Source organism: Diospyros lotus, chromosome 1, assembly GCF_014633365.1.
Source record: "Diospyros lotus cultivar Yz01 chromosome 1, ASM1463336v1, whole genome shotgun sequence".
In the NCBI taxonomy this organism is placed as follows: domain Eukaryota; kingdom Viridiplantae; phylum Streptophyta; class Magnoliopsida; order Ericales; family Ebenaceae; genus Diospyros; species Diospyros lotus.
The window spans coordinates 16343961-16488139 of NC_068338.1; the positions used below are offsets into that span (position 1 = coordinate 16343961).

Here is a 144179-nt window from a genome sequence, read left to right on the forward strand (position 1 = left end):
CCATGCCCTGTTACCGCTTCATATGCCTAAAAATGTTTTATCTTACCTTGAGACTTAAGCATGAAGTTCCTCTATAATTTTGGTACTTTTCAGTAACTGTGTCGGCCATGAATATGAATTGAGAACAATTTCTAAATTTGGCATGTACTTCCCACCATGGTATGTATTGAATGTATGGTAATTGTGCATCATGAGCACATCTTGGCTTGATCTCTAGCATCATATCCCATGAGTGAGCACGAGCAAGTATTCCCCACCTCAATCTGATCAAAGTACCTTAATACTCTTTCCAATTCGGTTCTCCACTTCTACTTTATACTCCTTAAATTTCTCAAATTCCTCGAACTTGTGTTTCATCAAAGACGCATATCCGTACCTTGAAAAATCATCAATAAAGGTTATGAAATAGGAGTAACAACCTCTGGCCATTATAGAGAACGGCCCACAAACATCAATGTGAATCAAGCCTCGCAATTCATCAACCTCCCACTTTGTCCAACAAAGGGTCGCTTATCCATTTTCCCAAGAAGGCAAGACTCACAAGTCAGCCTAGATTCTAAACTCACTGGATTAATAAATCCACGCTTAGCCAACTTGCTAATCCTCCTCTCATTAATATGGTCGAGCCTGGGGTGCCATAAATGCTTAAGATCAACACCGATACCGCAAGAACGCTTCTTGTTTCTCGTGGCTGTAACATTTACATTTTCATCTCTCATTGATTTATGTATTTTTGAAACATAAATATCGTTAACCAATGTACCCATTCCAACACATTCATTTCCAAAATGAATATAACACATTATCGAAAAATGAAAATTCATAATTTTCAGCTACAAGCTTAGGAATGGAAACAACATTCCGAATAGCTTCTGGTACATACAAACAATCTTTAAGTTTCAATGCATACCTAGTAGACAAAGTAATAGAATAAGTCCCTATAGCTAATGGATAGATGGATGCTCAATTCCCCACTCTAAGAAAGACTTCCGACTTCTGAACTGACTTACTTGTTTATAGATCCTACATGCAAACACACATGTGAAATGATTCTCCAGAATCCAAAATCTAAGTAATAGGAGAACGACCAATAGAATTGATCATCTTAATCACTAGCAAGGAAGAAGTACCTACCCCTTGAGTTTCCCCCCTACGCTTGCCCCCAGGGCCATGCTAAATCTCTAAGTAGTTCCTCTTCCAATGTCCATCTTGTCCACATTGGAAACACTTTCCCTTGGGTACCTTAGCTTTGGACTTTCCCCTAGAGATCTCCTTCTTTAGCCCCACCAACTTCTTCTTCTTCTTCTTAGAATAACTCCTCTGCTTGGAAGATCTAGAAGTCAAGGCAATGGCAAGAACTCCTTCTTTACCTTTCCCTTTCAACTGGGTCAAAATTATCTCAACATGTTGAGTAGCTCTGGGAGCTTCCTCTAGATCTTGTTCATATTGAAATTCATAATGAACCTGTAGAATGAATTCGGGAGTGACTACAAGGTCAAGTTAATTTGATCGATACACCACATTCCAATTAACATCCCATGCTAATAATGGTAATAGCACATGTGTCGGTCCACTAATCGATAAATCATATTCCTTTTCTAATAAATCTAAGGACCGAGAATTCCTTTAGAAAATCCTAAACTAGAGATCCAAGTCACACAGTCTTAACCCCTGAGAGTAGGAACTCTACCAGGAAATCTAGGGACTCATTCATCAAGCCGAGATAGAGAATTATGAATGAAGATATGATATTTTATTAATATTAAGAATACATCAACAGTGCCACTCACTTACATATCATGAAGTGTAAATCTATAATTTAAGGCACTATCACTAACAAATTTGACCCCCAAATCAACACTTTCTAGTTTTACCCCTGATTTGGCCTATTGTTTCAAAATATAGAGATATATTTTGAAATATATAAACTATCGTAACTTTTATTTAGGTTCAAAAACAAGAGTAATATGTATTTCAGAACATTATAGAAGATAAAATCTATATTAGCATATTGTTTTGAAACAAACTTAGAGGATTTTTGAAAGTTAAAGCAATAACTGAGTTTTCAAAACATATTAGGTCCTATTTGGAAAATTAATGCTAAAGCTCTAAAAAATTGATTTTGTTCATAATCAAAAAATCAAAGAGTTAAGTTTCAAAACATTGAAGATCATATTTCAATACTTAATGTAAAATGTAATTTAACAAATTTATTTCCATCAATTATCCCCATTCTTTGATAATGACAAAACCAAGTTTTGCTAAAATAACCACAATAGATATTCCATGCTTAACATCAATTTCTCCCTCTTTTTGTCATAGTTAAAAAAATTATCCAATAATAAGAAATGGAAGTCATGGGAGAAACAACCAAGGTTCTTAACAAATAAAGACAATATAGTCATGAGAAAGAAATTTCAACAAATAACTTCAAAAGATATTCCTTACACAAAGACAATTAACTTCAACAACAAACTGAATATACATCCAAAAGATAGAATATTCGTTACACATATGGGTTAAGTAAATAGTTATGAATAAACAAAAACTAGCCTAAGTATCCTTAGAACTATGATGAGATAGGGTATCTTGGTCATTTTTGAACTCTAAAGCTTCAACCACTAGCTCTTCCAAATTTCCAATTTGATCCCTAAGACAGTAAATGGTTGATTCATGAACTTTGTTTGAGTCATCAATTTTGTTGTGAAGTTTGGCAAATCTTTGAGTAATAACCTCTTGAACTGAGTTAAATATCTCACTAGTGATAGTGTGAGATAATCCTTTATGGGCCCTCCACCTCTTCCTTCTTCTTCGTGTTCTTGCTCTTCTTCCTCACTTGAGCCAAGATTAGTTTTTTCACCCTGAACTCTATCATACTTACCACTAGTGTCATCCAACTTATATCCCATTTTGGCCAAAGACGTTTTGGTGAAGGCTTTATTAGGGTCATGATAGATGATACGAGTAGATTTGAGAGTACAAATTTTGGATATTAGAAGTGTTGAGTAAAATATATTATTTATGTTTTGATGATGATGTTGATAATAAAATATTAAAACTTTAATTAATTATGTATCAAATAATCAAGTGAGCCCTTGAGCATAATTCAAGGGAATTCAATCTACTTGAGTGGGAGCTTTATAAGTATTCGAGTGAATGCAATGAGAAAGATTTAATCATCTTTCAAAACACCCCGCGAGTGAATTTATGTTAGGTTTTGAGTAGAAAATATTTGGGCTTACTTAAATCGAGTATCCAAATAACCTTGGTAAGGCTTTATCGAGTATCAGCTTGCTAATCTCAAATATCTCTCTAAAATATTGCAATCGAGTGATGAAAAATATATTCAAATATTTAAGTCAACAATTGAGTGACTCATATTCACTTTGAAAAAATCCTAAAATATCAAGCCTTTATGCTTGCATCATTAATCGAATAGCAAATTCTTCCAATCGAATATTTGATTGACTATAGAATGTTAAGTTGTTAGACTAAGGCAGCAATCGACTGAAATAAATATCAAATTGAGTATCTTGATTTATTTAGTTGAATAGGTTAATGTATCATAGTCTAATACTTTGAAAAAAATAGAGAGCAAGTCTCTGAATCTCTTTTACCAAATGACTATTAGGTATTCTATACTCAAGTGATGACATATCCAATCAAATACCAAATATATTCAATCAAGGGTTCTTTCTAATGCATATCTGCTAATCAATTGAAAGTTATCTTGTGTTCGAATAGCATTATCCATCCAATCGAGTATGTAGTATAACCCAGTTTAGTGAATTAACTTGGACAGAGAGTTGGTCTTTGTAGTTTAAAAAGTACTTAACTGAGTATTTATGCAATCAAGTGAAGCTTGTGATCAGTCAATTGTCATTTAGTCCACGTGAGTATGTGCAAAATTTAATCGAGTATCATTATTTTTCACTCAAGTATCTATATGACAAAATTGAAAAATATAGCCGTTAATTAGTCATTACACAAATCAATAAGAGAGGATAGTTTTGACCATTTGTGTTTTCTTTCTTTATTTTATGTGGTGTGATTACTTTCTCTTTTAATAGAAAGTAAAATATGCTTATATTTTGTGCAAATTTCTTTCTTTGAATATATGCATATTTTGAATAACTAATAACAATCAAATCAAAGAAGTTGTTGAGATATGCAGGTAACAGATATTCAAGTTCCTCAAAGCTTCTATATAAGGCAATAAGTTGCACGAGATCATGTTGCTAACTTCCCAACTACCTTAAGATAATGTCGAGCCAAACTGAGCTAAAGTCCATCCAAGTTAAGCTTATTTCAAGCCAAACTATATGGATTGAGTGATTATCTTATCATGATCATATTCTTTCATCTCAAGCCTTCATTTGGTCAAGCTTTCAGAAAAATTATTTAAACCATAGTTTGACAAAAGAGTGGAATGTCTCATGTTTTATTCCTTACACTTCTCTTTATTATACCCTCGTGAGCTGTAATTTTTATATTTTGAGGGTCATCCTTATTGTGACTCTATCTTTCATTTTCCTACCAACAAGTGATTGTAAGAGTTCTACCTTAGCTCGCAAAAGGTATGTAAGGTTACTGCTTTGTTCATAAAATAAAGGTTACCGTTGAACCTGTAAAAGCAAAGGTTCCAATTTAACCTTTAAAAGTTGAGATTTCAATTTAGCCTACAAAAAATTGAGGTTCAAATTTATCCTAAAAAAGTTGTTTATAAGCTATAGTTAATCCCTTGAAAAGCTATCACTTTAGTGAAGTATTTAAATCCTAAGTGAAGAACTAAGATAATGGATGTAGGCCTTTTTGGCTAAACCACTATAAATGTTTTGTTTTGAATTTGCTTCTTGTTTCCTTCATTTTTTATTTCTACCTACTGCGTATTTTTATATCATCAAATAAACCTTGATTTAATATTTCAAGCATAAAGATTTTTTAAAAAAATATGAAATTTAAAATTATGAATGTTTGTCAATTTATATATCATTCATATGAAACTCATCAACAAGTTCTGAATGGATATGAATCCTCTCAAAATCAATGTTTATGCATAAGCTTCATAACTAGCAAAAGTTTTGAAAACTCGCAATTCACCCCTCTTAGGTGCACACTCCTAAAGGTAACTTACAAGTGGTATTAGAGCAAGTGCTCTATATTTTGGCTTAATCGCCAAGAGTACATCCTCATCCATCTCTAAATTTCATTGTTTTTAGAATGCATACCTCATGGGTATTGCTTCTCATTGTTTTTAGAAGCCATACCTCATGGGTATTGTTTCTCATTTTAATGGCTTCATTTATGATCAATAAGATTTAATGATTATTATCCATATGATTGCATGAGTCTTGTTGATATGAATTGGGTGATTTTGATGAGCTTTGATAAAATCATAATTTTCTCTCAACTACATACTTGTTTATCAAATGAACTTTCAAATTCTTAGAATATTCAATGAACAAATTGACTCTTGTTATATCAATTCTAGCATTTAAAAAGTTGCAACATAAAATCAGTTGTCCTAAGAAGTATCATCTCTATAAATATACTTAAATGGGAATGAAGAGGAGAAGGTAATCGCTATTTCTACATTTAATATTGTTCATGAGTACAGTGTTTAGATGTTGAAACTCATGAAATTTCTCTTATATGAGCTCTCAAGAGATATTGGACTTGAAAAATGCATTTCATCAAGTGTTCAAAACTAGTTGCATTATTTATCAATGATCTTCAAAAGGGATTTCATATCAAAATCTTTTCTCTTGACTTATTAAAAGAGAAGAAGGCAAAAGCATATGGGACACAACATGGGCTTACAATGCCAAAATTTCTTATTCTTGAATACTATAAATTAGGTCACACTGTGTTCAACTGATTGATTGTAGGGAAAGTTTCTATGTAGACCTATGATGCTAAGAATCTTTAAGGGTGATTATTATTTGATGATCATTATACTAACACTTAAGGACCAAAAGAAAATGAGTACCAAAATGTCCTCTATAAGTTCTATTAGTGCAGATTTAAGGAGAAGTTTCAAAATCATATTGTCAGATGTTAGAAGAAAATATCCAAATACAATCAAAGAATAAGAAGTCAAACAAAATCATTCAGAATATCAAAATAAAATGGACTTATTAAAGTTCGAAGAAATGCTAAAATAGGTATCAACGTAGAGTATATCTGAGGTATACTTTCTATATAAATCTTTAAGTATTTCATGTAGTGTCAATGCTAATTGACTATAGTAAGAATGTGTATTCAAAAATCATGCCATTAGCAAAAGTCAAATTAATCCCTCAAATTTCTTAAAAGTTTACTATTTCATTATCAAACAAGGAATCAAACTATCTTTATCTTCTTAAGCTATAAAATTAGGAACCACCATCTATTGAGGGGGGGGGGGATTTTACTTTGTTCTGAATATATTTGCTTCTTTTATTACGTTTACTCTTACAACTACTCATTATTTAGTTCTGACCATTTTTTAGCTATACTTCAATCATATCGTGTACAATTGTTGTTTTAAATTATTGATTTTGTACTTTAATTTATGCATATATTTTAAATTATTATTTCCAGTAGCCTTCAAATCGCGAATCATATTTAATATCATTCTTAAATCATCACACATGGTCACACCTGTTTGTATCTTGTATGTGTCACATTTGAGAGTCAAACCCTACAATCTCATGGCACTAACACCACCCTATTTTGATTTCAAAGTAATCCACATGTCTTTTGTTGTTTTATATTCTACAAACTCTCCAATCATATCATTTTGCATGTTGCTTAAAAATGTAAAACATGTGTAACCATTATTCTTATACCAAGCTTGGTAAGTTGAGAGTTCTCTCTAATATGTTAGGCTATCTCCAATGGAGATCTTTATCTCGATCCATATTATATTATAACAATTCACTCCCTATTTTGATTTTGTCTCGAAAACTGTGTGTGTTCTAACCACACTCCATATTCTCTTTTCTATTTGATTCCCTATTTCATTTACTTATTAATAAACTTTAATTCTATTTATTTTTATTGCTATACACAAAATAATCAAATACACACATGTACAAAATTAATAATCAAATACATAAATTAATAATCAAATATACAAAATAATTAGATACACATAAACAAAATCAAATATACAAATCAATAACCAAATACACAATATCACTCATCCAATACACAAATAAATAAAAAATTCAAAAACAAAATCACAAACCAATCTAGATGGACGATTAACAGCAAGTCACACAAACATTGTCGTCGATCATTCTACTCATCGTCGCTGATGGCACTTTCGCTGCTTGGCACAATTGCTGAATCTAGTGGTCAATTTTGTCTTCCATGGCACTTACACCTTCTCTTCTCTAGCCAACGTTATCTTTGTCGCATCTGGTTGGCCTCTTCCGGTGTTGATGGCTATTGTCAAGAGAAAGATAGTGAGGATCCTCTTGTAGATTTTGATCGCCACATCTAGCAATACTTTTGAGCTTCGCTAAAAAATTAGCAAACAATTTTAGCGATGGTGAGGTCCATTGGAGGCTTCAATTTGGGGTTGACTCCCTATATTTGGCATAGCGAGCAAAAATAGCAACATCATTGGAGATAACCTTAGAGATGTTTTGTCTGTCTTAGCCATTTTATTAGTCAAAGTTTCTAAAATTCCATTACTTTTAACAAGTACTGGACTTTTTAATAACAAATATTATAATTGTTTTCATTCAGTTTCTTTCTCTTGTTAAGATTAGTAATAATATTTTTGAGACTATAACTACAATGAGAGTCGCATAAAAATTATTTTGTGATTAAAGCATATACACAAGTAATTGTAGCAATTAACATAAATTAGGAAAACAAAAATCCATTACAAGTTACAAAATCAAAATTTGACATATACCCCAAAATCATCTCCACACTACCAAATTGTAAAGGCCCACTCTTGGATAATTCTGCTAGTATAGGATATCCACAAAGAGGTCATCACAAAGATTATACATAACAATAAAATTCAATACCAAATTTCTATCCATAGATAATATTAATGAAAGCCAAAATAAAAGTTTATATCATCATCAGTTTACATCCTCTTAGCACCATGGCCTACATAAAATGTATACAAGGGCACTAATATAATTAACAAAATAAAAATCTCCTTACAATGTGCCCTCTCAAAACCACTACCATAGACTGTCTAGTTTGTGATGTCTCTATACACCTCCAAACTTGGGCTCTAGCCCAACTAGATTCTCCCTCAACCACTACTTTACCTTTACCTGAAATAGTATGAGAGTATAACAAGGTGAGCTACAAGTCTCAGCAAGCATATATATATATATATATATAAAGAATTGAGAGATAAAATCAAGGGCATGGATAATCAAAATAGAGTAAATAATGACCAAGAAAATGTGTAAGTAGGACACAACTCATAAGTTTCCATTCACAACCATTTTCTTATCGTGATTATTATACGTGTCATGAATTCATTTTCATGCTCATGCACATACATTAATAATCATAAATTCCACATGCTCTGTGTGGCTCCCAAGGCCACCACATCCATATATGTATACATACATCATGAAAATAAATTAACAAGCAACAAAAATTTGAGTCTTACCTATCGTGCTTATGGCCACCTCAACTCGCGTTAGACGCTCATATGATATCCTTTTCTCACCCACGAACATAGCCGTCGCCCAAAATAATAAGTGCACAATTATCTATCATGCAACACTTAGGCCTTTCAATACAAATATATAACATTGTAAGTCTTGCCCATTTCATAGCCATGGATACATTGCTCTATTTCACCCTTACTTTTAGATTACCCAATCAACAAATGAATGTTATAATTAATATATGAATTACAACCCTTATCTCATTATGATTTACTTATAGATTATTTTTCCACAATTCTGGGTCAAAAAATAAATTATGGACATTGAAAGTCGACTCTTGAAAAGGTGACAATCAACTCTTGAAAACAACAAAGTCAACTTTTGAAGCAAAGAAAGTCAACCCTTTAAGTTTGAAAAGTCGACCCTCTAAGACTGAAAAGTCGACCCTTAGAACCCAAAAACCAAAACACAGACAAAATGTAGTGCAATTCAACAATTAATTGCATTGCTTTAATCTAACCAATAAATATGTCATTTCTTGAAGGATTTTGGAGTGAATCTAACCCCAAAGGAACACTTCAACAAGACCCTTCAATACTCAAGAATTTTTACAAAATGGTTACAATAAAAAGAAAAAAAAATTATCAAAAAATGATGTTATAACAATGGAGGAAAACAAAGTGTGCTCAAAATGGAGAGAAATAATCAAGAAAAACTTGTCTTGAGTAGGTCCAACTAAGTTGCAACTTGGAGCCTAAAAACAACCATCTCTTGGAGATTTAACCTTGTTGAAAATGGAAACACAAGTAAAAGAAGAAGAAGAACTTATTATTGGGAGAGGGGAATGAGAGAGAAGAAAAATGGTGGTAGAAACAAAGGAGAAGAAATAGGGGAGGAGTGGGTCGTATGTCCACTTCCAATCATCCCCTTGCTATTGACCATTACCCTTTACTTACACACACAAACCACAATTATCCCATGCCCCTTTTAATTTTTTGCCACATAATCAATTTTATTTCTCTTTTCTTTATTCTCCCTTTTCCAATTCCCTCATTTGTCCTTTATCTTTTCTCATTCATAACTCTTTCATTAAACCCTCATTGGTCATTTTACAATTCATTTCATTTTAAATTTAACACATCATTTTACAAATGGGCTCAAACCCAACCCATTAACCCAATTCATATAAATTAGGCACAACTCACTTAAGTCCCAAAAGATTTATTTTTCAACTTGGCCCAATCCATTCCATTTGAATTTAAATACACAATCTATTCATGGCGGCCCAATCCATTTAAAATAAACTTGTTTAAACTTTAGTTATTCTAAGTTTTGGGCTTTTTTCACATTAGCCCAACCTACTTTCATTAAATTCTCAACCCATATTATTTAATTTACAATCTTTAATTTTTTTTTATAATGTCAAGATATATATATGCATCAAAATAAAATCAAATATTAATAATGACATTACACAAATAATTTAATATTATGTCCCTAATTTATTTAAAACGCAATTATAGGGAGTTAAGGCATAATTTAAACAATTAAATATATAATTATGCTCCAGAAATAAAATTTAAAGTGTACATACACCCTAATGTGTCTCTCTAGGTTCAATAATTTACTACAAAATTTTGCAGCATTTACAACAAATAGCTATATCAATTGATCCAAACACATGCACCTTATAGCATACCAAGATAGAAGTATAATATCATGTAGGCACAAAAAATAAAAATTACCAAAATTTTCATGCATATGAATAATTTTTAAGAAATTAATCATGCTATATTTTTATTTTTACTATTTTTATCTTTTTCTCACCTCCTTAAAAAATGGTCTTTATCTTTTATTTTATTTTATTTAATGGTCTAGTCCGAGGAATTAATTGAAGCCCAACCTAACTAAAAAATATTCCTTGGCCCAAATCTTTTAAAAAAGTTTAGCCCAAAAAGGTATCACCCAACAAAATAAAATAAACAATAAGATAAAAAATAAAAAATAAGATGGGTTTAGGAAGATTCGAGAATTAAATTTTATAAAATTATTTTTTAAATTTTGATTGAATCAAAAAATATGTCATCTTTCGTTGATTGTCAAGAAAAATATCGTAAATATTTTTAATAAATATTTTATTTAATTTTTGTGTAACATTGTAAAATAATTTTTTTTATTATAAAATACATGGTATTATAATTCAGTTTATTACATTTGGGGAGATTTTAAATTATCTTTTTAATTAAATATTTGATGATTCAAATTGGTGTTGAAGAAGGTTAAATTTGTCAAATTCAAACACATTTTCTTTCAATTTAAATTATAAAAGAATTATGTATCCACCTTTAAATTATAATATAAATCTATTTAGGGATTTTAGTAAAGAGAGAATTAATATAATGTAACACGTGACGCGCACACGATGGTTGACGTTGAAAAATGGGGAAACATGGTGCTTCACGTGGATATATAAAATAATAAGTCAGGACCACAAGATCCAGTACTAAAACCACTATTGTTGTTTACCCCCTCAAATTATCATTTATTTTCCCTTAGTCCCCTTGCTACGAGATATGTTACTTTTACCCATGCTTTTACATAAATTATTGAATTTTCCACTTAAATTCACGGTATCGATGAAAAAATTTTCACTCTATTTTCTTATGGTTACCACCCCGTGTTTGAACCAAAATAGCGTGCCTGTTGATTTGTTACTTTTTTTTTGTGAAAAATATGCAAAATATCAATGATATATAATTAATAAAAACTACAACTTTTAATAGGTTTTATTTCTCATTCTTCCTAGTTATTTCTCTTTCTCTTTCTATTTTTAATCTTTTCTCCTTTCCCGATAGCCTCATCTTGGATAAGGTTGCGAAAAAACTCATCGATGATAGATATTTTTTTGTATTTGTTGACACACATTTTTGTAATATCCCATATCGAGCGATAGGAAGGTCCGGGACAACTTATCCTAATGAGCCTACGCAAATTTTTCAGGGAGGTTACCTATCCTTGGACTTCTCCAGTTCAAGCATTGTAACGCCTCGTTTCTCAAGCGCGTTAAAATTCAAGACAATTCTGGGATTTTTTTTTTATATATATACTACTAAAACTAAGACTAAACCATATCATTGCTCTTATCCATCTCAAAATTTTCATTCATTTATCTCCAAGGAGAATCATCATAAACATTAAATGCGGAAGGTAGAATCGAACCTAATATCATAACATTAATAAAAAATCAACTCTTACATCACGAGAACATAAATTTCTCAATATGACTTAATCATAAGTTCTCAACTAACATTAACCCTAAATAGGGTTTTATATCATCATTTCTCAAATATTTAGAATTCGAAATAGCAGAACTTAAATATATGAGCAACATAACATACGTTCAACTGATCATACAACTCATCATGCACTTTACTAAGTGCCATTACATGCCTCATTCATCCTCGTTTCTGCTACTATCTTCATCTGGAACTTTGAATATTCCAGGAACAAAGCTCAGGTTAGATGATGAATCATCTAAGTAAGGATACAAAACATTTAATGCTCATGTATGTATGCAATGCACATAACATCATAACTCTCATGTTTGAGTCGACCGCATCTTAAGATTACCCGCCATTTTTTCAGTCTCCCTACCAAATCGAAGTGTATGGGTGCACCCTTGACAAAGTAATAGAGCCAATATCGAATCTCAAACCCATGCAACGTATGATCGAGAATCTCATCATGCTCATATGCATATTTCATAAATCAAACATGTAAATGCAATCTACATGACATACTCACATCAAGGCATGATAACATGATAAAATCATTTACGTAAAATCAGGTTTTGGATCGAACCACTTGCAAACCAAATATTTTCATAAAACTAAATTCAGTTGGGAAAGTACCACTTACCTTCCAAAAAGATAATTTTGCCCCTAGTGTAATTTTGCCTCAAAATTCGCATCGGACTTCCAATCTTACTCAATTATGAACCTTGGCGTACCCTAGGCATCATAATTATTAAAGAAAATCATATTTCTAATTTTCTCTAATTTTCCTAATTTCTCTCATTTCCCCCTATTATTTCCTCAAGATTATGAAATAAATACTTTCTCATAATTTTTTCTCAATTTCTCTTCTCAATAATTCCTAAAGCATATTCCTAAGCCCCATAAATTTCTTTATAATTTTCAAAATTCATGTTCTATTTATTTCTCATTTTCTCTTTGATTTTCAAGCATCTATTGCCTAAAAAAAATCCATAATAAATACTAATCATGCATTTCTCTTCCAATTTCATCATAAAAAATTCTAAAATATCATTCTCATATTTCTGAAATTTTTGAAGAAATTTTTGAAGATAACTCACCTTCCCGCGGAGCAATTCGATATTCTTCAATATTGCGATGAAACCTTGATTTGCATATCCAACAACGCCTTTTGTTACAAATTTTCACACAAACTACTAAACCCAACCTACAGAATTTTTCTAGGAATTTTTTAACATTTTTCTCTCTCTATTTTTTTTTTCTTTTTTTTTTTCAATCTCTCTCTCACTCTCAAATCTTTATTTCTTACAACATTTTTTCCTTCTAATCTAAATTCTCAAACTTTCAAATTTCCTCTATTTATAGAAGGTTGAATTAAGTTTAACATAATTATAGTGACCCATTATCTTTAATTATTTTGTCACATTTCTTAATTATTTTTCACTAAATCTCACTAAAAATCCTTAATTATTTATCCACACCTTACTTTGTCTCCCACATTTCTCAATTATTTCACCCATTATTTTTTACTATTTGTCCACACCTTACTTTGTCTCTCACATTTCTCAATTATTTCACTCATCATCTTTAATTATCTTGTCATCTTTCTTAATTATTTTTCATTAAATCTCACTCATAATTTTTAATTATTTGTCTACTAAATCTCACTCATAATTTTTAATTATTTGTCCACACCCTACTTTGTCTCCAACATTTCTTAATTATTTCACTCATTATCTTTGATTATTTGTCCACACCTTAATTTGTCTCCAACATTTCTCAATTATTTCACCTATCATCTTTAATTATTTTGTCATCTTTCTTAATTATTTTTCACTAAATCTCACTCATAATCTTTAATTATTTGTCTACACCCTACTTTGTCTCCAACATTTCTTAATTATTTCACTCATTATTTTTAATTATTTTTTCACCTTAATTATTTTTCACTAAATCTTCTTCTAAATAGATTATTCTTTTATTTAATTCATTAATTTTAAATCTATTTTCTTAATCTACTAATTAGCCCATTTACTTAGCCTTTTATTTTTTTCAACTTAACCTACTAACTCTAAGCCCATTTACTTAGTTTTTATTTTTTCAATTTAGCCCACTAACTCTAAGCCCATTTACTTAGTATTTATTTTTTCAACTTAGTCCACTAACTCTAAACCCATTAATTTTTTTTTCAATTATAATCTCTAATTGATGTTAAAAATATTTTAAATACAAAATTAATTATTATTATTCTCAAAATGCTAGGATATTACAAGCACGCTTATCCCTAGAGTTCTTTGCCTATATTCAGTCCAAAAAATATACAGTTGGTGTTGTTTTCTTCCTTACTTATCCTCAATGTATACTATATTTCTCTGGACTTTTGAGGTATTACACACATGGTGTTATTATCATGGGTCCATACCCGTGGATCAGTTCTTAGCTCCCGCCCTTCAACGACCAAGAGACCCACCACACTTATGAGCCCTTCAGTAGTTGCCCAAAGGGTAACCTGATGTGAGATAAAGAACCGGTGCTTACAACACCACCTCAAACCCTCTCTCTAAATGTGGTGGTGCTCGTGAGCGCAAACCATCTCAAGGGTGACAAAGAGTGGTTAAGACCAGGGCCCGTAGGGCCTAGGGTTTCCCACAAATGACGCTAGAAGATCTGGGATAACTTACCCTGATGGACTTACGTGAACTTTCCAGAAGGATCACCCATCATTGGGCTTTCCTAGATCAAACATGCTTAACTCTAGAGTTTTTTGCCTGTATTCAGCCCAAAAAATATCCAGCTGGTTTTGTTTCATTTCTTATTTATCTTTGATGTATACTACTATTCTCTAGATTCTTGGGGTATTACACACATTATGTCATCATCATGGGCCCACAGCCGCAGATCAACTTTTAGCCCTTACCCTTCAACGACCAAGAGCCCCACCGCACTTATGAACCCCTTAATGGTTATCCTCTGAGCAACCTAATATAGGATCGAGAACCAGTACTTACGACACCAATATCATATGCCCTTTTCGAAAAAACCCAAATTATTAGGCTTCATTGATAAGGTAATAGCATTTGTCTTTTAACTGTTCAAACAAAAGTGATACATAATTCATAACTTCAAGAGAAATTCTTATCATTTCTCAAATGTCAAAAATATCAATATCATTTTACTAAATCTTATAAATATCAAATATAATACACCTAAAAATTATATTTAGAAATTGAATTCAAAGGGTAGCACAATGGATTTCTTTTCCACGTCAATAGTCTCCATCTTTGAATTGAAAAGACTCAGACACTTTTTATCGACACATGCTTCTTATTTTTTTTATTTTAAGTTTTTGCCCTTGTGTCTTTTTAATTTTTCTTTTATTGCTTCAATGTAAACAATAATATATCTCTTTCTGGCTAATAAAATAATCAAGACTCATAATAGTTGTAAGTTCACTTATACCCCTAAGATATTTCTTTATTAACTACCAAATGCCACGAGTTCATGTTATAAATACTAGTTATATATCTCTTATATGTTATCTTGTGTATATGTGCTAAAATAGATATATCATATTGGACAAATAATTAAAAAATTAAAAATTTACTTTTTTTTAATAGTAGTGATAATTTAACATTGTAACAAATTGTAAACATTAAAAGATGGGTTAATAAAATTAGAAGTAAATTTCATACAAACTTTAGGTAAATTGATTAGACAATCATTGAACTTTGGTTATTTTTCTTGAATATCTCTTGGATTTTTAAATTCATTCAATCAAGTTTTCAAAACTAATTACGATACCCCTTAAATTAGTTATGACACCTTTAATCTTGGTCTTTTACAAAGGTATTTTACAAAGGTATTGTGGTTAATTTAAAAAAAAATAAAAATTAATTGATCAAATCTTAAAGTTGAGATTGTTTAGCCAAAAATACCAAAATTTAGAAAGGTATGCAATCAATTTACCGACAAAAATTTTTACCATTTCCAAACACAAAATATATAAATAAAATAAGGGGCTTTCTTGGCATTAAATCAAATCTAGAGGCCACACTGTGTATTATGAAAATCTTAGCTCCGAACGGAATTATGTTAAACTTCAGCGGTATGAATGTAAGTAGTCCAACCGCAGTGCCTGATATGGCCCTCCACAATTTGTCCCGACCAAGGTGACGTGGCAACCCACTATTGGCCAGCGTGAACCTTCCGCGAAAAGACTTCAGCAGCCGGCCGCCATGAAAAGCTCTATTTCTTTTTCCTTCCTTTTCGCCGTTCTTCCTCTCCTCACTCTCACTCTGCAAAAAGATCAGTTCGCCGGGAACTCGAACAAGTCGCCGGCGATGACGCTCGTCGGAATCCTGGCTGGGTTGTTCCTCCTTCTAGCCCTATACTGCGGAATCGACCCGTTCAAGCACAGCCCACTGGTCAATTTCCCGGACTTCGAAACGTTCAAGGCGGACATGCCGCCTTGGTCGGAGATGCCCAAGGCCAGGGACCCGGAGAATCTGCTACAGAAATCGGAGCTCCGGTTCCTGAACCAGATCCAAGGCCCCGAAAGCATCGTCTTCGACGCTCAGGGCCGCGGCCCTTACACCGGCGTCGCCGATGGTCGAATCCTGTTCTGGAACGGCGAGGCCTGGACCGATTTTGCATACACTTCGCCTAATCGGTGAGCTCTTGTATTCCTTCAGTGTCCTTTTTTTACCCGTTTCTCAGTAAAATGGAAAGCCGGAGTATGGAACCCCGGGCCCGTAGGTCAATACGTGCTCTTGTAAAACCCATATTACGACTTAGTAATATTATAAGTCCTTATGATGAGGGCACTACCGAGGCATTAGAAGAGGTGCCCAATTATCGATGTCTCGACCTCAAGAGCTTTACGGTCTACCATTAATGCCATGGGGTGGTCGGTGTTGGTTTTTTATTTGTAGTGGTTTGCAATTCTTGTTTTCCTTTGGGGCCTTTTTGGAGTGCTGTTGATTCATGGCTTTTGTCTTTCATGCTTGCTTCTGAAATTTCTGAAAACGGAAAGCAGAAAATGTCTATGTAATTGTTTTCTGGTAACATAATGGCCTCTAGAACAGTGTTTGATTTCTTGAAACGACCGTTTTGGCCTTATAATTGAATGTCTTTTACATAAAGATACTAACTTTTCATTCTGTGTCTTGCTTCTCCATATATCTGGAACATGTTCAAAGGAAACAAGAACCGAAAAACAAAAAATAAAAGAAAATGGAAGTTGAATCTTTTAGCTGGACAGAGTAGTCGGCAAAGATGCACAAAAGAAGAATGAAATTTGTTTTATATCCTTTATTACCCATATTGTCATGCAATTTGGAAACATTAGTTAATCAATGATACTTATGATAAAAATTCAAAAGCATAAGTATTCTGAATCTCTAACTACTCACATTGTAAGGTCCAGGCAAGCCCGGGCCCAGCAAAGTCAGTGTCATTGGACTCTTTATGTGGTGTCTCAGGCTCAGTCTATCGATGAAAATGCCTTGTGGCTTGTCTAATATTTTCGCTTGTTCGATAAGTGTTGTGTTGGGTGCCAATCCATTTTTTTCTCTTTATTTAGGATGTGTTCTTATTAATTTCTTAGAGAGTTTCTGTGCTTGCTGAAGCCTGAAGCTGCTGCTCCTGTTATTATGCCTCTCTGAATTTTTGGTGTTCTTATTTGGGATTCAGGTCATCACTATGTGATCCAAAGCCATCTCCATTGAGCTATGCGCAGCATGAGCACATATGTGGGAGGCCTTTGGGGCTTCGATTTGACAAAAAATCAGGTGATTTGTACATTTGTGATTGTTATTTTGGGCTGATGAAGGTTGGGCCTGAAGGTGGATTGGCAACATCACTAACAACCGAGGCCGAAGGGGTGCCGCTTAGGTTCACCAATGATCTGGACATTGATGATGAAGGCAATGTTTATTTTACTGATAGCAGCACCAGATTTCGAAGGCGGTGTGTATACTGGAATAATTTTCAAGCTTTGCAGATTATCATACTATTTAACACGTCCATTTTCATTACATCACTTTATAGTTCCCAGTTCCTATACCTTTTCTTGCGTGGTCTCGACTATGGAATTAACTAGAGACATAACAGAGCTGTCCACCAATTCTTATTTTAACTTCTTAATTGATACACCTGACTAATTATTTGGTGAGGAAACCCAAATTTGATTCCTGCAAATTGCTAATAACAGCCCTGCAGGTGAAATATCTTATTATGCTATGGCAATTCAAGTGTAGCTGCTTCCTTGTTCAAAAATAGCTTTTATTTGCTTATCATCCTAGTTCTAACAGAATAAATGTTCCCAGGCACTTCATGCAGATAATTTTAACTGCGGATGATAGCGGAAGGCTTCTAAAATACAATCCCAAAACCAAAGAAACAACTGTCCTCCTCCATGGTCTCCAGTTCCCTAACGGCGTGTCCCTAAGCAAGGACCGTTCCTTTTTTGTATTCTGTGAAGGATCTATTGGAAGGTAAACATCATGGCCTTTTCAGCTTTTTTTACAGCCCTAACATGTTGACTTTATAGGCCATGAATTTGACAAAAGAATGCACAACAAACATTCTAGATCTTCAGTCTAGTGGATTATTAGTTCCCTTTATGATCTAGTAGTTGTTATTTTACAACTATGATCACCTTTATCAACTATGAAAGCAGTCTTGATGCTTGCAAGCAATTAGTCTAGTATATCAGGAATTTATTTCCTCGTCTCTGTTGCACTAAATCATGTGAAGCTCAAATGTTGTCCTCTGACAATCTGACTGTACACAATATACTCTCACTGCAAAATGGTAAATATAGATCTAGTTGCCAATCTATGAATCTGATATTATTTGTGCATGTCTGGTTATCATATCTGTGTATATGTATATACTTATGCATGTACATATGTGTATGTTTATCACCACATTGTAGAAGTTGAAAGGCATGCCTGGTTGATAGAAGGGAGCTGCGAGTGAATCTTATTAGGATTGTAGGCTTCAGGTGCTAAAAGCTTCCCCCCCCAATTTTGTGCCAAAGCCAAATTAGTCAGTTTCCTTAACACTCTAGAGTCAGCCTGCTTGGCATGTTTCGTTGATATAACTCTAGAATCAATCTGTATTGCCAATGCAATGATCATCTTGAGATTTTCCATGGTTATGCCACAATATTTGCCATCAGAAAATTGTTGATGCAGGTTGGAAATAGCCCTTAGGAGTTGTGAGTTACCTTCATTTCTGTTGATGCAGGTTAAGTAGGTACTGGTTGAAAGGTGAAAAGGCAGGGACCTCAGAAGTCTTTGCCGTCCTACCTGGATATCCTGACAATGTCAGAACCAATGAAAACGGTGAATTCTGGGTAGCAGTCCACTGTCACCGCACCTGGTACTTCTACATCACCTCTTTGTACCCAAAACTCCGGAAGTTCTTGCTGAAGCTTCCAATTCGTCAAAGGATCCATTACCAGCTCCTTATTGGGGGGCACCCCCAGGCAATAGCCGTTAAGTACAGCCCTGAAGGTAAGCTGGTGCGCATATTGGAGGATCACGAAGGGAAGGTGGTGAGAGCGCTCAGCGAAGTAGAAGAGAAATTCGGGAAGCTGTGGATGGGGAGCGTAGCCAATTCTTTTATCGCAGTTTACCAGTTATGATCAGATCAAGAGATGTATTGATTTTGCATCCGTTTTTGGCTCTGATGATATTGCTCCTTTGGCAAGCCATTCAGCTCTTTTGGGAGCTGCAGGGATTTGAATCTTTCACCCACACTGTTCTGCAAATGTGCTCTAGCTTTTCCATGACATTTTGGTGTTTTTGGTTTGGTAGTTTTTCAGCCTCAAATCAATCTTGTAGGATTTGTTTTTGAAGTTGCATCTTACTTAATTCACTCTGCTTTCTGCTTTTCTTTCCCCTTTCAGTTTATCTGTATCTTTCTCATTTTGGTTCCTAATCTTTTAGCTCATTTCTGAATTCCGATACTGCCAGCAAGTTTGAGTAGCTCAAACCTTCCATCTTGGCTCAACTCTCGATCTGAGAATCCTCTGGCTGCGGCTTTCAATGTATTCTGCAAATTATTATAGGCTATCATGCACCGATACTAGACAGGTGTTATCTCCAAATTAGAACTCATGGAATATCTAGATCTAAACCAAGAATTGGAGAAGACAAATCACATCTCTCAATTGTACTCGTTAAATGAGAAGATAAATCTCATCCCTGACGATGAGATAAATTGCATCTTTCAATTATTTTAGATAAGGGAAGTGATCAACTAATTTGTCTATTATCTATTTACCTTGTATAAATACTGAATAATTATTATCAATAGATATTTAAATCCATGTGGGGGCATTTATATTTCTAACATCTCTCCTCACAGACATGAACATAAATGCTCTTAATTTACACATTAATACGTATCCAACATAAAAGTGAAACACACTATACGATTGTAGAACACACTCATAGATAGAAGCTTCGCACTAGGTATTGTTAGTTTAATTAATGGCAAAAAATATCCCAAGAGGAGGTGGGGGTGAATTGGGATATATATGTCTTGACTTCTTTTTACAGCGTATAATGAAAGAATATTTAGTTTTGAAATGCACGAATTATGTTTTAAAATCAAAGTTTTTGTTTGAGCAAGTTTCAAAATATAGTGTACAGATTTTGAAATACAAGTTTTTGTTTTTAGCTATTTCGAAATCTCCAGCTTGTAATTCAAAATACCAATTTTAGCAAAAGGTGATCTTCTTAAGAATAAGTAAACAATAGTGTTTATAATCAATAATACTCGTTTGTTTTGAATAAATAGTCCTTTTTGACTTGACAAAATTTCTTTCAAGAGTTTGAGCAATGAACAATTACAAAACAAAAAGTAATTTTGAGTACACGAGTATTTTAGAGTGGTTCGGCACCAAACCTAGTCTACTACCTTCAATTCTTCCCACTTGAAAGATTTTCAATCCCAATCACTTTCAACAAAGAAAATAAGGGTTTTACCAAAATTCACCCAAAACCTTTACACATAGTAAGTTTTTAAGGGTAAATTAAAACCTTACGACAAATGGTAAAATAAGAGATTAATTTTATAGCTCAAACAACTATGATATCAATAAATGTCTTACCAATAACTATACAAATCTCTTATAACAACAAGGGGAGCTAGGAGTAATAACACTTCTTGATTCCATTTGCTTCTCCTTTGTACATTCAATGCACAATAATAGAAGATTCTTTACTTTGATACCTCAATAAATGTTTTTTGGTTCTATTATCTCTTTTTTCATCTTCAAACACCTATTATTTAACCGTTTCTAGTAGTTAGAGACAAGATTTCACGAAATTTGAAACCATGTTTCGAAACATAACTAATCGGGTTTCGAAACATCCCAATTTACATTGAGGTTTCGAAACATATACTCCATGTTTAGAAATATTCGACTTTATAGCTGGCCCTGCAGACTAAGATAGCATTTAATGCAAGACAAAAACATTTACCTAGTAAGTTTTGCAATGATTACAATTTTAAATTTGAATTTGCTTTCACAAAAATGGAATTAAGAGTTTGAACTACTTTTAGATAAAAAAAAAAAAATACAAAAGATATATTTCAAATTTTCTTGAACTTGCTATTAGAAACAACAAAGATTTCGAAATATAGCATGCATGTTTCGAAATATGGATACTTAAAAACATTTGTTTTGGACCAAAACCTCATTTCGAAATACATACATTACATAGATGTTTCGAAACATAATATTCAAATTTCGAAACATAACATACATACTCAGAAAACATTTGAAATCTTATCAAGAGAGTTTCAAAACATATATAGAAACATGTTTTAGCGAAATTTCGAAATATAGACAACAAGTTTCGAAACATAATTCACAAACTTTAGATTTTTCGAACTTTTAAATTTTCGAACAAAAACCATATGTGCATGCTTTGAAACCAAGGACTCTTATTTCGAAACATGATTTCAACACATTAAATTTTTGGATCATCAAACATATTTTCCCATTTAATAAAAAATATGTCACAACAAGTATCAGTGTGAAGGCATCAACCAATAGTGTCTTATGTACCTCAGACACTTTCAATCACACTTGATTGAGCACATTTTAGTACTCTAGGTTCCATGGCCGCTAACATAATCAATAATGAGCTTATAGTGTTAGATATGAGCCCTAAAGACCAATTCTAGAGACACAAAGGGATTCGATCTTGTAATTTTTAAATATTATTTAAATGGCAAGTTTATGTTTTATTTAAATTACAATATAGTTTAAATTATAAAACATATATCCATTAATATAATAAGGAGTGGATATCATTTTTAAGAGTTAAGAATACGAGTTACAGATAATCCACAGTTCGTTATACTATAAATATGTTACTGGCCGTAAAATTTCTAATCTAGATAATAGTAATTCGTAAAGGCTAGCACATCGTCTTCTTCCTTATTCAGTATGAGATACTGAAAGATAAGATTGGTGAGTCTCATGCCATTTTGTATGAGATATAGAAAAAGGATGAGTGGGTGCTGGTTACAGGAACGAGTTCACTGAACGGAACTGTTAACATTAAATCACATGGGTTATTTCTCACGGGCTAATGATTTAATATTAGCTACAATTGTGCAACTAGTCCTTAGACCCGAGATGACATGGATATCTATGTATTGGTGGATTAGGATATCAGCGATATTATGTGATTGTTCTAATCAAGAATAATCATACGTATCTATGTGCCTGATTCAGTGATACATGAGATATGTGTGCATCAGACATGGAATCTATCACCTCGAGATTTATGAGGAAGATATCCTATGCGATCCAGTAATCACTTGACGATAAATCCTTGGCCGAGGTAATATGACGATGGAATTTGTTCCATAAGAATTGTGTCATAATTAATCAAAATTGATTTTGAATTTGGTCATATGACGAGATTAAGAGATTCGATCTACTGACAACGATCTCATATCTTGTTGGGATATAGGATGATAGAAGGACCGTATTGCATGGTAACGTAGTAAAAAGTTCATAATGCCTACTTCACAATAAATTAGGTAATCATAACATATTGTTAGATGTCACACATGATTTATGAGAATTAATCGTTGATTATTCTCGTTACCAATTTATTTGTGAACCCAGAAAGTCTCACCAAAAAGAAATCACTTTCAAAGAAAAGATGGGTAAATTAATAATTTTATAAATTACTAATAATAATGCATTTATTTATTGAATTAATAAGAATAATTAAATAATTATATTATGAATATAATTATTTAATCATTAATTGGATTCGGTCTTTTGCTAGCACACTAGGCTTGGTCTAATGGCACTATTGAATTCAAATAAATACTATTAGATTGGGTTTGGCCCAATAGCATTAAATGGAAATAGGGTTAATGAAACCCTATATATAAAAGCTCTCTTAACTCTTCATTTAATACACTTGAATCATTTTGAGTGTTGAGAGAGTTTTGAGGAATTGTGTGTGAATCCATAGAAGTGAGTTGAAAATTTTTGAGAAAAATTCCTTCCACTTCCATTTCTCTTGATATTCTTGGATAGAAGTGGTTTCAGGTGGACCGATTCGGCATCCTACACTTGGAGGATTATGCGGCGGGAAACCTAACAGTGAAATCAGATTTCATCAAAGAGGTAATCTTTCGTTTTTGTTTTCAATTTCTTAAAGCATATTTTTTGAAAAACGGAATACTTGCAAACTAAATTTTAATTCCGCTGCGCATATGATAAGATCTATATAATCTCAACACATAGTCATATCAAAACCCTAAGTAATGATGTGACTTTGCATGTAGTGGGTGTCATTATTGTAGTGTAATGCCTTTCCTTTGTCCTAATGTCATTACACAAGATTTAACTACTTTCCTAGTCATGTCCCATAGGGTTGCATCAATCATAACATTTTAGCAACATGCTAAAATAAAAAATATCAAAATGTTGATTCACGACATAGTCAAAGGTCACAGAAAGGTATGAGAACATAGGGATTTATTACTCACTTCACTATATGTGGTTGAAAATAGCTCATGTAGTAAGAAGTGCATGTTACGGTGGACTTTCCTTACTCAAGGGGCATATGCCATTTGTTTTCAAAAATCAATGCCATATAGATGGGCCTGTTTGATTGGACATATTTTTCATGAAAAATTGTCATTTTCCACCCAAATTCTAGCTTTTGAGGTGTTTGATTGACCAATTTTTTTATGAAAAATATTTTCTAAGTTGTGGTCACGTGATAGTCTTTTCCCACTTTTACTAGAAAAGAAATTCCCATGGAAGGGGGGAGAGAAATTATTTTCTAGGCAATTGCACTCTCATTCCCGACCCTCATTCATCCTCTTGTTTTGATGTCCGACTTCCCCCAAGATCTGGAAGTAGATCTAGAGTGAGAGAGCGGCCAGCGAGCGAATGAGAGGCAGCAACAGACTGAGCGAGAGAGAGGGTGAGCGAACGAGAGATAGCAACGGAGTAAGCGAGAGAGAAGGCAAGGGAAAGCAACGGTGAACGATGATGGCAACAGCGGTGGCCAGTGACAACGGTTGTGGCTGCAACGGCCAGTGATGATGGCAATGGCAGTGGTGGCTAGTAACAACAACTCTTTCATCCTTTTGCTGGGTGTGTATGTATATTTGATTTATTTTTTGAATATTTTGTGTATGTATATTTGATTTATTTTTTAAATATACGTATATTTGATTATTTTATATAATTGATTATTGATTTGTGTATTTATTGATTATCTGCATGTGTGTATGTGATTATTTTTATAGAAAATAATAGCAAACAAACACCAAAAGTTAAAAAAATATAACAATTTTTCAGTAAAAAATTAAGCCAATCAAATACTTTCAATTGACATTTTCTTTGGAATTTAATTCTAGGTAATTTAATTGCTTAGAAAATATTTTCTTTCCATGCAAATTCCATGTTTGCAATCAAACGCACCTTTAATACAGTTGCTTTCTCGGCACCATACTCAAGTCCTCTATCATCAATTCGTAAAAAAGGGTGCCACTTATCAATTACCACTAGCACCTAATTAAGGTTTCGCATTCGACTCCATCTAGGTAACATGATTTTCTAAACATCACGTGCTCCATGCTGTTGGAAATGTATGCCCTAAAGACATGTTTTGTTTAATTTATGGTAATGATGTTTCTTTTATTCAGTTTATGGCACATATATTATTTGCATTTAATTGTTGGAAAGGTGTCCATGCTATTAAGTAAGTGATTCATGTGATGGGTCGTTCTTCACAGTTAGGCATGAATCATGGGTACTTAATAAGCAAGAAAATATAACTCTTGATCTTTTGATAGAACTGGGCATTCTATCATGATAAGATCATTGTGCAATGGATCCTAATGGAGGATGGCTTGCCTTAGCCAGTAAACAGTCCGTTTACTCTAATTGTACAAGCGCATTTGGAATGCGTAGAGTGGACCTGTGATAGAAGCTAATGACAAAGTACTAATTATCATGGAGCTAGTCTATCACTGCTACTACGTGGACGAGTACTCTAATACTTGAGTATTAGTTGGTGGTCTAGTGAACCTAGAGCTATATTCTTAGATTCATTGTAGGTGAGGTCTGTCAAAGATCAATATCCTTTTGAGTTGGGAGTATGGTTTCTAATTAGCTAAGACAGACTGATACAAGATAGTTTCTGTGATTCACCCCCTTGTGATTGTCCAAGAATAATCGAATAATCCAGGGCCCTGGGAACGTGACTTAAGAGTGTGTGCTTCTGGGTAGCTCCCAGTGATAAGCAAGTACATTCGAGTAGTCACGGATTATTGGACTAGTGATCTAAGGATGGTAGAAGTCATTTAGAAAGGTGTTAGTACATTATTCCTTTCTAAATGATGGGTGTTACGCAGAGGGGTATTTTCGTCATTACACTAGTAGGTCAAAGACATGGCATATGCAAAATTATTCGTGGGGTCAGTGTTACCATATGGTGATAATTGGAACACTTAGAATGACAAAATATAGCTACTAGGTAGCAGGGATATTTTGGTCATTTTAGTAGCCGTGAATAATTTGTCTTTTGGTCCCCGGGGTAGCTCGATGTAACTCATGTATTTTTTAATACATTTGGCTTGTTGGATGAATCACATTGAGAGAGAATTATTTTATTCAGAATGGTCCATTGGGCTAGAATAAAATAATAGTTCATTAGGGTTTTTAATTAATTAATTGGGCTAACCCAATTAGAAAATTAATTAAAAGATCTTGGCCCATTAGGGTTTGGCCCACTAGGGTTTTAACCCTAGGGTTCTCCCTATATATATCTCTCTTTAGTTGTTTTTTTTTTCATCTAAGTCGTTTTTCATTCTTCTTCACCGAAGAGAGGCCACGAGTTTGAGTCATACTCCGGAAGATCAAAAGGGTGCGTTTGAGTTCTGATGCGACGGAGCCGAAGGCTAGCAGGACAGCCGTCGTCTCCACCACGCGAAGAAGCTCCCATCGCTCCATTCCGTCCTGTAATCCGCCGTAAAAGTAAGTCTCCTAGACTCTAACCAATACGAGGATCAGTTTTGATTTTAAACCGCTTCCGCTGCATGCTTTGTTTCCTCGTTCATGATCCTTCACATGCAAGGTGACATAATCATCGATGTCGCTTTTCAAGTGCTTAATGATGTTATATGGCTCTTACAATGCTAAAACATTTAATGTCTTATCTCTACTTTGCTCTATCAATGCTAAAGGCAACCGCTGGTATGAGTGAGACAATCTAAACTTAGTGGCATATTGATGTATATGTGCCTTAGTGTTATAGTATTTATTCATGCATCCATAATCACGAGATTTAAAAGAAATAACACATGCTTATCTTTTAAAAAAATGATAAAGAATGACCATGTTATTTCAATGAACTAAAATAAATCACAAAAAACAACATGTCTTGAAATGAAAACACATTAAGTAATCCCACCTACGCCCATTCTAGTAACATGGGTCCTAAACGCATTAAAAGGACTAGTTTTGGTCAACAAATCAGTCGTCATGTTTTTTTGTAGAAATATGAGTCAGAACAATTTCTTTATTTGCGACTACCTCCTAGATGTAATTGTGCTTGATGCCTATATGTTTGTTCTTGCTATGGTACTTAGGATCTTGAACAGATCCCAAGATATCCTTGCTATAACAATAAACTATGACAAGTGTCTTAGCAGCAATGGAGACATCCAAGCTCTAGAAGAATATAGATCCTTTTATCCAATTCTACATTGAGAAACATTGTCTTAACATTCATCTAATAGAGTCCCATGTCCAATTGAGCTACAATAGCTAATATTAAGCAAGTTGAGGCAAAACTAATAACAAATCAAAAAGTTTACTCGTAATCTATACCCTAAATTTGCGTATAGTCTTTCGCTACCAAATGGGTCTTATATTTATCTATAGATCCATCGTCTTTTTCTTTTCTTTTTTCCTTGAGACATGCTAAGCCCTTGGGGCCAGGGCCTGGCTCATGAAAGCCAAGGGTCAGCCATCTTGTGACGGAACAACTCCCACTCCCGTTCCACTAGCATCTGTCTCCAAGGTAAATATCCTATTAAAGTCGGGAATTCCCAGTACGGGTACTTTACTCATGGCTTGCTTCAAATGCCCAAATGCAGCCTCTGCCTTTTCATCCCACCTGAAGTTATCCTTCTTTAGTAAAATCAGTCAGGGGTTTGCTTATCACCTCATAGTTCTTTACAAAACGCCTATAATAGCCCATCAGCCCTAAGAACCCTCTCAAGGACTTAGCAATCCCTAGTCTAGGCCAAGCTACTATAGCTGAAATCTTCTTAGGGTCAATGCTAACTCTAGCACTAGAGATCACATGCCCCAAATGTCTCTAAGAAAAAGCACATTTGGACTTTTTGATACATAACTGATTGAATCTAAGGACTTGAAATGTAGTCCTAAGGTGTTCTAGGTGCTGAGAAAATGTAGGGTTGTAGATCAAGATATCATTAAAGAACACCAGCACAAATTTTCAAAGATAGGGCTCAAAGATGTGGTTCATTAGTGATTGAAAGGTTGCTAGTGCATTGGTTAATTCGAATGGCATTATTGTAAACTCGTAATGCCCATGGTGAGTTCTAAAAGCGATTTTGGGTATGTCAATTGGGTTCATCCAAATTTGGTGATATTTGGATCTTAAGTCAAGTTTGGAAAATACAGAGGCATGGCTTAATTCATCTAACAAGTCTTTAATAATGGGGATAGGGAATTTATCTTTGATGGTGATGTGGTTTAGCTGGCGGTAGTTAATACAGAAACGCCAAGTTCCATTTTTTTTTATATTTTATTTTACCAAATGGACAAAAGAGGCAAATGGGCTTCTGCTGGGACAGATTATAGAATTGTCAAGCATTTCTTTCACTAATTTTTCAATCTTGGTTTTAAGTTTTAGGGGGTACCTATAGGATCTTATGTTAATTGGTTTAGCATTGGATTGTAAGGGAATGAAATGATCAAATGGCTTTTTAAGGGGAAGGTCCCAAGGTTCTACAAATAAGTCCTGAAATTCAATTGATAATGTGTCTAGGGAAGTTAGTTCATGTACTTGCCATGGGGGTGTTGTTTGGTGACTGTCTACCATCAAGCACTGTCCTTCATGTTCCCCTTGCTTCTCTGTCTCCTCCATTGCCTCAATCAAGAATAATTGAGCCACTTGGGAGAGCTTTCATTTGAGCAACTTATGTAACCTCTCTCCCTTAATCAACTTGTAAGCCCCTGTTTCCATATTCCCTCTGAGAGAAATCCTTTTGCCTTTCTTTTTTTTTTTTTTCCAACGTGACCTCTATCTTAGTGAAGTCAAAGCTGATAGGGCTTATCTTTTTCATCCAATCAACCCCCAAAATGATTTAGCATCCCTTTAGTTTCCACAACCTCAAATCAACTTCAAATGTTTCCCTTTGCATCATCCAACAAAATCCCAAGTATTCTGATTTACTCAACACCTTTCTTCCATTAGCCACCATTATTGATAGGGGTTGGGTGCTTCATAACTCACAATTCATCCTCCTAGTAGTCTTTTCGTCAATGAAGTTGTGACTAATCCCACTATCAATCAACACCATGAGAATACCCTCTTGCATTGGTATTTGGGAAAATACTTATCCCCATACCTATAACATAACCCTGTTGGCCTCCTCTATTCTGACACTCTTCCCCTTGTTGCCCCGTAGGGCCAGTAGGTGGCAATGCCTATAACTTGGGTATTGCCCCAGCTCTATACGTCTCCCTTCCTTACATTCTTCCCAAATATGGCGTTAGGCCATAATTGCCTTCCTTTCCCTGATCCCTTTGCTTCTTCATCAGGGCTTCCACAGTCAATTCTTGGAGCAAGGCGTTCTCAACCGCTTCTTGCATTGTTCTTCGTCTCATCATCTTTATTGTGAGCTTAAGTTCATCACTTAGCCCACTAATAAAACTTGACACAAAGCAACCTTCGGTCATGTAGGGATTTCTACTGAGCATAAAGGACTTCAACTCCTCAAATTTGACTTGGTACTCTTGCATCGATCCACTCAGCTTCATCTTGTTAAACTCATCCACTATGTCAATGATTCTCTTCTCCCCAAACCTCTCGCATAATCCCTTCACAAACTCATCCCAATTATATTCATCCCTCACTCATAACCACCCTTGGAACCACACGTCCCTAACATCATTTAAGTAAGCCACTGCCAAATTAACTCTCTAATCCTCGGCCACTTGATGTATACCAAACAACTTCTCACACCTTCAAACCCACCAGCATGGTTTTATCTCATCAAACACCAACAACTCCAATTTTGAAACTATAAAGTTGGAATGATTCAAGTTTACCTGGATCTCCGGCCTCCTTTGCACACCATTATCCCCTACTACTGTCAGATCAACCTCTTCTGACAAGCCAACCACCCTCTGGCTCTTGCCAATGCTTGGCAATATCAGATTCATTTTCTCTTGCAGGGGAAAGTCAAGGGATATCCTCACCTAAGCCTGGCTCGAGAACATGAGCATAAACTGTTGCATCTGATCATGCAGCATGTTGCTCTGTTCTCTCATCTCCTCTCAGATTTGGTTACGCATGTCTCCTCGTAAAAGATCTGAGGCCTCTTCCAACTTCTTATCAACTCCATAGATCCAACTCGCGACTGCATATCCATCACCATGGTCGTCACCTGTTGTAGTTGCAATTCTATCTGCTTCATACAGGTATCGTCCATCATTGCATTGAAATCGTTGAAATGCTTGGGCCAAGAAGGAGCTCTGATACCAATTGTCAAATCCCTTGATCCGACAGAGTTCTCCCATCTTTGTAGAAGAGAATTAGGCATGAATTGTAATAGAGGGAAGGGGGAAAATTATAGAATTAAGAAAGAAGGATTGAGAATGAGAACGAGAACGAGCGAGAGAGAGAGAGAGAGAGAGTTAGATAGGGAAATTGAGTTGAGAAGCAATTCAAACTGTATTTCCATGTTTCATAATGAATTTGGGACAAACTTATATACTCGGTCCCAACCGAAAGTTGGCGCCAATAAACGGTTTCCACTTCCTGCATTCAAATTTAAAAGTTTCACCAATTACACCCTCCAATTATACTTATTACAATAGTCCCCCACATAGATATACGACAATTGTACTCACTAAGGCATTCAATTATTTGACTAAGATAAGAGTTTGCTCGATTACGCCTATCTTTTAGTCGATTAATGTCCAAGTACAGAAACTTGACAATTTTTCACCCAATTAATCACTCGAGTAAGATATTTGATTATTCGACTAAAAAGATGAGTTTCTTGATTACTAGTCTTTTTTAATCAATTAATGTTACAAGTACAAAGACTTGTCATTTCGGCCTAATTCTTACTTGATTACTAGATTTAATTACTTGATTAATATCACAATTAGTCGATTCATTACTCTGATTAGTCAATTGAAACTCTTCAGCTCTATACTCGAATACATCAAGCATATACTCTATTAAGCCTTAGTGTATTCAAATCTTATTCAATTTAAACTAGTGAGTTAGTTGAGTATAATTACTTGTCACTCAACTAAGCATTTTCTCACTCGATTACAATATATGGTTACTTGACTAATATATCAATCAGTCAATTAATACTTTGATTACTCGATTAATGTTATTCCAACACTTACTTGAGTAATGCACAATGAATAATTGATTAATGAGTATATGCTTTGATCTTTACTCGACTACAATGATAACTTAGTTGAGTACAACATTTGTTACTCAACACTAAAGTATTTCCTTAATCAAACTGATGATTACTCTATTAAGCTCAAGCATTAGTTAATTAATTCTTCTAGTCTTGGCATGTCTTACTTGATTATAAATATTTAGGAGTTATTCTTTTAGTGTTTCAATTTTGAGTTTTGAATTTATTTTTAGTTTTATATTTTGAGTGTCTGTTTTAAAATTATTGAAAGCGTGTTTTTTTCGTCTATAGCATTTTTCGCGTTTTGAAAATTTCGAATATGTTTATGATAAAAATAGTCAAAACGACTTTTTTGTTATTTTGAGTTTTCTTTATAAAATTTTTCATTATTTTCAAAAACACGTTTTTAAAAATATAAAAGTAAACACGTTTTCATTATTTTAGAAAACTAAAAATTAAAAACAGCCTGAAAACAGTAAAAATAACATGTCCTTAATTACTCAAGTAATGTTTGAAAGTTAATTACAACTGACTTTGTAAACATAATTACTCAATTAAAGCTTTACTCAAGTAAAATGTGTTAATAGACTAATGACTAGTTTTACTCAATTAACAATCTACTTTTAGTTTTAAACGTGTTAATCCATTTTGAAACTCGTGTTTTAAGATTTTTTTCAAACATTTGAATGATTTGATTATTAAGTAACAACATTTAGCCTTTAAGTCTTTCATTCAATTTCAACTTGAGTGTTTATCCTTAAAGTATACATTCATTCACTCAAGGGTTTGATGATTGTTACTTAAACATCTAGTATGTATTCGAAACAAATATTTTTCTTAAACCTTGAGTAATGTTGTCTTTTAGATGTTTTACCTTAAGCTCACTCTATGTTTTACTTGATTAACACATACTTGAATACTTAGAATATCATTATAAGTTATTCAAGTATACTTTTTAAGTGCCACAAGCTATTTTGATTTCATTTGTGTGCTATGGACACTTTAGATTTAACCTTAAAACCCTAGTAACATATTAAGAATAATATTATTGAGATTCATTAAACTTTTGCATTTAGCAACAACCTCAAAAACTCCTCAAATGGTTATTAAAGTTTTGCGTTAAATATTCATCATCAAAACATTCTTAAAATCAAACTCAACAGATACATTTATTCACTCTAAGGCTTAATTTCTCATATTTGTGGAAAGAATTATGGACATATGTTGCCAAACCCTAGGGGCACAAATGTTCTAAATTGGGTTTATTCTTAGTCCATAATTCATAAGTGGTGGTGATCGATTTTGTAAACACTAGGTTAAGTATGAAGGTTGTAGTTATTAACGCATCACCCTAATAACATATTGGGAGATTTATTTGCGCCATCATTGATGATGATCGTAAAAACAACTCTGACAAGTACACCAATCGCTCAAGTAATATAGAAAATAAGTAAGGTTTAGATTATTGTTCCTCAATGATTGCAAATAAATTAGTACCAAAACAAATATTAAACCTAATTTTATTTCGAAAATCAAATTTATGAGTTAGAAAATTAAATAATAAAAATAAATAAGAAAATTAAAGACTAATTTATGAGATGTAATACGAAGAGAAAACGCACTAGGACATAGGCTCACCAAACCAATGCAATGTAGATTTCAAATTAAAATGCTAACAAGAAGAAATTCTATTTATGTGACAACAAAAATTCCTAAATTATTTAATAGTCTTTCTTTAAGATATATTAAATCTACTTTTAGCTGTCAATCTAATCTCAATGTAGATTTAAATAAATAAAAGTACATTAAGTTATGCGAAAACTCTAGCTTAGGTAGAGACATCTTGATCCACCCATTACTACTGCAGCAATTATGTTTGTACGTATCTGTATTTCATTCAATTCATGGTATGCATTATTATCGGCTATTATATGTACCATAATTTATTTAAAAGGTGATTAGGCTTTTAAAAATATTAAACAAAATAACACATACTCTTAAATAGTATAAAAATTAAGGATGATACTAACGGTACTCTATGAGTTTACACCATGGGTTACACAATGCATTATAAATACCTCACCATCTTGTGCCGCCTCATCGCCTTAGGTGAGGGGTATTTTAGTCTGCGCCTCACCGTTTCATGTCGTCTTACCGCCTTACTCCATCACATTGAGTGAGGGATATCTTAAACATTTTAACTACATTACGTAATCCATGGTGTAACCCATAAAATACCAATAATATTTTTCAAAAATTAAAGACGCTACATTATCTAGGTGTAGCTACACCATAACCTTAGTTCCTAAAATTAGTTCATGGAGAAATTAAGAACATGAAAAGTTTTAGGGAAACAGAAGGCATAATCTATAAAGGGATAAATCAACTAATTAAACGAGCTAATTTAAATAAATAATTTTCTTCCCTGTTTCAGATCTGATACCCAGAAGTGCTCCAGATCTGTTCCAAGAGCTATTTCTGTCACCCGCTTCGGATCTACCTCCTGATTCCTTGCCTTTTACTCTACCTCGCTGCCGACGTCCGCCTCGCCTGCTTCAACCATGCCTGCCGAGGCCAATCTTGTGGCTGCTTGCTCCTGTTGCGTCTACCCTGGCTTGCTGCGGCTTCTGCTTTCTGCGAGTGGCTGTTGCGTGCGGCTGCTGCTGTTCTTCTCTCCTTCCTGCCGAGATTGCTTCCTTTTCATCATCATTTCTTCAAAACCCTACTTCTCGCTTTATCTTTTCTTTATCTTCATCTTCCCTCTTTTTCCTCAGATGCCTTTTCTTTTTAATATTAATTCTTTAATATAAAATTTCAATTAATTTTAAAAATTAATTTATAATTTCTTCTTTAAAACTCAATAATTTGAATTTATTTCCTTTACTTATTTCTTACAAAAAAAAATTAAATTATATAAAATTCATATAAACTCACACTTTAAGTAAAAAATAACATAATTTAAAACCGAAATTAGATAAAAATATGTATAAAATTAAGCTCTTGACGTAGCCATTTCAAGTAAGATCTTATCTCTTCTGTCTACTACACCATTTTATTATGGAGTTTATGGCATAATTAGTTGTCTTACTATTCATTTTTCATCACAAATATATCTTTAAACTGATGTGGTAAGTATTCACACTTAGAATCAATTTAAAGAGTTTTTACTCAAGTTTAATTGATTCTCAACCAAACTTACTATCATAATCCAATGCTTTGGTCTTTTGGGAGATCAAGTAAACTATTCCATAACGTTTATAATCATTAATTAAAGTGATAAATATGAACTACCATTCCATGTCTTAACATTCATACGTCCACATATGTCATGATGGATTAACCTTCAAGGGTTGGATAAATTCACTTTAGCCCGTGGCCCTAATAGACTTTCTCTAGCTAGCCTTTTTATGCAATTTTGCCCAATGTGACCCAATCTAGCATGTTATTTGATAATTTCATTCACAATATCATCATGCAAAGTGAAACAAGAAATATTTTAATTAGAATTAAAATGAGCATCCTTAACATCCAACATAATCAAACCATTATAAATAAAATAGCATAAAAGGCATCCCATGAAAATTTTAGTGAAATCCCAAGATAAACTAAATCCATGGCCTAATTTAAGCAAAACAAATATTGAAAGCATATTTCACCTAATTTCTGGAGAATAAAGAATGTCATGAAGAACTAATGTGCAACCATCTTACAACTTTAGCTGATAGGTACAAATTCCTAGCACTTCTTCATTGGTGTTTTCTCTATCTCTTTGGAAGTCGACAATACTCCACATACCCTTCACGGTCTCTTGCCATGTGGCTTATTGCTCCTCTATCTACAATTTAACCATGGAGATAATGAATAGCAAATACATTTGTACAAACAAATATAAATGTATGAGAGATAGGGTTAAAAGAATACCTCTTATTTCTTTGGCTTAGTATAGCATGAGTAAAATGTCTAAGATTAACACAATTATATCAAATACTCCATGGTTTCCCTTTGCCTCCACAATGCTTCCCCTTATGACACTTGGTGGTTTTGTCTTTCTAGAGACTAGGTCATTTTCCTTGTCTTTGAGGACCTTTTGCTTCTAGGCACTTAACTTGAAGCTCAAGGTGTCAAGACACATCTTTAAACGTTTTAATGTTCTCATCATGTGTCAACATGAGCTTTATTTGATCTTAAGAGTCTAAAAGAGATCGGATGATAGGTAAGACTCTTTGCTCATCAATGAGGTTGTTTATAGTAGCCTTTAGATCACAAATCATATTTAATATTGTTCTTAGATCATCACGCACGGTCACACCTACAGGTATCTTGTACGTGTCACATTTGAGGGTCAAACCCCGCAACCTTGTGGCACTAATACCACCATATTTTCCTTTCAAAGTAACCCACTTGTCTTTTGTTGTTTTATATTCTTCAAACTCTGCAATCATTTATTATGTGTTGAAATAGTTAGTTTAAAAAGGGTAATGAATTAAGTTTTTTTCACCTTTAAAAAAAAATTAAAGAACTGAAGTAAAATCAGAATGTAAGAATGTATCACAATTGATTTTAAGTGGTTCAACTTCAAAAGCTTACTCCACTATCTCGGTTTCTCACCAAGGATTTTGACAAACACAATTTTTTCTTTACCATTGTAGCTTTTACATAGGCTCAGCTACTTAACCTCTACAAGTTAGCTTTTCAATACTTGGCTCAGCCACAACCAATGCTTTTTAAGGTTCAAGCTTAACCTTTACAAGTTTTCACAAATAATGTGAAAGCATCTCTCAAGAGAAAATAAGATGTTACAATGAAGAACAAAAAATTCTCTTGAAAGAAAGAGGGATTTAGAACATGAAATTATGGAACTCTCTCTATGAAAATCTCAAACAAATTTATCTTTTGAAGCTCTTGAGTGCATGAGAAAAATAAGATCAATAAGCTTTGGTGTGTTGCAAAAGATGTTATCAAAGTTGTAACCTTTTTTAGCAGGTTTATCACCTATTTATAGATTTTCTGTATTCAATGTTTTTGACAAGTTAATTCACAAAAATAATGTTGGTTTGTCTCACAACTATCATATTTTGTCGCTACAAACTTCAATCAAATGGCTAGTCATTGATAAAATATGTATATGTTGTCTGAAGAGCATTAAATGAACTGAAAAATAAAAATTGGTTTCATTACTAACAAGAAATACTTAAGTATATTCTAGTATTACTTGACTAAGTTTGATCGTTACTCGATTAGATGTATTATATAATCGATTATATTTTATGCTTACTCAAGTATGAGAATACCATTACTTGATTATTTTTTAAGCCATTGAAAGGTGCATTATCTACTTGATTACAAAGCAAAGTTTACTCGATTAATTATGATCTTTACATGAGTATAAGGACTATTACTTGATTTAATTAAGTCCAGAGCCTTAGTCAAGTTTCATCCTATGTTTACTCAATTATATAAGATATCCACTCGAGTATGAAACAACATTACTCGATTAATAAAAAAACATTCACTTGAGTAAAAAGATGCCCAAACACTTCGACTTAAGATTACTCAATTACAAAGCAAATTCACTCGAGTACAACAAATAATTGCTCGATTACCAAACACACCTTACTTGATTAATTTGAAGATGATAGAAAGTTGTGTTACACAATCGAGTACAGGATTTAGTTAGTCGAGTATATCCTATCTTTACTCAATTATTCTTATCTATGTAATCGATTATTTTGAAAATACACTGAGCATTACTCGATTATACATATGGCTTACTCAATTGATTTTTACTTGAAAACTTTACTAATTTCTCACATACTCGATTATTTTGAACATATTACTTGATTAAAATTTTATCAAACTTAAGAATTTTTCAAATGGTTTTAGTCATCATCATTAAACCAAATTTACTAAAAATATGTTCTCATCAAATCAAAACACATATTTCTCAACATTACTTATGCCAAGATTGGTAAGTTGAAAGTTTTGCCTGATATGTTAGAGATTTTTTGTCTAACTTAGCCATATTGTTAGTTAAAGTTTCTAGAGCACCCTATTCTTCTAACAAGTACTAGTCTTTTTAGTGGCATATATTATAATTGTTTTCATCCAGTTTCTCTCTCTTATTAAGATCGATAATAATATTTTTTAAGACTATAACTACAAACGAGAGTTGCATAAATTTTGTGATTAAAGCATATGCACAAGTAATGGTAGCAATTAACATAAATTAGGAAAATAAAAATTCATTACAAATCACACAATCAAAATTGAGCATATGCCCCAAAATCTGTTAGAATAATATGATCGGATCATATGCAATGGAAACAAAATATGATTTTACAGGTATCACGTTTTTTAGATCATAGAGTTTATAAAACTAAGAGATAAACAAAAAGGTATCTGGAAACTAAAATATAATTTTGTAGCCAATAACCTGTCGTATATCTCCCATGTGTGAGATGCCGAGTTGGTCCACCTAAAATTGCCTAGACTCCAAGAGACTTCGAGAAGAAAGGATATAGAATTTTCTGAAAATTCTTTTCTTTCTGGATTCAACTGAATGCACTTTTTCTCTATCTTAGATTCAGGGCTTAATGGCATATTTATAAGCCCTTAAAACCCTAAGTGTAGTCGGACTAAGCTTGATGTGCTAGCAAGAAGTCTAATCCAACTCAATAATTAAATAAATAAGCATATTAATTATCCTTATTTATCCAATAAATAAATTGCACTTAATTAGTAATTCCATAATTACTAATTTGTCCTTTCTCTCTTTAAAATGATTTTTTATTAGGTGAAACTTTTTGGGTTCATAATTAAATTGTCAATGAGAATTAATCAATTATTAACTCTCGTAAATCATGAATGACATATAGCAATATGCAATGATTACCCAATTTAAGATGAAGTGGGTAGTGTGAATCTTACACTACAATGCCAACAATACGGTCCCTCTATCATCCTATATCCCGACAAGATACGAGATTATGGTTAGCATGTCAAATTTCTTAATCTCATCATATGGCCAAATCCAAAATCAATCTTGACTAATATAACACAGTCTTTATGGAACACACATTCCATCGTTATATTACCTCGACCAAGGATTTATCATCAAGTGATTATTGGATCGCATAAGATATCTTCCTCGTATATCTCGAGATGATAGATCTAATGTCTGATTCACACGTATCCCATGTGTCACTGAACTAGGCACATAGATACATATGGTCGTCCCTAATTAGAACAATCATATAATATCGTTGATATCTTAATCCACTAACACACGGATATCCATGTCATCTCAAGTTTGAGAACTAGTTGCAAATTTGTAGTTAATATTGAATCATTGACCTATGAGATAAAACCCATCTGATTCAATATTAGCAGTCTCGTTCAGTGAATTCATTCTCTTAACAAGCACTTACCCATCTCTTTTCTATATCTCATATAGAATAGCACGAGACTTACCAACCTTATCTTTTAGAATCTCATACCAAACAAGGAGGAAGATAATGTGTCAGCCTTTGCGAGTTGCTAATATCCGGGTTAGGAATTCTATGGCGAGGAACTTATTTATAGTATAACGTACTATGAATTAACTGTCATGATTATTCTTAATATTTAATAATGGTATTCACTTCTTATTATACTAAAGAACATTTATATGCTCAATTCAAATCATTTTGCAATTCAAATTAAACATAAAACTTACCATTAAATTGAATTTAAAGAATTACAAAATCAAGCCCATTTGTGTCACTAGAACTAATTTTAAGAGCTTATATCTAACAAAATCATCCCCGTGCTACTAAATAATTTAATATTATGTCCTTAATTTATTTAGCGCACAATTATAGGGAGTTAAGACACAATTTAAACAATCAAATGAATAATTATGCTCCAAAATTAAAATTTAAAATGTTCATACACCCTAGTATGTCTCTCTAGGTTCAACAACTTATTTCAAAATTTTGTAGCATTTACAACAAATACCTAGATCAATTAATCTAAACACATTCACCTTATAACATACCAAGATAGAATTATAATTTCATGTAGGCACAGAAAATTAAATTACCAAAATTTTCATGCATATGAATAATTTTATGAAATTAATTATGCTATCTTTTTTATTTTATTATTTTTATATTTTTCTCACCTCCTTAAAAAATGGGTCTTCTATTTTATTTTTTTTAATGGGCTAGCCCAAGGAATTAATTGAAGCCCAACCTAGCTAAAAAAATTCCTTGGACCAAATCTTTTAAAAAAGTTTAGCCTAAAAAGACTTGACCCAAAAATAACTAATATAGGTTTTTGTTTTAACCCAGCCTAGTTGGGAAAAATCGACCCAAAAGAAAAAGATAACTTTTATTTTTTATGCCTAGTCCAACTGGTTAAAGGGTTGGCCCAAGAAGGAAAAAGAACGACCCCAATTTAGAAATTCTTCTTCTTTATCCTACAATAGAAGGAAGCAACAACCATTGCCACTCGTCATCCATGATTTGTTGGAGAGAATGGCAGTTGTCATGACACCATCGTCGTCTATCATAGGACTTTTTGCCTCCTCGCCTTTTATTACCGTAAGGTATTAGAGAACAGGAAGTCGAATGGTTGTAGGGGATTGCAACTTGATACCATGGTTGGTTCCTTCTACACCTCTAATCGACGTCGAGAGCCATAACCTAGAAGGCAATGTAAGCTATCATATTGCTTGTAAAGATAACAATAAACAATAAAACATAAAAAAACATCATGCCCATAAATCTTAGAAACTTCATGTAATTCATATAACTTGATTAAATAACAGCGTACATCGATCCATTAGAACTTGAAGCAGTAAAAAAGTTGTCAGTTGAAGAAGAAAACAACTGAATTTGATTTCCCTGCCTTAACCCTGACCTTAATGATGGATGAAAAATATAACTTTAATTTGGTTTCTATGTTTAGGTTTGGGAGAGGACCAAACGTCTATTTATAATTGTAGAAGTAGCCCTCATCAAGGCTTATCAGGAGTTATACACATCTTTTAAACCAAATTGAATTTTAATAATCAATTATCTCATTAAACCCTTTAATTATCTCATCAAATAAACACAATAATATTTGATAAAATATTTACTTCAATTATTATGTGAGCCACAAAATAATTCTTATAGGCGAAGGGTCACAATGACTACATGCTACCCGAGTTTTGTCATCCCAATTGCCAGATCTACAAGCCGCTTTCGCTGTGATTCTCGAAACACTTTGTCGTCGTCACTGACCCTTCCATGTGTTTAGTCTCCTCGAGCGCTTGAACTGAAGGTCTGGCAATGAGCTACTACCATCTCACATTCCATCGCTGTCATGACTACTGTGACTTGCTATTTTCCAATGAAGTAATCACCTACAACGAGGAAGATGAAGAGGCATGGGATTCCTATCACTGGATCTACAAGTTGCAACCATCGTAACTGTTGTTTTCAGCAAATCCAACACATAGGAGGCTTGAAGAAGAAGAAGAAGTATATATGTATATATATTTATATTTTTTTATTTAACACCATACACGAGGATTTTATGAAGAATAAAAAAAAAAAAAAAGTTCTTCATAGAAAACACCCCATCGAAAAAACATGATTGAAAAATAATCACAAAAAAATATACAACGCCTCTAATAGCGAGATACAAGTAAAATGGCTTTAAAACAAATGTAAACAATATCATACCAAAAAAAATACTATTTACATACCATAGTAGTTTTAGGATCAGGTTTACACTACGAGCTTTTAGGCATTCAAAAATAACAAATCTTCAATACTCAGTGTATAGTTATTACTAGAATAATTACAAACACCCACGGAGAGCCTGACTCTGGATGTTACATGGATAGAGAGACTTGTATTTTAACTATTTTTAGATTTAGATGACATCAAGTATGTAATAGGGATACATGTATGATATTCTTGTAATTAGTAAAATTGTCATATCTTCATTCATTGCTCTCCAACTGTGTATGAATGATTCCCTAGATTTTTTGATGATCTTATTCTTAAGTTGTGAAGAATATGTGACAAAGATTTATAATACAAGATTTCTTAAAGTTATTCCTAATCCTAAGATTTCTCATATGTGGACTATGATTAATCGATTATAGACTAGTACATGGGCAACTATCTTTTATTAGTATGAAATGCTAATGATAAATGAAGGTGAGTTACATGCCATATTACATAAGATGTAGATAATAGACATGTGGGTAGGTATTGGTTGAACATCAACTAAATATGACACATATAATAGATCACATGGCTAAGAGAATTAATGATTTGTTACTAGTTTTTGAGTGTGTATTTGGTTCTTAGACTGGAAGTGACAAAGTTGTCTTGTGCACTGGTGTTAGAGATTTGTTCTTAAGTAGAACCATCTGGTATGAGAGACGAGAATACTCATTGTATGGTCTTTGTGCTATGGAAAACCCTTATGCGGTCTTAGTTAGTTGTGATTGGAAAACCCTTGGTCAGGGTGTGCATGATCAGAAAAGAGTTTTTGATATTGAAAGAAGTTTCTATATGTCATCTCAATCACAATATACTAGATCTTGGCATAGTTAAGGAGTCCTTGAGTTTGATCAATCCATGGCTTTTACTTAGTTGGGATGTTAGTCAATGGAAGGATTATAGTGCATGGTAATTGAAAACCTTAATAACCTTACCTAAAGTATTGACTTCATTTCCATTAGAATCGTCTTGATATTATGTTAGAGGTCACTCAAGACCTTTTGGGATGCTGTGAGGAAATGGAAAGTTTCTCATAGTAGATAGAAGTACTCGATTGTGTCAAAGAGTTTAATGTGTTCTGATTGATGCATGACTGTGAACCTACAAGGTCACACATAAACTAGGTAATGCATTAGAATAGTGATTCTTAATTGTCATGTTTTATCAATCATCATTAAGAGTTGATGATGATGGATTTCTTGTTAAGAGTTAACAAATGGATTAACAAACTGTTAAGAGTTAATAGAGAGAGAGCATTAAGTGTTAATAAGAGTTGTAACGGGCATGTTGTTAAGAGTTAACGAGAGGTCTTGTTTCCATTAAGAGTTAATGGAAGGGCCATTAAGAGTTAATGGTGGGCCTTGATGCAATTTGTGGAAATTTGGAATGAAATGCGTGAAACAATCTACAAGCTTCTTGAACGGTTAAATGTTTAGTTGAAATGATTGACTGGTTGTCTCGAACTATCGACAATTTTTGAGAGCAAAATTTGATTTTGCATGACATTCTTCCATGGTTTCAAACGATAAAGCATTTAATGCTCTACCAGGTCAGTATGATGAGTCCTCAGACTCATTTATGAAAGAAAGAGAAGAGGGAGACAAAAAAGAAGGAAGAGCAGCTTATTTTTCACGCTTGCTCCATTCATTTTTTCGTGTGAAGTGAAAAATAAAGGCTCTTGGCTCTTCTCTATTCTTCATCTTCTTCCTCTTGCTCAATCACCACTTTTCTTTTCTTTGCTCCATTTATTCTGTTGATCTGAAGGTCCTGAGACTACCATCTTCATCTGAGGAGAACCAAGCACAGGTTGGTGTTACTTTTGATTGTTTGTGATTTTATGTAACCCATGAATAATATGCAAGTATACGTAGTCAAGACACGTAAAGTGATGAGTAAAGATCGTTCGCATGGAGATTGGTAACTTAACCTCTTAATTACTAAAATTGGTCACAACTAACTATATTTAGACAGTCGATTACTCAAAGAAATTAAACCCTAAATTGTGCAACTAGAAAGAAGAAATTAAACAACTAACAATTACTTAAATTCTCAAGAATTAAAATTAAATTGATTAAAACCTAGGGTTTTCTAAATTCACCTAAAAAATTCACTTTATCGAATTATCTCAATCTCGATTGATTAGGTTACAAACTATGTTAATTAGGTACTCTAATTTATTTTTAGTAGCCTATGTTTAGGTCTAACAAATTTATTCAACTAACTTAACTCACTATATGTCTATGTGAATTAGAATAAGAGAACACATTAAGCATAGATACTCATAATATGAAAATATTCACCACAAATATAGTCAAAAATTGCACATATAATCAAGTGAATGTCTTTCCCCATTAACATATGTTATTTTGTCTAAGACTCTATTCCTTACTTATCTATATCTAGCATCATAAGAAATCTCAAATCATATAATTGGCAATCAAGTAATTACAAGCATTAAGTTTAGAACAAAATAAGCATAGTCAAAGTAACAACCACAACCAAAAATTGAGTAAACTAATAAAGTTTCAATTCATAGGATCCTTTAGAAACCCTAAAAAATTAATTATCCACTCATAATATGTAATACTCCAAGAGCCCAGAGAAGGGTAATATATATTAGGGATAAGTAAGGAAGGAAACAATACTACATGGATATCTTTTGGGTTGAATGTATGCAAAGAATTCCTAGGTTAAGCGTGCTTGAGCTGGAAAAACTCAAAGATGGGTGACCTCTTGGGAAGTTTGCGAAGGTCTATCAGGGTAAGTAGTTTAGATCCTTCCTATTGCTCGATGCAGAATGTTACACAATAAATAATATATCTCCCAAATCATCCAAGAGTTGTTACATAATTGAGATCCCAAATAAATAAAAAAATAATTTAAAAGCTAAAACCAAATTTTCTTTGATGTTGCATTGACTTCTTCTTGATGAAACTCCACTCTTTATTGAACCTCTTGCCTCAAAAACCTTACTTTTGGTTGCTCTAGGGCTGCTGCAAAAGTTGGGAATGAGTAGACAAGTGGATGGAACAAAAGGCTCAAAAGAAGAAGGAATCAAGCAAGCAAAATGGTCTCTTCGAAAAAAAATGTCTTTTCTCCTAAAAGTTGCACTTTTTCTCCCCTTATTTTTTAGGGTTTCTTGATGTCCAATCTCCTCCTTAATGTGTCATTTCCCTAAATAAATGGCTCTTCTAAGAAGTCCAAAACCAACTTGCAAACAAATTCCCAAACTAGCAGGTCTTATTTCACAGTAGGGCTACACACGTCTAGAAACTTTGCATGAATTATAGATTGCCTTTCAGTTAGAAATGGGCTTTGTGGGTTTCATGAAAGTTATAGATAATTGTCTTAGCTTTTCAACGCATATAAGAACACCCAAATATGATATCTATGGAGGAAGTTATGGCCTAAAAACCAAGCGAAGGTCCAACTTGGAATTTCAATCCTTTTGCACGTAGGATTTCAATTTGACCCCAACTTATTTTTCCATGTTAATTAAGAACTTTGACTTCCAATTAGCCTCTTATTTCCTCTTGCAACTATACCACATAATAAAATAAATATTAGTGCAATATTAACTCAAAAATAAATTAGTTAACACACTAATTACAAAAAAAATTGACATTTAACAGCGATTTTTTTTGTATTTAGCGACAGTTGTTAAGTAATTTAGCGGTGGTTTTGAAAATCGCCACTAAATCAGCCGTCACGGAGCATTTAGCGGCGATTTTGACCAACTGCTGGAATAATCGTCGCAAATCATATTTTTTTACGGCGATTTTTAAACCACCACAAAATTAGTGATTTAGCGACGATTTTTAAAATATCTAGCGGCGACTTTGGAACCTATTTCTAGTTCCTTGATAAGGAATCTATAATGTGTGTATGTGAGAGAGTAAGAGAGAGAGAGAGAGAAAGAGAGACTGTATTGTCAGTGACGATCATTAAAAAAAGAAGGAAAAGAAAAAAGAAAGAAGAGAGACAAATGAGATGGGATAATACTTAGGGTGCGTTTGATTGCAAGTATAGAAATAAAATATTTTCTAGATAATTCAATTGTCTAAAATTAAATTTTAGAAAAAATGTTACTTGAAGGTGTTTGATTGTCTTAATTTTCTACCTAAAAATTGTTATATTTTTTCAACTTTTGGTGTTTGATTGCTATTATTTTCTATGAAAATAATCACATACACACCTGCAGATAATCAATAACCAAATACACAAATCAATAATCAATTACATAAAATAATCAAATATATGCATATTCAAAAAATAAATCAAATATATATACACAAAATATTTAAAAAATAAATTAAATATACACACATAAATATATATACACTCAGCAAAAGGATGAAAGAGTAGTCGTCACTGGCCATCATTGCCATCGCCATCGTCACTGGCTGCCGCTGCCACAGCCGTCGTCACTGGTTGTTGTTGCCGTCATTGCTGTTCATCCCTCGGACTCTCACCGTTGCTCTCACTCGTTGCCTCTCTCTCGCTCGCCCTTTTTCACGAAGATAAAACTTGAGCTGCTGTTGGCACCTCGGGAATCGGTGACGTGGCAGCGAAAGGATGATCCATTGTTGCCATGGCCATCGTCTACGTTTTCTCCAGTCATAGCTTACAGCTATCGCTGTTGTCGCCTACGTCTTTTCTAGTCACTGATCTTTCTTCTCTGTTGATGGACGGTGGTGAAAGAGGAAGGCCAGCATGAGTTTTTCATTTCTATGAAAAATTGATTCTAACCCCCCTAATAAGAAAATCAATTCCATCAAAAGTAAAAATAAGCATCACATGACCACAAGTTAAAAAATATTTTTTATGAAAAATTTGGCCAATCAAACGCCTCAAAAGCTAGCATTTGAGTAAAAAATAGCTATTTTCTATGAAAAAAAAGAGCCAATCAAATAGACTCTTTGGGTAAAATAATTATATTTTGTGCTATATTATTAATAAGAGAGACTGGTGTTATTTTTCAAAAAGAATGATGATCGGTGCAATTTAGAGATTTACCCTTAATTTTAATACTTAGTTGTTGTACCACGAAAATCCATGGGCTTTACCACAGACCAGCACTACTCCCCCGCTATGTATCACCGCACGGCATTCATCAGCATCTAGTCGCTTCAGAGGGAGAGAGAGAGAGAGAGAGAGAGAGAGAAGAGAAGGCGAGACAGAGGGTTTGTTGAGCGAGCAAGCGAAAATGACAGATTCATCATCTCAATCATTCTTCAGGAGGCACTGGGAAGGGTATAAAGAGTTCTGGAGCGAGAGGTTTTCGTTCCTGGACAACTATTCGAGATTCGTCAAGCGCGACAATCTCCTCCCCTCTTGGTCAGATGCCGACGTCCAGGAGTTTATCGCTTCCGATCCCGTCCACGGCCCCACGGTATTCCTTTCCTCTATATCACATCTTTCTTTTCGTTATTTTTTCAATCTGCAAATTGCGCAGCTCGTTTGATCCTTTCTCCTTTGGTGTGTGATTTCTGTTGTTAGCTTTATTGAACCTGATGGTTAGGTGTCATGCGATGAGGTGTTTCTAGTTGGCTTGCATTGTTTTGCTCTTTTCATTTCTACTTTTTTTGACATTGTTAGACTTGTATAGCCTGTTTATCATGGAATATTTGTGAGAACTTTGAAGGCACATGACATAATAAAGGGTATTTCACGACACCCCAAAGGAGTTACCTCCTTGTCCAGGTCCTTGTGGTCCTTAACTATTCAGGCGTATTTTTTCTGTCCCATCTCCTTGGGCAGCCACCATATTGCTTCTTTAATCGCATAGTTTCATGTAAATTAAGTTTTCCCTAGTTAAAGGGGCTTTGTAATTCATATTCAACACAGGGTTATTAAAGGCACGCCTAGGCGCAAGGCCCACCTTTGTTCCTGGAATGGTTCCAGGCAGGCGCAAACTAGCCAGTCACGCCTAGGCGTGCCGAGGCCCAACCTTGGGCTTAGGTGCGCCTGGCCTTTTTTTTAAAACTGTTTTTAGGGTTTATATTTTATTGTTTATTACTTTATTTAATTTTTTTTTACTGTTTAGGGTTTATATTTATTGTTTCAACTCCAAAATTTGACAATGATTAAAAGAGCTACTACTTCAAATGCTCCAATTGAATTTGAACTTGATGAAGATGGAGAGGGAGATGATGTGGAAGAAGAGGGTATTGGAGATGATGCTTCTAATGATGAGAAATGTTTGATATTGACGATGAGGATGATTTTTAGATTATTTAAAATGCATAATTAATTAATCTTAATTAAGATTTAAGACCTATAAATTGTTTAAGATTTAATTTAAGTTAACTTAAAAACTCTCAAATTTCATCTTTTGACATTTTTTACTGTTCTTTTCATTATATATATATGTATGCCAACAATAGATTTTAAAATTTCTTACAAAGTTTTTAACTTTTGTGATGCTTATACGTGGGTTGCTGAAATAAGATTACAAAGTTTTTAACTTTTGTGATGCTTATATGCGAGTTGCTGAAATAAGATAGGATGTGCTATGCTAAAATTTATTGGCATTTAACTTGTTTTAATATATTTTTTTATTTAGTATATGTTGAATTTTTTTTAATTTTCTTGATAACATACTTGTGAATATGTTTTTAGGAGTTAAAACTTATTTTATACCTTATTCTTTAACTAGGATATATATATATATATTTAATTATATATATATTTAGTTAGAATGCGTCTAGTTCCACCAGGCGTGCGTCTCGCCTTGCACCTTAGTCTCCAACACCTTTTTGTGCCTTAGTGCTCCTTGGGCCTTTAATAACACTGATTCAACTAGATGAGCTTGATATGGCACTTATTTCTCTAGCATTAATGCCTGAAACACATTAAGCAACACTCTATGGGCAAGGGTCCTACCTTTATATATATGGTCTTTCACTTGGATTCCAATTCTCTCCTATTGTTGTTGAATCCTTTTTCTCAACTATGAGAACTTTTGTTCCTTACAATTTAGCTTGACCTTTTAGGTGGTCACCTCCCTCATTGTGGGTTCTTAACAAATAGTTGGTTGTAACTAAATTGGATTGGTAACTATTTTTGTTGGTATGCTTGATCATTATAATGTTTTTGTCTTAACTTATATTTAGATATAACTCCCACAATCCTTTAGTGTTTGGTTGTTTAGTTCATTCCTAGGAATGTTGTACTAAAGCTGGATTTGGTTCCCTCCTAAAGAGGTCTATCATAACCAGGGTAGTCATGAGCGAAAGGTGCCCTTAAGGCATTATGAACCTTTTATCACCTGAGGCACTAAAAAAGCGCTTGCTTGACCGAAGTAAGGCGCTAAATTTCAAAAATTAATAAAAAATATATTTAATACAAAAAATAATCGGACAATATACTATATAACATTAACACATAAAATAAGTTACATAACAAATGTTCAATATTTATATAAAAAAACAATGTTAAATACTTATAGGAAAGCAAACAAACATACAATATAATATAAATATTCACACAAAAATTATAAGTGACATAATTTATGTAAAGTCATATAATATATAATCTTAACATAAAAACAATATTATATATGACGTTATAAGTTACGCTGTTATAGGCCCATAGTTGTGGCAAACATATATAAATCTTTTGTTGCAAATATTAACAGAGTATTGACTAAAAGTCTAAAGCAAAATATATATCATAGAACAAAACAGTAACTGTCGAGCACAATTAGCAGACTGAAAAGTTAAAAACACTACTGAGAAACAGTGCAAGAGTGACTAAAAAGCAACATTGACAGCATACAACACAAGGAGGAGCCAAGTGCGTCTGCTTTTCTTATTTGTTTTTTCATTTCCTCTCATTTTACTCTTCCTATTACACTGAGACCTTTCGCATTCCTTCTGCAGATGGCCCTTCACTTTCCTTCAACTTTTCTTCTGATTCTGATTCATTACAGCCTAGGCAAGCACTTGTGGTGTTTGATGCCTCTGCAGAGGTGGTTGCCTAGGTGGTGCCTGAGTGAAGGAACCTTGCCTAGCAGTAGTCGAGGCACTTCGCTGGTGCCTTGCGTCACCCAAGTGCCTATGCAAGCCAAGCACTTGCCTTTGACTAGACTGGTCATAACCATACATTGAAGCATGCTTTGGTGTGAGTCTTAGTCTATGAAGCCAAACACTTCATCAAGGGAAAGATACAACCTCTACATTTTACGGACATAGACTTGTGTGCCACCCTTGGAATCATTATGTAGCATGCCCTGTGCTTGCTTTTTTTTTTTTTTTTTTTTTCTGTAATACATGCAGTTTGTTTGTACACTGGGGACATATTGTCAGAATCTTGGGGACAGACATATTTTAAAATTGGATGTCACTTGACATGCTTGGGTGTTTATAATGCAATTTTGACCCTTTTTTTTTTTGACAATAACAAATAGATGGGGTTGTAAATAGAATTAGTCTCAGTTAATGTTGGAAGCAGTTGAAGTGAACTATTCTATGTGAAGCAGCAGTGCTTTGTTCTTCGGCCTTTTATCTTTGTTCTCTACTTCGCATTCTTTTGTGTTTCTATTTGACATAATGATGGTTATTCTGTTTGATGAAGTGACAATTTTATTTGCCCTGTTCTCCTTTTTGCCCATTTTTTTCTTTTTCCCCTTTTTATCATTTTTATGGTATGTGAATGTTATTTGAATGATATATTGTGTTGTATTTTTATTATTTGTGTTTAGATCTTTATTTGTTTACATCTTAATCCCAAACACACCATGCTAAGATCAAAATCAGTAGCTACTGAGAAATATCTTAAAAGATATATATATATATATATATATTTTTTTTTGGGGGGGGGGGGGGGGGTGGTGGGAGTGGTAAGATTTGCAAACTGAGAGGGCATTTTTTTCCTATTATGGTGGTCCTTCTCTCTGGTTATGTTGTAGGATGCACTGCCTTTTAAATGCTTTTACATAATTTAATTTCCTCCTTTTTCCTCAGCTGAGAACAGCTCGTGAAGCTGCAAAATACGGTTCTGCTGGTGCTGTTATCGGAGCAGTTTCAACTGCAGCTGTTGCTTGGAAATATTCGAGGAGTCTGCATGGTACTGTGGGCTATTTTCAGTATCTATTCTGCTTTTCTTTCTCTCTCTCTCTATCCCCCTTTTGATAGGTACCTTTTGTTTCTGCTGATATTCCACATAAATCTGTAACTGTGATTTATTGTTTATTTATATACCATTTTTCTATACCCAAGTAAAATATGAGCACTGATAGAAGGCTATGCAGATGGAAGTAAATGCTCTTGATATGAGCTAAGCTTAGGATACAGTCCCTTGCCAATCCTTGGTCAATCCCATTGGCAGCAAATGGATTTATGTTGTCAAACTTCAATCTGATGGGTCATTGGATTGATATGAAAGACTTGTGGTTCTTGGTAATAGGAAAGAATGTGGTATTGACCACAACAAGATGCTTGTCCTTCATTGAGAGCAAAAATAATAATATAAAAGATAAGTCAATCTTCTATCTATTAGTTTAAATATTTTAGATGAGATGGTGGTTGATAATTCACGTGGTATTAGAGCAGACAAAAGTATTGAGTTTAACTCACTGCAACCCAATATTTCATTAGTTGCACCTGTTTGGACCAATTACTCAATGAAGTGTGGCCACATGTAGGGGTGTGTTTAAGAGTGAAAATAATAATATAAAAGATAAGTTTTTGGATGAGATGGAATTAGAAAATGCAGTCCTATATAGTGATCCCAAATAAGGAATTTACATGTGGCTTCTACCAAGTACACCAAGGTTTTCTCCTCAGGATGTCTGTCATTTGAAAAGGTTTGCATGTGGGTGGAAATGACCTCTTAGGGCATGGTTTGGAACATAGTTGCTAGGATAATGGTATGCTAGGGGTTGTGGTACAAGGTCAGGGATGGGGTTTGTAACTTAGTATGATATGTGGTGTATGGGGCTAGGCTTAGTCAGTATGTTATTTGGGGTTGTGGTACGTTTTAAACTTTTACTTGGGTTGATGTTAAATTTATACTAACCGAATTATATTTTCATGTTTTTTAATAGAAATTAATACTTTTATCAATGTTTAACTTCTTTTTTTTGAATAAGGTATAAATTTATTTACCATAATTGGTAGGCCTAAGAAAATGGGCCAAAATAAATGAATGTATCTATACCCTCTCTTTCAGATGCAACATTAATCACAGGAGATGAAGAGACAACAGTATGTTAACGTTTTTTCAGATGCAACATTAATCATAAGAGATGAAGAGACAACAGCCTGCAAAAGGTTAATGCAGCATTTATCATGGATAGAAGATGAAGAGACAACAGCATGCAAATGTGAAGGTGAATAAAAGATAAGAATATATTATAGAAGAACAAAAAATTGACGAGTAGAGGGAAGAAGTTGAAAGTCCTCTGTTTTTGATCAGCAGACTGTTGTCATCTTCTTCTTTGATGTTGTTGAGCAGTGGACTGTTGTTGAGAAGCAGATTGTTTTCAACTTATTTTTTGTTGTCATCAAGCAGCGGACTGTCTCTTCTTCTTCTTCGTTATTGTCTTACGCTTGTTTTCTATTTATCTCTCCCACTCTGACTCTCTCCCTGTCTCTTTCTTTTCCTATTGTTGTTTTGGATATGTGGGTTGAAATGCTGGATTGTCATTTTTGGCAATCTAGTTCATGACCCAGAGCAACAGACAAATTGGGATGTTTGACCCAATTCGCTGTTCCAAGGGTGGTACCGTGACCATGGCATCCATGGTCCGGAAGACACTTTTTCAGCTTCCCATTGTGCCAAGTCAGTATGATTCTTCCTCATTTCTTCACAATACATTGAAGGATATTCTTCTCCTTGTTTATTTGCTTGAAATCATTATAAATGGTTCTGATTTTCCAGTGGTTAATAAACTTTAAAGTTTTTTTCCTATATAAATTCATCTGAAAGATCTTGGTCCTTTCACTTCACTTTTATTATTTTGTTTTTTTATTTTTGGGGTGGGGGAGGGTTGAGGATCAGGTTGGAGATGCATAGTAGTAGTAATGGTCTCTTGAATAAACATAAGCATGCAAAAGATGAAGGGTTGGGTTAGAAGACTCCACTCTTGTTGATAACACCTTTAGAGGTTAACATCAAACACCGAAAAGATGAAGGGGATCTTTTTCCTGATCCTACGCTATATTGGAAACCTGTAGGCAGCCTTTTAAATTTAACTATCAGTCAACCTGACATCCCCTATGTTATTCATCTAGTTCAGTTATGTCTTCTATTTGGCATCTTCTCATGGTTTTGCTGTCACATTATTTGGTGCCTCTAGTTCTACCCTTGGATTATCTTTTTCTATGCAAAATTCCCTTAATCTTGCTGCCTGCAGTGATGCTGATAGGGCCGGGTGTCTTGGCATGTGTTGCTCTACAGCAGGCTCATTTATGTAACTTACTGATGCTTTGATTTTGTGGGATTGCAATAAACAAGTTGTGGACGAGATAAAAGGTTTGAGTACTAAGCTCAAACTGAGGAGAAACATGTTGGACTTCAAAGGTTTCAAATTGAGCTGGTCTAAATTGTATATATGAAATGTAAGTTTAGACTGTTTTAATACAAATAGAAGTGTGAATGTTATTGTGAGACTTGAAAATCAAGTTATTCCAAGAAAAGACCAATCCAAATATCTTCTGTCAATTATTTTTTTTTAAAAAACAGAAGATTATTGAGAAGACTGGTTATAAGACCAGTTTTCATATCCCAGATTATAGCTGGGATGGAGATGTTATAGTGAACGTGCTGATACAGGAAAAGGGAGAGTTAAAAGCGAGGGCTCTTGGCGAAGACACTCAAACCTAGTTGTCCTCAAGCTATTCCCTTGAGCAAAGCAACCCTTGATGACTAATTACCCCAGGAGCACCTGAACTTAGAAGCATTGTTCTGGTGTGCGAACAATTGTTCTCAAGAGTGAACCACCTCTAGAGCCAATTGCTAAGAAGGGCTTTCTTGAAAAGCTTTGTCCGAAGGATGCTTTTTTGTTTTTGCAATTAACCAGTTGTGTGCTAAATTCATCCTTCAGTCAGACCCCCTCCCCTGCCGGCCCCCGCCATGGGGGGGTGCTTGCAAAATCTCTTTGAATCTTTTTGTAATTTCCGAGGGTTATCGTCTTTGGGATACATTTTTCTTAAATGCAGATGATAAGTTATTTGGTGTTTGTCTTTGGTAGTAAAACTTGCATATATAGTTTCAGTTGTTAACAACAGTTTACATATGTGTATGCACCTCGTGGAGAGAGGGATTCAGTGGTTGAGCAGGCAACCATAATGTGGTTCACTGATTATGTATATAAATAGTTTGCATCTACAGGGAAATATCTTGCAAACTTGTTTTCTCATTGGCTTCCATTTCTCATCACACATTGGTTCGTTCTTGGTATTCCCTAAAAATTAGATGCAATTGCTGGAAAATGAGAATCTTGCCGACTGACCTTTTTTTTTTTTTTATTTGGCAGGTGCCGCACTGTCCTTTGGTGCAGGAGCTGTGTTTGGTTGGACATTTGGACAGGAAGTAGCAAATCATGCGCTGCAACTCTACAGGTTGGATACCATGTCTGCACAGGTTAAGTTCTTGGACTGGTGGGAAAAGAAATGCGCTGAGCGGGCTTAGGTCGTTAAGAATGATGGTGAATGGAACTTTGTCTGGTCTGAATAAAGTTAAATTGCTTGCCTGCTTGCTGAATTAGCAATTGCAGTGTTGGGTGAGCTGGTTTTAGCTTTTGTATTTTGTGTGCCCCAGTGGATTGTTTTGAAATGGGCTAAACTGCTTGTTAATCTCAGCTTTAGACGCCCTTCATCAACCTTCCTTGAACCATTTTCTTCTTGAGGTAAACCTACTTTTTGTGTTCATCGTATATAGACTACTTTCAGGCACAATATTTTTGAATTTATTTAGAATAATTTGTTTGCTGCCCTTTTAGTTCTTTCCAATCTGCTTTTTATCCTAACCTGGCTTGGCATGTTCCAAAAGACAAGGAGATAAAGATATATAAATATATATTACTAGAATATTATATAGATTTTCATCTTTGTTTCATCTTTTGTCCCAAATGGGTTGATTATGATGTATCACAATGGCCCAAGCTGCCTTCGTCAGTATCAACTACTGTGCTCCAACTTCGTTTTTAGGCAGCAATGACAAATTTCCATCTTGACCCTAAAAGCAAAAAAAAGGGCCTTGGGGGAAAGGAAAGGAAAGGAGCTTTTCTGTTCGATTATATTAGAAAATTTTATGATATTGGAGCATATTTTTATTTTATACAACACCAAGTGTTAATATATAACATCAAGTATTGATATACAACATCTTATGTTATATAATACATTTTTGCATGTACAAAATACTCTTTATATTGTATGAGGTATTAGTGTTCTAGAAGTAGAAGTTCCCGCTTGGCTTGTTAATTTCTGCAAAATGGCTTTGACTAAATTTATTTGATATAAATTAACCACTTTTTTTTTTTTTTTTTATTGTTTTGACAAATCAGACATAACCAAAAAGATACTGTCAATAAAGCCAACTTGACAATCTCACCCCTTGCTCCATTTCATTAGAGACATATAGACGTGCATTGGCACATTCCCAGTCTATCTTGCAAAAACACAAAGCTAAGTTTGTATTTAAGGTCTTTAATTTTGAGGTCACAAATTAATCATGTTATAATATCACATTAAAATATAAGACCTAAAATTTCAGCATATATATATATATATATCTATGCACGAGCACACAACCTAAGCTAAGCTGTTGGATTGCGTACATCATGTGCAGAAATTAGACTTGAGAGGACGAGGGTGGTCTGACAAAAGATTAACCAAAATTGTGAAAAATTAAAAAAAAAAAAAAAAACTCTAGAATTCGTTTTTCACTAATTTTTTTATTGTCAATAATAAGCATCCCCAAAAAGTTATGATGAAGTTCCTTTTAGCTATGAATTTAAAAGAAGATCAAAACAGGTACACTTCAACTAGTATTTACCACAAGTGTTAATACAACAAGAAGGGAGTACCGCCAAATAAGCATTTTATTCCATCAGATCTTTACATTGAGGGCCACTCTTCTCATCCACAAGCCTTGCTAGGACATCATGCTTCTTCCAGATTCAACTTCACAGTAAGTGATGAAAATCCAATTTCAATTGCAGCTACAGGTAAAGCTGCTTCAACAACAGCAGATTTAACTCATAAGCTCCCCTCCGCAAACAAAATGGTGATGGAGATGGAGGAACGCAGATCATATTCCAAGCTACAACTTTAAATCACCCCCTCCCCTCATTTATGTAGTAGACATGTCCAAGACCCAAAAACTAAAATCATTTTCTAAAGCTCATCGAGTCACCATCCATCCCGCTTTAAACATGGGGTCTTGCTTGAAGTCCCGACCTGTGATGGATTTGGACTCACCCAAGCGACGAAAACACTGTAGAAGAGCTAATTTTCAGTCTTCTTTTTTTTTTTTTCTTTAAAGAACAAATACACAGGGATAAAGCAAAGAGACAGACAGTAATATCACTGACCTTGTAACAAACAATGGTATCATCTGGGTACATTGCAAATAGCTTTGTCCCAAGGCGGGCATGACAAGAATCACAGAGGCTCTCCTCATTTATCTGCACATGCCTTGATCTTTCCTCCAATCTTCCCAAACTCGCGTCAATCTCCATAGCACGAGATAGGTTATGTACAATCTGTACAAAGGAGTTGAGATAAAACTCAAGTCAAACCCTAAGACAACAGAAATTAACTTCTGGTCTGCTAAAGTTGGACTAAGTAGGCATCTTGTCGTACAACCCTAATACTGGAAAAACACTCATAAAATGAAAAAAGTTGGGAAATGGACTTAGTAAAACTCAGCTAAATTGAAGCCACCAATGAAATTCAGAACAAAGGTAAGTGCATGATTCCCAATGGCCCCCCTCCACCTCCTATTCACTTCCCTCCTCTACCACCAATATGAACAGAAATGTTGTAAGCATGCCATTAGATCATTCATATTAATTTCTCTTGCAAAATGGAGAGCCACATGACTCTGGTAATCCCAAAACAATGATGACAATGGCACATACTGGGGGCAACGAAGTTGCCTCATCTTCAAACATCAACTAAGTAATAAAATATGTTCCCACCTGAACGGCACCGAACTGTCTTCTGAACTCCAACAGGGCAAAGAAACATCTAAACAAGCTACTGGTACGAGTTCCATTTTAGTTGTCAATCTCTTAGCAGTTTTAAATACCAGTTGATTTGTAGATAAAATAATAAAACCGTAAAGCCTATTACCATGGAAAAACTGTAAAATAAACTGAACTTATTATGAAGTCATATCAGCTGTTGAAGGGAAGTAGAGGTTCACGTTTTATATTAAGAATTAAAAATAGCACTTGCCAAAAATAAAAGAGAAGAATTTTCCAACTCAAAAATAGCATTACATATCCAAGTTTACAGAGTAAAAATATGTCCAGAAATTGCATATCTATGGGACAGACATGGTGATCCATAAATTGGTGGTCTGGTCTGTCATAAATCGGGGAAAACATAAATGGTGGAAACCATTTTTTTCCTGGACCAAGAAAACATTTTTTTGCTTCACAAATCATCTCATTTTAAGACTCACAACACCAAGAATATACCTTGCATAAGTCAAGACACGTGAGATACACTTTCTTGGACACTCCATGCCATGAGACACATCCCCTTTGATTTACCCTTCTAAATTCCTAGAATCTGGAATGCTTCATTCGCTTTGGGAATACACATGAAACATAGTGTAAGTTTAAAGAGAATAACTTTGTATTCAGTATCTAATTAAGAATAGAATTTAAATATTAATCCCTCTGCCTGTAGTAGACTTTTCAAACCAAAACCTTAGTAGTAGTAGATAGAATTTTTTAAAATGGAAATCTGGTCCTTTTGTTCCATCCTTCTACTTTGCAATGTGGAAAATAAAAATGATTTAAAGCTATGATATATTCAAATATAAAAAATATATTTCTACCATGAAAACAAAGCCATGTTAGGTAGGATTTCTCAACTGCTATCATTTAAAGAGATTAGGATTTCTAGAGAACCATTTTTTAGTAGAATAGCACACTACCTAGTAGTTTCCTTCTGTTGAAGAAAGATAAGATGAAAAAGAATGGAATTTTCAAGTTGTTGTGTTTGAATAGAAGTTGAAAGGTGATGAGATGATAAGGAATATTTGAAACTAAAGAGATGAGAAGATGAGAAGATAATGTGGTTCCATAAAAATAGGATAAAACTACCACTTAAGTTTAAATTCTACCCTATCTATCTGTAACATGTTTGAACTTGTATTTTGTACTCTATCCCTGTATTTTAGGAGCAATCGTTGCTAAGCTCTTGTATATGTATCCATTCTAAACTCAATACAAAGTGAGAAAACAAGTTGATTTGTTAGTCTCCAATTCTACCTAAGTTATTCCAACTTAGGTTAGTTTGTTCTTGGTATCAGAGCCATCAATCTAGTGGTTGAATACCTTATCCTTCTCATTCAACGAACTGTAGTATTCATAATGGCCAGCAATCCATCAGCTAGTGAAACCTCCACCACCGGTCCTACACCCACTAGAACCACACAAGTTCAGGCTGTTCCAATCTCTCTGGACAGCCATCCCCTTCAAATGACACAACATAAGCTGAATTGGACTAATTTTTGAGAATGGTCTCAATCAGTTTTGTTGGTTATCAAAGGAAAAAGAAAAGTGGGATACTAAAGCAGTAACTTATGAAGTCTAGGATGCCGATAATTCAATTGTTATGGCTTGGCTTATTAATTCTACGGAGCCAAAGATAGGCTGGACTTATCTTTACTACAAGATAACTAAGGAGGTTTGGGAGGTAGTACAAGCACTCTATTCTGATATGGAGAACACTACTCAGTGCTTTGAAATTTGGTCTACCATTCGAACAATCAGTCACGGTAATCACTCGGTCACTGAATACTATATAACATTTTGACTGAACTATAACAGGAGATGGACTTGTTTTACAAAATTAGATGGGAGGGCACCAAAGATGGAGTCAAGTACAATAAAGTGGTGGAGAAAGAACAAGTGTTTGACTTCCTTCATGGACTCAATTCTGACCTAGATGAGGTTTGAGGAAGATTACTGGGAACTAAACCATTTCTGTCTATCTGAGAGGCATTTGCAGAGATAAGATGAGAGGAAAGCCGCAAGAAGGTAATGTTGAGTTCTTTCTCTACTAATGAGAATAACACCCAAAATTTAGCCCTTGTTACTTCCAAATTGAAACCAACACCACTAGGTGGTGAACCTCAACGAGACAAACTGTGCTGTGATCACTGTCATAAGTCTTATCATACAAAAGACACTTGCTGGAAACTTCATGGCAAACCAACAAACTGGAAGGCCAAAAATCAGAGGAAAATTACTCAGACAACCTATGCAGTGGATTCTAAAGAAGGGAGAACAAATAACCTAACCTTGACAATGGATCAATTGGAACTCCTACAACAAGTATTAAATAAGTCGAAAGTCACAAAAACGTCTGATTCAATAGGGCCTCCTAAACCAATAGTGTCACTTACCAAACAAGGTACATCACATCAGTGTTTACTCTTTAAAAATCTTTTTACAGATGTTTGGATTGTAGATATAGGAGCTTCAGATCATATGACATGTTCGTTACATATATTGTCAACTTATAATAAGTGTGATAGGGATGTAACTGTTTCAATGGCTGATGGAACAATGTCCTTGATTAAAGGGGAAGGATCAATTTATATAATAGGCCTGCACCTAAGATCTATATTAAATGTGCCTAATTTGAAATGCAACCTATTGTCCATTAATAAACTAACAAAGGATATGAATTGTATGGTGACATTCCTTCCATCTCATTGTATTTTTCAAGACCTAACTTCGGGGAAGATGATTGGCAATGCTGAGGGAAAGGAAGGTCTTTACTATGTTTCTAGGAGCAACTTGCACCCCCACTGCATCTAGGTTACATAACAAATTCTCTTTTTCTACTGTCTCAGATTCTGATATTCAACTATTGCACATACAATTAGGACATCCTAGTTTATCTGAAAATCTTGTATCCCCATTTTTTTATCAATAAAGGAAGTGATTCTTTCCAATGTGAGTAGTGTACACTTGCTAAACAAACTAGAATATCTTATTCTATTCATTCTTACAAACCCTCAAAACCATTTTATTTGGTTCATAGTGACATATGGGGACTAGCAAGAATTCCTAACTTAACCAATACCTGCTGATTTATCACCTTCATAGATGATCATACCAGAGTTTGTTGGGTTTTTTTAATGAAAGAAAAATCTAAAACTAGCACAATCTTTAGAAAATTTCATCAAATGGTATGTAATGTTTTTCAATCTTCAATCCATGTCCTTCGATCGGATAATGGTCAAGAATACTTCTCAAATGAGTTTAACTATTTAGTCGAATATGGAATTATTCATCAGAGTTCTTATCCCTATAATTCAGAATAGAATGGAATGGCTGAAAAAAAGAATCGTCACCTCCTTGAGACTGCTCGATCCTTCATGTTTATTAACTCAGTCCCTACTTCCTATTGGGGAGAGATAATTCTTACAGTTGCCAATCTTATTAATGAACTCCCTTCAAAGGATCTCAATTTTCTTACCTCTCCTCCCAAAACTTGCATTAATAATTTGTATTTAGTAATTTGCATTAATAATTTAAATTTTTCAACTGCTTTGAAATAATAAGTATTAATTACTATAAAATTAATAATGAATTTTAAATACATGAGTTTTTCAATGCTAATTATGAGTTTTTCAATACATTATTATGTGAATATTAAATATTTAATTAATCCATCAATCAATCAAAAATAAATACTATTTATGAGGAATATGAATAGACACTTAAAATATTAATTAAGTCATAGAAAATTGTTCATTAAATAAAATCTTATCTTTATATAATATAATAATATATAATATCTTTATATATATATACATGTAGGATAGTCTGAAAAAAAAATTTTCCCCCAAAACTTGCATTAATAATTTGCATTTAGTACTTATTTGCATTAATAATTAAAATTTTTCAATTGCTTTGAAATAATAAGTACTAATTATTGTAAAATTAATAATAGATTTTAAATACATGAGTTTTTCAATACTAATTATGGGTTTTCCAATAGATTATTATGTGAATATGAAATATTTAATTAATCCGTCAATCAATCAAAAATAAATACTATTTATGAGGAATATGAATAAACACTTAAAGTATTAATTAAGTCACAGAAAATTGTCCATTAAATAAAATCTTATCTTTATATAATATAATAATATATAATATCTTTATATTTATATATATATATATATATAAAAGTAGGATAGTTCAGCAAAGAGTTTTTCCCCTCAAAACTTGCATTAATTACTAAAAGTATTAATTAATGTAAAATTAATAATGAATTTTTCAATATATGAATTTTTCAATGCTAATTATGGATTTTTCAATGCATTATTTTGTGTATATTAAATATTTAGTTAATATACACATAATAAAGTAAGATAGTCTACAAAAGAATTTTTCCCCCCCAAAACTTGCTTTAATAATAATTAAATTATCTTTATCTTTATATTATTATTATTATTAATATTATAAAAGTAAGATAGTCTGCAAAAAAAAAATTTCCCAAAACTTGCATTAATAATAATTAAATTATTATTACTAAAAGTAGTAGTAATTAATAATTACTATAAAATTAATAATAAAATTTCCAATACATGAGTTTTTTAATGCTAATCATGGGTTTTCCAATGCATTATTATGTGTATATTAAATATTTAGTTAGTAAACAGTTTGTTGTAGACAATTAAATAGATGAATATACATATGCACGTAGGTAATTTTTAATCTGCAGGAATGGATACACACCAAGAAATTACACAAGATGTAGCTAGAATATCACTTTTATATTGATTTTCCATAGTCTTTATGGCTTACTTGCTGAAAATTTATTAAAAGCCATTTATAATGTGTATATTATTTATCCACCAGTTTAAATATTTAGTTAGTTAACTTCTAAGTATGGATTTTTCAATGCATTATTATGTGTATATAAATATTTAGTTATTAAATAGTTTGCCAAACATTTTTTTCCTCCAGTAGTTTGCCAAAGTATTTTTTATCTCTAAAACTTGTTATTCATCAGAGTTCAAAGTATTTTTTATCTCTAAAACTTGTTATTCATCAGAGTTCTTGTCCCTATAATCCACAATAGAATGGAGTGGCTGAAAGAAAGAAGACAACATCACTGCAGAGAGGAAGAAGAGGCATCAGAGATCTGGGTCTTTATTACAGGGGAACTGGGACACATCCCCAAGCGTTCCAAGATGCAAACGCATTGTGTTCCAGTGCACGCGTACTGGAACGTGGTTCCGGGGGGGTGGGGCATATTAGGTAACTATGATCTGTCTGTTGTGGCAGCAATTAGGTTTGGAGTTTGGGAGGACTTCGATGGCGATCTAGCCAAGAGAATTCTGAACGGTTAATATTGTTGCCAACGTGGTTAATTTCCAACCCACAAGTAACCACCGGTTCGAACGGGGAAAGTGAAGCAGGTTAGCCGATCCGAATTTCCCTTTAAATTTTTAGAGATGAAAAGACCAGGTGTTCCGTGTGTGTTTGAGGCAATTTGAATTCAGAACTGTAGCTCACAGAGGGGATAGGATTCAGATGTACAGAACTTATATGCCTTGGTCACCGAAGAATACTGCTTCCACTAAATTGACCATGGGGAGCAATGCACGTATGAGGCCAGTGGAGTCTCAATTGCAATAGAAGGATGCTGCATTTTCAATAGAATGTCCTACTCGTGAAGCTTTGGGAAGCAATGCACACATGAGACAGTCGGAGCCTTAATGGCAGCAAAAGAAGGCTACATTTTTAGTTAGAAACAACAAGAATCATGAGCAGTTTGACCAGAAGAATCAGGCATGGGAAAAGTTGGATAATCAATTTAGTCAAAGGCATAAGGAAACTAGTATGACGCATGAATTGAGCAAGGAATTCGGTCGTATGATACACAAGCAGTTGCAGGAGTTTGCGATGATACTAACTAAGAAGTATCACTACAGCTTTCCCATTAAATTCTTCAATGATTATCACGAGAATTTTAACAAAGAGGAATTCCTGAAAATGGAGCAGCCAAAGGAGAAGTGCAACATCATATATGGTATTAGTAGTGAATGGCATTATCCGAAGGGAATCGGTAACAATCAGATAGATAAGGCAGCAAATGCAAAGGAACCGTCAGATATTTTTGAAAAAGAAGTTCATATAGAGGAAAATTCTAGCAAGCACAAAGAAAAAGGAGTGGCTGGATTATTTGCATGTAATCAGGAGATTCCGACTGAAACTTCAGCCAATATTACGGATGTTGGCATTGTAATTGAAGCGAACAAGTCATTGGAAACTCAAGATTTCGAAAATGAAAGAAGATTGGATGAGGAGATTGGTGTAGACCACACTTTACAAGAATAGGAGATTCCGACTGAAACTTCAGCCAATATTAAGGAAGTTAGCGTTGTAACTGAAGCGAACAAGTCAATGGAAACTCAGGATTCTAAAAATGAAAGAAGATTGGATAAGGAGATTGGTGTAGACCACACTTTACAAGAATAGGAAGCTAATGATCCCGGTGATGAACAACCTACACACCAGATTGGAGATGAGAACTACAATGAAGATGGCTTTCATGCATTTGATAAACCGAGTAGGGGTATTGTTTCACCAAATAATCTGGCTATAAATCATGTTAGGGAAAAAGGTCGAGATGAAGGCCAGGTGTTAGTCATTGAGAAATCGTTGGTTGGAATTGAAGTTGCAGTAGCTTCTAATTCTAATTCTCATAGACAACCTTGGTATGAGTATCCAAGGTAAGTCTACAATTCTCCTGCATTTCCAAGATGTTGATATTTTTGCAACAAAGCATGGTTGTGGGTTGAATGGGAATATAGTAAAGACAAACAATGGATGTAGGTCTGCTATTCTTACTGGTATTGGATGATAAAGAACTACTAACAACAGTCACGGACATAGTTAGTCCTCCCTTTAGACTCAAAGTTTCAGCTGCTAATTATATCGGTCCGGGTGTGGCTGATTATGTTCTTAAAGTGGATACCCATCTTGATTGGATAGCTATTGTAAGAGGTTGTGTTCTAAAAGGCGACTTAGGCGACCGCTGCAAATACAGGCAAATCGGCACCCTAGGCGCTAGGCCCGATCAATCGGACCCAATCGATGCCTAGGTGGTGCCTAGCAGCCTGTTGCGCCTAACTTTCGAAAACATACAAGCTTACCTTGACCTTGATTTCTCTCTTGGCCCCAATTTGTGTGTTTGGATTTGATTTCAATATTTTCCCTTGGCCCCAATTTCTCTCTCTCGTTACCGCCGCCGTCGCCGTCGCCAATCGTCTCTTCAATTTCTCTCTCACTGCGGCGGGTTTCTATAGCCGGTCGGGTGGGGGCGACGACAGTCCGATAGGTGTTGGTGGGGGGCGATGATGCAATCGGCAGATGTGGGTTTGAGAGTGAGAGAAGGTTTTAGAAAAGAATGAAATTGGGGCCACGAAAAAATGGGGGCATCCAAGTATCGGCCGGGGGGGGGGGGAGGAGAGAATACTAAAATAGTAAAAGAATTAAAAAATAAGAAAATAAAATAAAATTTTCTATAAACCCTACCCTTCTCTAAGCCATTCTCTACAAATAGCATATTCCTATGTATTCTAAAGCCATTCTCTAAAAGTAGCATATTCTTATGTATTCTAAACCATTTTCTACAATTACCCAGGCATATTTCCTAGGCCCCGCCTAGGCGCTAAGCGCCAAGCTGGCGCCCAACTAGCGCTTAGCGCGTTTTAGAACATTGGTAAGAGGTGATTGCAGTGGGTTTGAACTCGATTAGGTTGCTTCTATTGAAGCTCTGGGCCAAATTATGCTTGGAATTAATCTTGGAAACCTAAGAATGTAGAAGAAGAGGCTTAAAAAGAGAAAGAAAGAAAGAAGAATTAAACAGATAGAGAAAGTGGGTATTGGGTGAAGAAACCGCGGTGCAATCGTTGTAATTTCTTGGGGACAAGAACTCTCTCAAGGAAGGGGGAATTGTCATGACCCTAAGGATTCCCCAAGGATAGATTAGTAAATATAATAGTAGGAGTTTACATTTCCTTTTGTATTTTCTATTATAGGGCCTTGTCTTTAACAAGTAGGCAATTGGGTTATTTGTTACATTGCACATGGGTGCAAGTGGGAGGTTGTTAGGCTATATATAAGCCACAGCTAAGGATGGAAGAATCATGTTTGAATTGTTAATTGAATACTTTATTTCCCTCTCTTGAATCCTCTCAACCTCCCTCCAAATTCTGTCTAATCTCTTTCTTAATTTCCCTCTCTTTCTCTCGGTTCTTCCTAATCTCCCTCTCTATTATGTTCTTCCTTAATTTTCCTCCATTTCTTCAGATCTAACTCTCTCAATTCCTTCCCAATTACCTCTTAAACCTCTCATGAACCCTAGGTTCATGACACATGCATCCACAAAGATTATGTAATATCTAAATCCTTCAATGGACATAACAGGGGCAGGTCCCCATAGATCAGAATAGACCAATTCTAGAGGTTTAACAATAGTAACTTTGTGGCTAACAAAAGGAACTTGGCTTAATTTTCCAATCTTACAAAAATCACAAAAGGACATATCTGAAAGTGAACAAGAAATACCGATTTTATTCAACAAAAATCTTAGTACATTCATTGATGGATGTCCCAGCCTATCATGCCAATGTTGACAAATTCTAGTATTCTGAACTACATTTACATCCCTTGGCAGCTCATGACAAAATGAGTTCTGCCATTTATATGAATCTTGTTTATTACATGTAGCTAAAGGAGAAAACACTGAAGGAATAGATAAAGATGCTAGGGATAGGGCAGAAGTGTTGCCAACAACAGAACAAGTTGCTGGAGTCAACCAATAGAGCCTATCCTTAAAATGTCCCCGAAGTAACACCAATCTGGAAGCTTTGTCCTTAATCAAACAAACATCTAAATGAAATTTAGCCACAACATTATGATCATGCGTAAGTTGTGACACACTAATCAAATTTTTCTTCATACTCAGAACATGGAGAACATTAGGTAATGGAAGAACTAAATTTGGTTTAGACTTGGCTTGTAAATAACTAGTACCAACATGAGTAATAGGCAGTTGCTTACCATTGCCTATGGCAACTTTGTCCCCATTGGTATAAGGAGCATGCAATGAGAGGTTGTTTAGGTTTGAAGTGATGTGATTAGTTGCCCCGGAATGACCAAACCAGATTGGATCTAAAAGAGAGGACTGAACAACAAAGTTACTAGGTGTGTAAGGGTTAGAAGGACTACCATAGTGAGACCCTTGTATTAAACCTGTGTCATTCATGTAGGCTCCATTAGAATTCCTAAAGGAGGCCATATAAGCTCTAGACTTTGATTGATTAGCACCACAAGATCTACCAAATCCTTGATTAGGCACACGCTGGAAGTTTCTATCAAAACGATGATAACACCGATCCATAAAATACCCTGGTTTCCCACACAATTGACAATAAACTCTCCTGTTAGAAGCTCTACCTTGGCCTCTCCTCCTTTATTAACAGATCCACCCACTCTCTGAGAATATCCTCCTCTATTATTTCCAAAGCTATTATTCTGTGTAGTAGGAATTGACGCCACATTCACATGCATAAAAGACATAGAATCAAAATTTACAGTAGAATGAGATGAATTCTTAGCCGACAACCTTTGTTCATGCATCAACAATAAATATTGCACATTTTCTAGATCTATTTCGTCCATTTGATATGTTATGAGGCTCACCACCGTTTTATACTCCTGATCTAGTCCATTAAGTATAGCAAGCAATATATCTTTGTCATTCAACGGTTCTCCTATGGCTACCAAAGCATGTCCTATCATCTTAATCTTTAGTATATAGTCATTTATAGAGAGTGAATCCTTCTTTATTGATCTTAATTGTTGTTTCAACTGAAATGACTTTGCTATTGTCTGAAGAGAATATAAGTTTTCTAAAGAGATCCATACCTCAACAGATGATTCATAGTGACTCACCAACGCAAGCACTTCCTTATCGATGGTGGAGAAGAGCCATCCCAATAGGAGCTGATCAAATCGGATCCAGCTCAAATACTTCGGATTGATTGTCGCTTCTCCTCCTTCTGGATTGAGTAGAAACTTTGCCGGAGGAGATGTTTTATTGAGGAAAGACACTAGATCAAAGGCTCAGACTATGGCGAGAACTTGAGCTTTCTAGCAGATGTAGTTACTGTTGTCAAGTTTGATCGGAATGAAATTAAAAGCTTTGGCAACCGCTGAAAAATCAGATTGAGGAGCGAACAAGGAGGAGGAAGATCGAGGAGGAGCTGAGAGTGTGATTTGAGGCCATCAGGTTAGAGTAATGGCTCTTATACCATGAAACGGAAACCCTAGGGCACAAAGAAATGATAGAAACAAACAGGAGAGAAGAAAGAACGAGAGGAGTCGTAAATTGAATTGCAGAGAAAATAAATACTTAACCTTAGAGAAAGAACATAAGAGCTGCTTAAATAGGCAGCACATTACACAAGAAAGTGGCACCACCTCAACAATAACTAATACAACAAAGCAGCACTAATGCTAATACAATAGATATACTACAACAACCAAACAACAACAGGAACTACACGAAAACAAAAACAGCAACAACAAACAATACTATCACAAAACTTTAGATGCTTCCACAGCAGACAGAGAAGAAAGGACAAAAGCAAAGGTCACAGATTTGGTTGTTGGGTCACTGGATAATAGGGAAAAAGGGTTGTTCAACGGGCTGCAGTGGCAAATCTGGTTGCTAGATGGGTGTCGAGACTGATGGCAGTGTAGCAGGAAGAAAGGCGCGACAAAGAGAGAATCACAATCTGTCGCTGATGGTGGATGTTTGTGACTGATGAAAGCAGAGAGAAAAGCACGCGACCTACAAGAAAGAGATGGGCGACCAACAGTGGATGGCATTAGTGGCGATGGCGGATGGCAATGACGGCTGACTAAGGATTATGGTTAGGGATTTTGTAGTATTAGTGGCCTTGATACCATGTTTAGAGGAAGAGACAAAAGTATTAAATATTTTATTTATGTGTTAAGTATATATACAACTCCATAAGGTATAACTCAAGAAAGCAAATAACCATGTACAAGGCTAAGCATGTAGAACACTATAAGGCTAACATGAACAAAGCATAAGAACATAAAATATCGGAATGAAATTTCTTCATGAACTTTGAAAAAGCAAACATATTCCAAAAATACACATCTGGGAGCACACAGAAACAATCATATACGATATTTTTTAATCAACTAAGAAGACATAACTTACTAAAATGCTAGAAAAGAAGCAGAAAGGACAAACATAATTGAAAAAGGAAACTATTTTTGTATCATGCAAAAATATAACTTAAACACAAACATAGCAAGATAAGATAAAAGCTCTAAGCATTTGCATGAAGTTAGAGGAATACGATTTGAATCAGAAGAAAGTTCCAAGACCAATTTAATGAGAGTGCAACATAAGATGACAAAAAATTGCAATTCTTCTAAGACGGATCCAAAGAGTTGGTGAAGTGAGTATAGATATTAAGATAGTGGCAAGAGGGTAACATTGATTCAACAACATACTTGCCCTTGACGATGATGATGCAGTCGAGCTCTCAACATTCTCAAAATAGTATCAGATGCAAGTTCGAGGGGCATATCTGGCGATAACCTCTGAAAAGAAAACCTCTATCATAAGAGAATAATAAATGTAACATGTAATCCAGTACTCTGATAAGGGACTTACCAGTACATTCATCAATGCAGTTCTATACCAAACAACAATAATCACGAAGCTTTTATCCTACTAGGCAGGACAGTTATTCTATGGTAAGTTGGACAAAAAATATATATATCTTATAACTCTCCAAAAGGCAAGCAAGATGCTAAAAGATACCTTTATTTTCTTGTTTTCACTAAAAGTTACCAAGTGAATTCCATTCAAGCCCACGGATGCATAAAAATAAATCCAACTCTCCATACTTTGGACAAGATAGTAATACTATAAGACTGAATGAGATAGCAGCACAACTTTTTTAGAAGATCTAACATGACCTTAAATTTCTCGACAAACATGGTAGAAAGATTATGTTTGTTATAAGCACATACATTTCCAAGTGTACCACCACGAATCACTTCTAACATACATCATAAGAGGAGACAGAATCAGCATCAACTCAAATTGGAAAGGCATGCACCAAACTCCCAGCCATCATTGTAGGAGAAGCAAGATTCTAAAAGCACGTTCCCTAACACTCTTGACAAGTACATGCAGAATTACCTTTTCCCAACAGATTCATTGGCCAAAATTTGGATAGTAAGTATTGGGGATGGATGGGGTAGTTAAACGAAATCCGGACATAGATAGAAAACACAGATATTCTCTATTGAGTTTAGTATGGACTTCAGACCCAAATTGAAATCAACTTAAAGAAAAAGGCAGGTTCAAGATTTCATTTCTAAACATTTTAAGAAAAAATTTCATCTTCTTTTCTTATCTTCTTTTTATTGGTTAAGCAAATGAAAAAATTGTATGAAAGGGCAAGTTGAGAGAGAGTATACTACCTCCAGAACTTGCAAAGGATCCAAAGATTCTCCATGATTGTGGAGAAGACGAACTGCAGCTCTAAACATGGGCTCCTTGCCATTGTTTGGATCCAAATACATTTCAAGCAACCTAAGTTGATCGAGCACAAAATTTAGAAAAAACAGAAGTTGAAATTCAACCTTCATCCATGTAGAGAGAGAGGGAACTAACTGCATATATGCATCGGGCCGACCAATCTCTGCACAATATTGTTCAGCAGCTTCACTGTCCTCCAGCTTCCTAAGAGTATATTGGAATGACTTTTAAATCTTCACAACTCATTCATCAGATAAATCATTTTCTGTTACTTTCCAGTAAATATTGATAATCATATATCATCAAACAGTCACAAGCTCTTCATGCTATTTCATGTTCCTCATGGTTTCAAAACAAGAAACATATGCCACTAATTTATCACTTCAAGTTAAACTTACCTGGATCTAATGTTCAGTTATTTGCAACATAACTTTAAAAAAAGGGGGCAGCCCTAGTGCACAAGGCTTCCTGCTTTTCAAGGGTCGGGGGAGGGTCATCTTTGTAGGCAATCTTACCTCTGCCTTATTGGCATCATTACTTAGTGAGTTAATTCCAAGAATATGAAAAGCTCCATGTTCCAATGGTGGAAAAAAAACCTTTTCTATCTTTCCTTATTCATTTAAAATTGCAATTGATTAATAAAGCAATTCTAAACTTACAATGCAAAGATTTGGAGCACCAAAGTTTCTTGGCCAAGTTTCTTGTAAAGAATAGCCTGTCACCAAAATTGTGAATATTGTATCAGTACAAAGAAATTTTTCAAGACATCATTTTGGCAATGTGAATGTGTCTGTTTCATCTGTGCTTGCACTTAATAGCATAGAGAAGTCCAGACACTAATATAACCTCAATAGTATCTCAAGCATGACTACAAACTCTATATATATTCCCAATTATTCTCAACCAAGTAAAATCTGAAACAAGGAAAAAATAAATATTCAATGGACCTTTTCCAACCATAATTCTGATCCTTCAATCAAGTCAAGGACGTCTTCTGGATCATATAGGTCTGAGGACTGCAAAAAGATCTGCAATCTCTCCCTGATGAGACTTTGAAAGAGCGAAGTCTTGCTAACTGCAGACATATCTGTCCCCCCAAAAGTTTCAGCTTCAAAATTTTGAGAGGAATTTTCTGTATCAAAAGTTTGAATTGCTGATCTTGCTAGCAAGAGTGCATATGCTGTATGGAACTGTGTATCTTCAGAATCTTGATTTTCAATCAACCACTGGAGATATCTGCATTGACCAACATATAGTGATTAGATTAGTGAAGGAACCCAAAGGGCACCACCTATGGCAGAAAACATAGTGAGTGTTGAATTGTTAACCACCATCTAATCTAAAAACTTAAACTGTTAGATTGAGGGTTAACTTTATCTTTTAAATTATTATTTTACTCTCAACACACCCCTTTATGTGTGGAAAGGCTTCACTGCATAGCTGGTCTAACCACGTGCAACAATTTTAATATTAGGTTGGCAGGGAGGTTTGAATTTAAGACCTTTGCCTACTCTTGTACCATGTTGAATTGTTAACTATCATATAAATCTAAAAGCTTAAGCTATTAGATAGAGAGTTAACTTTATCCTTTATATTATTATTTTACTCTCAGCAATAAGTAAGCAACCAATCTTTCTTGTTTTCCTTTCATTGTCTCTATAAGCTTTAGTTTCTATTATTCTTCTGCCTTTTATGAGCAAATTGAAAATGAAGAGACTGGAACATGAAGTTATATGACATAGTTCCTTCAAGTTAACACCACACTAGTGCATACATGCCTCCAAAGACTTCCAAATATTTGTTGGCCAAAGGCACAATTACAAATAAATAATAGAATCCAATCTCTGACTCAGCAAAGTAACTGCTTTGAGTCCAGTCCAGACGAAGAACCAAGCAATATTGTTTTTAAATTAGCAGGAGGGTTGTAGTCAAAAAAGGAGAAGAGCAAGAAGGAAAAAAAAAACACAAGTTCCATAAACGAATAAAGGATGCAAGCTCTTTAAGTATTAGATAATAGATATTAAATAAGTAGCTCATAAATTGGGAAAAAAATATTATGACCACAAATTGCATGGCCTTTAATTTTCCATAAAGAACATTGCATGTGCAATTTACAGCACAAGAGGCATACCTTTGAAGAATTTCCACCTTTTTTGGATCAATTGCAGCTATTACTTCATCTGCAATGCAAGTTATATTAGAAACAAAGACAGCAAAAGAAGGAAAATAATCTGATTTTCCAGTAAACAACTTGTTAGCAAGAATTTCAAATATATGTTTAGGTAATCAAGATTGGCAATGTTTCATAGTAAGGTTGTCAACAGCAGAATTACCACCTCCTGAGTGAGAGAGAGAGAGAGAGAGAGGGGGGGGGGGGGGGGGGGGGGGGGGGGACAAACGTCCAAAAAGATCCTCCATGAATCCAGAGAAACCAAGAGAAGGGAAAAAGAACAAGAAAAGGAGAGAACACATACATTGGTGGCACCACTCACTACAAAACATAACATCATATCAAGAGAATGGTGATTCCTTTACCTGTTTTGGCACCACACTACGCATAAAAAGTCTCCTTAGTCCATATATGTATATATATATCACCTGCAACAGCCCTATTCCAACCCCTCAGGGTAGCTCAAGTGGTCAACCGCATGGGTTTCGGGTGCTGGGTATGCCAAGGTTGTGTGTTCGAATCCTGGGCAATGCGGTAGGTATCGCTTAACTACACGAAGGGCCACGGGGGTCCTTGACCCAGACTTACCTTGAATTGGCCCGATGGTCCGGTTCGAGTCGGCTCGTAGGTTATAGGGAGGCAACGCTCGCGCCAAAGGCGCCGCTAGGCTAAGCTCCTCGATTCCTACGTTAAAAAAAAAAAAAAAAGAAAAGAAAAGAAAAGAAAAAAAGAAACAAACAGCCCTATTCCAAGCTACAAAAAGGTCCTAACAGATCTAAGCAGTACGCAAAAACTGATATACCAGTATCCACAACTCTCATCACTCAAACACCCAAAGGAAATCCCTCATGAGCTTATCAATCCCTCTTACAACAGAGGTATTGACACTAAAAAAGATACAATTAATAGGAACTAGTGGAAATGAGAAGATTCTGTCCTAATTCAGCAATCTTCTCCACCGAAAATTGCTGCCTTAAATCCAGTTACCTTCCCCGTTCATATTAGGAAATGTGTTTTAGTCAAGCTATAGGATTCCCTAGTGTAGCTGTTACCTATTTCAGAGGTAGATTAGTTCTTTCCTCCCTGATATCAGTAATTTCCTATTCTAAATAGGTAACTGCCATATCAAAGAGATGTTTGTATTTTTTGTATATATGTTAGTTTTCTGCTGTAAAGCTAGTAAGAAAATTTAGTTTGTTGCATAGCAACAGAAAACAGTTATTGGCAACCTTTTTTAAGAATGTCTGTTGTCTGATATTCTGATGGCAAATATCTGACATCAACTTTTTCTTGCACAAAGTGAATTTCAATCTCAAAGCATTTGGTCAGTGAATGAAAAACTGGGTTTTCAGCCATACTCTTGGCAGCTGTATTGTCACACCAAAGAATAGGTGATCTAGAAACCGTGTACCCTAGCTCAGAAAATAAAGACTTTAACCATAACACCTCTGTACCTCCTTCGGCCAAAGCTCTGTATTCTGACTCTCATACCGATCGCACAACAGCTGATTGCTTTCCAGAGCTCCAAATTATCAGATTACCACCCAAATAAACACAAATACAACTAGTAGATTTTCTGTTAACCTTACAACCAGCATGATCAACATTAGTGAAGACTTGGAGATCTAGATTAGAAGAAGGGGTAAACAAAAGGCCCATACCAAAAGTGTCGTTAAGATATCTTGGGAGTTTTACAAGCAAGCCAATGTTGTTGTTTAGGAGCTACATGAAATTGGCTTAACTTGTTAGCTGTAAAGACAACATCAGGTCTAGTACATTTAAGTTATTGATGTGAGCCAATCAGTTTTCAATACAAAGAAGCATTAGGAAATGGATCCCCTTCATCTGTAAGTTGTGTGCCTACTGTAATAGGAGTTGGAATAGGCTTACAATCAGTCATACCAGCTTTGATTAAAAATCTGCAGTATACTACTAAGATATATACCATTAGAGTTTCTGTAAGCTTGAAACCAAAGAAAACATCTCACTAAACCAATAGTCTTTAGAGCAAAAAGTGTATCAAGGTCATGAATAAAAGTCTAATAAATTTGAATCTAGCCATTAACAAGAACATCATCAACATATACCAAGACAAATAAGACTGTTGACTGCATTTTCTTGGTAAAAAGAGATGACTGCATTATGAAATCCCCAAGCTGTGATCATTTTTAAGTTTGTTATAACAGGCCCTAATTGCTTGTTTGAGACTGTAAAGAGACTTCTTGACTTTATGTACATAAGGACATTTAAAATATTCAAAACCTTCAGTTGATGCATCCAGACCTCTTCCTCTAAGTCACAATTGAGAAAGGCATTATTCCCATCAATTTGTTGAATATCCCAACCAAACATAACAGCCAAAGAGAGTAAAACTCTAATTGTGGGTGTTTTAACAACTAGAATGAAAGTCACAAAGAAATCAATCTCAGGTGTTAGATGAAAACCTTTGGCTACCAAACGAGCTTTATACTTAACAACTGAACCATTTGGTTTGTATTTTCACTCTAAAAACCCATTTACAACCAATTAAATTCATATTTAAAGTGTAAGGCACAAGCTCCATTGTTACTCTGCGGTGCTGTAAATTCTTCTTGTTTTGCCTGTAGCCACTTAGAATCTAATAAAGCTTCTTTAATTAAGCAAGGTTCCAACTCATGTACAAAGGCACTTGGTAAATGATGAGAAGAAGTGAGAACTTTAGGTGAATCTGAATCTTTCTGATCCTCAGAAATCAGAGAAGAAGCAGGAGCTGTAGCAGAAGTGAAATAACAGGAAATACCAGGATAAGCAGAAGAAAGGAGCTTACTCTTTGACCTGCTAATCATAGGATGAGTAGGAATAGGAAGAGATTTAGGTTTGGACTTAGAATTAGAAATGGGCCTAATAGGAATAGGTGCAGCCTTAACAGCAGCTGCAACTTGATGAAGTAGGTTGACAAGGAGAAGATACAGGAGGTCGTGCCAATGAGGTTATAGAAGCATGAAAGAAAGATTGAATATGAGTAATAGGTAAGCTAGAAACTGAATGTTGATGAATGGGAGAACATGAAAAGGCTCTTATAAGGGAATTGCAACAAATTAAGAGGACATGTATGGAAATATAGACCTTTCTTGAAGGATGTAAACACTTGTAACCAAGCATGCATTTGGCTATATCTAATGAAAATACATTTGGAAGAATGGAAATCAAATTTACGATAACTATAGCGTCTAACATAGGGCAAGCAGGAACAACCAAAGGGTTGAAGAAAGGAGTAATCAGGTTTCTTGTGATAGAGCAGCTCAAAATCTCAGAGCTGAAGATAGTAGAAGAGTCATAAGAAAAACTGAAATTTGGAAAGCTTCATCTATTATGGTCTCCTTATTTGAAGCCAAACCATAGAGACTACGAAGGAGCTTTCCGAAAGGCCACCACCTATCAAAAATTCACCCTATTGTCACGGCTCTCCCATGAATTTGGAATGTTCCTAGCCCGGAATGGATTAGGAGATGGTTTCGATCAAAACAAAACATAACAGAGCGAGGGAGAAAGAAAGTGAGAGAAGAAAGAGAGAATGAGAAAAGCAATAGAAGGAAGTAGTAGATTCTGATATTCAATTCAATGATGATTTCCCCAGCATAGCTTAGGAGAATATATATACAACTGGTAGGTGTAGGTGCTGCCACAGCAGATCCCTTCCCCATTTGGTTATAACCACCTTTTGTCCTATTCTACCCCCTCCATGTGGGGAATCTTACAGCCTTACTAGCTAATACTAATAGTGGAGTTACAGCAGTAAAAAGAACAAAATTACAGCAATAAAGGAATTACATCAGTAAATGAAAAAATTAAAAATCTTGCTACTCGAATTAGCTGTCCACATGAGCCTTCCGTGACACCTATCTACTCCCCAACCTTAAAAGAATGAATTAACTAAGGTAATCCAAACTCTCATGATAGACTTCCATAGGCCAAACCCATCATGGGACAAGATTGCAAAAGACCTCCAACCCCACCGATGCAAAATCAAGTGATTAGATAGAGTTGACCCCAACAGCACCCACACTTGTCAACAATCATTCTCCTCCATAGACAATTTTATTGTACCACAAACCTCCACAACCACTTCCCAAAAATAGCCTTTATTAAACAGCCTAAACTTTTAATCCTTAATCCAACCCCACTTCTAGGAATACACACCTCCCCCCATTAAACAAGGTGACACTTAAACCCATTACCCAAACCTCCTGCAACAACCCTTCCAAAACACTTGTTATGGAAGTTTAAAAGTTTGTGAACTAGTTGGAGTTAATGGAGGAAGTAGTTCCACAGGCATGATTTGAACATATGGCTGCATGGGACTCAGACTAATGTGTGCATCTCCGAGCATTGCACAATGCATGAGAAAGTTCTAACAACTTGAAAAATGGTGAGTGTTGTTAAGTGGTGGGGGTGTTTATAAAAGGAACACGGGAGGTCTATGCACAACACTCCATCACAACACAAGGAACACAGGAGGTCTATGCACAGCACTCCATCACATTGTGTTGTGGCTAGAGATACGAGTTTTGATCGGAATACTTTTTTATGTCCTAGGTGTTACAGTGGGGGTGATTGAGGCTTTGCACAACTAGGGATGTTAGAACTGGTGAGAGGAGACGGAAGGTGTGACTTATTGCTTCTTTTTGTTTGTGGTGGCTGATATGGTTGGGAGTAGGGAGAAAAAAGAACTATGGTATCAAGTAATTATCTAAAAGAATAATGTATAAAAGCAAGTTATTTGTAAATAGAAATATGTTACATTTCGTAAACAACATCTCGATTCTTTTTTGGGGCACAACACAAAGCACCAACTATACTTTTTGCAGAATGGCAGAGACAACAGGAAATGCAATGCACTAGAGAATCTGCAACTGAATTATCATATCCCATATATATGAGTGGTGAAAAAGCAAAAGAAACACACAATAAAGGAAAATGAAAGCTAACAGGAAACATATAATCTTTTCAGACTAGGAGGCCTACCTGGTGAAAGCTGATCAGTTCTCTCTGTTGTTAATACTCGAACAGCAAGTGCCTGGTCAATATCTGCAATCTAGCATGAGAAACTGCATCTTATCAGCCATTGGTTTCATAAAGTACATCATCTTCTATACTAATAATTAATCAACAGACATTTTCAAAATAAATATGTGCATACCCATCCCAGATGTTGCAGGACTAAATCTTGATCAGATGACTTCTCAAGTATTTTTGATGCCTCAATTGCAGCAATCTCCTTACCAGAGATGACATTAGTGGAAGAATGCTGTGAGTCCATTTCCCCTTTAGGATCCTTCCAGTGGCCAGATGAGTAATTTCTTGCCAAGATACGCCATATAGCAAGAGCCTTAGAGCTCATTCCTTTACTTGCATACAGGAAGGCAAGCGTCCGTAAATGGCCAGAGTCATTCAACAAAGTTTCTAACTCCTCCTGCACTGCCCATTGAAGTTGTATGGTCATCCTCAAGCAGGCTTCTGACTGGCCCCCCGCTTTGAAATACAATGGAATACTAACATTCCACTTTTACAAACAACTGCACATAGTGCATTGTATTGAGGCCTATATATATACTTGATCTTATAACCTAAGCAAGCACATGAGGCAATATTTTCTACCCCAGAGAAGCATACATGGCTATAACAGAAGGATGGCCAACGAGTTCACATCATAGCCACTGAGACCCACTAGAGCTGTTTACACTGAAAATGATGCTCTTGATGGATGCAACTTAAACAGTGATTAATGTGGACATTACCATTTTCTTCCCCAGGACAAAGTGATAGGCAATCTGAACAAATACAACTCATATCTTCAATGAGTTCAACTAGCTCATCACTAATTATTATGTTTCTCATGCAATAGTAGGATACATTAACTTCACATTTTCAATAATTAAGAATTTTATCAGATATTATTCCCTTATTTTTTATTTTCATTGATTTAAAAAAACCAGCAGAATTCCTAGTGCCCAAGGCTCTCCTCTTTGTGAGGGTCGGGCGAGGGTCATTTTCAATGCAGTCTTCCCCTTACTTCTCTGCAAAGAGGCTATTTCCAGAACTCAAAACTTGTGACTATTTAGTCACAAAGGAGCTAGCTTACCATTGCAAACAGAGCTCACCCTCTCATATATATATATATATATATATATTCATACATATAAAACTAGCAAGCCACAAAAAAATATTATAGTTCAAGCCTACGATCCAGAAAACCAGTCCCTACTACAACTTCATAAATGTTCGGGTTTGAAAATATTGCAGGGTGTAAGATCATGGGTAAATGAAGTGACCCAGAGACTCCAAAATGCTGGCCAACGACCAGCTCTTTTGCAGGTTCTCTAAAAGGTACAATACAAACATTTGAAAAGCCAGAGGATATTGAGGTTTAGAAAGCAAAGAAGCATACATCAAAGAGAGGTGGCACTTACCACTACACAGCTGTTTTCAGAAGATGCAAGCTTCTCCATATCTTCTACACAATTTAGGGCTCTATAAAGGTACATCAGAAGAGTGTCAACTCCTTCCTTCACAGAAGGATCCAGATGTTTCTCACGAGAAATATGCAAGTACCTATAGGGAAAGAGGTAATTCAATAAAAGCTTAGCAAGACGGCCAAGGAGTTTTGGGAACAATTTAGAATGACCCAGTCTATTAAAACTTTCAAACTTACAAACTATTAGGTGACGTGTATTATATTCTGTGCAGCCACTTAAAGGGGAAAGAATAAGAATGAAAGAATATACACCTGATGATGTTCTTTATTCCTGATTCTAGTAAATCAGCTCTATTGGGTGGATTAAGTAGAAAATCATCATCTACTGCAGTCTCCACCCCTGCTTTTTTAAGAAAAATATCTCTTTGGATAGCCATCAATCCATCATCTACAACAGTTTCAAGGGGTACAGGAGGAGGATGCAAACCCCAGTACCTGTTTCTTGGCACCTGAAATTACAAATCAAATAAAGTTGGTGTCAAAGTTCAAATTCTTTAACTGGACTTTATCGCACCTATAATGGAGTAAAAGAGGGTGCCAGGAAATAGATTAATTAGCTGATACAGTTCAGATGAAAGGAACTCAACATACTTGCATTCTCTGGTGTAAGCACACCACTTACCCTTTCAGTAAAATACCATAAAATTTCAGCCATTTTCAATTTTTAAGATATAGGCCATTTTTGGTATAATTTATATTCAACAGCCACATGAATCACATGACTTTGTCTGACTGCTTTTGCTAACAGACATTAAATGAAAGGATATAAGGTCTTTCAGATAAAATAAGGGGGCTATTGTAGAATCTAAGAGATGGAAGCAGTCAAGTCATAGCAGGTGAGTCAAAGCAGGCATCTTATCTAGGGGTGGTAACGTGAGTTTAAGCTAATTTCCTCAATAAAGCGGTATGGAGGGGGAAAATCCCCAGTTCTGGATATGTCAAAGGAATACAGGTCCCCAGCATGTAACTAATTTCAAACAAATTTTTATTTTATTCTATTCACATATAATCTTATTTTTCTTTCTAGAAATAGTAATTTTCCTTTAGCAAATAATTTTTTAATCTTCATATTGCTTCCCAATTCCAAATTTGTGAATATTGGTCAAATTTACTTGTCAATGTATTTTTTGCATTATTTCATTTTTTAAATTTTATTTGTAATTTGGGGTGTAGAACATCTTTATGGGAAGGAAAAACATAGCAAGAACGCAAAGATAATTTTTAGAGATAAATTATTATTTTAAATTACTTTGAAATTTTGTATGCAAATTGAACGGGTAACAGGTATCTGATGAGCGCCTATTACCAGCTAAGAATGGGGATGGGAACTAAACCGAGAACGAGGCTCCCCATCCAAACTTGATCTACAGCCATTGCAACGTCTATCCTAAGTATTCCGAAAAGACCAAACTCTTCATGAAAAATAAAACAATATTCAGACAAGACCCAAAGAGCTAAAGCAAATCTAAGAGAAAACAAGAAGGTTCACATAATATTGAGCTAATAGCAGCAAAAGCATGTTCCACATGAAATCAACCATCGGTGTTTGACACATTAATGCTGGTCCAATTTCAGTAAAGGTTGCTTTTGTTTTGTTTTATGGAATAATTTGAAAAAGTTTATAATAAGATGAGCAGATGGGCCATTATTCATGTGTGTGTGTGTGTGTGTGTGTGTGTGTGAGAGAGAGAGAGAGAGAGAGACAACACACACAACAGAATCAGGAAATTATTGCCAGTGGTGGTATGGCAGCCTTCATGAAATGCAGTAGGAGGGTGCATAGAACAGTAGAAGTAGACAGCCTCCAAACAATGAACTTCCAAGTGGCTATGCTTGACTGAGATTCTTTGACATCTATCACACAAGACATGGTAGAAAAAATAAAACTAGCGCTTCCCTCATGCAAGCATTTTTTAACTTCAACTGTAATTTTATTGTTTTATTTATTTATTGGAGGGGATGGATGGAAGGGTGCTAAAATATCAAACTGAGGGAGAATCAAAGGAACTCAAGTATTTGGTTAGATTATATCAATCCAAAGGGCTATGATAAGTTTCATGGAAGAAATTCAATAAGTACTAAATAAAAGAACTGAAACATACTCCCAGCAATCATGACTGCAATCTACATCCCGCATATAACAAATTAGCAGAAGCATTCCACAGTCATTAATAACCAAGGCAGAGCAACCCATCAAATTTAAGCCATTCATACATTAAAGGATCCAAATTTTTGGTCTAAATAGAAACTATTTTGAGTTGTGTTGAGAAAAGGCAGGTTCAACTAAGTCAAAAAATCATTTAAAACAATAACAGGCTAGAATGAAGACTCACAACCTAACTCAAGTTAAAAATTCTTACAGTCAGTTATAATAGTGTTGAAGAAAATGGACTTGTAAAAATGCATAAACTTTTAGCATATAAAAGTTTTCAAAGCCCTAGCAACACAAATAACAACCATAAATACTTCTACAAGAAACGGAACCCCAAAATCAAATGTGTGCTTATTAGTCACGAGATGCAGATTTACCAAGATGCTCCCCAACTAAATATAGTGATAACGAATCTCAGTGATCATATTAGCTTGTATTAGAAGTACTGTATAAACTAGTTGTACCTTGTACCTAGCATAGGTAGCTAGTTCATAGCAGTTATAATGTTCTAGTACAAGTACTTGAACCCTAGCTTAATAGAGACTGATTTTGTTCTTTCCCTCCAATTTCTGTTTTCCTTCTTCAATTTTCTCTCAATTCTGTATATCAGATTTTTCATGTTATCAGAGCCATTGAGGGATAAAACTGGAGAAATGGAGCAGATTTAATTTCAATCATCAAATCTTGTTTACTGTATTCTTGATCTGATCATCTGATCAAGAGTTGTGACCTCATCAATCATCATTTCTCAGATGATGTTCAGATCAGCAATCTGATCAAGTTGCTATCAGGAGATCGGAATCTCTAGGCTTGGTCTGAGATCAGAATCTCTATGGCTTGCTCTGCCATCAGAATCTCTAGGGCTTGCTCTGAGATTGGAACTCTCTAGATCTAATCGGCTGGATCTGCTGCTCTGCTTTATTCTACTGATTAAGATTTCTCTGATTGGGACTGTTCCTGAAGCTGTGATCTGCTGCTCTGGAATTCCTGAGACTGAGATCTGGTATTTTAGAGTCATCATGTTGTGTTGATTCTTGAAATTAGGGTTTCACATGTCTGGTTCTGAGGTAATGTCCTTAATTTGTCTATTGACACTGGTATGGAGGGCTGGCTGCAGTCTTGCTCTGTTGGGTATGTTCAGACCAGTTTGCTTGCTGATTTCTTAGGTGGATTGCATCAATGCTGGGACATATTGTGTGAACTTAGGCCGATTGGGGGGGGGGAGTTTTCTTATTTTCTTTCCGAGCCCTTACACTAAGAGGTCCTGTCTGTCGAGGAATGCTGAGTGGTTTGAGCATTGGTTTGAATGGGTTTCTGACTATGATAAGTTCTATGTGAACGATGAGAGACTCTCATGGATAAAAAGCTGGGGTCTTCCAATGGCTGCCTGACGGTGGAAAACTTCAAGACGCTGGCTGCCTTGTGGGAGGATTACGTTATGATGCACTCGGATTCCAAGAATAAGAGGGTACTAGATGTTGCTCCATTCTTGGTTACCACAAGGCATCCAGTGATTTGAGGTGAACGAGTGTCAATATTTGTGGATGGCAAGGAATTTATCATGCAATGTGAGGAGGAACTTGCTTTGTGGAATGATTGAGACAAAATCAAACATCATCTATTGGGCTCTTCGGTGAAATCTACGCAGGATCATGCAGAGTTACCAATTCTTCAAATTTCTAGTGGCGGAAGGTTGGCGAGAACTGTGGAAGGTGGAATTACTCCTTTAGAAGCTGCGGAGTATGTCTTGAAAAAGTCTGGCCAGCATCTAAGGGAGGTGGATGTGGCGGATGGGCAGGTGGAAACTACACGTGTGGAAGTGGTTATGGAAATATTACTTGCTGATTTGAATAGTACGATGTGCAGGGGGAAAGATGGGTATAATTCTTGTGTGATGGCTGCCTTGGAGGACCTGCTTTTGAGTTGGATGGTCCCCTTGGTAGTGGGCTGGGCTCCAAGCTAGATTGTAGGGAGGTGGGTTCTGGCCTTGCCTCAAGTGGTTCAAAGGGCTTGGCCCCCTCCTCATCTGGAATTGATGGGATTGAAGGGGGGGGGGGGGGGGGGGGGGGGTGGCCCTTTGCAGGGTCGGGTCAATAGAAGTGGTGAGGAGACACAAGCTAATGGAATTCAGGTTACTAGAGTGGCAGTGGGGGTCTTGTCAATGGGGGCCAATGGCAAAGCTGGTACAGCAGCTGTAGCTCCCGTAATGGTTCCTCATCCGCTTGTGGGGGGTCCAAGGGAGCTGGTTGTTTCGTCTCTAGTCCTTGATCGACCTAGACGAGGGTCTTGGTCCCCATTGATGGAGGTTGGTTCAGGTGCTCATCCTAAGAAGGCTCGAAGAAGGAAGGGTTTGAGGTTTACATACTCCAAAAAGAAGAAGAAATTGGTTATGGAGGTTCTTGTTCACGATCCTAGTGGCATTGATCGGATTGAGGGGGAGGGGGCTTGATCTGGGGACTTGATGGAGGATGATGAAAGGGGTCAAGTTCCTCAGCTTGAGGATGGGGTAACTTTGGATCCCTATGCAAATGTGGAAGGCACTTTGAACTTGGGGAAGGTCTTGGGTTTACAAGTTGATGGTAATGAGGAAGAATTAATTCAAGTGTTGGTGGCTTGGGATGCTGAGGATCTGGAGGCTTGGGAGCAGGAGAGGGGGAGGTATGCTGCCCAATGAAGATCTTGTCTTGGAATATTCGAGGCTTGGGGGCTGACTTGAAAAAACGGTCAGTCTTTAGGCTTGTACGCAGGAGGGGTATCGACTTTGTTACAATTTTGGAGTGTAAGTTGGCTTCAGTTTCGGTGGGGGAGGTAAAGAAGATTTCTGGTTTCTCGGATTTTGGGTGGTGTCTTGCTGAGGCTGTTAACTTGTTGGGTGGTATTCTGGTCATTTGGAATAATGATAGGTTGGATGTTCATCAGCAGTGGAATTTCGGGGCATGGGTTGCACTTGAATGTACTTGGAGGTGTTCGGGGATTAGATGCATGATGATGGTTGTTTATGCCCCCACTGATGTTAGGGTTCGGGCTGAGGTATGGTCTCAAATTCTAGTTTTTTTTGGAAAACTACTGCTTGCCTTCGTGTATTTTTGGGGATTTCAATGAAGTGCTTAAATAAGAAGAGAGATTGAGTGGGTTAGTCTCGGCATGGGGTATGTGGGATTTTATTGGTTTTGTTGATGGTGTTGCTCTAATAGAAGTTCCTTTGGTGGGGAGTTTGTTTACCTGGGCAAATAGTTTCAGTGCTAGCAAAATTGATAGATGTTTTATATCTTCGGAGTGGTGGCTTTTCCTAATAGTAGGCTATGGGGGCTACCGAGGGGCCTATCTAATCATTGCTAGTTGGTCATTAAGGCTAGAATAGTGAATTGGCCTAGGCCTTTTAGATTTTTTTATTATTGGCTCATGATCCTAGGATTTGGGAGGATGGTGGAAGTCTGGTGGTTTTCCTGGGATGCTAAGTCTGTGGGCGCTTGCTGTTTTGTGGATAAGTTGGAGGCTCTGTGTAGTATGTTAAAGCAATGGAGCAAGTACTCAGTGGGTAACCTTCCGAAGCAGATAGACATGATAGAGGTAGAAATTGGTAAGGTTGATCTGGATCTGGAATCAAATCCTTCCAATTTAGGCCTGTAGTGTAGGAGGCAATTTCTGAAGGCTGAGCTTTGGAGGCCTTCTAGACTTAATGAGTCTTATTGGCATCAGCAATCTAGGATCACATGGCTTCGTGAAGGGGATAAGAATACTAAGTTTTTTCATTTGTCGGCCTCGATTTGGCGTAGGCGGAATTATATTGGGGCTCTCAAAATTTGGGGGTCTATGGTCTTAGACCCGAAGCTGATAAAGAAAGAGATTGTAGATGGCTTGGCAGGTCAGTTTAAGAATCCGGGCTTAAAACGGCCGGGAGTCTCTCGCTTGGGCTTTGGACGATTGTCAGCCGAGGTGGCTTCATCACTAGAATCTCCTTTCTCATTTGAGGAGGTTAAGGGGGTGGTATGGCAATGTGACAGGAATAAGGCGCCTGAATCTGATGGGTTTAACTTAAATTTTATTAAGAAATTCTGGCAGATTTTGGCTTCAGATTTTATGGGACTAGTTCAGCATTTTTATGACTTTGGTTTTTTTCCAAGGAAGGCCCAAGACTCGTTGCTTACATTAGTTCCAAAGTCTTATACCCCTCAATGCTTAGGTGATTTTCGGCTAATTAGTATGGTGGGCTGTGTTCAGAAGGTCATCTCCAAACTGCTTGCTAATAGGCTGGGTTCGGTGATTCATTCTTTGATTGTGACTGCCAGAGTGCCTTTGTTAAGGGGCAACATATTCCAGATGGAGTTCTAATTGCTAACGAGGTGATGGAAGTGGCGAAGAAGGCTAAGAAAAAGGCAGCTTTTCTTAAGCTGGATTTTTGTAAGGCATTTAACAATGTGGATTGGGGGTATCTCATGGGGGCTATGGAAGCTATGGGATTTGGGTCTAAATGGATTGGTTGGATAAGAAACTGTGTGCTGAAACAGCAGATAACGATTTTAGTTAATGGTTCTATTGCAGGTGGGTTCGATATGGAGCAGGGACTTCGCTAAGGGGATCCGTTGTCCCCACTTCTTTTACTATTGGCGGTTGAGGGTCTTAACAGGCTGTTTTCCCAAGCCTTGGATCTGGATTTGTTTGCGGGTGTCTTGGTGGGGTCCCCTCCTATGCAAATCCCCCTTCTCCAGTTCGCCGATGATGCGCTAATTTTCTGCCCAGCTGAGTTAGGATGTATACGTACTCTCAAGCAGATTCTGAGATGTTTTGAGCTCATGTCCAGCCTGCATATTAGTTTTAAAAAGTCTAGCCTCTGTGCGGTTAATGTTAATCAAGAATGGTTGCTAGAGGCTGCTACTCTGTTGAGCTGCAAATTTGTTTCTTTCCCAATTCCCTATCTGGTTTCCAGCTGGGAATTGTCGAGAAAGATGTGGGAAAGAAAGTTATCTCTCAATCTTATTCCCCTTTGATGGGTAAAATCAAATATATATACAAACTTCCTTCATAAATTAGGAAGTTCTAATAAGAAAGCTTCCAAATATGCCTTTGGAAACTTAATACAAATTTGGAATACAACAACTAATGGAAAGATACAGCTAATAACAGAAAGATACAGCAGAAATCTAGAAGATACATTCTGTTTAGGAAACATATAAAACTAATATCAATCAATCAATGATTTGATCTTGTCCGAGAATAAGGATAAGATATGATCTTTTATTGTTGACAGGAATTAATCCAAAGAGGGTTGTGGCTTGGAAGGCAGTCATGGACAGGGTTAAGAGTTGGCATGCTTCCTGGAAGGCAGGGATTCCATCCATGGCTGGCCGGATATCACTAATAAAATAAATTCTTAACCATTTGCCAATATATTACATCTCTCTTTTCAAAATTCCTGTTGGAGTGGCTAAACAGATTGCTAAACTGCAGAAAAAAATTTTATGGTCCAGAAATGAGGGGGTGGCAAAAATGGTTCTTGCTAGATAGGAATTGGTTGAGTAATTGGGGCAAGGTATAATGGCATCATTTCTGGAATCCATGATGTGGAGTGAAAAGATTTTAGGAAAACCCTAGGGCGAAATACAAACAATTCAAAGAGAGAGTTTGGAGGAACAACTAGCTTCGTATTTCATTAACTGAAAAACGTAAACTAAAATGAAGTGCATTGCTGTATATATATAACAGCAATCCTCTTACACCGCTTTAACAACGTACACGACTTAATGAGTTAACATAACCAATACAGCAGGGAAAAAAATCAAATAGAAAGAAGTACTGCTGCCAATACACTAACTGCTGCTAATACAATATGCTTTCACATTCCCCCTCAATTAGAACTCCCTTTCCCTTCTGGTTGCTGATCATTTATAGAGGCATATGAAACCCTGTGAGCTGGAGAAAACCTTAGGCCAAGCTTGTTGCATAAAAACTGAAACTGACTCTTTGATAATCCTTTTGTGAGAATGTCAGCAACCTGATATTCTGTGGGCACATATCTGATTTCAATATCTCCATTTTCAATCTTTTCTCAAATATAATGTACATCAAGCTCAATGTGTTTGGTTCGACCATGAAAAGCAGGATTTTCAACCATGCTCTTAGCAGCCAAATTATCACTCCAAACAATAGGTTTAGAAGAAATATTACAAGGATATCCCAACTATGAATAAAGATTTTAACCATAGAAGCTCAGTTACACCTTAAGCTATAGTCCTATATTCAACTTCTTCAACCGATCTTGCAACAACAGTTTGTTTTCTTGAGCTCCAAACAATCAGATTAGGACCAAGATGGACACAAAGCCCACTAGTTGATCTCCTTGTGTTGCAACCTACATGATCAGCATCTGTATACACTGAAATTGCCAAATTTCCTGGAGATGGAGAGAAGAATAGACAATAATCTACTGTCCCTTTTAAGTATCTGAGTAACCTCTTACAAGCAGTCTAATGCTGTAGCTTAAGAGCAGTTAAAAACTGACCTATATGGTTTACAACAAAGGCTATGTTTGGACGTGTATAGGTTAGGTATTGAAGAGATCCAATGAGAGTTCGATATAACGAGGGATTAGAAAACACTTCACCGTCATCAGTAAAACAAAATCCAGATGATGTAGGAGTTGCACAGGGTTTACAATCAGTCATATCAGCTTTCTTCAACAAATCCAGAGTATATTTAGATTGAGTCAAATAAATCCCACTTGCATCTCTAAAAGCTTCAAACCCTAGGAAATAATTAATTGATCCTAGAGTTTTTAGAGCAAAAGTACTCTCCAAATCTTGAATACACGCCTTTAAACTGAAGAATCAGAACCAGTTATGAGAATATCATCAACATATACTAAGAAAAAGAGCACATAAGCAACAATATGTTTAATGAAGAGAGATGCATCAGATGTTTCCCTAGTAAAAATCCACTGTTGAAGAGCAGATTTTAGCTTCATATACCAAGCACGAGGGGCCTATTTCAAACCATAGAGAGATTTGTGCAGTCTACATACATGAGAAGGGTACTTAGAATCCACAAATCCTTTTGGTTGGGTCATGTACACAGCCTCTTCTAAGTCATCATTTAGGAAAGCATTATTGACATCTACTTGTTAGATGTTCCAACCAAATGTAACAATTAGAGAAAACAAAACCCTAATTGTTGGAGCCTTCACCACAGGGCTAAAGTATCACCATAGTCTATGCCAGGTGTTTGGAGAAACCCTTTAGCTACCAAGCAAGCTTTGTATTTAAGAATGGAACCATCTGATTTATATTTCACCCAAAAAAACCATTTGCTTCCAATAAGATTCATCTCATTAGAAAATGGGACAAGATCCCACATATTATTGCGCTGCAAGGCTAAAAATTCCTCCTTCATAGCCTGCAACCACCAGGAATCTACCAAAGCCTCACAAACTGAATAAGGTTCTAGACTACTCACTAAGGCATGAGGAGAGGTGATGACAAGTTGTTGAGCTTTAGATCTTGTGACCATTGGATGAATAGAAGGTGCAATACTAGGTTTTGGCTTAGAAACAGAACTAGGTTTGGTTTGAGGACAAGAACTAGGTTTGGTTTGAGGATAAGAAGGAATGGGTTGTTGGTCCCTTGACTGTTGATCCCTTTCAATAGGCACGACATCAGAAGCACTGGGGGCATTAGAATGTGAAAAAACAGGTGACAAGGAAGGATTTAAGGACTATGCTACTCTGGAGAGGAAGAACCGGAAGGAAATGATTGAAGATAAGAAGTAGAATATCCAGGTCCATTGGTTGAAGAAGAAGAAGTACTAGAAAAAGTAAATAATGAAGGAAAAGGAAATTCATTTGGATTAAATTGAACATGCCTTGAAACATAAACTTTCCCACAGGGATATAGACACTTATACCCGGCTTGAGAGTGACAATACCCTAGAAACACACATTTTGTGGAATGAAAATCAAATTTGTGCTTGTGTCTTATGAAGGGAAACCAAGCATAATCAAAAGGTTGTAACAAAAGATAATTCAGTGATTTTCCATACAACAGTTCAACTGGAGTACAAAATCGAATAGAAGAAGCAGGAAGCAAATTAATTGTATGAACCTCAATTTGGAAAGCATCTACCCAAAATTTAAGAGGCATATGAGAGTGTGCTAAAAGAGTTAAACCCATTTCAACAATATGTCGATGCTTTCTTTCTCCTACTCCATTTTGTTGGTGGGTATAAGGACATGAAAACCTTGGTCAAATTCCATGGCTTTTAAGATATAGCAAAAAGGCTTTGAACTCCCCCCCATTATTAGTTTGTAAAGCTATGATTTTTGAATGGTATTGAAGCTCAGCAAATTTATGAAAGGTAATAAAGGTAGATAGAGCATCAAACTTAAGTTTCAAAGGGTAAAGCCAAGTATACCGAGTATAAGCATCAACAAAAATGATATAATATCTATAGCCCTCTATAGACAAACTTGGAGAAGGTCCCCATAAATCGGAATAAACAAATTCCAATGGTTTCGTAGCTGTAATATCACAATCACTAAAAGGAAGTTGATTTAATTTCCCAACTTTACAACAATCACAAAATGGAATAGAAGATGAACAAGGAATTTGAATTTTATTCAAAATATGCTGCAATACATGAAATGATGGATGCCCCAATCGTGCATGCCATTGTTTACAAATTGAAGAATCTGTAAGAGCTACATTGATGCGGGAATTGGACAACTCATGACAAAATGAGTGTTGTTTATTACATGTATTTCTGAAATGTTTATTACATGTATTTAAAGAAGCATTAGGCTGAATGGAAACAGTAGACTCAATAAGATGAACGGAGTTGCTGGTTGTAGCAGGAACAAATGCAGAATCCAGCTTGTATAGCCCATCCTTAAGGTGACCGTGGTGTAGCACCAGTCCGGAGTTCTTGTCCTTTACCACACAAGAATTTGAGTCAAACTCAGTTATGATATTGTTATCATGAGTTAACTGAGACACACTAATTAAGTTCTTTATTTGAGGAACACGAAGAACATTAGGTAATGAAACAAGGGAAGAAAACTGAGTAGTACCAACACTTGAGATAGATAAAGACTTACTATTACCAATAGTCACTTTGTCACCACCATAATAAGGAGAATGAAAGGACAGGTTGCTGAGATTTGAAGTAATGTGATTTGTGGCACCAGAATCCACAAACCAAGAAGAATCAGATTGAACAAGTGGAGATTGATAAGTTTCTAGTGGCTAAGACACAATTCCATAAGGAATGCCATAAGTAGATCCTACTTCAGTCATGTAGGCTTCGTTAGAGTCACGATGAGAGGCTAGATAGGCACGAGGACCAGTTGAACCACCTCGGTTAACAAACTGACTAGTGTTCCTCTGAAAAATTTTATCAAATTGGTGATAGCATTTATCAACAAAATGCCCCGGTTTTCCGCAAAGTTAACAGTATATCCTTTTTCCACCAGATGATCGACCTCTACCTCGACCTCCTCTAACACCATAATTTCCTCCTCTAGTGTTATAACCTCCTCTAGAATTATTTACTGATCCATTTCCTCCTTGAGATGAATACGAAGCCACATTTACAAACATTGAAAACATAGATGAATCAAAAACAGCGGATGACAGCGACAAATTTTGCGAAGCTAATCTCTGCTCATGCATTGGAAGAAGATATTGAATCTTTTCTAAGTCTATCTAATCCATTTGATAGGTTATAAGACCAACAACTGTTTCATAGTCATGATCCAAGCCATTTAAGATCGCCAACAACAATTCTTTATCTTGTAAAGGTTCTCCTATGGCTACTAAAGAATGACCAATCGTCTTGATCTTTAATATGTAGTCATTAATAAAGAGATCAGATTTCTTGATGGAATGCAACTGTTGCTTTAACTGAAAAGACTTTGCAATTGTCTGTCTATAATATAAATTTTCTAGTGTAGACCATACCTCTGCAGCAAATTCGCACTAAATTACCAGAGCTAAAACTTCTCGTTCAATAGTTGAAAACAACTAGCCAAGGAGAAGTTGATCAGATCTCAACCAATTCATATAATCCTCATTCAATCTCGTAGCCTCAGCATCGCTGCTTTCTAGATCAGATACATACTTAGGAGGAGGTGTCGATTTTTGTAATAACGGTACTAGATCAAATGCTCGAATGGTAGCCAACACTTGAGCTTTCCAGAAAATATAATTTCCTGAATCGAGCTTTAATCGGAACGAAATTCAAAGCTTTCGCAATTGCACCAAAATTAGATTGTGAGGCAGTAGAAAGCAAGGAGGATGATCGAGGAGGAGGAAGAGAATAAGAGATATTGTGAGAAGGATTGGATGCCATGACTTTCGTCTATGGCTCTAATACCATGAAAAGATTTTAGGAAAACCCTAGGGAAAAATACAAACAAATCAGAGAGAGAGAGTTTGGAGGAACAACTAGTTTCATATTTCATTAACTGAAAAACGTAAACTAAAATGAAGTGCATTGTTGTATATATATAACAGTAAGCCTCTTACACTGCTTTAACAGTGTACACAACTTAATGAGTTAACATAACCAATACAGCAACGAAATAAATCAAATAGAAAGAAGTACTGATGCCAATACACTAACTGTTGCTAATACAACATGCTTTCACATGGAGGTTAGGCAGAGTTTTAGTTCTTGGTAGAGGGGCATTGTTGGATCTTTTACCAGTAGTAATGAGGCTCGGTCAGTGGCCATGGAAGGGATAAAAATCTGCCTAGGTAAGGGTGACATGACTCGGTTTTGGGAAGACATTTGGGTGGGTACCTCTTCTCTTTCGGGCTTGTTCCCATAGCTCTACGTGGTGTCTCTAGATAAAGGGAAGAGGGTGGCAGAGTTGGGGTTTTAGGTGAATAACAAATGGTTTTGGTGCCTTAACTGGAGAAAGCTGCTTCTTGAAAGAGAAGAGTCTATAAGGGTTGAGCTACTGAGGGTTATTTCTCGAGTACATTTAGTAAGTGGATGGGGGGATTGAAACGATGAGGCCCAAAAAACCAAACTTGGTGGATCAATGCAGGGATATGGGGTTTTAAAACTTTTCCAAAACAAACGCACAACGGAAGCAAAGAGGCCCTTGCATGACCCGGTACTAGTCATTCACACGCTCAAAATAGCAAAACCATCCATAGGGGGGTTCATAGAAATACCTCTAGGACGTTTTGTCGCTGTCGGTTGTCCACGTGAGCTGCTCCAAAAGACCTCCACATACTTGCAAATCGGGTGACCACCCCGCCTCCGCAAACAAAGAGGACCTAGTCCATCCACGCCCAAGCTACCATTGAACCCTTCACCAGAGCACGACTAGCACCCTCTTGGTGAAGGTGACTCAAGGCTAAAGCGGTTGAAAAGGTTACAAGAAGCTGTCTAACAACAAAGACCCAAGAGGGAGAAGCAACCAGCAAGAGGTTGGAAGCAAGCACAAAACTCAAGCTTGCAACAAAGGAGGATGAAGAAGAAGCAACAAGGAGGATGAAGAAGCTACCGAGAGAGAGCTCTAGATTTCTCTCCTAGCTTCTCCAATCTTCTAGACGTGCAAGTGCATCCTCCACCATCTCCACACATATATACGCACTTCATGGGAGGTTGTGCCCGGCAGAAGCGATTGACAATATGTTAGAAATAATCGACAGTTCTGAACGGTCAATAGCCTCTTAACAACCGGTCAACAAGTTGTGCCAGCAACCACCTAGAATACTATATATTACACTTTGCCCTGCTATTATCCAATAATAGCCTTTTCACCAACATTTAGTGAAACCAAGGCCTCGTTAACGATTAATGGTGTGTGCCGCTAACATTTAGCGGTCTCCCATACACTCGAATCTCACTGGATGACACATAATCGCAACCGACCTCATTAACACTTTAATGAAAAGGAACACACTTGCAACGAGGGATCACTAATCGACACAACACTCGATGTGCGTGTGACTTTCTAGGTTCATAACCATGTAGCAGAAAAGACACGTCAACTCTTTAACGTCGGTCGAACGCTTCAACCTACTAAGAGAATCTCTCCAAATCCCCATAGCATCTTGAGAGATCCTAAGTATCCCTAGCCAAGACTCAGAACGATCTTAACGGCAATGAAAGTCCGAACTTCAGATGAACCTATTAAGGTTATTTAATTACCGTGTCCTATAATCCTTCCACTGTCCAGCATCTCAATCGACTGAAAGTCATGGACTGATTAAACTCATAGAACTCGGTAACTATGCTAGATTTAGAACTGTGTGATCAAGGTAGCATCGCAGAACAACTCCTGACATCGGTAACAGTTTACCAATCATGCTCACCGTGGCCAGGGATTTACCAACCACAACCAACTAAGACCACATAGAATGTTCACTTCATCTAATGGAGGACAATGGATCCCATCAATGAACATTTACCTCCATACACCACTACCCAACGACCACATAGAGAGCATTCTTACAACTTACTCTGGATGGTTCCGCTCAACAACAAATCTTCGACACCAATGCACAAAACAACTTTGTTGCCTCCGATCAAAGGACCAAATACACAATCGAGAACTAGCAACAGATCATTAATCCTTAAAACCATGTGATCTGTTGCAGGGATCACATTCAGTAGATGTTCAACTAATATCCACTCACATATCTACTATTTGCATCTCATGCAAGATGGTATATGACTCACCACTCATACTTATTAGCATCTCATGCTAAATAATGGTAGTAGCACATGTGCTGGTCCATAATGAATAAATCATATTCCCCTTCTGATAAATCTCAGGACCAGGAATACTTTTAAGAAATCCTGAACTGGAAATCTGTGTCATATCTAAAGACTCATTCATAAATAAAAATGGAAAGTTTGAATGAAGATATGACCTCATATATAAAATTATATATGTTACAAGATTACATCATTAGCACCAAACACATACATCACATATAGTGTAAATCTAGCATTTAGGGCACTAACACTAACAGGGATTGAGTATTTTGGTCATTTGAAGGGGCAGGTTCATTTTCATCACACTCATTTAATGAGAGACTTTGCTCATTGATGTTTGGATACAATGTTCCCCCAATTAATTATGTGGAAGCTCGTGTTTGGGGCAATTTAGCTCCTCCAAAAGTGGAGATGTTTCTGTGGCTGGTCATTTGGGGGAAAATTAATACAAAGGGCAATCTGGGAAGGAAGGGAATTCTACAGGGGGTAATCTACTTTGTGTCTTTTGTGGCTCTATTCCAGAGTTTGTGGACCACCTCTTCGTCTATTGTGAGACTTTCTTGGGCTTGTGGCAACAGATTTTTAGATGGTGGGACTATGAGTGGGTATGTCTGAGATCGGTTGGGGGTCTCTTTGACCAGTGGGATTATTTTGCTTGGGGTAAAGGACAAAGAAAGGTATGGAAGTCTCTTTTATATGCAGCACTATGGACAGTATGGCTAGAGCAGAATAGGTTAGTTTTCCAAAATCAAGGTCAAGTGCAGTTGATATTTTTAACTTGGTGCTAGCCAGATTAGTGGCTTGGGTTAGGACTGTGGAGCCATCTTTCCCTTACTCTGTGGACCAGGTCCTCATGTCTGCTTATGCTCTTGGTAGATAAGTTCTTCTCTCTCTACTAGGTTGGTTGGCAATGAAGTCAGTTTTTGGGTTGTCATGGTCTCCCTAATGGCTGGTGTTTTGTTGGGGGGGGGGGGCAAATGGATTGTATGGAATTCTCTTGTACTGGGTCTTTGGTGGGAGGGGCTGGTATTTTCTAAGGATTGTTGTATTTCTCTTTTGGTTTAATCAATATAATATCTGGGCTCATTTATTTCAAAAAAAAAAAAAAGTCTCCTATTGTTGTTCCAAACATATCTAGTACTCCTGTTATTACAATCGAAAGGTTGAATGGGAAAAATTATTTTTCCTAGTTAGCCTCAGTTAAAATGTGGTTTCAAGGCCAAGGGGTTAGCGATCATCTAACTAAGAAGTTTGAGCGAGATACCAGAAAAAGATAGGACATTATGGGATAAAATTGATGCACAGCTTGTTTTTGTGTTGTGGCAGTCCATTGAGCTAGATGTAGTGCCTCTTTTTTGTGTTTATGGAAGTTGTGTAGATATATGATCACATGCAGAGGCTTTATACCAACAGCACCCTTCTTTAGTATACAATTATTAGTACCTTGTTAAATCTTCAAAAAGGAGAGTTAGATATGACCACATATATGGGAAAGGTTCAATCTGGTGACGGATTTCAATATTATGCTGCCAATCACCAAAAATATTATCGAACAATAAATTGTTCATGGTGCTTCTGGGTTAGGACCTGACTTGGAGAGTGTTAGAACACAAATTCTCAGTGGATCTGTCATTCCTACAATGGAAGAAGTGTTTGTGAGATTGCTGCATAGTACTCATCTTTTACTGGTCCTGATTCTGTAGCTGAGGGGTCAATTATGGTTTCTCACGCTACATTCTTTGGTAATCAATCCAAGAATAAGCAGCCACAGCATGGTAGAAATGGTGGAAAAGGGGGAAAACAGTCTTTCTGTTCATTTTGTTGCAAACCAGGTCATTATAAAAAGACCTGTTATGCATTACATGGCCATCCACCTAAAGTAAATGTGGCATCTATGGATGATACCACCGACCAGCTACCTGCTGATTCTGTTTCCACCTCAGTTTCAGCTGGTCAGGGAGTTATCTCAGGGCCTGGTGCTGTTTCTCAGTTTAATTTCCAGGGAGTTAGCTGAATTTCACCAATTCCAAGCAACTAAGCAGGCATCTACTTCCGTAGCCTCAGTTGCACAAGCTGCAGGTTCTGTTCCTTTTCCAGAAGCAAATTCTTGTCCTTCCACTTGTGTATCGCATTCCATGCTTAGTCCCTAGGTTCTTGATTCTGCAGCCTCTGAACATATTTATGGTGATAAATATTTGTTTTCTCATATTGAATCATCAAATATGTGGCCTTCTATTACGGTGGCTGATGGTTCTAAGGCCATCCTACAGGTATAGACCAAGCTAATCCATTGCCTTTCTTATCCCTTAGTTCAGTCCTGCATATACCTCATTGCCCTTATAGTTTAATCTCTGTTAGTCATTTGACTAAATCTCTTGATTGTTGGGTTATCTTTGATTCCAATTTGGTTTTGGCTCTATCATCTCTCTTTGCCATCTATTTGTACTGTTACTACAGCCACACCTTTGTCAATTCATTGTAGATTGGGCCATCCTCACTTGTCTATACTAAAACAGATGGTCCCGTCTTTGTCCTTTACAATCTTCAGATTGTGGATCTTGGCAATTGGGCAAATGTACTCTCTTCTTTTTCAAGTCAAATTAATAGAAGAGTTGATTCTCCTTTTTCTCTTATACATTCTCATATTTGGGGTATGAGTCGAGTTAAATCTATACAAGGTTTTTGTTACTTTGTTACTCTTATTAATGATTATTCTCATTGTACATGGTTGTATGTGATGAAGGCTCAAACTAAGTTGTTTTTATTCACTTCATTATATAATGAGGTTAAGACTCAATCTGATTCTTCTATCCATATCCTTCAAAGTGATAATGCCTAGGAATATTGTTCCAAGTTTAAATCTTTTCTGTCTTCTCATGGAATTCTTCATCAGACTTTATGTCCACATACTCCACAACAAAATGGGTTCCTCGAACGTAAAAGTTGTCATCTCATTGAGACATCTCGTACCTTATTGGTTCATATGCATGTTCCTCTTTTGTTTTGGGATGCTACTCTTTTTGAATTCCTGCTATTTCATTAATCAAAAGCCTTCTATTGTTCTTAATGAACATATTCCTTATACGCTACTTTTTCCTCATGAAACCTTATACCCTCTTCCTATTCGTATTTTTTGTTCCACCTATTATGTTCATCTTTTATCCTAAGAAGGGGCAAATTATCACCTTGCTCTATTAAATATATCTTTCTTGGGATGTGCTCAATCTCAAAAAAGGTATAATTGTTTTTCTCCTGATCTTAATCGATATTTCCTTTCTTTTGATGTTACTTTCTTTAAATCTAGTTCTTTCTTTACTTCTTCGTCTCTTTCTTCTTCCTCATCTCTTGATGAGGTTATTCGTGTTCCTTCTTTTTCTTCTTTGTTTCCTCCTATTTCTTCTCCTAATACTTTCTCTGTTCCTTCTCGTCCTCTCTTAACATATCAACGTCGTTCATGGCCTTCTATTTCAAATGGTTTGGTTTCTTTCCCTTCTTCAGATGTTGCAATTCCTTCAAATGCAGTTCTTATAGATGCCATTATTCCTTTAGTTTCGGATCCTGTGTAGCCTTCTCTACACAGAGGTACTCATTCTTCTCGTAATCCTCATCCCATTTACACTTTTTTGAGCTATCATCATTTATCTTCTATTTTTTATGCCTTTGTTTCTACTTTTTCATCTATTTTTATTCCTAAAATAGTTGCAAAGGTTTTTGCTCACACTGGTTGGCATCATGTCATGGATGAGGAGATGTTTGCTTTACTTGCTAATGGGACTTGGGATTTGGTGCCTAATCCTCCCAGGAAATCCTTGGTTGGTTGCTGATGGGTTCTTACTATTAAAGTTGGTCCTGATGATTCTATTGAAAGGTCGAAGGCCCGTTTTGTTTCCAAGGGTTATACATAGATCTTTGGTCTTGATTATGGAGATGCCTTTCCCCTATGGCTAAGATTGCTTCCGTCCACTTGTTTCTTTTTGTGGCTTCCGCCCACTTGTTTCTTTCTGTGGCTTCCATTAAACATTGGCCTCTTCATCAATTTGATATAAAAAATGTTAGTCATTTGACTAATTGTTGCTCGACAGTCACTGTTATGTTCTATGATATATATTTTTTGTTCCAGACTTTTAGTCCATAATCATTTAATAATTGCAACAAGAGAGTTATATATGTTTGCCACAACAATAAGCCTGTAACAATGTAACTTATAACTTCATATATAATATTGTTTGTACGTTAATATTATATATTAGATAACTTTATATAAATTATGTAACTTGTATTTTTTGTGTAAATATTTATATTATATTGTATGTTTGTTTGCTTTCCTATAAGTATTTAACATTGTTTATATTTTTATACAAATATTGAACATGTGAGATAACTTATATTTTGTGTGTTAATGTTATATATTATATTGTCTTGTTATCTTTTTCATATTAAATATATATATATATATATATTTTAAATTTAGCACCTTCCTTTGCTTAGGCGAGTGGTATTTTAACGCCTAGCGCCTCAGGCGATACAAGGTTCATAGCGCCAAAGCCCCTTTCGCCCCTGACTACCTTGGTATTGAGGTTGCTAGATCTCAGCATGGAATTTGTATCTCTCAAATGAAGTATGCCCTTAATATTCTAGAGTCAAGGATGTTGGATTCTAAGCCTATTGATATCCCCATGGATCCTAATTCTAATCTTGTTCCTAGACAAGGGGAGCCTATTTTCATGATCCAGGGCATTATAGGAGACTGGTTGGAGGGCTGAATTATCTTACAGTTGCTCGATCAAATATTGCATTTGCTGTTAGTGTGGTTAGCCAATTTTTGGATCCTCCTTGGCAAACTTTGGTGCATATTTTTGCAATATATTAAGAGTTCAATTAGTAAAGATCTATTATTTGAGGATAAAGGTCATATAGTGTGACTGGTTATGCAGATATTGATTGGGCAGGCTGTCCATTTTATAGACAGTCCACTTCTGGTTATTGTGTCTTAGTTGGAGGCAATCTGGTTTCTTGGAAGAGAAAAGCAGCAAGTAGCTTCTTGGTCTAGTGCTGAAGATGTGTATAGAGCCATGGCATTAGCTACATGCAAGTTGATTTGGTAGAAACAGCTTCTTAAGGAGCTGCAGTTTGGTAATTCAGGTTCTATGCAGTTTATGTTTGATAATCAGGTTGCTCTTCATATTGCCTCGAATCCTGTTTTTCATGGAAGGAGCAAGCATATTGAAATAGACTGACACTTTGTGTGAGAAAAACTGTTTTCCAGGTGAGATTTCTACAGCATTTGTTGGGACTATGGATTAGCTGGATGTCCTGTTTACTAAGGCTCTCTTCAAGGTCTAAGGATTGAATATATTTGTTCCAAGCTAGGCACATATGATATGTATGTGCCTGCTTGTCTTAGATGTACTATATAAACTAGTTGTACCTCGTACCTAGCATAGGTAGCTTGTACATGGCAGTTATAATGTTCTAGTATAAATACTTGAAACCGTAGCTTAATAGAGATTGATCTTGTTCTTTCCCTAAAAGTTTTGTTTTCCCTCTTCTATTTTTTCTCAATTCTGTATATAGATTTTTCAAACAACAACGCACAGCCTTAATTCCCACCAAATGAGGTCAGCTACATAAATTCTAGCTTACTGATCATTTCCATCTACAATCATCTTATATAAGCCCATGCCCATTATGACTAAAGTCATGCCTTAAAGAGTTCCCTACCATGTTTTTCTTGGACTTCTCTACCTATTTTGCTACCAACTGCTTCCATTCTATATTTTCCTCACTTCTCCGCGTTGTGAGGGTCAAGGGAGGATCGTCTTGTGTGCAACTTTGCCCTTGGTTTGCAAAAAGGTAGTGTCCACAATTCAAACCCATGACCTTCTAGACACAAAGAAGCAACCTTTTGTTGCCACCAAGGTTTTAAGTAAATCACTACACCAACATCATATCAAGACTTTAACCCATTATGTGGAGTTGGTTGCATAAATTCTAGGTTTCAATTCATTTCTATCCATTGCCCTTTTTTCAGTAATGCCCATATATTTAATACTAAACCTAAGTGTCTCCCAACAAGTTCTTTTTTTATCTTACTCTACCTCTTTTGCTAACTACATATTCCATGCCATCAACTCTTCTCATAGGAACCTCTATTGATCTTCTTCTTATATGATCAAACCATCTTAATGGCGTCTCCACGTCTTATCTTCAATAAAAGCCACTCCAACCTTATTGCTAATAATCTCATCTATAATTTTCTCTTTTCTTGTATGGTTGCACATTCATCTTAGCATATCCTCATCTCAGGCATGCTCATATTTTGCACATGTTGGTACGTTGTTGCCCAATTTGAGTAAATAACTCTATACGAACAAAAAGACCAAGAGAAATCCCATACAAATCCTCCCTAGTCCTTAAGCCACAAAAAGGCGAAACGAGAATGGTTTCCCTTAGACCAAAGAAATGTAAACAAAAAAAGAAAAAAACTCACTCAAAACCCTTGAAAGACATTATATTCCTCTCAAGCCAATATGACATGTGGTTCAAAGAGGGATCATCTTTCCATACTCGAGAGCAGCGTGAACTCCGTGATTCAAAAACCTATGGCCAAAGCTAACATCACCTGTTGTACATCAAAAGGAAAGTAAAAATGACACCAAATGCAGAGCTACCACACAATCCAAAAGATGATGGGCACCAATTCCCCATCACTTCTACACAGATAGCGTCTATTTACCACTGCATGGCCTCAAGTTTCTCAAGTTATCATAAGGTGAGAATGTAGCCAACAGATAATGTGCAAACAAAAGCAACACCCTAAGAGTAGCTCCATTTCTCCAAGAAAAAGAAAAAGAAAAAGCTTTCTACATTTGTCCCAAAGGATTGCATGGAACAAGTAGATAGAATCATAGAAAAGGCTCCACCACCTGACCACTGCAAAAACACATCCATCCCACTCTTGAATGATTGTCCAAAATGTTAGAAAGATATTTCAAGGATTCCAATTCCCAATCAAGAAGATCACACTAAAAAGGTGGGGACCATACTAACTTGCCATAGCCACCTTATCCCTGGCTAAATTGGTTCATTAAACAAACCCAGAAACAACTCCTACAACAGCTTGTCACCACATCAGGTCACTGAATTAATCACCTTTTTGACTGAATGTGAATAAGCATGTGACTCCTATTAAGCATTGTAAACCTGTATGTTGTGCAAGTGATGCAAGATTTCCCAGCTGAAGTCCAAAATAATCAAATATAGTTATTCAAAGAAAGGAACAGAAAATAAAAACGAAACAGAATAAAAACGAAAAACAAACAAGTTTACCATAAAAACCCTTCCCAATCTGGAATGCATTAGTTTATAATTAGTTTATAATTTGTCAGAAAGGATATTTTGTAGCTAAATTTGCAGGTCAATAGCCAGCATGATTAGCAGCATTATGAAGCAATATAATAAGAACTTCTGTTATCATGAAAAATATAAATAAAAAAAATTCATCCCTGGACCGGAAAGGCCACAAGAGAAGATGCAAAATATTGAGACCAACAGGAAAAAGAAAACATACTTACCAGTAATGTCCAGCGGTTTGGGTCTCTCATGATAAATGGGAATATTTCAGAAGGCTGCATGGTTTCTGACAGCAAGAAGTGATTTACAGCTTCCTCAAAACGCAAGTCAAAGAGCAAAAGGAACCCCACCTGAGCATGGACAAAGGAGAGCATTTCCTTTGTCATTTCACCTTCACTTTGAAGCTCCTCCACCAAGGTGATAGCTTCCTTAAAGTTCTTCTTGCGCAAAAGGTATTTAATTTGTTCTTCAGAAGATACTTTCCTATAGCAAATAACCTGAGATTAAAATGAAACAGTATAATTATTTAAACATTCTCCAACCCCCTTAGTATAAATGTCCAACCTACATGTCACATAGGAGCCATGGAGCAATAAATGCATCTTTTAGCTGCTATAAAGCATGCATAGAACCTTGCTGTCATACAATTCAAAGGCAAAGAATTGAACAAGACAATGAAGGCCCTTGATTTACTTTTGCAACAAACAGAAAGAGAAAAAAAGGCACTGGAAGGCCTGGTTTTATTCTGCCTTACCCTGTTAATGTACATGGGTTGCATCCCTTGATGCTATTTTTCTAAATTTTGTTTTCTTGTCAAACAATCGAGAGAGAGAGAGAGAGAGAGAAGGAAATAAAGATGTACACCCAAGGCCAATTTTTTGCAATTATACTACAGCAATAGAAAGATGATTGTGACTATTGGCCACGAAGTGTGCTTGAAAATTGCTGCAAATGATATGTGTGTGTGTGTGTGTGTATAGAATAATTATAATTTTCATGATGAATAAGGGGGACAGGGAAATCAAAATCTCAATACCGCCTTTAGGGAGTCTGACCCAGAAATTAACAAACAAATGTTAATTATCTACTACCTGTCAACGTCTGTAGACTCTGTACATAATTTTGTTCTTCCAGAGATGCATAATTAATCACAATTCTACCTGTAAATTAACCATCAGTATACTTGCAGTGGTGAAGGTATTATTCTTTATCACAGCCAATCCTAAGCCCAGATCAAGGATGAGTGTTGCATGAGGTAATTGACAAGCAGCATAAAAACTGTTAGATCTTTTAAAATTCTAGTAAAATATTATTCTGTTGGGGCATAACCCTCTTAACAACAAATGGAGCCCGAGTGAAGTGGAAAATAGGCTAGGGCCAATAAGTCAACACCATATGTAATATTAAATCCACAAGGATTCTTGCATCATCGAAAAATGTGGGTAAAGAAGATGTCCAGGACCAAAGACTGAACTGGATCACAAAACATTGGACTACCAACATAACTTTAAGTAAAATAAACAAAAGGCACAGGTAGGTCTTGGACAAAAAAGAGTTTGTTTGACAAAGAAATTTATAAAGGTGGTAACTGTGATTATAAGGAAAAAAATCAATATTATCTGTCTTCAGAAGACAAGCTGAGTTGGTTAAAAGACTAAAATGCTTGATGAGTCAAAATATAAACTTTAATACTCTGAAAAGCACCTTATGAGGAATGGAATGGAAGATAGGATTATTGTTGCAAAAATCATTCTAAGAGAAAAGAGTCCCAAAGTCAGTACATATGCACCATAAGTTAAATCGAAAGAAGAGATAAAAGCAAAATTTTGGAGGATTTAGAGGATTGATATAGAATAACTAATAGAAGAAAAGATTACTATAGAGCCGACCTCAATGGTCGTGTGGTTAGAGAAGTGAATGGGTACAGATATGGATGATGAATTTGGAGAAAAAATAAAAATAAGCAAAAAGTTATTTTGAATTTGACAACATATGATACCATTAATAACATTTTCAAGAAGTTGTATGAAAATTTGGTAAAAGAATAGCCTACGTTATAAGCATCCAACCCATCAACATAATAAGCTTATGGCCCTAGACATTCATATAGCTTATTTTAGGAATGTCTTATAGTCTCATCCTAATTTGATAATAGCCGGATCTTAGATCAAGCTTAGTAAAAACAGTAGCATGTTTGAGTTCATACAAAAGGTCCTCAATAAATAGGAATGGGAAACTTATCTTTAACTGTTATGGCATTTAATTAACGATAATCTATACTAAATCACCAAGAGCCATCCTTCTTTTTGACAAGTAACACTAGTGTGGCAAAAGGGCTATGGCTAGGTTGGATGATGGGTTTTTGTAACAAGTCTTTCACTAATTTCTCAATTTCAGTCTTTTAAGTCAGTGGATTATGATATGACCGAATATTGATAGGTTCGGTATTAGGTTAAAGTGGAATAGCATGATCAAACAATCTTTAAGGTGATAGGGATGTAGGTTCTACAAAGAGGTCCTCATACTCAACTAAAAGCATGTGTAAAGAGTCAAGCTTGTACTCCAATTTTTGTTGAGACTGGCTGCTGACAGTCACATAGCATTTACAGGATTTCTCCTGCAACTCCTCCATTTCTTCAGAGGCTTGTATGGAGAATAACTGTGCCACTTGTGCCAGCTTGTCCTTCAGCATCTTCTGCAGCCTTTTTCCTGTGATAATCTTGTATAAGCCCGTGTCTAAGCTGCCGGCAAGAGTCAACCTCCTCCCATCTTTCTCAAAGGTGACTTCCAATTTACAGAAGTCATAGCTGATTGGACTGACTGTTTTCATCCAATCTACACCCCATACTATATCACAACCACCAAGTTTTAACAAACTCAAATCGGCTGCAAATCTCTCCCCTTGCATTTCCCACTGAAAGTCAATACATGAGAACTTGCTGAGCACCTTACTGCCATTAGCCAGAGTCACTGATAGAGGTTGGGTGCTTGTAAGCCTGCAACCTAGATTCTTTGCTGTATTTTCGTCCAAAAACTATAGGTGCTTCCACTGTCAATGAGCACTATTAGTTTATGATTGTCAGCCTTACCTTCTACCTTAATGATCTTGCTGGTTGCTAATCCCCTTAAAGCATGCAGTGATATTTCTCCATTATCTTCTTCTTCAATTTCAGTTGCTGCCACTGGAATTTCCTCCATTTCCTATATTTCCTCTTCTCCTTCCAACAATAACAATTGTCTTTTACATTGATGTCCCAGCATGTATTTATCCCCACACTTATAACACAAACTGACTTGCCTACGTTGTTCCACACTACCAAATTTCCTCCTGATTTGAAGTAACAGTCAGACAAACAGTTATATTCCTGTAATTCTAGTTATTTTTGGCTGCTTCTCGGTTAGATCTATGACGATTCACTACCACTAAATGATTCCCTTGCTGACTGGGATATGAATTTGTTCCTCTCATATGAATTATCTACTTCTTAATCAAAGCTTCTACAGTAAGCTCCTGTAACCTAGCACTTTCAGCTGCCTGTTTCACAGTCTTAGGCTGTAACTCTTAACTGTAGGTCTTAATTCTTCGCTCGCGCCGCTAATAAAGCTTGAGACTAAATATGCCTCAGATAAAAAAGGATTAAGGTTCAACATTAAAGACTAAAGCTCCTCAAACTTCACCTAATAATTCTAAACAGAATTTTCCTGCCTCAATTTATTGAATTCCTCCACAACATCTGCCATATTTCTATCACCAAATCTTTCACAAAAAGCCTCCACAAAATCTGTCCATTGGCAGTTATCTCTTAACCGGATGCATCCTTGAAACCAAGCATCCACAACATCATTCAAATAAGCAGAGGTTAAAGTAATTATCTGCTGATCCAGAATATTATACAAGGTAAAGAGCTTTTGACATCACCTAATCCACCACCTAGGGTTTCAGCACTCAAACATAGGTATTTCCAGCTTTGGCAATGGAAAATAAGGCTGATTAGATGCAGCCGGTACTTCCTTCCTTCTTTCTACAGCTCTTCAATTATATTTTCTCGGTTCAATTTCAAACTCTAAAGAACCAACTGTCCTACGAACTGTTCCGTTTCCTTGGAGGATTGGATCAGACTGTTCCTTGGAAGGAAAATCATTTGGAAGACTCACCTGAGGTAGTTTGGAGAACATAAGCATGAAAGTGTCCAATCTTCTTGCTAATCTGTCCATGGAAGCCTTAAATTTCCTGTCCAGTGCCAGAATCACATCATGATTTTGGCTGGATCCAGATTCCAGCGAATCTACTTGAGCATGGAGATCAGAAACAGTTACATTCACTTGTTGCAATGGTGCCTCGAATTGCTTCATCCAAGTTCCATCAGCCATGGTGCGGTGGCCTACGACTTGCTTTGATACCAAAATGTCAGGTCCTTGAATCTGACAGGCTAAATTCTCTAATAATTTAGGGCAAAGATTAGGAGGTTGGAGAAGGAGAAAAAGCAGAAAGTGGGGAGAGATAGAAGCAGGATTGACAGAGAGAAACAAGAGAGAGACAAAATGTTCTTTGAAAATGTACTTCAATAATTCTTTGATTCGGTTGGATTAGTTTATATACTAATCCAACATAGGCAATAGTAATGATTTGGCGTCAATGAGGCTGCCATTTCAAATGTACAACCTTTAGTAGCTTGCTATAGTACAACTCTACAACTACCAAGCCAAAAGTACCAAATAGCCCACATACAAGTGCCTAATTTCATAGGGGAGTCAGACAGATATCTCATGCAATACAAACAAGCACTACGGAATCTCTCTCCTTCGCTATAATTTGAAGGTGACTAAAAGAAGCCTACAGAGATAAAAATGAAGATTTTGAGCATAAACCAAGGTCTGAAACAATTTAAAGTCTAAATACAATGACAATAATGAAAATTTCAATCTAGTGCCAATAATCACCATGCTTTGCATACCTTGGATGGTGTTGCAACAACAATAAGTTGACCACGCCCATCTTGGTCAGTTACAACACATGGACCAACTCCTTCCTCAGCAAAAGAAACCAATTGAATGCGGTTGCCTGATCTTTTGTGATACAATTCCATCTTCCCATTCTTTACAACAGCTATACACGAGGCTATCTCCCCCACAGAATCAGGAGCCCGATGAAATACCAAGCTTCCACCAACTGGTTGCCCCCGAGCATTAACACTAATCCCCACATTGTCCACCAACAACAGCATCTTGTATTCCTCCATCAACAATTTGAGACGCGGAGGACTGGATGGATCGGGAAGTGAAAATATCAAGCTGCCTTGCCCAGTAACACAAGAATACAAAATGTACCCACTTAAACTGCCAACGACTATAGAATCATCAAGCCACACCATGGTCTTAACCCCATCAACACATTGAATTTCTTTCAGAATTACAAAAGACCCACCATTTCCATCCCCATGCCCATCATTCCTCCCACTTCTACTACCGAAAACAAGCTCTACCAAGATCAATCTCCTACCTATCACAATTGAGAAAACGGAATTACCATCGTTGCTGCGAAGCTCGGACTCTTTTGCTTTCCAGCCATTTGATCGAATCCCACCACCACCACCACCACCTCCAAGCTTCAGCAACATCCGGCGGGCACTCAAAAACTCAGACGAACTAGAACCACCACCATCATCCCGCACCACCAAATCAGAACACTCCGAAGCACCACTACGCACCCTCCTCGCGATCACACTAATCCCCTTGAGACCCCCAATCTTCCTCACCGGTCCGAGAAAAAGCGAGTCCACCAGAAACAAAAACCCACCAGAAAACACCACAACATGGCCAGCATGGTCAATTACGAGCAAATAATCCACTGCAGATTCGCTCACCGAAGCGTGTCGCAGAAACGAAACAGTTCTTGTGTCGAAATTTACGGAGAGCAAGAGGACGCCGCCAGAGGTTGTGCCCGCGTAGATTAGGGTTTGGGAATCGGAGGAAGTGGAGATTGCGAGAGATCGGATGGAGGAAGAGAGAGGAAAAAACGAAGAAGTGGAGGGACTGAAATCTGATAGAAGTTCCAGTACGGTTCGAGTGGAATGCTCGAGTTTGGCCATCAGAGTTTCGGAATTCGATGGTACTAGGGTTTTTTCTCTGGAGTGACCACCATTGACGTCGTCGACGAAGAATGGTAGCTCTGTATGTGTCTGTTTGAGCGAGAGAAGAGAGAGAGAGAGAGAGAGAGAGCGAGAGCGGACACGCACGCAACGTGAGCGCCTTTAGATCGACGAAATGTCAAAATAGCCCTTTACCCCCTCTCCATTCCATCGTTTCCTTGCTCAAAGGATAAGTGATGGACGCATGATATAATGGCCTTATTTGTTGTAATTTAAAAATTTTAACTTGTAATTTCTAGTTTTAAAAAAAAAAGTTAGGATATAGTGTTTATTTTAACTTATAGAATTCTAACTTATGCCTTTTACTAGTTTTTAGAAGGGGTAAAAGCTGACTTTTTCAAAGCTGGGGTATCCCAACTTTTACAACTTCTGCTTAAATAATTATATTTTTATGACAATTTTGCCCTTATTTTTAGTAAATAATTAATCTTTTGTCTACGCAATCATGGGTTTTTCTTTTCTATCGCCATTTTCATTTTCAAATCTCTTCCTCTCTCTCTATACTTTAATTAATTTTTTTATAACACTTGAAACTTATACATATACACTAATTAATTTTTAAATTATCATTCTATAACTACTAAAGGTATTATGGACAATTATACAAAAATAAGTTATTTTACAGCTTATGGTATCAAACACCACAACTATTTAACTACAACTTCTAAGAAGTTACAGCAAACATGTTCACAACTTATTCTAAGTTTTAGAAGTTATAATCTAAGAAGCTATAAGCTATAATTTCTTTAATTAAGTTGCAACAAACGGGGCCAATGCAATGGTAAAACACTTTAAATTTTATATAGAAAATATCAAATTTTGAACCAGTATAATAATTTTATAAGTAGAATTATTACTAAAAACTAGTATTTATATTATTTAGTTAAAAGACATTAATAAGGTTAGAAAGAAAATTTTGTATAGACTGCACGGAATATTCAATTTTAAGTGTGTATAAATTATATTCACATCCAAATTTACCCAGAAAGTGTATCAAGGGGAAGGTTATCTGCCTCTGAGAATTAATTAGACGAAATTCGAACACTACGTGTGAATAAAAAAAAAATGGGCGAGTGACATTTATTACCAAGAGCCAAAGCATAAATGTATTAGTATTATATTATGTTTAATTTTAGCAAAAACTGTAATAACAACTAGGGATATGCAAACGGTCAGTTCAATTATTGAATTAATTGAATTAATCGAATTAAGAGACAAATCAAACCGATCGATTAAACCAAATAACCAAATATAAACCGTATAAACTAAATTGAAAACTGAACCAATAAAAAAATAAAAAAAAATTAAAATTTTCAATAGACCGAATAAACCAAACTAATTGATAGACAAAAAAAAAATCGACAACCGATTATAAACTTCAATAACCAACTCAAAAAAAGATTTAGAAAATGACATCATTTTATACTTTGGTTGGTTTGATTAGTTCAATTATTCCAACAAAGAAAATCGAACCAAAAATCAAAAACCAAACTTCCTAGAAAATATAATTGAACCAAACCATTGCAAGAAAATAACTTAACCGAATCAATAAGTTCGATTGGTTTGATTCAGTAGGTTCGATTAAATCGAATTTTTACTTTCCTAATAACAACTCTTAAAATTTGCCTTAATTGCAAGAATTGCCTTTCATATTTTAAAAATAGCAATAATCTCCCAATCTGTTAAATAAAAAAAATAACCATTTTACTCTTCATTCTAAATTGGATAAACTTAAATGAATCTAAACCCTAAACTTAGGTTTATTCCAGTTCAGCAAACCTAGATAAATCTAAGTTCTATCAAACTTTAAATGAAAAGATAAAGAAGAAACTTATCGAGATGGTATACGATAATAAATAGAGTTGACGATGAAAGGATAAGTGTTGTTTGTGATACCAAACATCCTAAGGCCATGATGATCAGGTGGGCCACATTATCATAGGCTAAGGCCCAGGATTGATAGTGTGTGGATACAACCCAAATGTACAGTCACCAAATGAAGAAGAAAGCCTAAAGGGCCTTTGAGGAGGTAGGGTCAATTTTGGCCCAGCAGCTCAGGCCCAATTTTAAAGCCCAGCTCGGCCAAACCAGCCCTTGCTCAATCCAGGTATAAAATGTTTCTTTCCCCCATGTTTTGACCTAGTCCTACCTTGGCCGTTTGTGACTCCGTCCAAAATCGAGCTTATCTTTTCCTCCTATCTCGCCATCCCTATCTCTTCCGAAAGCTTGGTTCCTTTATCCTTCTTGACGGATTTTTTGGCTTTTGGTTTACCTCTTGATGGCTATAAAACCTTTGTGGGTTCGATGGGACAAGGCAGTGAAAAAGAAGAGAAATCGAGTGGAAATCGTTGGGTCTCTGAGTGAACCATCTCTGTGTGATCTCATATGCTGTGTGCTGGTATCGAGCTGGGCCATTGGGATTCGGATTAGGAGAGCTTCTCGATGGTTCACTGTAGGTGATGATTTTCTGATCTGAGCCTTGAATAGCTAAAACCTTCATCGGTGTTAACAGGGAAGTTCTACTATTTTCTGTTCTTGTGTTTGTTGCTATTTCTTTGTGATTTGATTTTCAGACTAACAAAAAGTTTGTTTGGCGTTGTGCGAGAGTTCTTTCCCAACAAACTGGTATCAGAGCTGAGTTTGGAGATTAAGAGATCATCGATCTCTTGGTTGCGTTCGAGTCTGGGGAAGGTTTGCGAAACCCTAACCTGATTCGAAAATCCTACTCGATCTCTCCACTCCGGTTGTTCTAAGGCGCATGAGACCCTCCGTCGGCTTCTTGACATTGAGGTGAGTCTCGGTAACTGGCTTGTGTAGCTCGGGCCAACCGACGACGCGTGCAGCCCCAGTGACGGCGCGTGGCAGCACCAACGGCCGTGCGAGGCTTTTTGACTATCAACCCAACCTCAGTGGTTTGTCTCTCTTAATTTACTGACTATTAATCCGGTCAGTTTGGTAATACCTTTCTAACCCTAATTTCGTTTCAGCAAGTAGCAGGCCATCGTGTGGGGGTGGCCATTACGTTTGGGGGTTACCCTGTGGTGGTAACCATTACGTGCTGCTAGATATACTAGGATTATCTACCTTGCTGATTTCTTGTGAACTTGTTGATTTTGGAATTGTGTAATTGTTATTTCCTGACTGTTTAGTTGCTAATTGCATTCTAAAAAATCTACCTGTTGCATTTTGCTTTGTGCATCTAATGGCAACACAACATTTTGAACTAGGTGTTTTTAATGGTAAAGGTGATTTTTCAATATGGCAACAAAAAATGAGAGGAATTTTAGTACAACAGAAGGTTTCAAAAGTTATAATCGGTTTTGCTAAACCTAGTACATCTAAAGATGGAAAGGAAACTGAAATTTCTGATATAACTGAAGAACAAAAGGAAATGGATGAATTAGCATACACTTCCATAATTTTACATCTCTCGGATTCTGTTTTGAGAAAGGTAGGGAGATTAAACACAACTAAAGAATTGTGGGAAAAGCTTGAGTCTCCATACCTTGTGAAGTCTACTCCTAACAAACTCTACTTACTTGAACGATTTTTTAGTTTCAAAATTGAATCCTCTAAGGACTTAGATGAAAATCTAGATGGTTTTAATAAATTGGTTCAAGATATAACAAATTGTGGTGAAACAGTATCTGAAGAGTACAAAGCCGTTATTTTATTGAATTCCATACCTGAAACTTATAGAGAAGTTAAAAGTGCAATAAAATATGGTAGAGATACATTGTCACCTGAAATTGTTATTGATTCTCCTAGAAGTAGAGAAATGGAACTAAAAAATGAAAAAAGAAATGGTGAAGTTCATATGGTAAAAGGTAGGGGTAGATCACAGTCTAGGAATTCCGAGAAGAATGGCAAGCATAAAGGTAGAAGTAGGTCTAAGTCCCAAGGAAAAGTAAAAGGGAGAAAATGTTCTGGCTGTGGAAAGCCTGGGCACTATATAAAAGATTGTTATATAGAAAAGAATAAACAAAAGGAGAAGGAAAATAATAAGGCTAATGTAGTGTCTTCAGAATGTGAATCTGGTGAGGTTTTTATGTTAGTAAACTCTGATTCACCTAAAATTAATTTGTCTGTGAACACCTATTTGCATGAATGGATTTTAGACTCTGGTGCTTCATTTCATGTTACATCTCGAAAACACTGGTTTGCACATTTACATGATTCTGATAATGGGCATGTTGTTACTTGTGATAATGCGGCATACAAAGTAGCTGGTGTAGGAGATATAACTATTAGATTTGAAAATGGCTATGTGCAAGTATTGACTGGAGTAAGATATATCCCTCAAATGAGTAGAAATTTAATTTCTGTTGGGGAACTAGAAAAATTGGGGTTCACAGGTGAGATTAAAAATAGGATGATCCAAATGTTTAAGGGTGCACTTAGGGCTTTTAAAGCTGTAAGAAATAATGGAATTTTCTTAACAAATGTACGAGTGTTAAGCAGTATAACTTCCACTGTTGCCTCCCTTAACACGGATCACACACAAAAATGGCACAATAGGTTAGCACACATCAGCTTAAAGGGTCTCAAATATCTAAGCGATAAGGGTGTTTTTGGCAAGGATCAAGTGTCAGACCTGCCATTTTGTGACTTTTGTGTCCTAGGTAAACACCATAGACTCTCCTTCTCCTCTAGCAATCATAAAACGTCTAGAATCCTAGAGTATGTTCATGCAGATTTATGGGGACCAGGGTCTAATCCTACCTTTGGAGGAAATAGATATTTTTTATCTATAATTGATGACTACTCTAGGCGTGTATGGGTATATATTTTAAAAGAAAAATCAGATACATTTTCAAAATTTAAAAATTGGAAAATACAATCTGAAAATCAAACAGGGAGAAAACTGAAATATTTAAGAACCGATAATGGCCTAGAATTCTGTAATTCTGATTTTGAAAACTTTTGTGCTGAAAGTGGCATAACCAGACATAGGACTGTTCCCTACACTCCACAACAAAATGGAGTGGCCGAAAGAATGAATAGGACTTTGTTAGATAAAGTTAGGTGCATGATGCTAGGGTCAGGTGTGCCAAAATCATTTTGGGGAGAAGCTATAGTGACTGCTTGTTATTTAATTAATTTGACACCTTCAGTGGCTTTAAGTGGTGATACCCCCTATGAGAAATGGTATGGAAAATGTGCAGATTATTTTGTTTTAAAAACTTTTGGTTGTGCTGCCTTTATACATCAAAATGAGGGCAAATTAGAACCTAGAGCTAGAAAGTGTGTCTTTTTAGGGTTTCCCGAAGGAGTAAAGGGATATAGGTTATGGGATAGAAGCCAAAAGGGTGTAAAGATCATAATCAGTAGGGATGTCACCTTTAATGAATTAGAAATGCCATGCCTTAAGGAAGACTCAAACTTAAAGAATGAAAACAAGCTAGAAAACACTAGGAGTAAGGTGGAGAAAGTTAGTACTTTTATCCATAATACCCCAAATGAGGTGGAGAGTAATGCACAAAATCAAGTTAATGAAAATGAAAGTAATCTAGAAGAAGAAACAGAGAATTCAGATTCCCTAAATGACTATCAACTAGCAAGAGATAGGGAAAGAAGGCCACAAAGACTCCCTAAAAGATTGGAAACTGATTTTAGCATTGGGTATGCTAGCTACCAAGACCTAGTAGATGTATTTTAGCTGTACCGAAAACTGTTTCTAATTCGATTTCTTTCGATGCCATAAATCTTATCTCGAAACGCTCGTCGAGACCCTATAATTTTCTTTAGACAGTTTCACTCTGAGACATTTCTTATAGTTGATTCGGTACCTGAAATTGCTATAAAATCTATTTTTCGATATTATAAATTTATTAAAATTACGTGACAACCTTATCTAAACATGAGGTATTATACTGTTGACTAAAGGCATAAAAATTGAAGAGGTCTACTTCCTCATAGTGGGTGCCAAATAATGATGGTTGAGACCAATCATTGACTTTGCCTTGGGATGAGCATGCCTCAGGGTTCATACTTGCAAACAAATGCGAGGCTCAATCTCTTGATTTAACCTTTGATACTTAACTTAGTAATGATTGCTAGAAAAAGTAATTATGGACTCATAGTTAGATGATTTTACCTATAGACATTCATTTTTTTGTATAAACGAAGGAGATGAGATATTTGGAGTTATTCTCAAAATAAATTAGGATTCTTGAGATTTTTTATGAAATTCCTAATTTGACTATTATTAGGTAATAAAATACCTAGTGTGAATTTAAATTTGAGCTAATCTATCAGATCTAACTTAGGTCCTCCTAGATTGAGATATGGGGATTGGATTTGAGCTAACCCTTTAGATATGGATTTGGGTTGGATAAGGGACACGTTTCACTCTCTTATTACTTGATAACAAGGACACTTGGCAAGATGTGACTCGTTGTTTGATAGGGGCAGCTTGGTAATCATCAATACTCACCGTTCGTCATGCTTTTTATTATGGGAAATTCTATTTGCAACCATACGTTTTGTTTTTCACAACTCACTTTTAATATTCCTAAAATACCCTGAAATGAAAACTCATATTTGCCCTTCATTTAAATCTTCGACACTCAACTACCCATCATTACTCGTCAAACGCGTTCACTCACTTTCTCGACCACGATCACCACAATCACTTTACTCACCCACTGAATATCGCACAACCATTATTATTCAACACTTAGCATTACGCAACCATTATTATCCAACACCAAACATTGCTCAGGCCAATTCTCCTCACCATAACCAATTACCAGTACAACAGTTACTACTAACAATGGAATATTATTATCCACTATTATTTACGTAGAGTTTGATGAAGAAGATAACAAGTATTCCTATTTTGGCGAGAAACAACACAATTTACAACATCTATCACTAGTTCAATAACATAATTTACATATACATAGACGAGGGATGAATTAAAAAAATAAAAAATACACCTTGAAACCCACCTTGAACCCCGGGGTTCGGGGGCTAGGGGATGCCCCGAATCTCGAGGTTTCGAGGATGCCTCCGAACCCCGGGGTTCGAGGGCTAGAGAATGCCCCGAACTTCGGGGTTCGGGGTTGGGGGATGTCCCCGAACTTCGGGGGCTAGGAAATGCCCCGAATGTCGGGGTGCGGGGTTGGGGGATGCCCCCGAACCTCGGGATTCGGGGGCTAGGGGATGCCCCGAACAAGAGGTTTGGGGAATCCCGAATCTCAAGGTTCGGTAAGCACCCCGAATTTATAGATTCAGGAAAAATCAATTCTCCCAAATCCATGAATTCGGAAAAAATCATTTTTCCCGAAATTATGAATTCGGGAGAATTGCATTCTCCCGAACCTTGAGATTTGAGAGAATGCAATTCTTCCGAATTCAATTATATAACATATTATATAATTAATATAATATTATATATATTATATAATAATATATAATATGCATACTATCCATTCTCCCCAACCTCAGGGTTCGGGAGAATGCAAATGAATATATTATATACATATATATTATAACTATATATATATATAAATTATTTCAAATATATATAAATTATTTTGAATCGTGTTCTTTGGATTAATATTATATTTATTTTTTTTTTGAATTAATATTGCTTTAATTTTAATTTTTTTGAGTTAAATACAAATCGTAATAAAATTATATTTATTTTTATTTATTTCAAATTTAACAACAAATACTAAAATAAAATATTATTACAAATAATAATAATACACGTTGAAAAATTATAATTATAATAATACTACAAATAATAATAAATAATTCGAGTAGTCTGAAGAAGAAGAAGAAGAAGAAGAAGGATGAGAAGGAGGAGGAGATTTGATGCGCGTGTGATGTCTTTTTTGAGGAATGGTATTTAGAGGGTATGTTTGGAATAGAAATGGTTGCAGAAAGTAATAAATGTGGTTATAAATAATAAAATTTAATATTTTACTTTACATTAGTTACGAAGAGTAAAAAATATGGTTACAAATAGAATTTTCCTTTTATTATAATTAAAATCAGTAACAAGTAAATAAAATTTTTCTTTCATTTATTTATCTTACCATTTTGCCTTTTACATATTAAATTTTAAAAATTCAAAATTACCACAAATCTCAAAGTCTTTACAGGTATATTGTGTGGTGTTAATTGTCGGCAACAAAACAATAGAACTTGCCAAAATCAAAACTATTTTAAGCTCCAAATATCTCTACCATGCGTGCTGCGTGCACCATCATTGATATCGCTTTACCTGAATTGGTGAAGAATCGAGCGACAGCTCCATCTGTTAATGCTCATATGCATACTTGTACCGTTTGTGAAAATCAATCTTTATCTAAATGAGAGTTTCAAGTTTGAACACCCGCTTAAAGGGCAGCTTGACTTCTAGAGGGGCAACAAGAAAGTCCTATCTTCCCCTCCAATGGCAACGCGGCGGCCATGAGGGACCTCCGCCCGTCTATCTTGGCTGCAGTAAGAAGCTTCTATGGCTAGCGTTTTTTCAATGTGTTCGAAGCTTCGACGTTCTAGTCTGTGCATAACTGGCTCAATTGAAGTTTGTCGTTGTAAGGCTGCCATTGCTATCCTTCAAGTCTTCCCAATTTGATTGAATATTTTAAAACCCTATAGCCTAATATGCGGAGCGCCTAGCATTAGCTATGATACACAAAAACATTGGGGGGGGTGGGGTTGTCTTTTTAGGGTTTTTGAAATATTAAAAAATATTTTAAATTGTATATGTAATTATAAAAATATTTCGTGATTGTTTCATAATATTAAAAAGATATCAAAAACACGTTTTTAATGTAGAAATGCATTTCTATCCACAAAGAGGTTAACAAATCTCTAACTCAAAATTTTTAAATTTATTATTTATTTTTAAAAAATAAATAATTTTTAAATTTATTATTTGTATTATGTTTGATTATTTTTTTAATTTATTATTTATTTTTAATTAATAAGTCATGATTTATGAATGATAGAATTTATGTTCATATTTGTTTGAATGTATTATAAAATTTGTATTTATTCTTAATAGAATAAATATTTTTTTATATTAAAAGTTATATTTACAAAAATCCCCATTTATTTTTTTTATTTACGTATTTTCATCACATCTTCGTTTCCTCATTTCGTATCACATTTCTTTCGTATTTCCGTTTTTGTCTACCCTAAACCTTTAGGCTCATAAAGAATTTTTTTTTATTATTTTTATATTATAAAAGCTAAGCCTTGTGACTTGGGATTTGAGGCCAATGAGCTTTTCCCATGGGCCCAAGTTCCAATCTTGGAGCAAATTAAACACGCCCATGTATGTATATATATATATATATGTATATGTGTGTATGTGATTATACGATCATACAAATTTATTTCTATAATTTTGTGCCCATGCTTTGAACATTTTCTTCAAGAAATTATAGTGCAAATACTAATATCTCACCTTTAGTTAGATCATTTTCATGTTTTTGTTTTATAGGTTCATTATGTTTAAACTAATTCAAATAAAGCCTCTGTTGATTACTTGTTTAATATCATTGGATGGGGAGATCATGACTTAAGAGTAACCATAACATCTTAAGCAATTAAGATAATTTTACAAATCTCATAAAACATGACATTGTAATAACAATTAATTCATACACATTAATTTGTCTTAAGAACAAAATAAATTAAATGATAATTATATGTTTCTTTATTTATTGAATTTATCGTATCTTTACGCATATATTTGAGAAATTTTCTTTATAGAAAATTATGACGTGGATTGATTTTAATTCTATATAGTTCGTATGGTAAACACGAAGGACGACTTTTGGACCAAAGGAATGAGGCAAAGCCATCAAGCTACAAGAATGAGAGGTATGACAAGTTTAGAGGTTGGAGAGATGATGGGGAGGAATGAAAGGAATAAGGGGGTTCAACCACTTCTTATGTGGTGGAAAGCATAATATACAAGATTGCCCCAAAGGGAAAGCCATCAATACTTAAGGAAGAAGACTTGAAAAGAGGAAAAAGATGAGCCAATATGCAAAGTTTGGGATGTTGTAGTTGCTCAAGTCCATTGACAAGACGACTACTTCAGACTAACCTAAGAAGAGCTCGATGTTTGTTGAGGAGTTGAAAAGTGGAAGTACACTCAGGCATTGCTAGAAATTGTAGCCTCACACAACTTCATGTTTATTGAGACAACCCTTGCTATAGGGTTCGAACCTATAAAAGAGGAAGGGAGGTTCAAGGTAGTAAAGATACAAGTTGGGAAGTGGGTAGGCAACTAAAATTTTTCAATGGCTTCGATGGATGATTTCAACGTTGTCCTAGGTTTCGAGTTTTTACACATTATTAAAGTGGTTCCCATGCGACATTTGCAATGCATGAGCATCTATGAGGAAGAAAGTCATGTATGGTGCCTACACTTGTTGGGCATATAGCAAGGGCAAGCAATGCTTGTTTGCAATGCAATTGATCAAGCTAGAGGCCTATGACAGTGCTAAGGAGGAGTTGACATTTATGCCATTTATGGAAAAAATGCCCAAAGGTTAAGGCCTCATCTAGGTTATGCCAGAAATTTAGAGAAATGATTCAATTAATTAGGGTTTCACTATAAATACCTAACTTAGTAGTTTCTAAAACACATTTCAACTCATCTAGGACTTCCAAAGTACACCATTTCTACAAATCGACTCTCAAATTGCTCCAAGTACTTCTTTTGATTTCTCCATTCTAATGAACATAGATTCAACTTCCTCTTTTGATTATCTCTTAGAAAAGAAAGAACTAGAGTTTAGTACCTCGCATATTTTCGCTGATAAAACCAACATGACTTGTAAATGTAAAATTTTGCTTCACCTTCAAAAGCCTTATCTTCTAAGCCTTCTAAATCAAAACCAAGAACAAAAAGAGTTGAAAACCAATGTAAACCTTCTTCTCCTCCTGCATCTAGACCTGAGAAGATGAGGGATAAAAGGCATATAAACCTATTTCTTGTTGTTCTATCCTGAGGGTAATTTTAACTGGTTTGAATTAGAATCCATTAACTTTGGTGTAAATATAAAGAAATGGATTACTGATATGGGTTGGTTTGCTCTCTCAAAATTGAAAATCTCCTACTATCTAGAATCTATAGCTGAATTCTATTCTAGTCTACCTAAAAGCGCTTCTAAAAATAAACAAAAAGAATAGTTTGTTGATGATGTTAGGTTCAGATTCCAAGACCAAGTCTACCTCTATACATCATCTTAGCTAAGGATTATGCCAACTCTTGGTGTATCATATAAGAGTTTTACCATTTTTTAAAACTTTTTCGAAAACTCATACAATACTCTTAGCAATCTCCTTCCGGACAAAACTGTGTTTGCATATATGTATTATGATTATAAAATTAAATTGCATTTGCACAGGAAGAAAAACGGAGATGGAGAGGCTTAATAAATTGCGTTCTCTTCATTTTTTAATTTTTAGTTTTGATTTTTAAATTCATTTTCAGTTTTTTATTTTGGTACTGTTTTTAAAAAATTGAAAACGCGTTCTCTTTGTCATTTTGAAAAACTATTTTTTAAAATAGAAAATTAGAAAATGTGTTCACTTCCAAATTTTGAAAATATTTTATTTAATAAATTTGATTATTAAGTAAATTATAAATATTTAATGTTGATATATTATTAAAAATATATATACATTTTAAAGTTAATGAATTTTATAATATTTTTTTCTATTATAATAATAAAATATGAATAAATAAATATGTTTTGAATTTTGATTTTATTTTAAATGAAAATACTCCAAATAACTTTTTGTTGTTTTGAGTTTTCTTTACAAATTTTTTTTTGTTTTCAAAAATATATTTTTAAAAACAACAAAGAGAACGCATTTTCATTATTTTAAAAAATTAAAAATTAAAAATAACGTATTACCGAATTGTTATAAATGATGTCCAAAAAGTCAACGGAGAATGTCAAGGACTAGTATTCGATGCGTAGAACAACCTTTAAGTGGTTTCAGGTAGAATCGAATGGATTTGAGGTCAAATCAATCAATCTGGCCTAAGTGTAATTTTTTAAAAATGCCCGAGGGAGGTCAAAACGATAATTTTCGAAAGTTTCAAGGGAGAAATGAAAAGTACTAATCTTGAGGGTCTTAGTGATGGTGTTGGAAAGATCAGGGGCTTGAGGATAAGGACCAAAATGTAAAAGAAAATTTCATGGGGGCCAAACTGTAATTTTCAGAAAATCCGCACGCACATGGCAGATCTGGCCGAGATTTTGGCCTGAAATTCCAGCGATTTGGGCAGCCTAGGGTTGTTAGGGAGTGGCCTAGGGTGGTCTAGGAGGCGTGGGGAAGAAGCCTTAGCTGGAAATCGGCCACGTGGGGGTCGGATTTGGCTATAAATAGCCAAGGGTTTTGGCCGAAAATGAAGCAGCAAATTGCTCGATTTCGAGGATGAATCGAGGGAATCCAATAAGGGGCTTTTGATCCTTGGGTCAAGAGGAGAAATCCTGGTAAGTTTCATGAATTTTGGAAGTGGTTTGAAGGTGTTTTGGGGGCAGATAGGAAAAGGAGGCGGACGACCATACCGCACCTGAAACGGCCTGATCGAGGGTCTTGCCGGAGGTCTTTCGGCCTGAAAATGATGGCATCGAGATCGACTTGAAGAAAGCTTCCAGGAGGTGTGGTCGACATCAAATTTCGGTCGCCGGCCGACGACCAGCTTGTCGGAGAAGACAAGGCCCGTGCAGTGCACGCGCTATCCTCACTCGCAGAAACGCGCCTAGGCACGTGGGGATGGGTGCCATGTAGGTAAATTTCGATTTTTTTTCCAAAATTCTTAGAAAATTATTTTATGAATTATTATGTAAAAATATTTGAGAAAACAGATGTGTAGATATTTATTTTGAATTATTAAGAAGAAAAATAGGAGAAAATAAGAAAATGTGAGAAAATTAAGGAGAAAATTATATTTTAATAATTATTGGGTGATTAAGGTACCTTGCGGCTTGAGGTGAAGTGACTCGTGTAAAGTGAGAAGAGGACACACAAATCGAGGCAAACCGCGCTTGTCGAGAAGAATTTGAAATTTCGCCAAAGGTGAGTGTTCGCCCCCAACTATGTTTTGACTTGTGAGTGGTTCTACCCGAAAGGTCCTTGAGTGATATATGAATGGTTTACTGTGAATGTTCATCCCCATGGCTTGGTCTATTATGGTTGTCCAAACAGTTATTTACACACGCATTAAATTTCGTATGGTAAATTGCATACATCGAAATGTTGATTTTAAGCTATGCATGTTATGATTTTCGACATTGGCTTGTTTTGTGTCGTTCATGTGGGACGTGGGTTGGTAACCTGTGACGTAGCCCAGAGTAACAGCACTCGGGATGCGTACCTAGGATTAATACTAGGTGACTCACTTGGGACGGGCCTGAGACGGACTTCACCCTACGGGACCCAAGTGGCGGGGCTGAGAGTGGACACCACCCCGGTTGTTGGCTCAAGTGGCGGGGCTGCGAGTGGACACTACCCCAGGTTCCTTTGAGCAATAGCATTAATGCCGAGGTGACGTCGATTCCGAGGATAGTGTTGAAGTGACACTCTTGGGGCTAGGGTTGCGTTGGGTTTTGGATTGCTTCTGAGTTGGAGTGTAAAGCCTAACAATGACAATGGGGTGATTCTCGGGTTCATATGTCGAGGTTGTCCCTCTTAAGTAGGATTGTTTTGCCAATGGGCCGAAGTGGTCGGGTCGCCTTTAGAGAGATTGCATTTTCCCTGATTAGGGTTAAGTGCTATGTGGGATTCTCTTAGGCTGGTGCATGTCAGGATTTATCGATTTTATATATGATTTTGCACATCTGCATGAAAATGTTTTTGAACTCTTACTTAGATGATTCAACATCTAATTTGGACTATGTCCTTGGAATATTCAAACGTTCCAGGAGAAAACAGTGGCGCCAAGGGAAAGAATGTCATCGAGATGTAGCTGCTATGTTTAATTTTCGTAGATTACGATGTTCAGAGGTTATGTTATATTTTGATATTTTCATGTGAAACATCGATTTGGTTATTGTAAAGGAATTGTCGGTTATATATCATTGAGGTTTCGATCTTACTTCCGCTGATGTGATTGTTAATACCTGTCTTAGTTTATTCATTATTAAATTTTGATATGCTAAGAAGGTACGATCGGGATTGACGGAAAATGATTATGATGAAGGTATATGTATCGAGAGACTTATGTTGTGTGTTTGATGTTGAAAAAAAAAATATTCCCGAAATCTCGAGTTAACGCTCGCTTGGGAAAAATGGGGCGTTACAACTGATAGGAGTTGGTTTGCTCTCTCAAAATTGAAAATCTCCTACTATCTAGAATCTATAGCTGAATTCTATTCTAGTCTACCTAAAAGCGCTTCTAAAAATAAACAAAAAGAATATTTTGTTGATGATGTTAGGTTCAGATTCCAAGGCTAAGTCTACCTCTATACATCATCTTAGCTAAGGATTATGTCAACTCTTGGTGTATCATATAAGAGTTTTACCATTTTTTAAAATTTTTTCGAAAACTCATACAATACTCTTAGTAATCTCCTTCCGGACAAAACTGTGTTTGCATATATGTATTATGATTATAAAATTAAATTGCATTTGCACGGAAAGGAAAATGGAAATGGAGAGGCTTAATAAATTGCGTTTTCTTCATTTTTTAATTTTTAGTTTTGAGTTTTAAATTCATTTTCAGTTTTCTATTTTGGTACTGTTTTAAAAAAAATGAAAACGCATTCTCTTTGTCATTTTGAAAAACTATTTTTTAAAATAGAAAATTAGAAAACGTATTCTCTTTAAAATTTTGAAAATATTTTTTTAATGATATTTTATTTAATAAATTTGATTATTAAGTAAATTATAAATATTTAATGTTAATATATTATTAAATATATATATATATTTTAAAGTTAATGAATTTTATAATATTTTTTTATTATAATAATAAAATATGAATAAATAAATAAATAAATATGTTTTGAATTTTGAGTTTATTTTGAATGAAAATACTCCAAATAACTTTTTGTTGTTTTGAGTTTTCTTTACAAATTTTTTTTTTTATTTTCAAAAATATATTTTTAAAAACAGTAAAGAAAACTCGTTTTTATTATTTTAAAAAATTAAAAATTAAAAATAACTTAAAAACACAACCTATCTTGCACAAATATATGAATTAGATCCGCTGGGTGTTTCATGACCCGACCCTTTCAATTCACATTTGAAGATTTACATTGAAAACAATTTCCCTGTTAGAGAAAAATAAAAAAGAAAAAAGAGAACAAAATGCAGACATTAAGAAAATAAATAACAATAAAACAAACTTCTTTTTTTATTTTTCTGAAGAGTAAAATGAAAAAAAAAGGGGGGGGGCGGGGGGGGGAGATTTACAAAGAGGGCGCGTCGGTTCCAATCCATGATTTTCCCGAGAAAATCCATCTCATTTTCTATCGAAGCCAGAAAAGAAAGTGACCGAAGGTAACCAAACGAAGCGTTCAAGCACTGAAGTTCGAGAAGAACGATATCTGCAGATCCATTCAAAGTCAAATTTGTTCTCCTTGGACCACTGTAGCAGAGAGAGAGAGAGAGAGGGAGAGAGATTACACACGAAACCTGAAGAATCACCGTACGCGTTGCCCCTCTCCGGTTGCAATCTACAGTCCGTACACAATCAATCTCTTCACTGTTCCTTCTGCGAAGGGCTTCTCCAGAAACCTGCACCGGAGAACTGGCTCCACATCTCCGTCTCGAAATTGGCGGTCGCCGTCGCTTCGTCGCCGTCCTCGACCTCCGATTCCATCCAATCGATCTCCGATTCATCGAAGCTCAAGAACCTCCCAAGCCTCGGCGGCATCTGCTGCTGCTCCATAGCCTTCTTCTTCCTTTTCATTTGCCTCTTCCGCCTCTTCTTCTGCATCGCCTTCCGGCACAGCCCCGCCGGCACCTTGTACGCCGCCATCACCACCAGGTTCATCACCGAGCAGGGGAAGCAGCACCACACCGCCACGCACCCCGCCGTCGCCCCTCCCGCCACCTCCGCCATGCTCCGCCTCTCCGCCACCCTCTCGCCTAGCAGCGGCTGCTTCCGGTTCATCGTCGGGGACTGCATCCTCTGAGGATATTCAATTCGGATTCCGATCCTAATCAACCGAGAAAAATAGTGTGATTTTCCTGGAAAACTAACTTAATCTTTCGCAAAGCACCTTTTCCCGCACGATTGCGGAAAATAAGCGCGAGTGTTATGTCGTTGAATTAGCCATTGTAAGACGATCAGATCACCGATTCTCTACAGAAAACGAAGCAGCCCTAACCGGGGAAGGAGGACAGAGGCGTCCCCGGAGGCAGATAGATCTAGAGAGAGAAAGACATATAAACGCGCACACGCACACACATTCATATATATATATAGAGAGAGAGAGAGAGATAGAAGGAAGTCGACGGTGGCCGCCGAAAATGATGGAAATCGGAAGAATGATTTTCCGGTAAAAACGATGTCTATTTTGGATACATACATATATATATATATATATGCGGTGAACAGGATATGTAGTTTTTAATTAATAATAATGAATAATGTTTTTTAAAATAATATACAATAAATATATTTTATTTTAAAATAAAATAGACTTATTATATCTTAACTATTATTTTTAAAATAATAATTAGTATTAGGGTGGTTTTGTATTTGAATATTTTTTTATTAATTAATAAAATATAAATATTTAATATTAAAAATATAATATATTAATAGGTATATTCTAATATTACTCATAAATAATAATAATAATAATATAAATATGATATATGAATATGTGTCGTCCAGTCAAATAAAGGCCGAAAGAGTGGTGCACATGTCTCTCCTTTTCTTGATATTTTCTCTCAATTTAATTTTTATAATCCACACAAAATATAAAAATAATAAATAATTTGAGCACTCTTCTTTTCCTAAGAGCGCCCACCCCAGCTTGCCCCTAAATATTTCCCTCCATTGTTACTCTTTTATTGTTTAATTAATAAGAATAAAACATAATCCCGAGACATAATTTCATTGACAAAGCAAGTACACTCTAGAATAATGTTCTTTGAGTCTAGGTTAGTGTTCGAGTTCTAATTAGGGAAAAAAATTCATTAGTCAGAGCGATTTTAAAAATTAAAAATTATTCGCCACCCTCACATTTGTGACGGAGCTAGGGATCAAACTTGTAGCTGAGTTTTCTAATTTACTTCTTCTACTGATATCGTGAGATCGAACAGTGGGGATGCTCATGATGATGCGTTAACAAAAAAAAAAGAATAAAACATAAAATAATTTAATATTTTTTTATTTATATAAAAAATAAAAAATAGAATTACAATTATACAACATCTTACTTTCAAAATAAATTACTAGATACAATTAAAATAATAAAAGTAATATAGTAAACATAGGAAAGAATTCATCCTCCATTCCATCATAAAACTTTATCGTCTTAATCACCTCTTCAAATCTCTTCGTATATATGGTGTCTAAGAATTATATTTGTAACTCACATGATAATTAAATGAAATGTTTCATTAGATAAATCAATAACAATTATTTGATATAATATAATATAATTAATATAAATATTTTATCAGATATTATGGTTTTTATCTAATGAAATAATCAAATCTAATATCAGATATAATTATGTTAATTTGATAAGATAATCAAAGAATTTAATAAGATAATTAATTATTTATAATTTTATTTGATTTAAAAGATATGAATGATAATTCAAAAGTCTTGATGAAAAATTACTTTTACCATCATAAATAAGGAGTTTAGCGCTCTCTCTATCCAACATATCAAAGTAATTATAATTATATTTTATATTCATCATTACGATTAAGGTGAAGGGAAAGAAATTAGATTCCGAGTATTTTCTCATCAACTAATAATTCTCTTTACGACTTAATTTCTAATGAATCCAGGCACTAGTTTAGTTATTGAATTATGTGAGTTTTATGATTTATGAGTATAATGTTTAATTGTGTGTTATTATTGTACATGCAATATTATCCCTTTCGATGTCCACATGTTGAAAAAAAAGTTTTGTGGATCTTAACATTTTATGTATTTTAATTACAAAATATTATATGACGCTAATCAAAGTTAATGGAATTAAGTTATATAAATAGTATTAGACCTTCTTTATTAATTAGTATTGGACTGTCCGAGTCCAATCTTGGCCTTCTTTCTCGGCCTAATCTTGATCCATCTCTTGGTCTTGTGTCAATCTGCTGCAACATCATTGCAACCATCATTGGATATCCGTGCGGCCGCCTCAGATCCCATCATCATTAATGATGAATCTCATCCACATTAATGAAGGTCTCATCGTCACTATGCTACTGCTTGGGAACCCTCATCGGTGCCAGATACTCAGTCTCATCACGTGCAAACGCATAATATATGCATGCAGGAAGACATCTTTTTCTCCTATATCAACTGGCTCTTTTCAGAGACAATGTATGTTCTGCCTTCTGACTTACTGATACACTGTCTCTATTTTCTTACTTTTACTCACTCCAACGTCAGAGTGCTTGCAGGTGTTAGCCGCCCCTCAGACGGACTCGTCGTCAGAGCCTGCAACCCGTCTCTAATCGCCCCATTTTTTGGTCAGGAAGGAACAAGTATCTTTTTTGTATTTCTTTTGTTTTGCTTGTGCTTATTATATGTTTAGAATTTATGTTAAAATAGATTTAAAACTCTTAATACTTTGATGTGTTATCCTTATAAGATTATGATATGATTGTATAATTTTTCACCAAGAGATACAAAATAATCAAAACTCCAAATTTAATTGGTTTATCAAAACAAATATCAAGGCCTCGTTGTTCATTAATATAGTTTTTTTTTCTTTCTTTTTTCTTTTTTACTTTTGATTGCTATTTCTTCAAAACTTATGTTAAAACAAATCTTATAGATCTTTAACACTTTTCGGTATAACTCAATCAAATTCAAATTTAGGGTGTGCTTGGTATTATTATGTTTTTTTTTTTTTTTGTATAAAAACAATATTTAGTAACGAAATGTAATGATTTGTCTATTAATATTAAAACGATGCAATGATTGTAGGCCTCACTATAATTTTTTTTGTTTTTATAAAAAAATAAAATAGGGATCCTTTGCTTTGTATCTTTAATTGCATTTTTGGAAAAGGCAGATGTGATATAAAAAATAAAGTTTTGTCTTAAAAATCATCCCTTTTTACTTAAAAAAATATATATTTATGCTTTAAAACCACATCCATAGTAACAAGTTCTTAATTGGGTCGTGTTAATTTAATTTTACTTAATGTGAAATCCACATCTATGAGATAAGACTAAAACAACCCGGATTAAATAAGATTTTAGTAGTCTTAGAGGCAAAAAAGTTTAGTTAGGGTGAAATAATAAGTCAATTAGGGTGAAATAATAAGTCAATAAGCTGGGAAATGTCGAATAACTTGCAATAAAACACCTTAGGTTTTGGATACCTAAAATGTAAGTAACACTCCCAAGGTACCACCTAAGATAGGTCTAATAGCGACTCAAGCATATACAAAGGGGATAGTGTCCCGATAGCTAGTATTATTGACATGAAAAATTTAGTTCCTAGAAAAGACATAAAAAAAAAGCCAACTAAGCCTTAAAGGATGGGGTAGACTTTGAGTAAGAAACTATCTTGGGGTGGTTGTGATCGAAGTAGAGGTCCTAGTGGCTTGTTGAGATGTGGCCTAAAGCAATGCAACCCATTACTAGCCAAAATGTTTATAATTCCTTAAGTTGACTAGGGCACCCTTTAGAGTGAATCTTGGGGTTAGGGTAAGTGACCTAAATGTTTAAGTGAAGTAAGTAATCATAATGGGGCCTGGGAAAAGAAGTTTTTAAGGGTAAAGGGTCGAGACAGAAAGTAAAGAAAGGGCATTGTTGTAATAATGGATAGACAATTGTAAGGAAGAGAGTGGAAAAGGTCTTAACATATTCAATTAAAAAATAAAAGAGTTTGAGAAAGAGAAACACCACGAGAAAGAGAGAAAGTTCATAAGAGAATAAGAGTATCGAGAAGAGGTCAAAACACATGGAGAATAAGAGAAGAGAAAGAAGAAGGAAGACAAAACACTAGCATCTTGTCTTGAGAATCTAGCTGAGAGCTAAGTGAGTCATTTTCTTTGCATTCAAAGCTATACTCCAACTTCTCAAGGTCATTAGGACCTAAATAATATCTTTAATATTCCAAAACACAAAGGTCAAACAAAAATTGAGCTTGAAAAGGAAAATTGCTTGGTTAGACTACTTGGTATAAAGGCTTTAGTAAGTTATAATCTCTCATCTTCAAACAATCTAAAGTTATATTCCTCTTTTACATCGTCCTTAGAGTATTAATCGACGTTGCATGTGTTAGATTTGCAAGAAATTTAGCAAAAATAAAGCCTAAAATCCCTTTAGTAGAGCAATTAAAATGGTAAAAAAATCAACCTTGGTAATCATAGATGTAGTATCGAGAAATAATATCTTTGGATTGCAAAAGTTTCATATATTTAAATTTTAACCTTTTTTGGCCTTGTAAATTGCTTATTTTATAAATTATTTAGAATATAATATATTTATTACTGCTTAATCTTTATCTGGACAACGATTACATTATTTTTTTTTCTTATTTTACCATTAATCTCTATATACTTTAAATTATATAATTTAAGTTACATGAGAGAAAATATTTATAATAATAAAAATATCATAATTGATAATATTTTGTTAAATTAAAAAAATAAATTTATTTTTATTAATTATTAATACATCATTTTTTTATATTTTAAGCTATACAAAGGGGTATTATGACTAAAATACCCCTTACCTCCATACGCCTCATTCGTTTCTATGTGCCTCATGAGGGACATTTTTATCATTGATATACCTTTGTGTAATCTAAGATATACACAAAGGTACACCAATAAACCCCACGGGCGTAGCACGGTTAGTTATCAGGTAATCGATTACACCCAAGGATGTAGGTTCGAGTTATGGCAGCTACAGTGTGAGAGTTTCACCCTCCTATGAGGTGGCTCCTTGTGGACATCATATACTGTACCTCTTACTTGGTGTACTATCGTATGCTATAATTAACTTCTCTCATATACGTAAAACAATGTGTGAGACCTTTAAAATGGGAAATTCCACTTTTACACCCAAACTATACCAATAACAATTTTTCATGCATGTATGTATATGAGCGTTGCACGAGGGAAGGGGGGGCGCCCGTATCAAGAAAATAAAATAAAGGCGCAGCCCCAACCTTTATCAGACGCGTCTGTCGTCCGTCCGTGCGTGCGTGTGAACTCTTGTTGATAGGGGTCTCCTAAAAATGATGACGTGGCGGCAGAGCTATCTCCAGTTTGTGGCCGTCGTTATCCGACGTGACGCGTCACGGAACGTGCGGGTAGGGGACCACTTTTGACTGAGCGGGCCCTACCCTGTCTTTTCAGATAAATAAAAATCAATAAACTATTACACGTCTCAAACCACTCGATGAAATTCTACGAGTCTTGTCCTTAGACACGTTAAAATATGGAATCAGTGCAATAAATCAGATACGACCAACTCGGTATTAAATTAAAAATAATAAAATATAAAATATATGTTAAATATTTTTTTAATATGTGTATTAAATTTATCTGACAATCATTATAAAAAAAGTTTCATAATTTCTTATTTAACATTTTTATATATATATATTTTATTTTTTAAATAAATATATTTTAAACCTTACAAATAAATAAAAATAACACATATGCTCTTTAGTATATTTTAAAATATTTAACAAATAATTTAATAAAAATCATGAAATGATTGTTAGCTTTTTCTTAATATAATTTTATTTTACTCTTATTTTAACAAATACTATTTAAGAATGGAACTCTCCTGCGTATGAAAGTGAGTTTCACCATTTGTGTAGAATGTTACATTATCAAAATTATAAAGCAAACTTGTGAGATTTGTTCATTATAGGAGCGAGTTTCATAAATATACTTTTGTTATTAACCTAGCTTTTCAACCGATGATCTATTGCTCTCTCTCTCTCTCTCTCAATCTATGGTATCGTCTTCCTTATTTTAAATAGTCCTAAGACGATTGATGCGATATCTCATTCGAGACCATTCTCTTCAGTTATGGTGAGATTGATCATATATTTTTCTAAATCTCTACTGTAGAAAAAACATTAAGGGACTGATATTTATCACTTGTGATCTCGCAAGAATAGAAAGTCTTGAGTAGAAAGAATTCCCTAAAGTCCTAAAGCTACATTGCTTTGCAAAGTGCTCATGGGAAGCGAGTTTGCCCAATTTAAATTGCTGCACTAGTCCCATATTTCACCATAAGTTATGGATGTGTAAAATTTGTAATATTTTGTTAAATAATTTTAAGAAAAATATATATATTTAATTTATTTTAAAAATTATAATATTTTAAAAAATTCCTCCCTCTTCCCAAATTTTTCTAATGCCCCTCCACCAACAAGGGTAGCTTTCTTCTTTCTTCTCACTAAGGATGGCAACAAAAGGCAAGGGGATCAAGATTCTTTTATTTGTTCTTATATTTATATTTATATTTTATATTTTTAAGGTATTTTAATTAAGATACTGGGTATATGATGTGTATATCTATACTCGATATATTTCATTTTAATAAATTTATATTCATAATTTAAATAACTCAACAATAATTTGATAACAAAAGCATTTGATATTTATGTAAAAAAAAAACTAAAAACAATAATTATAACATTTTAGATTATTTCATAACATTAAATAATAAAAATTACTATCTTGCTTTGTTGGTAGTTAGAATAAGAGACAAAAGATGTTATAAGTTTTAAATTTGTGAGAATATGACTTATTTAAACTTTTTTTATATGAATTATAACATATAATTAAACATAATATATACATCAGGTAAGATATGGGTAAGGGATCCTGTCCTTAACACTATATCCATAGTTGAGGAGTATTTTAAATATTTTATTTTTATTTGTATATAAATATTTTTGATACCCAAATTTAAAAATATTTAAGAGTTAGATCCATTAAAGGTGAAGGAAAGAGATTAAAAGGGTATGTAGTTTAGCCTAAATTATAAGAGTTTTAAGCTTTAGAACATATATTAATTTTATAAGTATAGGGTATTTTAACTTTTTATTTGATTAATAAAAATAATTTTTTTATACAACTTATAAGATTTTGGAAAAAAACAAATTAGAAGGTATCAACTTCTAAAAAAATATCTTAATGATAGCTAAGCAATGGAACCATAATGACTTTAGAATGGGCAACTAAAATCCTAAATTTTAAACGCTAAACTTTCACATTTGAAAAATATGCACTTAGGACATAGTGTTTGTAATTTTTTTTTTTTTAAATTGTGTTGACTATTAGTTAGTTAGTTATGATATTTTATTTAGTTCAAGAAGTCGATAGTTAGTTCAAGTTCAATCAGTTCAGTAAGTTGTACAAGTGTAAATAGCATAACAAAAGCAAAACAAGCAATAGGTGTGTATATAAGTAGCATAGTAGAAACAATGTAAAGGTGATGAGACTATGACTTAAAGTTTGCTTTTGTTCTTCCTTTACCTACCTTGCTAAGCTCATTTTCTCTATGAGATTAGTTGTCCAACATGGTACCAGAGCTGGTGATCGTAGTGATCTTTTTATTCTGAGGATGGAATATTTCATTCTTGTAGCGGTTAGTACTCTCTTATTTATTTAATTTCTTTGTTTTTTTGGTCAAACAAGTAGTTTCATGGCTTCGAGCAGAAACAATATTTATGCTTACAATTATCTAGGTATGGTCTTGGTTTCTGCTCTATTGACTGGTATAATTATAGATCATGGAGTAAGGGAATACAAATTGTTCTAGGAGCTAAGAATAAACTAGGCTTTATAGACGGAAGAATTTCGATTCCAGATGAGAGTAGTGAAGAATTTGACCTTTGGAAGAGGCGTGATTACATGGTTACTTCCTGGTTGTTAAATTTAATATCAAAAGATCTCGAACATGCTTTCATTTACACAACAAATGTTAAACAGCTTTGAGAAGAAATTGAAAGAAAGATTTGGAGAGAGTAATGGACCTCTTATATATCAGGTTCAATGAAAGATCAACTCCATTAATTAGGATAATCTTTTAGAATCAGTCTATTATACACAATTGAAGAGATTATGGGATGAATTAGGTACACTAGAACCATTAACTAACTGTTCTTCTTGAGGAGTTCCAAAAGCTATAGCTGAAATCACAGATAAAAAGAAGCTGATACAGTTTCTTATGAGACTACATGATGATTATGATCAGGTTAGGAATCAAATCTTATTACTTGATCCCTTACCAAGTGTTAATAAGGCTTACTCGATGGTTTTAAGGGCAAAATCTCAACGCCAAGTGATTTCAACTTTGAATGATACCAATGAAGGATCAGTTTTCCTAACTAAACATAACTCAGGTAGCAAGAAAGACCAAAACAATTTTAAGAGCAAAGGTTTTTGCAATTATTGTAAACGAAATGGGCATGCAAAAGAATCTTGTTTCAAATTAATTGGTTATCCAAACTGGTACAAGGAGTCCAAAAACAAAGATTCTCCATAGAGGTTGGTTACAAATATAACTAATAAACTAAAACCAAATCTTGGTACACCTCTAGATACTGTGCCTCTGGACAATCAAGAGCTTGGAAGTTTAATTTCAACAACCCTTATCAAGATGCTACAAGCCCAATGCTACGAAGATCAACCTCAATACTTCCTTGAACAACTTTGCTGGTAACCTGAAACCTATGAACTTATGTTGTTTTGGTATGCTTGATGATGATTCGTGGATTCTTGATAGTGGTGTAACTGACCACATCACATATCATAAAAGGATGTTTCATTCCTTGCACAGCCTTTCACATCATGTCTTTATTCATTTACCTAATCACACCACCACAATTGTAACATAAGGAGGATCAATTCAATTAAGTCCTGTTGTTGAGTTTCGTGATGTTCTGTTTATAACTTGTTTGTTTTGTTCACCTTTTGTTTGTTGATAAATCGATTCATAACCCTTATTTGTAAGTGATTTTCTTTCCCTTTGGTTGCCTTATCCAAGATTGGATAGTGCATGAAATACTACAAAAAAATTAATTTTTCGCAACAGTTTCTAAAACTGCCACAAAACACGTTATTTTACGATGGTTTGTAAACCGCTACAAAATATTGCGACGGTTTTCAAAAAATTGTAGCTAAATTTAAAAAATAAATAAATAATTAAAAAATTAAATTAAATTTTACGCGATTTTGAAAAAAATCGTGACTAAATTCAAATAAAATTAAATAATTAAAAAAAATTAATTAATATTTGCGGGAGTTTTGAAAAACAGCCGCAAAATATAATTTTTAATAAATTTAACGGCGATTTTTAGAAACCATCGTTAAATTCAAAAAATAATTAAATAATTTTAAAAATTAAATTAATATTTGTGACGATTTTGAAAAATCGTCGTAAAATTTAATTTTTTAATCAATTTAGCGGTGATTTTTAGAAATTGTCGCTAAATTCAAAAAATAATTAAATAATTAAAAATAAAAATTCATTAAAAAATTTAATTTAAAAAAAAATAAAAAAACATGCAGTAAAATTTTAACATATACAATTTTAATAATTTTAAAAAAATATATAAAATCTTATTTTTATTTTTTAATCAATTAATTTATTTAATTTAATCCATTAATTTATTTAAAATTTATTCCGTTATCCTTTTAACAAATAATCCATTAATTTATGTTTTTTAATTAGTTTTAATTTATATTAAAAAAAATATAGAATGTAATTATGAAAAATGAGATTGGTTTAGTATATAATTTATATGAGTGAATATATAATAAGGAGGCTTTACAGATCAGTTGATTTCACGCGTGTGCGCACGTACGGGAGGTTACAGGTTCAAATCCAAAGAAGGGAGAGAAGCTGGGAAATTAAATTTCTAGCATGGCCACGTGGCGCATAGGCCTAGGCGCGGGCGTGCGGGCCTGTGCCGGTGAGTGGTCGAGTGCGCGGCCTGGCCATTAACTTGTGTGCTGGTGCAGTAAATAATAGCGGTTTCAAAACTGCTGTTAAAATTCAAAATTTTAGAATTTTTCGTCAATTCAATATTTTGCAGTTTTTTTGCGACGGTTTCAAAACCGTTGCTAAATATTTTAAAAATCGCCGCTAAATCGTAGCAAAAAATAGCATTTAGCGACGATTACTCCAACGGTTGCTAAAAATCATCACTAAATGTTTCGTGACACTTGATATACCGCTAAATTACTTTAACCATAGCAAAATGCAAAAAAATTACCGTAAAATGCAAAAAAATTTGTCGCTAAATGTCGATTTTTTTATACTGAAATACTAGTTGTAGGGAAAGTTGAAGGGAGACTATACAAGCTAGACAAGTCAAATTTCCTTGTAGCTACCATTACTGTCTTTCTTTCACAGCTTAAGTCTCTCAACATACCACTTGTACTTGCTACTTTTTTTGTTTACTCTCAAGGAAATAGAGAAAATAGTTATTTTTTCTAATACTGTTGTTCCTATTACTTTACAACATTCTCATAAAGTGTTTGCAACTGCTTCCAATTGTGATTTATGGCATAACATATTGGAGCATCTTCCCACCCAAAATTTAAAGTACATAAGGAAACTAAAAATAAAACCTATACTCCTAAAAATAGATATAGTGGTGAGAATAAGGATTGTTCCCATGGAGAGTATCTAGCCTAGTTTTATGTTACGTGAACAATGATGGGGGGTTGAGTATAACGAAAATAATTTTAAGAAAAACGACTAAGAAACAATTCAAATTAAAATATCAAAATCAATCAAAAGAACAAATCTGGGTCTAAGTCAACATCCACCATCGAAATCTTACAATTGATCATCGATACAAATATATATCAATTCACACTCTAAATATTTATCGTTAGAACTATTTTCCTATATCTCTTTAGTTATAGTTAATTAGAAAACAAGTGATCTAATCAACCTTAAATACTAAATAATCCAAGACAAGTGTTAAATGTTTAATCTAGTAGTAGCCTTAAGAGTTAGAGAGATCGATGAAACTAAATAACACGAGCACAAGCGGTTGTATTTAATTTAGTCGAGTGTTCTTTCTAAGATCTAATAATTTTTGACCCAACAAATCATTAAATCTTAGTTACTTAACAAATTAGAGAAATCAAACAATTACGAATTTGATATCTAACTTAGCAGTAGATTGTAATGCATAATAAACTAATCGACCTCTTAGTAATTAAACTAAAAATAATCATAAAGATAGGTACAGAAGAACATTTGATATTCAAAGTATAAATTGAATAATAAAAGTAAATTAGATCTCACAATTTTATTGATTCCAAAACTTCTATTTCCTTAAATCAAATATAAAAAATTAGCCACATAAGACCCTAATGAAAACTCAATGGAGAATTAAGAAAAAAAAGGGAGAGACGAGTCCGCCACGGCTTCCTCTTTTCTTCTCTCGTGCGTCTCCTCTTCTGTGTTCTATTCCTTCCTCCCATTTTCTTTCTAATATATTAGTCGTATATATAGACATCACGTGTGGCTGCCATAGCTCTCTCTCGTATCACCTTCAATTGGATTTCCAATTTAAATGCAAGCGGGCCCCTAATTCCATCTCCAATTTATTACTATACCATGGGTCTTCAATTCCTTCATGGGCCCCACTCCAATTCCAATTGCAATTTCTTCAATTTCCCACGCATGGCTGCCTTTCCAATTCTTCATAATTAATATATGTAGCATGCGCATGGCCCCGGCTTCTCCATGGGGTGGGCCTCAATTCCTCTCATTTTAATTTGAATATATATAATATTATACATGGACCCCTTCAATTTCAATGCTAATTGCAATTTCTTCATGTCTTCAGCTCCAATTTTTCTTTGTCTTTCCAGATTCGACAACTTCAGAAAATAAACCACTTCAAATCCCCTTATAGATTAAGGGACATTCCATAACGTCAACAGTGCTGGAGTAGCAATTTACATCCCGATTTTGACCTAAATTCAGTCAGTATCTCTCAAAACTAAAAATACTAAAGTTGTAGATCTTTTTCTTGTCGTTCTATAGGATCTTGAATTATCTTAATCGGAACTCGAATGAGAGAGTTATGCCCGAATTATGAAGTAATGTCGAAACTGTCCAAAATTGCCCAATTAGCTTCGTTTTGCACTTAATGTCTCCATTTGCATCCTAAATCAAAATATAAAAATAATGACTACATTTAGGCACCAAATAAATATAAAAGACTAAACATTAAGGGAGTAAAAAAAATGACATTTTACATTCTCATCAAATTCCCCCACACTTAAATTTTGCTCGTTCTCGGGCAAAACTCAAATTCACTCTCTCTCCTCCCAAAAAAAAAAAACCAAAGTTGCAACGCCATCAACGAAGAACAACCAAGCTCTTCAAAACTCATAACACATCATGAACAAACATTCTTAAACAACTTACAATTACTTAGTAAGCATTTTCACTCGAAAATGGAATAAATTAAATACATAGACCCTCACGGAAATAAACACTTGACTCTCGTGTTTGAAGGATATATGTTTTGCTCAAATTCATTCCAATGGAAATGATCTACCATAGGCTTGCATATCTTCTAATTCTTCACCACTAGGATCACATGCATAACACGAATCATAAGGACTTTTCAAGGGTTGTAATGGGGTTTAGGATCAAGGTGTGAAATATTGGGAATGTAGCTCAAAAGCCATCGAAACTACTGGAGCAAAAATAAATCTACTCAAGTTCAAATATATAAAACATGCAAAACCAATCACTACACCTTCTTCAATTTGGTTTTAAAACATTTAAACCATGTAGCACTCATGCGTTGAAAAAGGGATCGTTCAAAGGAGCACTTTTCGTTTGCAGCAAGGAACAATCATTCGCAATAGCTTCCACCTTTTTATATATCACGTATAAACAAACCCTTTTTCTTGAAATTTTAAGAGGAATTATGAACATAGACAGTTTTTAACATTAAAAGTAATTTCCTCCATCACTTCATTTCTTCTTAATTTTTTGCTTTTTCTTTTTGAATAATAAAAACATCAACAACAGAACTCACGGAATGAGATAGAAAACATGTTCCATTTCACCAGCCATAGCCATATCTCAAATCCAAATTCCCCCCACACTTATTTCTTGCACACCCATACATATCATAATGATGAACAATGCGCCACTAGCTCTATTGCTTGGGTAAAGCCATTATTTTCCAGATTTTAAGCTTGTAACATGGGTTCACAATAAGACAAAGCCCTATAAAGCTCAAAGGGATTCAACAAAGGGGAAAAAATTAATTACAAGGCAGGCTATTTGGCTAATGTAATTTATAACAAAGAGGGCCTTAATCATGTTCATGCATGCATGTGACAACGTGACCTCAAAGAGAATCAATGCAAGTACTAAAGAAACAAATCCATGGAAGAATATCTCACACGAAAGAAAATAGTGAGATTGATATGGATGTGTTAGTCTAAAGGCTCAAAATCTCACCAGGTTTTGTCTACTAAATTTAGTCAATACCATCATCGAGGAAAATAACTAGACTAATTAATTCTAAGTTGAAATATTACTTATTCAATCATGTTATGAATTTTTCAAGCTTAATTGAATCTTATTCACGACATTTGCAACCAAAAATCGTTGAAAACCACAAAGACAAAGAGCAAAACTCTTTTTTTTTTTTTTTGATAAAATTAAAACACAACCTAAATCCTCTCCCCCACACTTAAAACTTACATTGTCCCTAATATAAGGTGTAATACATGGAAAAGGAAAAAATATCCAAAATATAAATGCAAAAATAAGAAGAAAAGGAAAAACGAACTCCCTTTGGGTTGCCTCCAAAGTAGCGTCTTTGTTTATTGTCATTAGTTTCACTCAATGCTTCCATCTTTAATCACTATAAATTGGATCGTCAAGGTCCAATTTTGCCACATCCTTTTCTTGGAAACCTTCATAGAAAGGCTTAAGTCTATGGCCATTCACCTTAAACACGTTGGAAGTTACCAAACTTTGAATTTCAACTGCATCATGAGGAAAAATATTAGTAACAATAAAAGGATCAATCCAATGACAACGCAACTAACCTGGAAACAAATGAAGTCGTGAATGGTATAGAAGGACTTTTTAACCAACTTTAAACTCCTTCCTAGAGATCATCTTGTCACCTTCGTCTTTTCCTTGTAAATCATTGCACTCTCATAGGCATCATTGCAAATTTCCTCTAACTCTTATAGTTGCAACTTCCTTTGTTCTCCACTTTCATCCATATTCATGTTCAAACTCTTAATAGCCCAATAAGCCTTGTGTTCTAACTTAACTGGAAGGTGGCATGGTTTCCCAAACACCAACCGATAAGGTGACATACCAATGAGCGTCTTGTATGTAGTCCTATATGCCCAAGGCATGCAAACACAAACTCCAATCTTTTACTTGTATTGACTGTCTTTTCAAGGATGGATTTGTTCTCTCGATTTGACATTTCAGCTTGTCTACTAGTTTGCGGATGATAAGTAGTTGACACCTTGTGGGTCACACGGTACTTTCTCGACAAAGTTTCCACAGTGTGATTGCAAAAGTGAGTGCCTCGATCACTTATTAGAGCTCTTGGAATTCCAAACCTGGAGATATGTTAGACTTGATAAAATCTATAACAACTTTAGAATCATCAGTTTTGGTCGCTTTAGCTTCCACCCATTTCGAGACATAATCAACAGTAAGCAAAATATAAACATAACCAAAAGATATAGGGAATGACCCCATGAAATCAATGCCCCAAACATAAAAAATTTTGCAAGATAAATGCGGGTTTGTGGCATCTCATTCCTTTGGGATATATTATCTGTCTTTTGACAATGATCGCATGACTTACAAAAAGAATATGAATTTCGGAATAAAGATGGCCAATAGAAACCATAGTCTAGCACTTTTCTCGCCATCCTCTTAACTCCAAAGTGATCTCCACAGGCATAAGAATGACAAAAAGTGAGAATAGAAATAATTTCATTTTCAGGAACACACTTTCTTATCACTTGATTTGCACAATGCTTCCATAAGTATGGGTCATCCCACACATAGTATTTGGTATCACTCTTGATCTTATCTCTTTGAGCCTTAGACAAACCAGGAGGGAACATATTAACAACCAAATAATTTACAATATTCGCATAGCAAGGTAATGTCACATTGGCGGAGAACAATTGCTCATTAGGGAACATTTCCTGCAGATGAAGTTCATCCTCCACATGAACTAAATAACTCAAATGATCTGTGACACAATTTTCTATCCCTCATTTTTCTTTGATCTCCAAATCAAATTCACTCAAGAGAAGTATCCATCTTATTAATCTTGGTTTTGCCTCTTTCTTGGTCATTAGATAACGAAAAGCTGCATGATCAGAGTAAAGAATGACTTTAGTACCAAGCAAATAAGAATTAATTTTTTCTAAAGCAAAAACAACAACTAAAAGTTCTTTTTTAGTAGTTGAATAATTTCTCTATGCATCATTCAAAGTCCTTGAAGCATAATAAATGGCATCAGATGCTTTTCCAATTCTTTGACCCAAAATAGTGCCTACTACATAATCACTTGCGCCACACATTATCTTGAAAGGGACATTCCAGTCAGGGGGCTAGATAACTGGGATAGAAGTCAACAATTCCTTCAGCTTATCAAATGCCTTTTTTACACGCCTCATCAAACTCAAAAGCCACATCCTTTTGTAGCAACTTGCACAGGGGTAATGCTATTTTGGAAAAGTCCTTGATGAATCTTTGGTAAAAACCTACATGTTCAAGGAAAGAACAAACTTCCCTCACACTAGTGGGATAATGTAAAGATTGAATAATATCAACTCTAGCTTTATCTACCTCAATTCCCTTCGATGAAACAACATGACCCAAAACTATACATTGTTCAACCATAAAATGACATTTTTCAGAATTTAATACAACGGTAGTTTCTATGCATCTTTGAAGAATAAGTGTAAAGTCATGCAAACAATTATCAAAGGAGTCTCCATAAACTGTAAAATCATCCATAGACTTCTATGATATTCTCATTGTAAATTGAAAATATGCTAACCATACACCTTTCGAAAGTGACTGGGGCATTGCAAAGGTCAAAGGGCATGCGACAATATGCAAAAGTTCTGAATGGGCATGTAAAAGTCGTATTTTCTTGATCCTTCAGAGCAATTACACTATGGAAATAACCTAAATAACCATCAAGAAAACAATAGTAAGAATGACCAGCTAACTTTTCAAGCATTTGATCAATAAAAGATAAAGGAAAGTGATCCGTGCAGGTTACAACATTCAATTTTCTATACTTTGAGTGTTAAAAATGTCTATTAAAGTGGAAATGCTTTGCCAATCCAGTGGAAGAAAGGCCCACTCAAGCAGATTTCAACTTGGCAAAAATTGCTTTTTTTCTACAAATGTATTTGAGTGGATTAAGTTTCCAATCGAGTGACAGTTATGTTAATGAAAATCTAATTGACTATTATTTACTTTTCACTTGAGTATTGAACAATAGCCACTTGATTACCATCTATTTTCCCCTCAAGTAGAAGTGTGCTAAAGTTAAAAAAATATAGCCATTAACTAATCATTGCAAATGCATTTAATCCATAATTTTAACTGTTAAGACTACTTTATTACTCTAAACTTTCTCGCACACATTTAATATGATATTTGGATATTTTAATCATTATTTTGGAGAGGAAAAAAAAAACTATTTTCTACAAGAAAATTAGATATTTTATTCTCTTAACAACAAGTCCTATAACAATCCACCCACCCAAGGCGTATCACTATTATGGGATTTTATATATATATATATATATATTATCTTCCCACAATACCATATCTCTTAAATCCACGAGTATCGTATTTAAAAAAATCCCTAACATACATATATTTAATATTCCAAATGATAAGCCAATGAATGGTAAACTAAACACTTGCGAAAGTAGAATCGAAACCTAAAGGAATATTGTAATTGTAAAGGAAGTAAATCCGTACAAAATCTTCTTCAATAACCATAAAAATTACAATATTCGACAGATAAATTTAACATAAAAATAGCTTAAACTTGCCTTTTAACAAGATTGCCACAACTTGTCTTAGCATGGACGTAGGACTTTATTACATGACTACCAATACAATTACATCTCGGCAATCTCTTTTCCTTTCCTACTGCTCGTCGCACCTAGAACGTTGAATATCTTAGGGACAAAATCCAAATTAGAAGATAAAACTTCCAAGTGAGGGTTAAAACAACTTTCATGAATGTATGATACATGGGCATAAAATCAACTGACAACCTAGAGTAGCTTTTGATAGCATTCTAGCTTCAACATAGAACCTAAGCAATCATCCCGGCAAACACACCGGCACGGAATACCCCTATGGTCATTCTGACAATCATACTTGGGGAAACTCAGGTCAAACTACTAAGGCAACATCCCACCCGATCATGTTTAACATGGATGACACACTTGGCGAAACCCTCGCAATTTCATGCCCATTTAAGCAAATAATACCATGTATAAAATTTTTAGGCAAACCACTCACTTTGATTTAGCTTCTTAGGCTTCCTCAGTATGCATACCTTGACCTCGAAACTCAAACCCTGACAAATTTCTTGGCCAAATTTTCCTGAATTTTTCTTTATTTTTTTTCCTTTTTTTTTTTTTATTTTTTCATACCTTCTCATGCGCCCTCACGCACCCACAACCATTCCCTCAGCACATGCACCTCACGTGGTCGTGCCCCGATCGTCTTCTTTGGCCTTCTCCTCATCGCCAACCACCTAGTTTGCTCTAAACTCCTCGATTTCTTCTCCTGCCTTGCCTTATTTCTTCCCCCGAACACACTGCGACCACTTCCAGCTTGGAAATATGCCCCAAAACACCCCAAATCGACCATTAAACCCTCAGCTCTGGCAACTTCATGACTTTTCGACAAGCTTCAAAATTTCTTCAAATCAACACCAAACTCGATCAAACTTTCCAGAAATAATCTCCACAACTTAGAGAACAAAAGCCCTTTATCAAAACTCTCAAACTTTCCCTCGATTGCTCAGATTATATGATTTAATTTTGTAAAACCCTCAGCCTCACCCTCGGCTATTTATAGCCAACTCTGACTGCATCTCCAGTTAATCCCGGCACCACAAGGTCTACTCCTTAGGCCACAATGGCCTAGCCTTCCTCAAACAGATAGGATTCGCCCCCAACACTGGCGGTCAGTGCGGCCATTAACTGCGATTGCAAGTTTCACACCTATTTTACAGTTTTGCCCTATTTCTTTCAATATCTTGCACTTTCACCCCCTTTCCCTCAAGTCCTCAATTTCCCAAAATTTACACTAAATCCCCACAACTTTTGAAAATTACACTTTAGCCCCAAAATAATTATACTTGAGTCCTTAAGAAATTCTCGGTTATTACAAGTCCAATGGCTATGAAGAGAAAGTATAAAAGGAAGAAGAGGTTAAAGAAATGAGATGTGTTTGAATATTTCCTGCTCTTACTTTAAGCAAAAGAATTCTTTCAAGATTTCATTTTTTTTATTGGATGTAAAAACAAAGAAAGAGATCTTAGCTTTTTATTCTTAAATCTCTTTTGTTTGAGAGAAGCATTATTTCTTTGTTGTGAGCTATTACTGTAAAGCTTCTATTCTTAATCTTTGCTTCTTGTAAGTTTCTTGTTATTCTGCCTAATCCCTAAAAAGGCAAAAGGTTTTTCCTTATCCTTAAAAAGACAATGGTTTCGATTGAGTTTTGAAAAACCATTGTAAAGTAGTTATAACTAATCCCAATTAAAAAGCTATCTAGTGGGTTGGATGAAATCCTTCGTGAAGAGTTAAGGTAGTGGAGTAGGCTATGTAAGCCGAACCACTATAAAATATTTGTGTGTTGCATTATTTATTTCTAATTTTCTTTTCAGCGAGTCAAGTTTTTATTAGTTCTAAAATTGATCTTGTAAAGTTTATTTTCATTCAAATCATACTTACATCATTATTTCTTTAATTAGCTAAAGTTAAATCCTTTAATAGAAACTTTTATCACTATTTTTCAGAAGCTCTGAAAAAGAACAAACAGTTTTCTTTGCATAAAGTTACTTAAATTGAAAAGGTTTTGAAACACTCAATTCACCCTCCTATTGGGTGCATATTTATTCTTATAGTGACAAAGAAGTAGGGTTCAATTGTTCTATAGAACTGGTACCCAAAAATGTCTCAAGTGATGTAATACCCAGGAAATTAGTAAGGGTATAAATAGTATTTAATGAAGGGTATAATAGGAATTATTGAAAGAATAAGGCATAGGACGCACTAACGCAACTTTGGATGACCGAATTAGTCGGAGGGAGTACCCCGGACCCTAGACGATTAAGAAAAATGGTATAGTATCGACGAGTGATTTAAATTATGATTTTTAGTGATGAAAGAAATTAGATCGGGAACAGTTTTCGGTACAGCTGTCAACCGGGCTGAGAAAACCTAATCGATGTAGGAGACGTCCAAAAGGTCAATGGAGTGCGTCAAGGATTAGTATTTAATGTGTGGAACAACCCTTAAGCGATTTCGGGTTGAATCAAATGGATTTAAGGTCAATTTGACCAGTCGGGCCTAAGTGTAATTTTCTAAATTTGCCCGAGGGAAGTCAAAACGGTAATTTTTTGAAAGTTTTAAGGATCAAATGAAGAGTACAAGACTTATGGGCCTTAGTGATAGTGTTGAAAAGATCAAGGGTATCATGGAAGGGGCCAAAATGAGATTTGATGAAAGTAGGGGCGTGGAAGTGTAATAAATCAAAAGTTTAATAGTGTGAATGCAGCAAGCCAAAACGGTCGTCGTAAATCCTCGCACATGGAGGCCGATCTCAGCGATGGGACGGCCGGGGAGGAGCTGGGGGAGGTCTTATACGGCCTGGGGTTTCTTGTAGGCCAATCTATGGCTGCTGATTGACTGGATTTTGGCCGAAAATTGCTATAAAAGGGCAAAGGTTTGGCCGAGTTTTAGAGCACAAAATTGGCCGGGATTTGGAGTGATTTTGAGAAAATGGATAAGGGCTATTGATCTTTGCATCACGAGGAAGGTATCTAGAGCATTTGGAGAATTTTTAGCATCGTTTGAAGGCTGTTTGAAGCTCAGTCGAAGGTACGAAGGGGTCCGCCTCGCTGGACCTGCAACTGGCCGTTTGGGCCATCTTCCGGTGGCCTTTTGGCCTCAAACCAATGCCAATAGGATCGATTAAACGTGGGCTTCAAGGGGGTGTCTTCATTTTGGTCATCGGAGCATCCGTCGTCAGCCGGAATTTTGGAGAAGAAGCTGGCGCGTGAGATGCACGCGCCACAAACCACTTGCACCCACGCGCCAGCGTGTGCGAAGGGTCATTTAGGTAATTCTTTTTCCAATATTTTTCTTAATTTATTTTAGGAATTATCATGTGGAAAAATTGGGAAAAATGTTTGAGGAAATAATTATTTTGGAATTATCAAGGTGAAAATGGGAGAAAATAGAGGAAATTATGGAAAAATTGAGGAAAATAGATTTTAATGTTTCCTTAATTGAATATGGTGTTTAGGGAATATTGTGGCTTAAGGTTGAGTATAAGTTCAAAGGTTTGTGATTTGGCATGCAAATCGAGGTAGTGCATGAGGATTGAGGCGATCCGAATACGTTCGAGGTGAGTGATTTGACTCTAGTTTTATCTTTGTTTTGGATATGTGTTGGTATGAGTGTAGTGGGTCCTAGTGAATGGGTGACACTGTAGGGCACTCGAGACCAAAACTCGGGATGTTATGCTTATGCGTTTTATTCATGTATTCATGGCATCATTTGCATATTGATCATGTGGTATATTGCATCAATTGTTTTTACTTGCAAAAGAGTCGGTGCATGGCGTGTGATTTTCATATCATCAGGGTATTGATTTTCTTGTCGTTATTGGGTCCGTATGGGACGGGATGGGGTCTTCTTGAGAATGGGACAAGGTTAATCCTACTGAATGAGTGACATGGTAGAGCACTCGAGAGATTAAGTATGTTGCGACAAGGTCAACCCCAACGGTGTGTGGAAGGTATTTTCCATGGGAAGTTGAGTATGTCAGGGAGATTTCTCAAGATAGACGTGTTTGCATGTGTCGTTTTGTCTGTGTATGTCATGCTCGTATGTCTTTCATGCATTTTGTAAACTGTTTCATGCCGTCACTTAGATGTTTTGTCATCTAACCTGGGTTATGCCCTTGGAACGTTCAGTGTTCCAGCCAAGGACTGCTGTGAGGGCAAGGACATGGCCGATTGAAGGTCAATGGTACTTAGATTGATAGTCGTTGTAACCTTTAGGGTTTTAGTATGTATTCCAGCGTGTGTATAAATAGTTGTACGATAACGTTGTTATCATTTGGTTATCTGTATTACGTATTTTGTTATGGAAATGTTATATAAGAATCACGGTGTTTGATGTTAATGTATCCGTTGCGTTATGATATGTCTCGGTTAGTTGTTAAGATTATTGATCTTGTTAAGTTAAACGGGTAAGACTGGGGTTTTCGGGATCTTGTGTGTGCATGTGAAGGTTGTTCATGAAGCACCGCGCGTGATGATGTTAATAAAAAAAACAAAAAAGATTCCCGGAAATACCCTTATAGTGACACGCCCAGCGAGACGGGGTGTTACACATGTGTTATTTGGATGCATTACCACTAATTACCCTAATGACGTTTCATCTCAACTGAAGATGTCTTTAAAGCGTTTGGGATTAAGCCGGAGGACAGCGTTTCGTTGGGGGCTTAAGCGTCTGGGAAGGATAAGGAGCTTCATGAGCCTTTGGTTTCTCAAGCGGAGAAGGCGATGGAGAACGCCCCAGATTTAGCCGCTGTTGGAGTTCCTCTAGAAGATGAGGTGGGCTTAGGGCGGTCCAATGATGAACTCCGACCCAAGATCCTCTGGTTACCCCCATTTTTGTGCCTTCCCCTGCTTCAGTGGTTGATAATGTTTAGGAAGCTAAAAAAGTAGAGAAGAAGGCCACTAAGATGGCTCCATGGGTGGGGCTTTATAAGGATAACAGGAAGCTTGACCAGGGACATATGTTGAAAAGGTTTGAAGATGATCAGCAGGAGGTGACCCTTGGGGCTAAGGATGTCTACACTGTTCAAGAGACTTAGGGGTCTGCTTTGGTGGGATACTTTGCTGGAAAATTTCCAGGAAGAGTGGCTCTTCTGAAACTATGTGACAGTTGGAATGACAAGTATCAATACCTTCCTCATGCTAGTGGTTGGC

At 35.3% G+C, this 144179-nt stretch overlaps 4 protein-coding genes across 6 annotated transcripts; 2 read left to right on the forward strand and 2 right to left on the reverse strand.

Moving 5' to 3' along the window:
- Positions 1-16128: 16128 nt before the first annotated feature.
- On the forward strand, positions 16129-19815 carry LOC127788666 (protein STRICTOSIDINE SYNTHASE-LIKE 3-like). Its single transcript, XM_052317226.1, has 4 exons — positions 16129-16577; positions 17600-17875; positions 18235-18402; positions 19160-19815. The coding sequence occupies exons 1-4, from the start codon at positions 16144-16146 to the stop codon at positions 19557-19559; spliced, it is 1278 nt and encodes a 425-aa protein (XP_052173186.1). The 5' UTR covers positions 16129-16143; the 3' UTR covers positions 19560-19815.
- A 26150-nt stretch (positions 19816-45965) lies between these two features.
- On the forward strand, positions 45966-53758 carry LOC127790897 (succinate dehydrogenase subunit 6, mitochondrial). Of its 2 annotated transcripts, XM_052320635.1 has the most exons (4): positions 45966-46270; positions 49845-49947; positions 52339-52442; positions 53360-53586. In XM_052320635.1, the coding sequence occupies exons 1-3, from the start codon at positions 46085-46087 to the stop codon at positions 52437-52439; spliced, it is 390 nt and encodes a 129-aa protein (XP_052176595.1). In that variant the 5' UTR covers positions 45966-46084; the 3' UTR covers positions 52440-52442; positions 53360-53586. The 2 variants fall into 2 exon arrangements, with proteins under 2 accessions (XP_052176595.1, XP_052176590.1); XM_052320630.1 differs by lacking the exon at positions 52339-52442 and having other exon boundaries at positions 45976-46270; positions 53360-53758.
- Positions 53759-54839: 1081 nt separating this feature from the next.
- On the reverse strand, positions 54840-105847 carry LOC127798503 (vacuolar sorting protein 3). 2 transcript variants are annotated; one of them, XM_052332114.1, is made up of 14 exons: positions 104564-105842; positions 99830-100105; positions 77630-77826; positions 77313-77454; positions 76043-76315; positions 75868-75937; positions 70825-70873; positions 69641-69929; positions 69353-69408; positions 68829-68897; positions 68636-68747; positions 67655-67744; positions 55421-55591; positions 54840-55323 (listed from the first exon to the last, which is right to left on the reverse strand). In XM_052332114.1, the coding sequence occupies exons 1-14, from the start codon at positions 105695-105697 to the stop codon at positions 55231-55233; spliced, it is 3021 nt and encodes a 1006-aa protein (XP_052188074.1). In that variant the 5' UTR covers positions 105698-105842; the 3' UTR covers positions 54840-55230. The 2 variants fall into 2 exon arrangements, 1 of the variants encoding a protein (XP_052188074.1); XR_008022408.1 differs by lacking the exon at positions 54840-55323 and adding an exon at positions 56534-56644 and having other exon boundaries at positions 55446-55591; positions 104564-105847.
- A 15100-nt stretch (positions 105848-120947) lies between these two features.
- On the reverse strand, positions 120948-122258 carry LOC127797422 (uncharacterized). The gene is made up of 2 exons (XM_052330305.1): positions 121385-122258; positions 120948-121296 (listed from the first exon to the last, which is right to left on the reverse strand). The coding sequence occupies exon 1, from the start codon at positions 121878-121880 to the stop codon at positions 121452-121454; it is 429 nt and encodes a 142-aa protein (XP_052186265.1). The 5' UTR covers positions 121881-122258; the 3' UTR covers positions 120948-121296; positions 121385-121451.
- Positions 122259-144179: the final 21921 nt, after the last annotated feature.

Coding starts and splice junctions, on each gene's coding strand:
- LOC127788666 (XM_052317226.1), top strand. CDS start 16,144: ATGAAAAGCTCTATTTCTTTTTCCTTCCTTTTCGCCGTTCTTCCTCTC. Junction 16,578..17,599: donor GCATACACTTCGCCTAATCG/GTGAGCTCTTGT, acceptor TTTGGGATTCAG/GTCATCACTATGTGATCCAA. Junction 18,403..19,159: donor TGTGAAGGATCTATTGGAAG/GTAAACATCATG, acceptor CTGTTGATGCAG/GTTAAGTAGGTACTGGTTGA.
- LOC127790897 (XM_052320630.1), top strand. CDS start 46,085: ATGACAGATTCATCATCTCAATCATTCTTCAGGAGGCACTGGGAAGGG. Junction 46,271..49,844: donor ATCCCGTCCACGGCCCCACG/GTATTCCTTTCC, acceptor CTTTTTCCTCAG/CTGAGAACAGCTCGTGAAGC. Junction 49,948..53,359: donor ATATTCGAGGAGTCTGCATG/GTACTGTGGGCT, acceptor TTTATTTGGCAG/GTGCCGCACTGTCCTTTGGT.
- LOC127798503 (XM_052332114.1), bottom strand. CDS start 105,697: ATGGCCAAACTCGAGCATTCCACTCGAACCGTACTGGAACTTCTATCA. Junction 100,106..104,563: donor TTGTTGCAACACCATCCAAG/GTATGCAAAGCA, acceptor TTTTAATCTCAG/GTTATTTGCTATAGGAAAGT. Junction 55,324..55,420: donor ATACCATTGTTTGTTACAAG/GTCAGTGATATT, acceptor GCTCTTCTACAG/TGTTTTCGTCGCTTGGGTGA.
- LOC127797422 (XM_052330305.1), bottom strand. CDS start 121,880: ATGCAGTCCCCGACGATGAACCGGAAGCAGCCGCTGCTAGGCGAGAGG.